Source organism: Bos taurus, chromosome 19, assembly GCF_002263795.3.
Source record: "Bos taurus isolate L1 Dominette 01449 registration number 42190680 breed Hereford chromosome 19, ARS-UCD2.0, whole genome shotgun sequence".
Classification (NCBI taxonomy): Eukaryota; Metazoa; Chordata; class Mammalia; order Artiodactyla; family Bovidae; genus Bos; species Bos taurus.
The window spans coordinates 39,431,653-39,534,306 of record NC_037346.1 but is presented as its reverse complement, the minus strand read 5'-3'; the positions used below and the strand labels follow the sequence as shown (position 1 = coordinate 39,534,306).

The window sequence follows — 102,654 nt, the reverse complement described above, 5'->3', positions numbered from 1 at the left end:
TTTTTTCTGTCCAGTCTTTTAATGGAGAAGGCAATGGCACCCCACTCCAGTACTCTTGCCTGGAAAATCCCATGGGCGGAGGAGCCTGGTAGGTATCTGCAGTCCATGGGATCGCTAAGAGTCGGACACGACTGAGTGACTTCACTTTCACTTTTCACTTTCATGCTTTGGAGAAGGAAATGGCAACCCATTCCAGTGTTCTCACCTGGAGAATCCCAGGGACAGAGGAGCCTGGTGGGCTGCCATCTCTGGGATTGCACAGAGTCGGACACAACTAAAGTGACTTAGCAGTAGCAGTAGCAGTCTTTTAATTCACTTATATATTTAAAATGTATGTGTGTAAATATATATATACATATATATATAAACAGAATATTTAAATTTGGAATCATATCATAACTATCTTAAAACTTAATTTTATATCCTATGTCATTTTTCAATGAAAAATCTTTAATGAAAATTTTTTAATCTTTGAAAGGATATTATTAATAATGGACAAAGTTGTAGTGTGAAGAGGCATAATTTATTTAGTCATTCTCATATGATGAATGTTTGCAGAGTTTTCGCTGAGTCTTGGGGTTACCATTCTCATGTGTAAACCTTTTATAGCATAGGCTGCAGTCCATGGGGTCGCCAAGAGTCGGACACGACTGAGCAACTTCACTTTCACTTTCCACTTTCATGCATTGGAGAAGGAAATGGCAACCCACTCCAGTGTTCTTGCCTGGAGAATCCCATGGATGGAGAAGCCTGGTAGGCTGCAGTCCATGGGGTCGCACAGAGTCGGACACGACTGAAGCGACTTAGCAGCAGCAGCAGCAGCTGATTTTTCTTATAAAAGGTTTCTAGAAGTGGAATTATTGGGTAAATAAGTATGAATATTTTTGTGGTTCTTGATGGATCTTGCAAAACTACTTTTCAAAAGTGCTCATTTGCTTGACAACTGACCCTCTGGACTGTCTGGAGATTTGGCAGTGTGTTCATCACGTTGCAGAACAAACACCTGTCTTTCTACCTGGCTTACGGTGGATACTGTGAGCCCACGGCCACCTTCTCCTGTGTGGCCCTCCTAACAGACCCCTACAAGCACAGTTCACACAGTACTTGTTTCTCAGAGCCAGCAATCTAAAGGGCTAGGTGCTCTCAAAAGAAATGCAGCCGCATGAGGTGACTTGGTCCTGGTCAGTTCCATGAAGGGCTCCAGAGAAGACTGCAGAACCAAGAACCAGGAGGTGCTCCAAAGAGCTCAAATTTGAATAAACACTGCATGCTCAGTCCCTCAGTGGTGTCCAACTCTTTGCAACCCCATGGCCTGTAGGCCACCAGGCTCCTCTGTCCATGGGATTTCCTAGGCAAGGATACTGGAGTGGGTTGCCATTTCCTTCTCCACAAAATACTTTGTAAGTCAAAATTAATGAATCTCTGTGACTACATGATATATGTCAATTAATCCTAAATTTCATCTCAACCTTTATGAAGTTACTTATATATTCTATTTTACTGAGGAATGTAGGTACATCTTAATTTCTTGCTTATAATGTGGAGTGGGTCTGCAAAGACAGGAGTTTGTGTTGTGTCTGACTCTTAGCCCGCCAGACTCCTCTGTTCACGGAGATGCTTCAGAAAAGAATACTGGAGTGTGTAGCCTATCCCTTCTCCAAGGGATCTTCTGACCCAGGAATCAAACCAGAGTCTCCTACATTGCAGGGAGATTCTTTACCAGCTGAGTTACCAGGAAGAGCCTACTGTGTTCTAAGTTGGCTCTCATTTAGGGCCTTTATATGAAGTCCTGCACATCCACATCTGTGGATGCTGCCTGGAGAGGATGCTGCCTCTCCAGGATCTCCATAGAGTCACTCCTAGTTGCTTGCTAAACTCTGCCAGCCAGGCTTGCAAATACCTAGAACATACCAAAATCTACACTGCTGTTCCCTTTTCTCCCATCCCCTCTCCTGACTGGCTCCTTCTCCTCCATTAGTTCTCAAATTAAATGTAACCTCTTCAAAGGGATCTTTCAAACCAGTCCATCTAAAATAGGTACACGCTCCCTGCCTCCAACTTTCATATTTTCTGTTTGCCTTATTTCCTCCATAACACTGCTATCTGCAGTTTATTTTGTCTGCTCATTCTATATTTCCCATTAGACTAATGAGCTCCAGTAAGGCAGAACACATATGACTTGTTTTCTGTGGTATCTTTAGGACCTGATCCTGTGACTGGCCCAAAGCAGATTTCAATAAATTGCCAATGAATGAATAAATGAATGAGAATTTATTCTTCAAGGGAGGAGGAGGACCAAGCAAGGAAGATTTGTCTTGGACTCCAACTTGAGATGCTGGAGGCACTCATCCTTCTTTGTTCTAGGCACACCCAGATAGGTTTAAAAAGGAACATTGGGGGTTTTCCCCAAAAGAAGTTTTCATGAAAGCTCTTGTAACTTAGTAACTTATCCTCTTGGCTTGGCGTTGGTGGGGGGGGGGGGGGGGGGGTGGTATGGTGCGGGGCGGGGTGAGGGGGAGTGAAAGTGGCTCAGTGGAGTCCGACTCTTTGTGATCCCATGGACTAGCCTGCCAGGTCCCTCTGTCCATGGAATTCTCCAGGCCAGAATACAGGAGTGCGTAACCGTTCCCTTCTCCAGGGGATCTCCCCACGGCATCAAATCCAGGTCTCCTGCATTGCAGCCGAATTCTTTACCGTCTGAACCACCAGGGGGTGGGGGGCGTGGATTTAAAACCCGGCTTAAAACTAGGTTAAAAGGAAAGGAAATCGTTTGGAACAGATGTGCGGTTCACCAGATTGGGGCTCTTCATTTTGCATCCTCCCCTCCCGTTTCTGGGCTTCCCAGATGGCGCTAGTGTTACCACTAGCCGAACGCCAATGCAGGAGACTTGAGAGACGCCAGTTCGATCCCTGGTTCGTGAAGATCACCTGGAAAGGTAAATGGCAACCCACTCCAGTATTCTCGCCTGGAGAATTCCATGAACAGAGGAGCCTGGCGAGCCACAGAGCATGGGGTCGCAGAGTCTGACGCGACTTAGCACGCACGCACTCCCGTTTCTAACGGCTCCACCCCTTCCTGTGGCAACGAGTGGCTTTGGCTTAGGGTCTGGCACCAAAGACCCACTTCGTCCTCGTTGATTATTCATGAAGTGGGTGGATCTGTGTGTGTGTTTGGGGGGGGTCCTTAATATTTATAAGGGGGCGGAGTCTCCTTTCTGAGGGAGCTCAGGGAGGGTTCTAAAATATTCCTCACGGAGGACGGCACTATGGGGTCCGGGGGCGGGGCCTTCTTCCCGCTGGGGCTCCTGGGAGGATTCTAAAATATTCTCGAGGCCAAGGGGGCGCCTGCGAGACTGGAACGCAGCTTCGGAGCCGACGGGAGCTGGACGTTCCCTCTTCCTGGCGACAAAACCTTGAGGAAATTTTCTTTTCTAAATATTAAGAAATTTGAGGAGGTGGGGCAGAACGACCAAGTCCCATTTTCCTGTGATCCTTTAGCCGGAAAACTGTCAAAATCTGTGGTAAAAAAAATTTTTTTCCCCAATAATTTCTAGAGATAAGTTTCATCTTTCCATGGACTGGAGACAGTCAAAAATGCATCCCAGTGTGGTTTGACTCTTAAATTGGAAAGTTTTTCTTTTATGGCCTCTCTGGTTTACCTCTTTGAAGATATTTTGAGCTTATTCCGGAGCACGGGGGGATGGGTCTCTTCAAAGGGTTTTCTTATGTTAAAACAAAATAGAAATCCTGCTGAATTGCTATTGGAAGGTTTTCTCAGAGAAGAGGGAGAAAAGTTCATCCAAGAGGTACTTAAAGCCTTTCAAACGTGGGCAAAAGTAGTGAGACGGAACAGGGCATTGAAACGTCATCGTATTACGATTATTTGGGTTCGTGATTCTCATTCTCTAGAGGGCTGAGAGGAAACCAGAAATTATTTGGGATTACACCTTTAGGATTATCAGGAAGTCTTGTTATCTACCCTGGAACGTTCAGGTCTGACTGAGAAAAAGAAGGAATTGTAAGAGGAGACTTTAGTTTTAGCAGGATTTAGATCACTGTATTTTAACTTCTCTCAGAGGTTTAAAAATATATAGTGTGTGGTTGACACACTAAAGCCCCCCAGGTTTTAGGTGTCAGTGAGTTTCTGAAGAGCCCGCAGGCTCCCACCCAAGTCCCAGGTTACACAGTGCTCAGAGAAACAGAACAAAACCTAGGCCAGGTGTATATTTTACTATAATGAAAAATGTTCTTAAATGCCTACTGTGAGAAGTTAAAAACAATCTTATGGGGAGGAGGGAGGATGGTTCAGGATGGGGAACACATGTATACCTTTGGCGGATTCATTTTGATATTTGGCAGAACTAATACAATTATGTAAAGTTTAAAAATAAAATTATTAAAATAAAAAAAAAGTACCTCCATCCTCCCCCCAAAAAAAAATAATCTTATGGATTGAATAAATTAATATTCTTTCATTTGGTGAAATCCCATGCAGTCCTTTTAAAAATATATACTTGTAGAAATATAACTATTGGTATGGAAAGAAATGACAATTTTAATTACAACTGAAAAGGATTACAAAATAGTGTGAACAGTGATTTCCTCTGTTTTTGTAAAAAAGAAACATATGGAAAACTCTAGAATGTTATGAGCCAAAGGGCTTGATTTTGTGCTAAAAACCAAATGAATTTAATATTCTTCTTTTTGTTTTGCTGTATTTTGTAAAAATTTTTGACAGTGCATGTTACTTGTGTAATTTTAATGATTATTTAAAAATATCTACTAGCAAAGCACTATGTAGGGTATAGTTTTAAGGGAAATTCACAATATACTTTTCACTAAGCACTAAATTTCTTGGCCACATTTTCAATTATACAGCTGATTTTAAATTGATGTAAATTGACACGAAACCTTTTAGATGAATAAGTAGCAATGTGATTTTTTAGCAATTTTGTGCCAAAAGGAGAAAATGCATTTTGGTCAGATATATTTGTAACTCTTTGATGAAATGTCTTAGTTGTTTCTTCAGAAATAAGGAGCCCTAGATTGGAGTTATAGTTATGCATGTGTACATATGCATGTACATATTTACATATTTACAAAAGAGTGTTTTCTGAATAGGAAAAGGAAAGACACAAAGTCACTGTGTGTGATAACATTTTTTAAAAAGAATTATTGTTTAGTGTAAGTGAATTACTAGTAACTTCAATAAAATTCTTTCTATGAAATGTTTAGTTTGAAATAAGTTATGTAGATCCTTCCTAAGACTTGTCAGTTTAGTCGCTTAGTCGTGTCCAATCTTTGCAACGCCATGGACTGCAGCACGCCAGGCTTCCCTGTCCATCACCAACTCCTAGAGCTTACTCAAACACATGTCCATCGGGTCAATGATGCTATCCAACCATCTCATCTTCTGTCATCCCCTTCTCCCACCTTCAATCTTTCCCAGCATCAGGGTCTTTTCCAATGAGTCAGTTCTTCGCATCAGGTGGCCAAAGTATTGAAGTTTCATTATAAGCTGCTATTAAACAAAAGTGGAATTGAGGGAAAATTATTAATTTATTCTAGTCTTATTAATTTTATAAAACTTTGATTTCATCACACATAGTGAATCATAATGAAACCATCTTAATCTGTTAGAGCTAGTCAGTTTTAAAAAGCTACAAACTAAAGTCTGTTTTTCAATCTGTCTTTATTGTTTCCAACAAAAGAACATGTCAGTATTGTTTTTAAAAAATAGAAAAAGTTTTAATTCTACATTAATACTTTGAATTTTTTAAGAATTAAAGTAAAAACAACATACTAATTGACAAATATTGAATGGATTGAAATTATAATTTTTGTGTTAATTTTTTTGCTTTTTGAAAATGTCACATTTCTTTTCTTAGAATACATTTCATCTAAATACATATCTCATTTTCTACTAAAACTCTGTCTGAAATATCTGGCTAAGAGGGAAAAGATTTTTAAATATTTCATATTATGCTGGAATGAATAAATAGACTCTACTGGTTGGAATGCCCTATATTGGGCATCACATTAAAAGTTCTGTAACTATAGAGAGATAACTATTACCCATCAAAATATGAATCTTTCTATTTAAAGAAACAACATCGCTTCATCAATATAATTTCCTTTTTTCTTTGTCTCTTGTGCTTTTGTTTTCTAATCAGAGTAAATTCATGAGATAAGGAAGAGGATGACGTCTAGAGTAAATACCAGTTTCACTTTGATTCCTAACCAGAAATATAGACGTAGTAGTCGTCGATCCAGCTGTTTTTCCAACACCTTTGACTCAGATTCTCAGCCCTTATCAACGCTTGGAAATTTTAAAGCCTTGCCATTGGAAATATTCCAAATAATTCTAAAATATTTGTCAGGTGAGGTTTGGCGACTATAAGTAGGCAACATGGACACTGGAATATTTTATTTTCCCCAAGAAGTAGTTTTGTCATCTTAGACCCCGCTAGAATGTTAATGGTGTTCAGTTCAGTCTCTCAGTCATGTCCAACTCTCTGCAATCCCATGGACTGCAGCATACCAGGCCTCCCTGTCCGTGTTCACATTTAGTTTACTTTTTAAAATTTCATCATTGTTAGGTAAGTGGTACTCGGATAAAATATGACACTCAAACTCCTTAAAGTATGCTTCTAATTATGACATGGTAATTTGAGTGTTACATCCCCAAATGTTTCTAATTCATTGAGAACTAGATTTCAAACAATTTTAAGATTTTTCCCTTTTCCCCACTTTAATTATTTATTTTTAGTAGTATTATTAATAGTAGTATTATTTAGTAGTAGTATTAATGAGCTAACTTGTAAGTTCATAGACTGCTAATAGTGATGTTCTTGTATTTAAGCCATTTACATATATGTATATGTGTATATTTCTTTTGATAGTGAAGGATATCAGCATGCTAAGCATGGTGTCCAAAACAGTCAGCCAGCACATTATTAATTATATCTCAACCTCATCAGGAAGCAAAAGACTTTTACTACAGGATTTTCATGACCTTGAGCTGCCTGACAGAGAAGACACCGCTATAGTGGAACACTACAGATCTCTAGGTAATTTATGTAATATAATGAGAATTGTAACAGATAAAGAACTATACTTAATTAAGGGGGTTTTAATCATGCAATTCTGTAAGGCCTGTGGGAAATGGAATACTTCCTATTTCCATGACACTTTTACTCTTCCAGTGTGAGGACTTTCCCTTAGCAGCAATCCTTTTGTTTATTGTTTAGTCGCTCAGTTGTGTCCAACTCTTTGCGACCCTGTGGACACCAGGGGTCCTGTCTTTCAGAATCTCCCGGAGTTTTCTCAAAGTCTTGTTGATGCCATCCAACCATCTCATCCTCTGTCACCCTCTTCTCCTGCTGCCCTAAGTCTTTCCCAGCCTCAGGGTCTTTTCCAGTGAGTCGGCTCTTCACATCAGGTGGCCAAAGGATTGGAGCTTCAGCTTCAGTGTCAGTCCTTCCAATGAATATTCTGGGTTGATTTCCTTTAGGATTGACTGGTTTGATCTCCTTGCTGTCCAAGGAACTCTCGGTAGTCTTCTCCAGCACCACAAATTCAAAGCATCATTTCTTTGGTGCTCAGACTTCTTTATGGTCCAGTCTCACATCCCTGCGTGACTACTGGAGAAACCATAGTTTTGACTGTACAGACCTTTGTCAGCAAAGTGATGTCTCTGATTTTTAATACACTGTCTAGATTTGTCATAACTTTTCTTCCAAGGAGCAAGCATCTCTTAATTTCATGACTGCAGTCATCATCCACAGTGATTTTGGAGCACAAGAAAAGAAAGTCTGTCACTGTTTGCACTTTTTCCCCATCTATTTGCCATGAAGTGATGGGACTGGATGCCGCGATCTTCATTTTTTGAATGTTGAGTTTTAAGTTAGCTTTTTCAATTTCCTTTTTCACCTTGATCAAGAAACTTGATCAATTCCTGTTCGCTTTCTGCCACTGGGGTGGTGTCATCTGCATATCTGAGATTATTGATATTTCTCCCAGCAGTCATGATTCCAGCATGGGGTTCATCCAGCCCAGCATTTCACATGATGCATATAAGTTAAATAAGCAGGTGATAGTATACAACCTTGTACTCCTTTTTGAATTTTGAACCATTCCGTTGTTTCATGTCCAGTTCTAACTGTTGCTTTTTTTCCTGCATACAGATTTCTCAGGAGATGGGTAAGGTGGTCTCGTATTCCCGTCTCTTTCAGAATTTTCCAGTTTGTTATGATCCACACAGTCAAAGGCTCTAGTGCAGTCAGTGCAGAAGCAGATGTTTTCCTGAATTCCCTTGTTTTCTCTATCATCCAGCAAATGTTGACAATTTGATCTCTGGTGCCTCTGCCTTTTCTAAACCCAGCTTGTACATCTAGATGTTCTCGGTTCACATACTGTTGAAGCCTAGCTTGAAGGATTTTGAGCATAACCTTGCTAGCATGTGAAATGAGTGTGATTGTTAGGTAGTTTGAACATTCTTTGGCATTGCCCTTCTTTGGGACTGGAATGGAAACTGACCTTTTCCAGTCCAGTGGCCACTGTTGAGTTTCCAAATTTGCTGGCATATTGAGTGCAGCACTTTAACAGTATTATCTTTTAGGATTTGAAATAGCTCAACTGGAATTCCGTCACCTCCACTAGCTTTGTTTGTGGTAATGCTTCCTAAGGCCTACTTGACTTCACACTTCAGGATATCTGGCTCTAGGTGAATGGTCACACCATTGTGGTCATCCGAGTCTTTAAGACCTTTTTTGTACAGTTCTTCTGTGTATGCTTGCCACCTCTTCTGGATCTCTTCTTCTTCTTTTAGGTCCATACCGTTTCTGTCCTTTATTATGCCTTCTTTACATGAAATGTTCCCTTGGTATCTCTAGTTTGCTTGAAGAGACTAGTATTTCCCATTCTATTGTTTTCCTCTGTTTCTTCACATTGTTCATTTAAGAAGACTTTCTTATCTCTCCTTGCTATTCTTTGGAACTCTGCATTCAGATGCGTGTATCTTTTCTTTTCTCCTTTGCCTTTCACGTCTCTTCTTTTTTCAGCTATTTGTAAGGCCTTCTCAGACCACAGTCCTTTACATTATCTTTAAAGATGAGAATGCACTTTAAAGTGTCTGTCCTTGTGACTTCATGTGGACACAATGTCATCGAAGCTTATCATCTGGTGGCTTACCAGTTTAGGAAATTGATGTATTTCTATGCTTTACTTTGTGTGGATATGATGAGTTTTATCTCTGTATTTCTTTTCCTTTTCAACCATAATCTAGTTCTTAAAACATAAAATAAATTTAAATATATTATTGTGGAAAATCACTTATTCTGTTATCAGAAACAATGGTTTCCTCTCTTAAGGATGCTATGCATTTACTAATAAATCATTATGCTATTATTAAATTAACTTTAGCAAAGGAAGTTGTGGACGGTTTCTTCCCTAGATTTGTAATCGTTTATATCTTTCATCCCATTCATTGATTTCATTCTTCCTGAGAATGAGAATAAAATTCTAATTTTGACTTGACTTAATGACACCAGTTTAATTATGAAGCTACCTGTAGTTAATCAAAACATGGCAATGAAACAAAATATCTGATGTTGAGAGTAAGTTAAGTGAATATTACCTTTTAGTATCCCAAGGATGCCTAGTTTTCAAATAGTGAAATAAGACTGCATAGATGTGAAATACATCAAACTGTATTTGATAAGTATACTTAATAAGACTAAATGAAAAGTATGTGATCTAGTTACAATGTTATTGGTTTCAGTACTTATGATTAAGCTTAGTAAAGCTTGCAAATGAATACATCAATTACTTTTTGCCACTTATTGTAAATATCTTTTTTCAAACATCATCAGTTGTGGAGGAAGTGGTTCTTGGGAAAAGCTTATTCTTTAGTTTAATTAGAAAGAATTTTTTTCTCTCTGATCAGGCTCAATTGCATAAACAAACAAAAAGCATTAAGACAATTATGTGGATAATTCAGTTAAAAATACAGATATGTGTTGATCTTTAAAGGTAGCTTTTAAATGTGGTTTTATTCATGTAATGATTTCAACCTTCCATTTAAATTTGGTGCAGACAGCTAGCTTATGACTGATTCTTTAGATAAATGTTTGATGTACTTACCATTTCCTCACATTGCCATTCCTGTGTTCTTGTTTTCCGACATTAAAATAACATTTTCACAATTCTGCATTCTGAGGTTTATACATTTTAATTTGCTGCTTCATACAAAACAGAGCAGATGGCCAGTGTGAAAAGAACAGTACATCTGATCTATTTTAGTGAGAAGAAATTAAAGAAGTTGGTCTCTAAAGGATATAACAGAGCACCTGTGTTAAAAAATAAATAAGTCAACTGGCATTGGTTTTTATGAGAAATTGCAACCCTTAAAAATAGGCATTCTGCATTTAAAAAAGCAACCAGCATGCAATTAGAGTTTACAGTTCCCCGGCTATGATATGCCTTGAGACTGGATGCCAGAACATGAAAGGAAAAGAACTCAGCCCGAAAGCCAAACACTGAAAATGTCTTTTTATGTACAAAAATAAGACGAGTTTATCTTTAAAATGCAATCCTGGTAATGTGTTGCCCAAACATAGCAACTTCTAAAAATAAGTTCAATTCCCATAGATTCTAAAGAATTATATAGTTTTTTGTATTATGTAAAAAAGTAAATGCAGAGAAGATGAAGACTAAAGAAAGTCATGATATTCAGGTATGCATTTTCTTACCATATGTCTTATTTTTAGTTTGAGGATATTTGCCCTTATAGGAATGTTAACAATATATTGCCATTTTAGGAGAACAGAACACTTAAAGTTTGAGAAAACAAATTATACACTTCCTGTCACTGTAGTTCAAGTTACATAGCTCACTGGGAAATTAAAGGCTTTTAAAAAAAATATGTAAACACAAAATTCTATACATTCTTAACATGTGAGCCCCATAAAAGGATATCTTTAAAGAAATAAATAAATATTTCATCCAAACTGGATACTTTCTGTGAGGGAAAAAAGCCTTCTAATCTCTGAAATTTCAAGTACTTATGACTAAGTTTTGTACAGTATTTGGAGAAAAGAATACAAAATCTCTTCTCTCACTCTTTCCATTAGCAATTCTTAAAACATTTTCCCTTGTGGACATGAGGCTAATTTTAAGAGATACCAGGAAAAAAAAAGAGATACTGGAAAATGTTTTCTATGGAATAAAGACAGTAGAGTTTCCCAATTGTGTTTTGTATTTGGTTATTGTTGTCTTTTGGGGGGCTTCCCTTGTAGCTCAGTGGGTAAAGAATCTGTCGGCAGTGCAAGAGACCTCCCTTGGAGAAGGAAATGGCAACCCACTCCAGTATTCTTTCCTGGAGAATCCCATGGACAGAGGAGTCTGGCAGGCTACAGTCCATGGAGTCCACCATTGTTATCTTTTTAAATTGAAATACTTTCTTAAATCTATTCTATAGCACCAATTTCACAGTTTTTTGTAAGATTTCATGTCATAGCCTCTTGGGTGAATACCAGAATCATCCTTGGTAAACACATGTATTACAAGCGTTGTGCACCCTTCCTCCCAAACTTCCCCTTAAAAACACTGGTATCAGCTCACAGTCCGTTAAGGTACATCTCACTTTCAGGAAACATTATGCTGTGAGTTATAGATATTCTTAAGTTAATTACATTGTTGTTGTTTTCTTTCATGTGTCTCTTTACTTTCTCAGGTCTACTATTTAAAAGATGTACATTGCTGCTACCCACAAAGGAAAGACTAAAGTACATTCACAAGATACTTGCAGATGTAAGATCATACTTCTAAAATAGTTCACAATCTTGATTTCCAGTAAAGATGTTTTATTATTAATGTCTTATACTTGTTTTAAATCTGTATTTATTTTTATGGAATTTCATGAATTAGTACTAAAAATTGATTGATGATAATTAATACTTTACCAAGTACTCAGATTATAAAACACCAAAATGTAGTATAGGAGTATTTTCACTCAAGTGTATTAGGTTTATCAAAGTAGTAAAAGTATTTTTACCTCGTGGGAATTCTGAAGATGTTTTAAAGTGATGATGTAGATATTTTATTAAAATGGAAATAATTTCCAAGTGTTAACATTTTACTGTTTAAATATTAAAAGCATTTTAAATATATAAAATGACAAACCTTTTATGACAATTTATGATTTGGAAATGTGTATTAATGTGTTAGGGCATAATCTCTGTTAGACATTGAGTTTTATTATATAAGTCCAAATATATATCTACTATTGCTGATTCAGTTTTACACTCAATAGTATGCAAACTGTTTCCACTGGCTTTTTTCATGTCAGTGTTTGCATTAAGTTCAGCCTCTAGGTTATTGCAGCAACTTCCAAGATGATCTTCCTACCATTCATTTCTTCACTCCCCAAGACATTCTGTATGCTGAATCACTTTCATCAATTTAATTTTCTTGCTTAAAAATCTTCCAGTGGTTACTCAATTTCATCACAATAAGGTCCAAAGTCCACAGGTGGTATTTAGGTTCTCCTTGACAGGGGCTTCCCTGGTGGCTTAGAGGGTAAAGCATCTGCCTGCAATGTGGGAGACCCGGGTTCAATCCCTGAGTTGGAAAGATCCTCTGGAGAAAGATCCTCTGGAGAAGGAAACGGCAACCCACTCCAGTACTCTTGCCTGGAAAATCCTGTAGATGGAGGAGCCTGGGAGGCTGCAGTCCATGGGGTGGCAAAGAGTCGGACACGACTGAGCGACTTCACTTTGACAGTGCAAGCTTAATTCCTACTATCTTGAGCCTGACTAAGCTGCTCATATCTTTCTTTCCAAATGAACCTTTTTTATTTTTATCTCTATACAATTTTCCCTTTATTGTTTCCTCACCAATACTATCTATTCATTATATTTGAATCCCACTCAAAGACATTACTTGTTTTACATCCTTCATAAGCTTTTTAAATCATTCTCAGAATGATCCTTTCCCTGATTTCATCATGTCTGATATGTGTATTTGGTCATTGCAGCACTTATACATATTCTAACCTGAAATGTAAAAATAACTTCAGGTATGTATATTGGCCTAAATAAATTGTGAGCTCCTTGAGGCAGAGACTTTGTTCTATACTTCTTTCATAATCCTCCACCTATGTAACATGATACTAATCAGTTATATAGTGTTTTAGTTATTTTCAGTTAAGATTGAAAAAGGTCATTACATATTTCCACTTAATTTGAATGTCAGATCATTGTACAGTTGCACTGAAAAGGAGGAATTAATAGTTGTTCTCTTTATAGGTTTCCTGTTTTAAATTCAATGGATGTGCAGCTCCTTTGCAATGTGTAGGATTGCTATGTTATGGCATATTTTTACAGGTACATTTTTTATTTACTGAAAGAAGAAAAGGAATTCTTTTTGAACTGTTAATAAGTAGAGTATGTAATCTGTCTATAAAATAATAAAAGTGATAATAATCTAAAAAGAAAACAAAATAACATTGTAAAGGTTTGAGAATGTGTTAATATGTTTGCCACCTCAGGTTTTCTTCTTGGATTTCTCACTAGTAAGAAATGTTTAACATTTATATGCTCTATACCAATGTCCTTGAAGTTTCCAGCCAATTGTAATGACTGGAAATATTGTAGGGTACAGAGTGTGGATGTGTAATGAATTTTAAGTCTTGGGCTAGTTATTGGGATGTGATTTTAGAAATCAACTGTATTTTAAAAATTGTGACTATAGGAAATGATAGATACAACTGATTTTAGTATGGGGCTTCCCAAGTGGTGCTTGTGGTAAAGAACCTGCCTGCTGAAGCAGGAGACAAAAAAGACCCAGGTTCGATCCCTGGGTTGGGAAGTTCCCCTAGAGAAGGACATGATAATCTGCTCCAGTATTCTTGTGTGGAGAATACCATGGATAGAGATGCTTGGCAGGCTATAGTCCATGGGATTTCAGAGTCGGATATGGAGTGCAACACCTCAGGCTTCGTTGTCCTTCACTATCTCCTGGAGTTTGCTCAAATTTCTGTCCATTAAGACAGTGATGCTATCTAACCATCTCATCCTCTGCCACCCCCTTCTCCTTTTGCTTTCTCAGCATCAGGATCTTTTCCAATGAGTCGGCTCTTCGCATCAAGTAGTCAAAGTATTGGAGCTTCAACATCAGTCCTTCTGATGAATATTCAGGGTTGATTTCCTTTAGGATTTATTGGTTTGATTTCCTTGAAGTCCAGGGGACTCTCAAGAGTCTTTGCCAGCACCATAATTGAAAGCATCAATTCTTTGACGCTCAGCTTTCTTTCTGGTCCAACTCTCACATCCATACATGATTCTTGGAAAAACCATAGCTTTGACCATGTGGACCTTTGTCAGCAAAGTGATGTCACAGCTTTTTCATACGCTCTCTAGGTTTTTCATAGTTTTATTTCCAAGGAGCAAGCATCTTTTAATTTCATAGTTGCCGTCATTGTCCGCAGTGACTTCGGAAAAGAAAATCTGTCACTGTTTCCACTTTTCCTCATCTATTTGCCATGAAGTAATGGAACCGGATGTCATGATCTTCTTTTTTTACAATGTTGAGTTTCAGGCCAGCTTTTCACTCTCCTCTTTTGCCCTCATCAAAAGGCTCTTTAGTTCCTCTTCACTTTCTGCCATTAGAGTGGTATCATCTGCTTATCTGAGGATGTTGATATTTCTTCCAGCAATCTTAATTCCAGGTTGGGATTTATCCAGCCTGGTATTTCAAATGATGTACTCTGCATAGAAGTTAAATAAACAAGATAACAATATACAGTCTTTATATATATATATATATATATATATATATATATATATATATATATATATACAGGCTGTATATACAATATACAGTCATACTCCTTTCCCAATTTTGAAGCAGTCTGTTGTTTCATGTCTGGTTCTAACTGTTGGTTCTTGACCTGCATACAGTTTTCTCAGGAAGTAGGTAAGGTGATCTGGTATTCCCATTTCTTTCAGAATTTTCCACAGTTTGTTGTGATCCACTTAGTGTAGTTAGTGAAACAGAAGTAGATGTTTTTCTGGAATTTCCTTGTTTTCTCTGTGATCCAGCGAATGTTGGCAGTTTGGTCTCTGGTTCCTCTGCCTTTTCTAAACCCAGCCTGTATACCTGGAATTTCTCGGTTCACGTACTGCTGAAGCCTAGCTTGAAGGATTTGGAGCATAACCTTGCTAGCATGTGAAATGAGTACGATTGTTAGGTAGTTTGAACATTATTTGGCATTGCCCTTCTTTGGGACTGGAATGGAAACTGACCTTTTCCAGTCCTGTGGCCACTGCTCAGTTTTCCAAATTTGCTGGAATTTTGAATGCAGTACTTTAACAGCATCAACTTTTAGGATTTGAAATAGCTCAACTGGAATTCCATCACCTCCACTAGCTTTGTAGCAGTGCTTCCTAAGGCCCACTTGACTTCACACTTCAGGATGTCTGGCTCTAGGTGAGTGACCACACCATCTGGTTATGTGAGTCATTTATACCTTTTTTGTATAGTTTTTTGTATTCTTGCCACCTCTTCTTAATCTCTTCTGCTTCTCTTCGATCCTTACCATTTCTGTCCTTTATTGTGCCTATCCTTGCATGAAATGTTCCTTGATATCTCCAATTTTCTTGAAGTGATATCTAGTCTTTCCAGTTCTACTGTTGTCCTTTATTACTTTGTACTGTTCACTTAAGAAGACTTTCTTATCTCTCCTGGCTATTCTCTGGAACTCTGCATTCATTTGGGTATATCTTTCCCCTTGTCCCATGCCTTTCGCTTCTCTTCTTTTCTCAGCTATTTGTAAAGCCACCTCAATCACTTTGCCTTCTTGCATTTCTTTTTCTTTGGAATGGTTTTGGTTACCACCCCCTGTACAATGTTACAAACCTCTATCCATAGTTCTTCAGGAACTCTGTCTCCCAGATCTAATCCCTTGAATCTGTTCATCACCTCCACTGTGTAGTCGTAAGGGATTGATTTAAATTCTACTGTAGTCTGAAACTAAGTCACGGTATGGTTGTGAGTCAGCTATCTAAAGTGCTCTAGGGTTTGGGCCTTTCTCTGTTATTTTCCTCATAACTGTCAGAGGTCAGGATTCAATACCATTTAGTTCTCTGAAAAGAGACTCTCAATGCAACCACAAAGAAATTGGATTTTGGAGCATTTCTAGGTTTCGTTTAATATAAAATTTCCTATGAATTTTAACAGTCCCATACTGGATAAAAATTGCACATCACCCTGATTTTGTGCTGCAACAGCTGATGGTCATAAGGCAATAGTGACTTATGTTTTGATTTGATGGTTTGAATATCTGCAATGTTTCCTTTATTTTATCACTCTCAGACCTTAACCGCAGGTTGGGATGAACTCGAGTGCCATCGTGTTTATAATTTCTTATGTGAGCTGACTCATCTGTCCCGCAAGATGCAGACAGTGGTCTGCAGCAAACCAGGTAAAGAACTAAAATTCAGAGATGACATTATACGGAGATTAAAATAGAAAAAAATAACATAGTTCTAAAGTGTATTTTTGTTTGTTTGTTTGTTTTCAAGTAATTCCAGCAGAAAGCTTCCCTTTTTATTCCTATTATATAGCAATCTAAATCAACAAGAAAAGAACTTCCTAAAAAAATTATGAACACTAATTTAATTAAACAGTAACTTTTAAAAACCAAAGACAAACAATATGACACACACTGTTTTGGTAAAAAACTGAGAAACAGAATATTAACCAAGAATATTAAACAAAAACAACAACTTTTAGTCCCCCATCCCCTGTTCCTATATCAACTAAAGATTCTTAACTTAAAGCACTTGGATATTCTTGGAAAGTAATATTAAAATGCACAATAACATTTCTGCATTACATTTTCATAGTATTAGAAGAATAGTAAATGCATATTCTTTTATTCAAAATATGGAAATCTGAAATATTAAAACAAATTTGACAAAATTATAATTGGTTTGTGCTGGGTTTTACCTAGTTTTAACACAAATAGTGATTTTTATTACGTACCACATATATTTGAGGGCATAAGAAATATATTTTTCTTGATTGTACAAAATGCTTCACAGCAAAAAGCTTAAATACAACTCTCTAGGAACACTTCCATGTTCTTATCAATGACCATAAAGTGAAGAGAGGATATTTCAAGTTTCTGAGTGTCAGTGTAGGGGAAAGTGGGATGGAAGGTGACTGACATCCACACACAGTTAGGTGACTGGCAAGGTCATCTAATTAGGAGGCTGCAGAGTTGTGGATGGAACCCAGGATTTTCTTATCTAAAAATGCTGCAGATTCGTGTACTCAAGAAGAAGGGGCTGCTGCTGCTGCTGCTAAGTTGCTTCAGTCGTGTCCAACTCTGTGCAACCCCATTGACGGAAGCCCACCAGGCTCCCCCGTCCCCGGGATTCTCCAGGCAAGAACACTGGAGTGGGTTGCCATTTCCTTTTCCAATGCATGAAAGTGAAAAGTGAAAGGGAAGTCGCTCAGTCGTGTCCGACTCTTAGGACCACATGGACTGCAGCCCACCAGGCTCCTCCGTCCATGGGATTTTCCAGGCAAGAGTACTGGAGTGGGGTGCCATTGCCTTCTCCTAAAGTGTATTTTAAAATAAACTGCAGTGTTTACTTGTAGAAAGAGGACAAAGAGATGTAAGGGAATGATAAACACTAAATCAAATAGTGAGGCAGAAGTGGCCTGTAATTACAGAAAGAGATGAGCTCAGAGGGTCTTCAACCATATTAATAATATTTTATTCCTTAAACTGGTGGAGGATACAAAGGTGTTCATTATAATATTCTTTAAACCTTTATATATACCTGAAATATATCATTTTTAAAAATTAAAAGAAATCTATAATTTAGCACTGTCACTCTGAGAAACTCCCACAGTGTGCACAAGGCGACATGTATAAGAATGAGCATTACAGGGAAGACTGCCAACAACCTAATGCCTGTTGTCAAGAGAATGGATAAATGAATTGTGGCATATTTACACAATTAAAATGAGTTAACTAGAGCCATGTGTATTTTTAATATGGATAAATCTCAAAATATAATTTGAGAGAAAAGCCTACCAAACAATACTTTTAATATGGTACCATTTATATACATATTAAAAACATGTAAAATAGTTCTATATATTCTTTATGGTTATATACATATGTAAAAAAATATAAGAACATAGTTGGGAGGTATGATAGTTAATTTTGTGTGTCAACTTCAATAGTCCATGGTACCCAGATATTTAATCAAACATTATTCTAGATGTTTGAAATTATTCTTTAGATAAGATTGACATTTAACTCAGTAGACTTTGAGTAAAGCAGATTACCCTCCATAATGTGGGTGGGCCTCATCCAATCACTTGAAGGCTTTAATAGAAAATGACTCTTCTCCCCAAACAAGAAAGAATTCTGCCAGCAGACTGGACTTGAATTAGAAGTCCCCACCTTGTTGGAGCCTGCCAGCCTACCCTGTAGATTATGGACTTGACAAGCTTCAGTGATCTGCATAAGCAAGACAAATCCTATGTGTATATACACATCCTGCTACTTTTGTTTCTCTAGAAAGCACTGATTAATACAGCAGGAACAAAACCCAATTCAAGATGGTGATTATCTCTAGGGAAGAAGGGAATTGGGACTGATAAACAAGAAGTTTTAACTGTATGAATAATGTTTTTTTTTTAATTCTGAAGCAAATATAACAAAAAGATTTGACAAAACTAGATGATCAGTATACAGTGTTTGTTATAGTATCTCTGTTTTTCTGTCAGCTTGAAATATTTCATTATGAAACAAATCATGGCAGAATTTTTTAAGGCAGATATAGAAGCCCAGTGAAACAATAGCAAAATTAATTTATCATGTCCTTCTCTTGATCAGAAAGCTTTATTAGTTCCTGATATCTTCCCTGGTAGTTCAGCAGGTAAAGAATCTGTTTGCAGTGCAGGAGACTTCGGTTTGATTCCTGGGTCAGGAAGATCCCCTGGAGAAAGGGTAGCTGTTTCTCCAGTAGTGGGAATACTACCCACTCCAGTATTCTTGGGTTTCCCTGGTGGCTCAGTTGGTAAAGAGTCCTCCTGCAATGCGGGAGACCTGGGTTTAATCCCTGGGTTGGGAAGATCCCTTGGAGGAGGGCATGGCAACCCACTCCAGTATTCTTACCTGGAGAATCACCACGGACAGAGGAGCCTGGTGGGCTGCAGTCCAAGGGGTTGCAAAGAATCGGACACAACTGAGGAACTAAGCACACTAAGCAATTGATATCTTCAAAATAAAGTCCAAACTATCCTGCTCTTCATATACTAATCCCAACCTACCTTTCCAAACTTACTGCCTACTACTCTCTGTATCAGTTTGACACAGGGATATTGCTCTGTATCACAGATTCCTCTTACACATTTCTACCTCATACCTTTCATTCATTCTCTTTTTCCTGAAATGCCATGTCTCCTTTTCATCCTTTAAGACCCAGTTTACTTGATCTTCCCTGATCTCCTTAGACCTGCAGTAATCTCTCTCCTCTAAACTTCTGAGCTACTTGACACTTGACTTAACACATCAAGAAATACTTATTTACACATGGCCTTGGTGTGAGGGCTTCCCTGGTGGCTCAGAAGCGTCTGCCCGCAATGTGGGAGACCCTGGTTTGATCCCTGGGTCGGGAAGATCCCTTGGAGAAGGAAGTGATCCCCTAGAGAAGGAAATGGCAACCCACTCCAGTACTCTTGCCTGGAGAATCCCATGGAGGCAGGAGCCTGGTAGGCTACAGCCGACGGGGTCGCAAAGAGCCGGACACGACTGAGTGACTTCACTTTCACTTTTTTTTTTTTTGGTGTGTTGGTAGACTTTCCATTTACACTTATGTCCAAGTAAGTAGATCATAAGTAGTATAAGAATATAAAATGTAAAGTGGTGTCACCACCATGGAAAACAGTTTGGTCATTCCTCAAAAAACTAAATGTAGAGTTATATATGGCCCAGTAATTCCACTCCTAGGCACCTAACTAAGGAAATTGAGAGCAGGAACTTGAACAAATACTTGTACAACAGAATTCACTGAAACATTATTTTCAATGGCCAAAACCAGGAAACAACCCAAGTGTTCATCAATAGATGAATGGATAGACAAAATGAGGCATATATATACAGTGGAATATTATTCAGTCATAAAAAGGAGTGAAGTTTCTGGCCACACCATGTGGCTTGCAGGATCTTAGTTCCCTTACCAGAGATCGAACCTGGGCCCCAGCAGTGGAAGCACAGAATCCTAACCATTGGACCACCAGGGAATTCACAGGAGTGAAGTTTTGATATAGGCCACAACATGGATGACCTTTGAAAACACATGCTAAGTGAAATAAGTCAGACGCAAAAGGACAAATATTGTATGGTTCCACTTCTGTGAGGCACCTAGAACAGGCAAATTCATAATAACAGAAAGTAGACTAGAGGATACCTGGGACTGGGGGGAGAGAGGGGAATGGAGAGTGATTGCTTAATGGTCACAGAGTTTCTGTTTGAGGTGAGAATAAGTTTTAGATAGGGTAAGAGTGATAACAGTTGAACAACATTATGATTGTAATTGATGCCACTGAATTTTATACTTTAAAAATGGCTAAAATAGCAAATTTTAGATTATATATATTTTACCACAATTTAAGAAAATAATGTAATATATCAAAAACTGTTGAATTATATATACTAAATTATATACATTAAAGTTATATGGTATGTAAATTATATGTATATTCCAATAAAGTTGTTTTTAAAAATACATGAGATACCATTTTATACCCATTTGGATGGCTAGAACCAAAACATCAGATAGCAATTGTTGGTAAGTGTGTGGGGCAATTGGAGCCCTGATACACTGCTGGCCAGAATGCAAAATGGTACAACCACTTTGGAAAACAACCTGGCAGTTCTTCAAATGATTAAGTATAGAGTTACCATATGACCAAGCAATCTTATTCCTAGGTATATCCTCTAGAGAAACATATTCATACAGAAGCTTGTAAATGAATGTTAATAGCAACATTATTCATAATAGCCAAAAGGTAGAGACAACCATCAATGGATGAATAAACAAAATGTGGCATATCTATACAATGGAATATTATCTGGCTATAACAAAGCATGAAGTATTGATACATGCTATAATGTGGATGAACCTTGGAAACATGCTTTGGAAAGAAGCCAGTCACAAAATACCATCTACTATATAACTTCATTCAAATCAAAGTTCAGAATAGGGAAATCTATAGAGACAGAAAGTAGTGGTTAGTGCTGTGGGTGATAAGGGACAGAGGGATGGGAGAGGTATAGTTAAAAGAGCAGGGCTTCTTTTTGAGGTAATGATGATGTTCTAAAATTAACTTGGTGATAGCTGCATATATCTATGAATATATTGAAAAATGGTTGAACTGTATATCCTTTAAATTGGTAAGTGTTATGGTATGTAAATTGTATCCCAGTAAAGTTGTTTTAAAAAGTAGTTCCTTGATAATCTAAAATTTTTAGAGTAAATGAAGTAACATTCTCAGTACAAAGCATATTAATGATGTATGTCTTTGATCTATACAATTATGCATATCAATCTAAGAAGAATGCTTTACAATTTGTCTTCATAGGAAGCGCCCGAAAACTGGAATTAAGGATCAGACTATTCTGTAGGAATGTACTGCTTGATCACTGGACCCATCGAAGTGATTCTGCGTTTTGGTTGACATGTATATTGAAACCATGGCCAATGGTGAATCAGGCAAGATTACTGTATATCATCTTCGGACCTATATCTCCTCAAGATGGTGAGCATCTATTTCTTAGGGATGTATGTTTCAAAGCTGGTTAATTACTTTTACTTTAGGAAACATCATTTTATACCTGCTTAGTTTCATCATTCTTTTTTTTTTTGGATATCATTAGTTATTATAAAAGAGAACCATGGAAATTATTTACATGATGAAAGATTTCAGAACTTCAGTGGAATGGGCAGCTTCACATGATGCCATTTCAATTTCAGTCAACATATTTCCCAAGAATGTGACCACTGTAAATAAGAAATAGTCCTGGTTGTCTGGAACTACTTTGGTGCCTCCATATTCTGGGAAAACTTTTATCTCCAACTTTAATGCTAACTGGTTGAATCTGTCCACCCTTTCCCTTAGAGCCGGATCCAGCAGCTACCACCATTGCTTGCAATACTTTTCCTTGTGATTTTTCTGGAAGCATAATGCCTCCTTTGGTTATAGTTTCGGCTACACTTCTTTCAACTAATACATGACTCCAGCTGCCATAGTTCATACTGTGCTCTCACGCCGCAGCCACAAGGAGAGACCTCTCATCATTCTTAATAACGAAAGTGGATACAACTCTATACTACATTACACTACATTTGCTTGGATGAATATATTTCTTTTGTTCACACAGCATTATGTCAGGACTTAACCAGTTTAAAGTGTGTTGTGTAGCAGCGGGAAGCCAATCTGCAATCAAATTTTGTTTGTGTGTATAATTCAGAAAAAAAATTGGTCATAGGTAAACAATAAAAAATTGACTGGATTATTCAGTTTTGATATAAGTGTCTGGAAGATTCTGAAATACAGCATGCTCTCTTTTTGGAAGGTTATCACTAGGTTTTATTTCATTTTAGTAAGATTTTTGTCAATTGTGTAATTTCTGTTATGGATAACATTATCTTTGAACCATAAACAGTGTTTTGCTTGGTGAAACTACCTTTTCTTTACTTCATTTAGCTATTGTTGCTGTGCTTCATTGCATCAGTAAGAGACATTAAAATTTATACTGTTATCAGAATTTACCTTTCATTATGAAAGTAGCATGTATAAGTAATGGATTTCATTATGCAATCCAATTTCCTTTTTAAATAATCCATATAATCTTTATCAGAGAAGCAACTGTTCTGTCATAGCCTAGTTTTTGTTTCAATTATCATTCAGGACAGGTGGTTTGGCAGAAAATGATAGAAGGACCTACAGATGAATCCTGTCTGAAAGGTTTGGCTGAAGCCATTAAATTACTATATGACACAGGCACCAAAGAATGGACAGCAGATGATGTTATCAGTCTTGTAGATGAACTATCAGGTAAAAACAAAAAAAATTTACCGCATAGAGTAATAGAAACATATTATTAGAATACAGTTATAAAATTGTAAGGACATAAAGCAATTAAAAAAAATTTTTTTAAGTTATACATACAACTCAATTGGAAACAAATGACTTATTATCAGAAATCACTTTTTGATTTTTGAAGAGAATGCATATAATCAATTTACTTTCCTTCGGTTTTCCTTGTCAATTTTATAGATATTATTCATTGTTGTTGTTATTTGAAAGTTTCATTATTTTATTAGCTTCAGTTCAGTTCAGTTCAGTCGCTCAGTCGTGTCCAACTCTTTGTGACCCCATGAATCGCAGCATGCCAGGCCTCCCTGTCCATCACCAACTCCTGGAGTTCACTCAGACTCACGTCCATCGAGTCAGTGATGCCATCCAGCCATCTCATCCTCTGTCGTCCCCTTCTCCTCCTGCCCCCAATCCCTCCCAGCATCAGAGGGATTTCTTTTCCAATTGACACTTTTCCAATGAGTCAACTCTTTGCATGAGGTGGCCAAAGTACTGGAGTTTCAGCTTCAGCATCATTCCCTCCAGAGAAATCCCAGAGCTGATCTCCTTCAGAATGGACTGGTTGGATCTTAGTTATTCCCATTTTGCAAGTTCTCAGAAACACCTCCTAATGTTGCATAAGAGGAAAGCCCTCAAGAAAAAAAAAAAAAAAAGAGGAAAGCCCTCTCCATTTGGTACAGGAGAGATGAAACAATGTTTCCCATTCCTGCATCATCCTTTAGATTTTTAAAGTTCTCAAGATTTCTTTTCCCAAGATTAGACCACTTTGTCTGTTGACCTTTGTGGGAGAAATGCTTTGACTATATAACTAGTACATTTGTGAGAGTCACTGTGACTTGGCAATAATCTCTTTTGCCTCGTAAAGGCTGTAACTGGAAAACTAAAGCATTTTCTCCAAGATTCTCCTTTGACACTAACTGTATTTCCAATAAAGTGATATAATATTACATGTATTTAATGATCTTTACTATAGCTATTATGTAATATCTCATTAAATACTGTTTTTCCTTTAATAAAAGTGGTTCCTCGTGAGTGGCTTCTGGAGAATAATGCACGTCTCCTAATCCTAAGTGGGAACAATATCTGTTTCACTTTCATGGCTAGTAAAGCTGTGAATGGACGCACCATTGAACTGGCAAAGCTGATAGTCTTTTTGGCTTTGGTAAGTAAAAAATAAGTTTTTTCTAGCAAGTTGTTTAACGTTATAGCTGACCTACCAAGAAACTGCCATGAAGGAACTGAAATATGTACAAAACATTTTGAAAAAATAAGTATTTAAGTATATTTTTATATATACTTAAAAATTTTTAATTTATATAAAAACTATCATATTTGGAAACATTCCTTATATTAACCTCTCCCCATATCTCATATCAGGATTGTCATTATACAGCTCTGCCAAGTTATATCCTTTTTTTCCCCTTAGATTCCATTAAAAAAAAAATAAAGCACCCTATATAATTTGCTCCAGGATATTTCCTGGGCATCAGGGAGAGAATGTGGAAGTGAGTGGTGGTAGAAGTGAAACAAGATTTGTAATTGCTGAAGCTGGAGAATGGATACTAAGGGTTTATAATACTATTCTCTTTACTTTTATATAGTTAAAATGTTTTTTAAAATAAAACATTAAAAAATATATTTAATGTCCATTCATTTAACACAAATTGAGTGTTTACTATGGGCCATACACTGTGTGAGATTTTAGGACTATGGAAATTAGTAGAACAAATCCCTGACCAAAGCTGCTCACAGTCTTCTAAGAGGTATCAAAGTATGTATAAATAAATTCAGTGTGGGAACTTCCTGGTGGTCCAGTAATTAGGACTTAGCACTGTCACTGCCTCGGCCTGGGTTCAGTCCCTGGTCAGGGAACTAGATCCCATGCGCCGCAACAAAGCTCTGGCACAACTAAATAAGTAAATAATTATTTCTTAAAAGATGTGAAAATATGAAGAAAGCTACCAAATTAACTGTATTCTCAATGTAAATATTTATTTTAATAAGCAGATGTCCTAAAAAAAGAGAGAGAATTGGAATTGCATGGCTGTCTTCAGGGAACTATAAGCAGCTCAGTATGATTTCTGAAGGGGAAAATGTGCAGAAGAGGAGGAGGTGGTGGGTTTAGATAAGAAGGGAGGGGCCAGGCAGGGAGGGGCCTGGCAGACCTGCGGAGCCTGAACCACAGCAGCCACATTGCGGACATGTTTTAGGAAGCAGGGCGACACTGTCAGTTTTACTTCTTGGAAGGTGCCTTTGGCCTCACTCTAGCAAAAGGAACGGAGAGGAAGCCATTAGGGGTGGAGAAGCCTTCTCTGGTTAACATCTCAACTCTGATCACTAATTTTCTCTAAATCGCCTCAGACTTGTCTTCTGTTTATCTTCATTTACCACTGGTGTTCTTAAGCCACTATCTTTGTGAGGTAATTGTCTCCCTAAATAGGGAAACTCTTTGAAATCCAGAACTGTGTCACTTACTTCTTTCACAATGTCTTATACAGTGATTTATACATAATAAGTAGTCAATAAATCTCTCCTGTCAGATTAACATTATTTGGTTATATTATTATATAGTTTATTTTCATGCTGTACGTTATTTGGCTACGTGAACAATTTGCCATTTAGAATGTTAGTAAATCAACCTTTTTCCTTTCAGTCAGTTTTAGCTAAAAACATGTAATCCTCATTTTATTTATGTTTTAAATAAGAGCAAAATATTCCTTCTAGTCTCAAGATGGAAAGTTAATAGCATCATAGAGTTCTCTTGCCTATTGAAATTGCCTGTTTGTCTGTCACCTTCATTGGATCCCTTGAATATACAGGCCTTGTGTTTATGGTTTGCCATAGTATCCCCAGCTCTTAGCATGTGCTCAATGAATACTTACTGAATAAATGAGTAAATGAGCAGGAGCCTTTTTTTTTCATATGTTTAATAATTGGCGTTTGTTTGGCCGTGTGGCATGTGGGATCTTAGTTCCCCAGCCAGGGATAGAACTCATACCCCCTGTAGTGGAAGCACAGAGTCTTAACCACTGAACCACCAGGGAATTCCCAGTAATTGTTTTCAATATTATTTTTTTGCATTAACAGTATCCTATAATAATCTTGAACCAGGCTTTTATTTACTTCATGCTTTTTTCCCCATAAAATTTGTACCATTTGAAAGCAAAGGAGTATTAGATATTAGAGCATTTGCCATTTATAGACTCAACATACTAGGTTATTAAATTATGTTAAACTTATAAACAGTAATTGTTAGTACTATTTTCAAATTCTACAACTTTCTTCACATGAAAATTTACCACAATCGTTTGTATGTCTAAACCAGGTATCTGAGAAAGAACTATACTGCATGGATTGGGCAGTTAAAATGATGCAAAAAGTCTGTAAAGTCTTTAGCACTCCAGTGGAAAGAAATAACTTCCTGCAGAGTGTGGCAGATGCATTTGCATGTGCTATAATGGAAATGCTACAGTTAGTTATGTCTGGTGAGTATACACATAGATGGTACACAAGTGTGAGTGAAATGCATGTTAGTCTTCCCTTAAGACAAATATAATTCTGTGTAGACCTTTATTTCTAAGCAAAGAATAGAAAAATCAGTCATTGTTAGTTTTTTCATGAGATATATTTAGTTTCTAGTATTGTCACTTTTAAAATCTGGTATTGGTTTTAATGGAAAACATAAAGTTGAAGAGTCTGCTCTGAAAGGAACCAATATAATTCTGCACAGCAAGAAATCTTAACCTGTTTACTTGGCCAACTATTATAACCATCATAATAATATCCTTTATTTGTATAGTTTGCACATTATATTATTTCACAGTTTTATTAGGTGGCAAACATGATAATTAACCCTAATTTGCCAAGGATAAAACTAAGGCTTAGAGAAATCACCTGACTTGCCCAAGGTCATGAAGTTAGAAGCAATAAAATATGGACCAGCATATTTTTTTTCTGATTTCTAGTTCAGTGCTCTTAATATAATTCCATGATTTCAGTTGTTAACATCTAACTTAATGAAAATCACTAACTAGTCTTCTGTTACACAGTATTAGGGATAATATGTATGTTTTGAATAAATCATATATTTAGAAACTTAACTGTCATTTTCTTTTCTCTATGTCTGTTCCTGTGTATGGCATAGGAGATGGTGATGACGACGACAGAAGCTTTATGAATTTATTCCATCTTGTGCAGGCTCAGGCTAGCTTCCATAAAGAGGTCCTGTATTTGACCATGAATGTTCTCCCTTCCTAAATACTCAGAATCTTTGCAGTTAGAGAATACCTCACTGAACTAACGATTAGAAGAGTGTTACTTTTCCACACTCAAAGAATAGCATCCTTGGGACTTTTTATCACCTAAGTAACCTAAGAATTTAAAAGCTGCATAAAACTCTAGAAGCAACTGCTTAAATCATTATTAATATAAAAATTACAGGCAAACCCAAGAATGTTTTGAGATTTCTCTAGAAAACAAGCTGTGCCTCTCAAGCTAAATGCAACATTAGTGTTCCAAAGCAAGAGAAAATTCTGTTACATAATTAGAGCAGACCCAAATAGTGTGTCTATGTTCATTTTGCTTAGATTGTATAGACATAGCCTAGGATGTTTATGATTTGCAGTATGATGTTTTGGATTGTGCAGATACAAATCATATTTTTTTTTTTACCACCTCTTTGCATAGGATTACAGAGAACATTCAAGAAACTTCCCTGGTGGCTCAGAGGTTAAAGCGTCTGCCTCCAATGTGGGAGACCCGAGTTCGAGCCCTGGGTCGGGAAGATCCCCTGGAGAAGGAAATGGCAACCCACTCTAGTATTCTTGCCTGGAGAATCCCATGGATGGAGGAGCCTGGTAGGCTACAGTCCACTGGGTCGCAAAGAGTCAGACACGACTTCACTTTCACTTTCACAGAGAACATTGTGTTTTTTGGATCAAAAACCAAAGGAAGTATGTTTCTGTGTATATACAGATCCATACATGTATGTGTATATATACATGTGTGTGTGTGTGTATACCACATACACACACATGCGCAAACACACATATAAGTCCTTCTTTAAGACAAATAATCTAAAAAAGTCTATAAATAGAGGAAGGTATACAGAGGAGCCTGGAAGGCTGCAGTCCATGGGGTCACTGAGGGTCGGATCACTTTTCACTTTCATGCACTGGAGAAGGAAATGGCAACCCACTCCAGTGTTCTTGCCTGGAGAATCCCAGGGATGGGAGAGCCTGGTGCGCTGCCGTCTATGGGGTCTCACAGAGTCGGACACGACTGAAGCGACTTAGCAGCAGCAGCAGCAGCATATATTATCTTAACACAATCAAATCATCTTTTATTCTTTCCTGGGGATTTGAGTAAAATACTGCAAGTAAGGGAAAATATAAAGTGAAAGAAAGTAGCTATTCTGCTCCTAAAGCTTTTCTCCTTATTTTAAATACTAGGACTTGATGGTTCCAACATGAATGGTTCCAGCAATCCATGAGAGAGTGAGGTTTATCTTCACTCAAGTAAATGGATTCCAAGAAGCTCCAGGACTATTTCAGTTTGACTAGTATCTGCAACCATCACTCTTACTATTAAAATAGAAAAAATAGTGCCCAATGAGCTGAAATAATGCTGGAGCCCTCTTGGATCTCCCATTTTCTTCTCCTTGGGTTTGATCACTTTACTTCTGCTGAAGATACACCCTTTCCCACTGGACTCCTCAGAGGCTGACTTTCTTTTCCTGAGCCCTTGACATTTTAAATCATCTCTGGAACTGATGAAGGAAAGAAAAACTAGAAGATATGGAAATTACCCACAGAATTGGGATAGAAATTGTGGGAAATTCTCAAGTTCGACAAGAGGGTTAAGAGGTTTAATAGGGTTGAGAATGAGTGAAAATTGTTGAGAAAATATGAATTGTAACAAGATTTTACTACACTTTAATAGCAAAAAGACTTACCTTTATTTTGAGGGGTCAGAAATTAACTGCCTTTCTTTGATGGCTTGTCCAACTAATTCCATCAGTAGCAGGAATTTTTTTCTCCAGAGTCTAGTATTTGTATATTTATGCACAAAGTTCTTTCTTTTATCCTGATTTCATTTTCTTCTTTTCAATTTAAGGATTCACCCCCCCCCAAAAAAAGGATTCACCCACAACTAAATTATGAGGATTAAAAGTTGTCAGATACCAGAATATAAAAATAACACTTTAATTAGCTTTTTTTCCCCCTTCTCTCACTCTTTTTTCCATACGTGCTTTGGAAAGCCTAATCCATTTCTTAATCAAACACTGGTGATTCCAAATTGAGAATACTAGATTATATGGGGGAAAAAAGAAAAAAAATTTTAAGTAAAAATTTTCATATAAATAGTGAATATTTTAAATATTTCCTAGATGGATGTTAAGTTCATTGCCTTAGAGAAAGAAATTTAACATTGTGAAATTGCTTTGATTTCTTGAATTATCCAAGTCTCCACAGCAGTTATTTTCAGCATGTTTACAAAAGAATAATGGTTTAATTTAAAACATTTTTTTTAATCTGGACTGTGAATTGTGTTATACACTTCACCTGACGTGATTGCTGCAGCAAATTTTTTTTAGCTCACATTATTTTGTTATTCTTAATAATTGTGAGATTATTATCTCATCCTCCCCAGAAATTTGGAACATAAGAAAATCTGATTCATTCTTTGGATACAGTAAATAAATGATATCATCTTGTTACCAATAAAAAGTAAACTGAAAATTCTTCATTTGATTATTAATAGATAATCTTTGAGACCAAAATTGCAGTTTCCTCAACTTGGCAGTTTTTTTGCTGAATACATTTGTCATCAGCAATGAAATGTGATATCAAATTTTAAAGTGGGAAATTAACTTTCAAAAGTATATATTATTATCAATAGTATTGATGATTAAGTGATGGTAGAGGCAATCATATCACCACAAAAAGGGAGCATTTGCAAAATGAATAGCCTAAAAACAGTGGGCAACTGTCCACTTCTAACCCACTCTAGAACAGTCATGATAAAATAATGATGTAAATTGTCAACAGGTCAGATAATTTATCCTGTACCTGGGTTTCTAGCTTTTTTCCTCTTTTGATAATGGTTTCCTCAGTCTTTTTTGAGCTTGATTTACAGGATGGTTTTTATTTCCACTAGAAGACAAGCTTAACAACACATCATCATATTTATCTTTACTATGCCACCTCATGCGAAGAGTTGACTCATTGGAAAAGACTCTGATGCTGGGAGGGATTGGGGGCAGGAGGAGAAGGGGACGACAGAGGATGAGATGGCTGGATGGCATCACTGACTCGATGGACGTGAGTCTCAGTGAACTCCGGGAGTTGGTGATGGACAGGGAGGCCTGGCGTGCTGCGATTCATGGGGTCGCAAAGAGTCGGACACGACTGAGCGACTGATCTGATCTGATCTGATTGTTTCTAAACATAGACATCATACCACATAGCACTAATAACAATCTAATGACACTCATTTTCTTAGAGACTAAAGTTTATATCTTGTGAGAAATACTCTGTGCCTTATGAAACTATAGAACTTTTATCATTAATACCTTTTTAGATAATTCCTTCTCATGCTGTGCTGACCCCTCAACTTTATCATCTTCACAGTGTAGTACATACTGTACTTGGGAAGCTCAAGCAATTGTTTTATGAGGTGGCTCTCCATAAGATGAACAGTTGGCACATGATTTTATACTTTATCCATCCCTTCATGGCTTACTTGGTGCTTCCAGTTCTTCTATTAATAACAAAATATTTTATTGCCAGGATAATTATTCACCTTTGGAGATTACAGCAAGCATGAGGTGCCCAGTAAAAGGTGTAACTGGAAAAACCACATTATGTCAATAAAAAGCAAACATGAGCCTCTTTGTGTGATGATTACTCAAGAGTTAATTGCCTAACTACCCCACTCCAGTACTCTTGCCTGGAAATCCCATGGATGGAGGAGCCTGGTAGGCTGCAGTCCATGGGGTCGCTAAGTCGGACATGACTGAGCAACTTCACTTTCACCTTTCGCTTTCATGCATTGGAAAATGGCAACCCACTCCAGTGTTCTTGCCTGGAGAATCCCAGGGACAGGGGAGCCTGGTGGGCTGCCGTCTATGGGTCGCACAGAGTTGGACACGACTGAAGTGATTTAGCATAGCATAGCAATTGCCTAAGTGAATAATACTCAATTATATGATTACAGATTTGCATGTCAATATTGTAAAGGATAAAAACACAATGCTCCCACAAAAACTTCTTCCGTTATTTGATACCATACTAGCAATAGGACTCCTTTACCAGTTCCACTAGCAGGCAGCTCTGAAACCTGTAAGAGATCAGGTGATGGACATATGCTCCTTGGCTTATTGAGACATCACTAACAGGAAAGATGACCCGAAAGACAGCTGTATTGGACAATCTTTCCTACGTTAAAAAAAAAGTCCCAGAGGACTAAGAACACATTTTTTTCATCAAGAAAGCAAATACAACTCCAGAAAATTCCTCAAGTAACTAGACTTAAAAAAAAGTTTATCCCTTGAAAATTTTTTACATTTAAAAAGATTAATAATTATAGATTTTCTAAGATCACTGCTTTCTTAAAGGTGCACAAAATTGAAAAATATTCATTGTTAAAGTATTTATGGTGAACTGTCTTTGATACATATTTGCTAAATTTTATTTGTTATTTATTAATGTTAATAAAATACAATTAGAAACATTTCTAACTTGTTCAGAGTTTGTCTTTATGCAAACCACTGAGCATGTAATGCCTTTAAAATTTTTTTTGTATTTTAAAATAAATGTTTTAAGTTGATGTATAACATATAAATTACAGGTGTACAATATAATGATTCACAAATTTTAAAGATTATACTCCATTTATAGTTATTATAAAATATTTGTTATGTAATTCCTTTAAATTATTTCATGTGGAAGAACTTATTTTAATTTAAGCTGTTAATTACAGCTCTACCATGATCAAAAAACTAAATGTTTTAATACAAAATAATGCTTCAATTAGCTATATACTATATGTGTTTTATGCTTAATATTTGTGTATAAATTCATTTATTAGCAACAACTCAAATTGAATAATAAATCTATAAGCAGAACAGTATTCTATACTATTTGCTGTTTAATTCACTCCCAAGCAATTGATATTTCCAGTTACTGCTAAAATACTACAGTTGCAGTTGTCATAGTTTAATACCAGTTTCAAACAACAAAATATGTGATTATTGTGCATTACCTGCAATCTCCTCTTACAGTGTTTTTTAAAACAAAGAAGTTCTTAAATATTTCTAAAAAATGTGTCTGCCTTGGCAGTTGTTTTTAGTTTATAATGGAAATTGTGTCAATGATTTTTTTCTGTCTCTCCCTTTATATATGACTTTGATTTTATTTTTACTTAAAATATATGGAAGCAAAGCTAACTTAGAAAAGGCCCATTCTAGGCTTAAACATTTGGTCTGTGATAAAGCCAAGCATACAGTTTACAAAGACAATTTTCCCACTTTATGCTTAAGTACTTATAATTTTCCCACTTTATGCTTAAGTACTTTATTAAGGGAAATTCTCAATTCTAAGTGAAGTGAAGTGAAGTCACTCAGTCGTGTCCGACTCTTTGCGACCCCATGGACTGTAGCCTACCAGGCTCCTCCCTCCATGGGATTCTCCAGGCAAGAGTACTGGAGTGGCTTGCCATTTCCTTCTCCAGGGGATCTTCCTGACCCAGGGATCGAACCCGAGCTTTACGCATTTCAGGCAGAGGCTTTAACCTCTGAGCCACCAGGGAAGCCATTATCATTTCTAAAAGATAATGTAAAGTTAAAATGATGCTTTTTAAAAATTCAGTTTTGTTTATTTTTGGCTGTGCTGGGTCTTGGTTCCTAAGTGGGCTTTTTCTCTAGTTGTAGCACGTGAGGGGCCATGCTTTGTTGAAGTGCACAGGCTTCTCATTGCAGTGGCTTCTCTGTTGTGGAGCATGGGCTTTATGGTGCAAGGTCTTCAGTAGTTGGGGTGTGTGGGCTCAGTAGTTGTGGTTCCCAGGCTCCAGAGCACAGGCTCAATAGTTGTGGCGCATAAGCCTGGTTGCTCCTTGGCACGTGGGATCTTCTCGGACCAGGGATCAAACCCATGTCCTTGCACTGGCAGGCAGATTCTTTACCTCTGAGCTCCCAGGGAAGCCCTAAAGTGATACTTTTAAGGGATTTTAAAGTTTGAACAATGCTAATTTTAAGCCTTTTAAAAGAAGACAAATTTTCTGAGGTTTAATAAATCATGTCATGCCAAGTTTCAAATTCAGAAAGTTTGGATTGGATTTCTTATAAAAAATACCCAATGAGTTTTAGGTAGTTCCAACTTAGTAACATTTATTAATATCTTCCTATTGTTTAACTGTTTCCTAAAATATGTTCTTTCTCTTAACATAAAATACATTATTTTCCACTTGAACCCCTTATTTTTTTTAGTCAAGAAAACAAGTATTAATATAATGATTTTTAGCCAATTAATTTTTTAAGTTATCTGCATTATTTAGAGATGTTTTTACTACATTGATATGTAGTAAATGTTCAACCCCATTTTTATAGGACATGATTGCCCTGTGGCACAGATTTATAAGATCTAAAGAAAACCTTATATTACAAAAGTAATTTTTGCAGGGTTTTATTATTTTAGGATGACGATACACAAATAATTTAAATGTGAAATTTAGGAAACTTTTACCGAAATGAGCACAGGAGAACTCAAGTTATAAACTGACATAGCATGGATATAGGCACAAAGTCATAAAATTTCTTCCAAAATGTAATTATTTATTTTTTAAAACCATAATATTTTGCAAGTTATTGAAAATATGATCTGTCTGTATATTGTGCCCAATATCACTGGTGTATAACTGAAATTGGCTGACTGTTTTCACTGAATTGATTAGTCATATCAACTGTGTATGGCCTTCCCAGGTGGCCCTCGTGGTAAAGAACCTGCCTGCCAATGCAGGAGACATAAGAGACGCGGGTTTGATCCCTGAGTTGGGAAGACCCCTGGAGAAGGGCATGGCAACCCACTCCAGTATTCTTGCCTGGAGAATCCCCACAGACAGAGGAGTCTGGCAGGTTACAGCCCATAGGGTTGCAAGGATTCTGACACAACTGAAACGATATGGATACAGACTGAATAGCCTTGACCTCATAAAAGACTTAAGAGGGAGCCTGGTTAGAGACTATATATATACCATGAAGATCTACATTACCATAATTAACTGTGTAACTTGGACCACTCCAAAATGTTGACACTTGCCCTACTTACCTACGAAAGGACCTAGAGCTGCTCTCTTGACTTGAAGTACAAAGTTTAGTTTGAAACACATGTTATGCCAGAGTTGGAGGAATGTTTTAGTGGGAAATGTTACATCAAGGACTCCAGATAACTGAAGATCATCTCTGAACATATTAATGTTTGGAGCCATGCTTCCCCCATTAGTATATCTCTCAGCTTACCTCATTTGGCTACATACCACCCCATATTGTACTTGTTAATATTCCTTAAAGAGCTTAGGCAAATTATCGCTGATATATGTTTGGGGTAAATAAATATTTTCATTTTCTCCTCATAATGTGGCTGTTGGTACCCAAAAAGAGTTTTTCAGGTGAGTTTTCATTATAAAATGTCATTTGGGGAGAGCAGAAAAGCAGACTTCTGGTAAACTATAAAAGAGTTTGTTTTGTGGGAATTCTATTCTCAAACAAAGATGGAATTTCCATCCTAGAATTATAGAATTTTGAAATGGAAGAGCTCATAAACGATTTTCCGGTCCAGCTGTTTATCAGAATAATCTGAAGCCCAAAGGTTAAGTGGGCTTCCCTGGTGGCTCAGCTGGTAAAGAATCTGCGGGCAATTTGGGAGACCTGGGCTCAGTCTCTGGGCTGGGAAGATCCCCTGCAGAAGAAAATGGCTACCCACTCCAGTATTCTGGCCTGGGCTGTATACTCCATGGGGTTGCAAAGAGTCAGACACTGAGCGACTTTGACTTTCAAAGGTTAAGTGACATATTGAAGATCACATAATTTGTTGCTTAGACAAGTTCCTAGAACGGTGTTTTTTCTTGGCCAGATGTTGTGACGTATATTATACTTCCTCGATTTTCTTTTTAAAACGTGGAAATTGAACATAATGTTATAAATAAAACTATTAGGCTAATCTCTCTCCTTGTTCATTTATAAGCCAGAAAGAAAAATCAAATGTAGAACAATCATGACAGATTTTTCAAAGAAATAGACACCACAGATTTGGGGCCCAACTCTACTCTGGACCCTCAAATATATGGTTTCTTCAACCCTACTTGGACAGAGAAATGTTAAAAGTTTTTTGCTTTTGTTTTTTGAGAAAGAGAACATTTGGCAATACAAAAAAGAAACAAAAAAACACATTTATTTGAGGGTAAGAGAAAAGTTTTTCCCAAATAACACGTGTAGCCATTTTGTTTCAATAATTTATAATTCAGGTATGCAGAAAGAATGACTGTATAACTGTTGCTCTCTTTAAATGAGAAGCTGGAGCCCAAGGGGCATGGAGTGGGGAAGATAAATCTTAGAAACTCAAATGACAAGTTCCTTCTACAGAGTGAGACACGGAAACCGCACAAACCCAGATTGTGCAATCTTGAAAGACAGTGAGTGATAAAGCAACTACTTCATAGATGAAGATAGACAACATGCTCTTGGACTTAAAAGGGACACCCTTCATGTGAGCAAGAACAGAACATAATTTAGCTTAATATGAAGTTGCAATTAAGACCTAAGGGAAGGCTATCAAATAAATTTTTGAGCAGTTCTCCATGGTAACTTTAATGAGTCTACATTTTAGCTCTTTCTCAACATCCTCCATCTACAGCTTAAATGCACGCTGCAGTTGCCAGCCATGCCTGTGAATTCCTGATGTCCCAGCTGAGTGCTTCTGCCTCTGAACTCTAAAAAGCCCCTTGCTTGACAGGGGTTAACCATATCCGGAAAGCTTTAGAAGAGGTCTGCTGGGCAGCAGGATTACTGTCGATAAGAGGCCTCTTGTTGGACTGGAATCCAGGAGCTGTGGGAAACCCAGAAAAAGCAAGGCTCAGATGGGAATACAAAGGTATCAGCTCCTGACATTGGGAGTTCCTCTCTCCGCCAAACCCCAGAGTCAGGGAAGACTTGACATCTCCCCCAAATCCCACTCTCAAGTAAATTTCATTTGCTATCTCATCCTCAAGTTAGAATGAGTTACTAGTTAATTAATTAATGCAATTATGCAAGCATAATTGTAAGCCACTCTACTGACATATAAAGATGTTTTTAACCTTTAATTACCAGGAGAAAATGGAGAAAGTGGAGTTTGAGCACCTAACTTGAAGAAAAAACTAGGAAATAATAGTCCCTCCCACCATGCACACCACTCCCAACCCATTCTACCTAAAAAATCCTTTGATTGTGGGCTTTATTTTTATTTTAAAAATCATTATTTTAAATTAGGTCTTAAAGAAAGAAGTTGGCATTTCTTATTCTTTTCAGAGTGGTCTGGGAAATGCTACATCAATACATCTGAGAAAAAAAAATAGGAAAACAAGATCCCTTGTAATTTTGTTTTTGAATCAATACCCGAAATAATGACCAGAAAAAAAAATCTACCGGTGCGTCAGCAAGCAGGATGCTCGGCCAGTCAGCTTCATCCTTCCCCCCTGAGCTGTGGGCTCCACGCCGCCGTTTCGGGTCCCTAGAGCAGATAGATAATGTAGGACAGAATGACCAGGCCTATGATGGCAAAGAACATCAGGATGAAAATATCCAGCATTGTGGAGTCCTTGGCCGAGGACGCCTCTGGATTCCGGGGAAATGTGAGCACGGAGACTGCAGCCAGTGGAGAGAAATGGCTCCCCCTTCCCTCTACAGCTTAGCCCTCCTTTCCCCCTCCCCCTCCCAGTGCCTGAGACTAAGGGATACTGCGGCTCCATCGGCAGCTTACTACCCGCCCCCGCTCCCCCTTCCTTCGCCAACCAATCAGAAAGCTTGGGAGCGGGTAACCAAGGAACTGCTCGATTTAGACCAGGCAGAAATGAAGAGGCTCAATTTCTCTCCAGGAACCCAATCCTACCCTTTGTATCTAAATGGAGTCTGAATATTATGGAAGTAGGGAAGAGATCTGACCTGTATCCAGGTGCCCAAGGAATATCTCCTGAGTGCTTTTCTTCTTACTTTTTCCTCTCATGAATCCTTGGCAAAGGAACTCAAAATGATGGTTGGGGGCTGGGTGGGCCATTGGCACGTTGTAAAGTCAGGTTATGGAGGGACAAGGACAAAGGTCTCAAGTGTGTTTCAGATGGCATCTCAGGGGGATGGAGCTGAGACTTACGGGATTCCTATATTATGTCAGATATTGCACTCGTGGTGTAATTTCAACCTCCCTGCAAGTCTTTTATAGATGAGGCTCAGAGATGATCAGTAACCTGCCTAATGTTTCATTGGAAAGGCCAGAGACCAATTCAAAATTAGGCTTGTCCACTCCGGAATCCACATTCTTCTCTCGCCCCAGACTGGCCCACCCTGGTAATCTGAAATCCCTCCTCAGGCCCACCTGGGCTTCTCAGCTTGCAACATTTTGCACAGATCCTTCCTATTACAGTGTGAGCATCAGAGGCCTCTCCTTGAACCTTTCCTTATCTCTTTATGGTCATTTCCCACATCCTTATCCTCTCTTATATCCTCCTCAGAGCTCATTGCAGTGTTATACCCAGAGAGGGCACTACAGAACTCTGGGTCAGGCCCATTCCCCATGCAGTTAAGTGTTTAGAAATGCAACTCAAGTGACTTTTCTTATTGAAGTAGAGTTGATTCACAAATTTGTGTTAATTTCTGCTGTATAGCAAAGTGATTCAGTTGTACATATATAACTTTTTCATATTTTTCAAGTGGCTTTTTCTGAGGGGAAAGGAGAATTGATGTTTCATAGTTTAAGCTGGGTGGTGGGTAGTTATGCCTTCTTGTTTTTATTATGCCTTTTGCCTTATTTCCTATTAAATTAAAAAAAAAAAAGCAAATTCCCTGTGACACCTCTGAGGCCTAGTGCCCTTGGCTCCACCCTAACTAGATCCTTTGAGGGGCACAGGACGAGGGCAGCAGCAGCCCCTTCGTCATGCTAAGCCTCAGGAACTTAGGCTGCTTTAGAAGGGAGTCAGGAAACTGCTCGCGTGGGTTTGCACAGGGAGGCAGGGCAAGAGCTTCCTGTGAGTTGGGAGTGGAGACTTGGCACTGGTTCCCTCCCAAGCAGACTGTCCCGAAAAGGGGAATGAATGAAGCCTCCTGGGGAGAGGGGGCTACAGCTCTGCAGCAAACAGGAGGCAGGCCAATGGAGGCACGATTTGCCAACTCATTGCCTGCTACTGGGGACACATTAAGCCGCCCGTGGTGTCAGAGGGGGAGCAGGTGTCAGTACCACCTGTAATTATCCCACCCAGCGCTGCCTCAGCTGCTCAGAGCAGCCGTGTCATCTCCTGATCACAAAGGCTCTCGTTTTGGGGAAAGCCCTTTTCCTCTCCACCCTGCTGCTATCCTGAATCCAGGGGAAGCCTGAATTCTGTACCCGGAGTGAAGAACACCCCTCTCCACAAGGCCGCAGCAAGAGGCTGGCTGGTGGCCCCGACCTGTGGACAAAGGATCTGGATTCCTTCTCTGCCACCTCCTTTTCCCAACCCGGCAGAAAAGGGGAGGCGGGCTGCCTGACCTTGTCTAAGTTCAGACCCAACGCACCTGGAGCAAAGAACTGAGCCTGGGAGATACCGGGAGGCAAAGCGTGTGGGTGCCAGGCTCCTGTCAAGGTCATGGCAGGAAGCCAGGAGCATCACATTGGGGTCCTAAGACCTCCAGTCCTGCCACTAGCTGGTGTGACTCCCACCAAACCACTGCCTTTCTGGGCTTCAGGGAACCCCATCTGTAAGATGGATATCAAGCAGTTACTTCTTTTATAGGGCTGTTCATAAAGTCAAAGGGGAAAAAAAAGTGTGTCTAAAATGCCCCCAAGGAGACAGGACACACACACACACACCACCTCAGGACCAGAGAGAGCAAGCCAAGTCCGCAGGTAAAAATTATACTTTTATTTGAGTCACCAGGAGAAAGATTCACTTGTGGTCCAAGTCAAATGTTCAGAATCATAACAGGCCAGAAAGATTTGATCCCAAGCACAAGCCCACGAGGGAGGGGACCAAAACAGACCAAGAAAAGACGACCACCCCATATAAAAAGATGAACGGACGGCTTCACACACACACACACACGCACACACACACACAGATGAAATGTTTGGACAGAGGCAAATTTCACGTGATCATTTCTATTTCTTTTTAAATACAGGTTTGTGGGGTGGTATTTTTTTTTTCCAGCTATTAAAAAAAAAGGCCCAAAAGTGCATATGTGAGGGGGAAAAGGCAGAAATTAAGCAATAAAGTAGTTTTCCCTGGAGGGACATGAGGAAGAAAACAGGAAGCAATATTGAGAGAATTCACTTTTCTCAGCACTGGGCTTCTTGCATTTTATTATTGGTCCGCTAAAGTTATATTCACATTCTAGCTTTGTTGCATCTTCTTTCCTGGGATTAGATTGGCAAAAAAAAAAAAAAAACCCTCTGTGAACTGTAGGAAAAACCAGGGACTCGGCCCAGCCCTCAGGTTCTGTGCTCTGCTAGGGATGGATGATTGTGGAAAGGAATAAGGACTCTCAGCAGCCCCTAGGTCCCTCAGCACCAGTGTGATAGTCCCTCCTCTCTCTGGGGGTGTGTAAGAAAAGGTCCCCTATTTTTAGGATGGAAGGAACCAAGGGTTGGCAGCAAGATTCCAGTGGCTGGCTTGCCTTGTTTTGGAAGAAAAATTAGGCTGAATGAAAACAGGCTACTTGTTGCTCCCCAGCCCTCCTCCCAGCCTCTCACTTCCCTGCCAACCACAGGTTCTCCAACAGGATATGTCTCTCTGACCTTTGGTTCCAGAATCCACATTGTGCTTTGAGATTAAGAGGAAATAGAATGGACTAGCATCTGCCCACGGCTCCCAAAATTGTTCCTTCTCTGCTTCCGTCATCCCCCACACTGCCCAATATAAGACTCTCCACCCGCCCTCACCATGGCTGTGGCCAAGGAGGGAAAGGGATTGGTCAGGCAGAGGCTCAAGCCTCTGATCTGGGGTAAATATTCCCAAGTCAACTCACAAGCAGTGAGGACTAGATGTTAAACGTGCCTGCAGGCCCCTCCCTCTCCTGCAAGGCACAAGGATGCAAAGATATCAACCGTAGGGCCTGAGTCAGTGGACTTGGGGTAAAGATGGGAGGGGGAGACCCAGAAGGGTGACAGGAAAGCCCAGAGATGAATAAAATCAGGCAAGGGTGGTCATAGCCACCCACGAGTGAAGAAGGGACTTGGAGATAGCACCATCTTTCCCTTCCTCAACCTGGGTCTGCGCTTCCAGTTTTATAAGCCCTGGGACCCTCTCCCTTCACTTCAAGGAGGCCTTAGGTAAATGAGCGAGCTGGGGGCAGGGGAGGGGGCTGGGAGTGGGCAGGAAGAGGGGAGAACACTGCGTAGGTGACACAGGTCCCCCAGCTCCCTATTCTACAGCCCAGGACACAGAGATGGGGGAAAAGTATCTGCCTGGAGTCATGAAGTCTTTCCTCTCCCCGCTCCGCCAGCAAGCTACAGGCCCCAATATCAGCCCCCACCAAGTACACACCCCCTCCTCACTTCTGCACTTTGGAAAGCGGGGGTGGTGGGCTTCCTCCATTCAGGGATAGAAGGAAAGGAGGGATTCTCATTCCAAAGAAAACAGAAGGAACTTCTCTCCCTCAAGGACCTCCCCTCTGTGTACCCTCCAGAAAGCCCGCACCCTGCCTGCTTCTCTCACGCTCGCACTCACACTCGCCCGTCACAGACATCTGCAGACACCCCCTCCTTCCCCTTCAGGGAAGTCGTGGAGATACAGAGCGGGCTGTGGCTTCGCACAGTCCAGTCCCCCTGGGGTCAGATCAGGTGGTGTGGGATAGGGGGAGGCCATGGAAGGCCCCAAGCTGCCTTCCCAGGAGGATCAGCCCGTCTAACCAGGTCTCAGGGGCTGGGCTGCACGGCCGAGAGGCCTGAGGCTTCCTTGCCCCATCTTTCAGGAGGAGGCAAGCCAGGGACCCCGGAGACTCACTGGGAGGGAGAGAAAAGGGCTGCAAAGAGAACACCCCGTTCCCCTCTTTTCTGCAGCTGTCCCTAAGGCAGAAAGGTGAGACCCGGACCCAAGCCGAGCTTCCAGCTCCTTGCCCATACCAGGCCCGGTTGAGCAGGAGAGTGAAATCACAGTGTGAAAAGGAACCATGTGGGGAAGGATGAATGAATACCAAAGCAGGAACTTTACCCGCCTCTGTCAACCTTGAGCGGGAAGAGGGTGGTGAGGGGCCCTCTCGGAGGGCCGGCAGCCCCATCTCTGAGAAGCAGAGGCAGAGCCCATCTCACTGGCACAACAGGAGCACCCTCCCCACCCCCATCCCCATCCCAGGGCACGGACAGCGGGGTCCCACTCCTGGGAATGTGTGGAGCCCCTCCTCTGGGAGTCCTGGGGGTCTGGGGCTCACCCCAGTCCTGGAATGTTTGGATGTATGAGGAGGTGGGTAGGAGGGGCTGAGGGGGCAGAAAAGAGAGAAGGCAGAGGCCTGGGAGCCAACGGGTCACCCACCCAGACCGTCCCCACAGGCCTTGGCCTCCCACAGAGCGGTTCACACGTGTTCCATCCAGAGAGAAAACCAAGAAGTTGGTCAAGGGGAAAACCTGCCAGAAGGGGAGCCGCGAAAGTGGCAGAACAAGGCTTCGGTTGGCAAAAGAAGCTGGAAGAGGGGGAGGAAAAACAAGCTGTCGCAGAATTTAAAAAACAGAGACACCGAAGGGTGGACAGGTCACGCCCAGGACAGACGCGATGCTGTGGAATGCACTGAAGACGGATGGGGCGGGCGGTGCCCGGCGGGCTCAGATGGCCTCCACGTAGTTGGCTGGCAGCATCCCCGTGTCACCGGTGCGCTCCACGGTCCCGTACATCCAGCCGTCGTCGATCTGCTGCACGTTGACAATGGTGTCCCCATCTTGGAAGGAGACCTCGTCCTCGTCGGCAGCACTGTAGTCGTACACAGCACGGTACCGCTTCTGCAGGGGTGGGGGCGCGGTCAGTCAGGGGTGCCTACCTCTCTGGGACCCCAGAGCAGAGGGGACCAGGAGCCGGGAGACAAGGACGGGCTAGGCTCTGCCTCAAGTTTTCTCACCTCTGTGTCACACTTTCTGAGAGCGATCACCTTATTAACACTACTGCATCTGGCACCTCCTAAGGGCCAGACACAAACAGGTATGGAGGTTACAGGACCTCCACCCTGTCTCTCGGAACAGGAATGCTGAACTGTCCTGTGGACACCATGCTGGGTTGAGTTTAAAAGGATGACTTGCCCTGCGTGCTATTATCTGTATTATTATAAACACCAGTCTTTGTTTTTTCTTTTTAAGCTGTTGATGAATTTGTTTCTTAAGTTCAGGATAAAGACCAACTCCTGGGAGAAAAAACTCCAGGTGATACAAGAAGTACCTGTCAGGTCCCACCTTCCAACCTCAGCCAAAGTCTCGTGTTTAAACCCCAAGCTCTAGGAAATGTCCAATAAAAACACATGAAATCCAACTGTCATCTTGGAAGCAGGCAAGATTCTAAAGTCCTCTGACCATCACTGCCCTTGACACTGACTTGTCTCTGGGAGTCAGCTTAGTCTTTAGGGTCCCCCAGGCTAGGTTCTGGGATCTGTTTGGGTCCAAGGCTGGATGAATCCATTAGAAATCTCCAGAATCTGCCCCAGCACCCCACCCCACCTCCAATACCCTGTTCAGACCTTCTGTTTCCACTCCCCTGGTCTGCCTCCTCCCACTGTTCATCTACTGTGATCTCAGGGGGAGCTTTCCAAAATGCAAACCTGATGAAGTTACTTCCTGGCTTTAAACCCTTCAGAGGCCCCTTATCCTATTTAGCACAAAACTTCCCAATCCCCTCCAACCCAGCAGAAACCAGCTTCATCAGCCCTGAAGAGTATGGAGTAAGAGATTACAACGCTCCAGGCTTCTTATCCTGCTTTCCAGATGAGGAAATACAGGTTCTAAGAAAGTAACCTAATTCCTGCAGAATTGATCCATAACCTCTCCCAATCCAGTGCTCTTCATGTACTACTTTTATAACCAGAAAAATAAATATTAGAAACCACCACCAAATAAAAAAGAGGTCACAATCCTCATGGAATGACTGAAGTGACCTCGGTCCTTACCACCAACTGTGCCTTTAATCTCTTGGGCCAAGTCACCACCATCTACGCCTGCATCCTGTAACAGCCACCCAACTCATCTCCCTGCTTCCACCCTCAACTTTTTATTGCTGCTTCTCAACACAGCTGCTGAAGCCAGCTTTTAAAACACAAAAAAGCCCTTACTCTGCACAGCTTGCCAGTCATGATGGCCTCCTGGCAGCCTGAAAGACAAAGTTGTAGTCGCTCAGTCATGTCCGACTCTTTGCGACCTCAGGGACCGTAGCATGCCAGGCTCCTCTGTTCATGGAATTCTCCAGGCAAGAATACTGGAGTGGGTAGCCGTTCCCTTCCAGGGAATCTTTCCAACCCAGGGATTGAACCTAGGTCTCCTGCATCGAGGACAGATTCTTTACTGTCTTAGCCACCAAGGAAGCCTGAAGCCTACAAGTCCCTGTATGATCAGACCTCATCCCTCTCCAGTCACCTTGGCTTTCCCACTGGTCTTTGAACTCTCCTAGAACACTCCTGCCTCAGGGCCTTCACACTTGCTGTTCTTCTCCAATACTCATTCCTTTACTGATCCCTTTGCTGCCCCCACCCCTTCTCACCGTGCTGTCTTTTTCTTTATCTATGACCTTTTGCCACATACCTACTTATCTATTCATGTTTGTCTCCTTGACTGGAATGTAAGTTCCAAGAGGGCAGGAAGGTGAACTTTTACTCAGATCAAATCCTTTCTGTCCAGAACATGCTCAGTAAGTATTTGAAGCACTGGCTGGTCTATCTGGAACCTTAGCCTTCAGATGACCTCTCAGACTGCGTTCCTTCCCTCACTTGTGCCTCACTCGAGGCACCAGCAGGTCTCTTATCTCAGGCTACTTTATTTCTCTGAGAATTGTCCCGCCTGAGTTTTTCTTCCTAAAGGTTGTCCAACAGAACAAAACAAAACAAAAAAAGGGTGTCCAAGAAGGGACGTCTTTTCTAAAGGGACGTCCAGGAAGCCTTCCCTAGGCTCACCCCACCTCCCACACCTCCCTCTGCCAGGGCCACTCACCCCGCCGCCGCCTGGGGCGCTGCGCTGTATGGACGCTGGGGCTGCAGGCTCCTTGTAGCCACCATAGGACTGGGCTGCCGGCTGCTGCTGGGGCTGCTGGTACACTGGAAGCCAGCAGGAGACAGGCTCAGGACCTGTCCTGCCAAACCCAGAGCCTCCCAGAGCCGCCCCCTTCTTCCATGAGACCACGTCATGTACTTCCAACTCCGCAAGCTTGCTCAACCCCCACTTCCCAAGGGCTTCTGTCTGTGTGCACACACGCTGCTGTCACGCCCCAGTGGCACCTTCCCCGTCACAGCAGGAGGCCAGCACAGCCCTGACCCTGGTGTTCATGCCCTGGGTAGGGACGGGACCTGGGGTGGGTGTGGGTGTGGGTGTGTGTGTGTACTCGAGGCTTCCCTCTCACCTCCTCCTGTGTGTGTGTGTTTCATGCCCTGGGTAGGGATGTGTGTGTTTGTGTGTGTGTGTGTGTGTGTGCATGCCCTGGGTAGGGATGGGACTTGGGGTGTGTGTGTTTATGCCCTGGGTAGGGATGTGTGTGTGTGTGTGTTCATGCCCTGGGTAGGGATGGGACCTGGTGTGTGTGCGCGTATGTGCATGTGTGTGCGTTCATGCCCTTGCTGGGATGGGACCCGTTTGTGTGTGTGTGTGTGTGTGTGTGTGTGTGTGTACTCGAGGCTTCCCTCTCACCTCCTCCCCACCTTGCCTCAGGTCCTCGGTCCCCACAGCCCTCCCACTCACCTGGGGTGCTGGCGGGGATGTGGTGAGGCTGCTGCTGCTCCTGGGGCCGCCGGTAGCTGCTCTCCTGGGGATCTCGGCGCTCGCACTCCAGACCCTCACCACCACTGGGACCCATGCGACTCTTCTCAAACTCCTCGTGGTATTTTATCTGCAGGGACAGAAAGCACTGGGTGAAGGACCCACAGCAAACCAACCAAAGCTCCCCTTTTCCGTTGCCACTCAAGATCCTGGGACGGGAGAGACTCCTGCAGGACTCCAGGCAAAGAGAGCCAGGTTCTCAACAGGGGTGTACCGCGACGTGCCCTCAGACAAGCACTTAACCTCTCCAAGCCTTGTTTCCTCCTTACAGAAGTGAGCATCAGGATCTCCCCTCAGGGGTTGCTGGAGGATGCGAAGAGATGACGGATGTAAAAGGGCCACGTCAGCTAAAGTGTTAGTGCCTCAATTGTGTCTGACTCTTTGCAACCCAATGGACTGTAGCCTGCCGGGCTCCTCTGTCCATGGGATTTTCCCAGCAAGAATACTGGAGTGGGTTGCCATTCCCCTCAGAAGGGAATGAATGTTAAATGAAAGCACCAGACAAATGTAAGCTGTCAGTTTTATGTCCCTGTGGCAGGGCTGGAGCTGCCCCGCTTCCACCCTGGCCCATAGCAGTGACTATGGGCTTACAGAGCAGGTTTACAGAGCATCTGCTAGGTGCCAGGCACTACGCCAGGCGTTCTGCATCACAGGCTCATTTTACCATGTCAGCACCTATACGGGGGTACAGTATAGTCCCCGTATAACAGATAAGAAGGAGACTAAAGCACTGACAAGCAACACGAGTTACCCATGCTCACAGAGATTTCAGAGCCCGTGTTCTTAACCAGCAGGCGATTCTGCCTCTTGTGGGCATGACCTCATAAAGCTCCGCTGAGGACCCCAGCTTGCAGGACAAGAAATGTCCGGCCCTCTCCAAGGGTATGTCAGTATCTGGAAGATGAAGTCCTTCTCTCCTTGGGTTAAAAAATGGGCAAAAAGAGACCCGAAGAAGCCACACACCCAAGGTCTTCACCAAGGACCACCAGGACCCAGAATTGTGTTCTTAAAGTCTGGTCTTCAGACTATCTGCTGAACGCAGGTTCCAGGACCTTCCATAGAATCTACAATATCAGGGCTGGGGTTTTGGAATATGCACCTTTATTTTTTTTTCTTTTTTTGGAGGGAATATGCACTTCTAAGGGACTTCCCAGGTGGCGCTAGTGGTAAAGAACCCACCTGCTAACTCAGGAGACATGGGTTCGATCCCTGGGTTGGGAAGATCCCCTGGAGGATGGCATGGCAACCCACTCCAGTATTCTTGCCTGGAGAAATCCCACGGACAGAGGGGCCTGGCGGGCTACAGTCCATAGAGTAGGTATACAATCCATAGCACAAAGAGTCAGACATGACTGAAGAGACTTAGCATGCACAGACACATGCACTTCTAAAAGCTTCCCGAGGTGAGTCTGAGTCTTGAAGGCTCAAGTTTGAGAACCAGTGGTCTGGAGCAGAGGTTGGCAAACTCAGGTCCATGAGCCCACAGCCCATTTGCTCATGGTCTGCATATGAGCTAAGAACGGGTACTACGTTTAGTAATGTTTGAAGCCTGTGCGGAGAGTTAAAAGGAATAAGATTGGTAACACATGAAATTTCTATGAAATTCAAATTTCAGTGTCCAGAAATAAAGTTCTCCTAGAACAGTCACACCCATTCATCTCCCTATTATCTCTGGCTGCTCTCACGCTGTCACTACAGAGCTGAGTAGCTTTGACAGGCCCTTTGGCCCACAAAGCCTAAAACATTTACTCTCTGGAGCTCTACAGAAAAAGTCTGCTGTCCCTTCTTTGCTCAAATATTCCTGTTGGTAATATCTGTTTCAGCACAATCCTCCCAAATTGCACCTATTGTATAAATTACACAGAAGTACCACTTTATGGGAAATAGATGGGGAAACAGTGGAAACAGTGTCACTTTATTTTTCTGGGCTCCAAAATCACTGCAGATGGTGACTGCAGCTATGAAATTAAAAGACACTTACTCCTTGGAAGGAAAGTTATGACCAACCTAGATAGCATATTCAACAGCAGAGACATTATTTTGCCAACAAAGGTCCGACTAGTCAAGGCTATGGTTTTTCCTGTGGTCATGTATGGATGTGAGAGTTGGACTGTGAAGAAGGCTGAGCGCTGAAGAATTGATGCTTTTGAACTGTGGTGTTGGAGAAGACTCTTGAGAGTCCCTTGGACTGCAAGGAGATCCAACCAGTCCATTCTGAAGGAGATCAGTCCTGGGATTTCTTTGGAGGGAATGATGCTGAAACTGAAACTCCAGTACTTTGGCCACCTCATGCGAAGAGCTGACTCTTTGGAAAAGACTCTGATGCTGGAAGGGATTGGGGCAGGAGGAGAAGGGGACGACAGAAGATGAGATGGCTGGATGGCATCACTGACTCGATGGACGTGAGTCTCAGTGAACTCCAGGAGTTGGTGATGGACAGGGAGGCCTGGCATGCTGCGATTCATGGGGTCGCAAAGAGTCAGACATGACTGAGCGACTGAACTGAACTGAACTGAACCACTTTACACCCATGAAATGTCTATACACATTTGTGTGTAAAACGTACAAATATGAAAAAAACAAAAGATGAAAAAGAACCAGAGTCAGGAGTTCTAGGATTTTCTGCCTGCATTCCCAGTGGCAACATGCCCACATCCCACCTTGAGGACCTACTGACTTTTCAGAGAGGAAATTTAGGGGGAAGAAAGCAAGCAACCGAGGAGAGGTGGGAGGTCCATGGTTAGCGCTCTGGAAGCGCTGGGCTGGGGCTGGTGGAGGAGGTGGGACAGTCCCCCCGCCTCCCCCGCAGAGGAAACTCAGAAAGGGGGACACAGAAAACTGGTCTGGTCCTGAGCAGACCCAGGCCTGAATTCTCTCCAGACCTCAGACCACCACCCGCCTGGAGGCTGGCTCTCACTTCCTGTTCACTAGGATCCTGCCCTGTGCTGCTCCCAGTGGAAAAGGGGGTGGGGTGAGGGGGACAGGGTATGGAGGGGGCAAAGCCTGTCCTGCCTCCAGGAGCAGAAGGAACCTGCAATTCTGTGCCCTGAAGTCCCTGCCTGATCCAGCTGTCCGAGCCCAGGTGCTCCCATGGCCCACCCCTTCTCACTTTCTTTGCTTTCTCAAATCCGCTTTATAAGGTGGGCAAGAGCTAAAACTCAGCCAGAAGCAGCCGGGCTACAGGTCTGCAGGGGTGATCAACTGGGCCCACCCACATCTCCCTGCTGCTCTTCCGCTGTTGAATGATGGTGACTTGCTGCAGCCCGGGCTGAGAGAACAGGTCGGGCAGCAGCATAGCTTGGGATGGGCCGGTGGGGAGGTAGGGAGTGCCTCACTTAGGGCTTTGGGTCAGCATGAGCCCCCCTCCTCCTCTCACCCCTTTCCGTCATGCCCAAGCAAGGACCCACACCCAAAGAGCAAAATAAACTGAGCCAGTTCCGGAAGGGGAGACAGCTGGCCCTGGTCAGACTGAAAACCCATCGGATCCCCAAACTCCCATGAAGTAGAACACCGAGGGGTGAAGGTCAAAGGCCAGCGTCCTGCTCTCAGATCCCTAAGACAAGGGCAAAGGTGAGAGTCTCTCTTGAGCCCACTCAGTGAGCCCCCCTCCTCTGGCAAGGAGTCGGGGGGAGTGGGGGCAAGGAGAGGCCTCTAGGCTCTCAAGGCAACTGCCCTTCTGACTTCTGTCCTGGGGGTGGGAAAGGTTAGCTTTCCGTGTTTACTTTCTGGTAATGAAAAGAGGCCTGACCCTGGGAGCTGGTGACCACGGGGAGGCAGACAGAGGCCTGCCCCGGGCCCTGAGGGAGCCAGGACGTGGGCTGAGGGGCAGGCCCCCGCTACCCTGGTTGACAGCCCACTTCTTGGGCTGCGGCTCTGTCTGTATTAGTGAAGGGGTGACTCTTGGAGGAAGAAGCATGTCTGGGTCCCATCCCCCGTCACGTTGTAGACTCAGTCCTTCATGGAGGACTGCACGTCCCTCCCACACCTCACCCCTAGAGTCACGAGCCATTCACTTGCTCATGTGAACTTGGAAGAGTCCTATCCCCTATGGGCCTGGATTTCCTCATCTTAAAAAGAGGCCATGGCACCATCTGCTCCCACGTGGTCCTAAGGCTTCCAACTACCTCTAGGAACCTAGCCAAATCCTAGAACTGAAAGCAAGTGTGGACGTGTGTTCGTTTCCGCAAGAGGCTGATGGGATCCATCTTGCTCCTTAAAAAGCCACTCTACGCAGGGCCAGCTGATCCAGGTGGACACAGCAGTGGCAGCCTGAACACAGGAGAACCCTTCCCACCACCGATACAGGAACCACCTGCTCACTGTAATGACCTTGACTCAGCTCTTCACATTGAGTTCTCTGCATATAATCTCCCTTGGCCTTGACAATAATCACCCTTTAAAAAAAGTCCCATAGGTGCACTTTAATTTCCATTTTACAGAAGTCAAGTGACTTTCATTAGTCAGGCCTGAAGCTGCTGATACAAGGACAAAGCCACAGCTGGACGGGTCCTTTCCTGGGACAGGGTGACCACACGCCCAAGTCTGCCCCTGGTCCCAGTTCATGTCTTCCTGAACAAATATGAGTAGCACTCCCTTTCGCTTTCAAAAGGGATGATAATCACAAGGTCACCCTAACTTCGAGAGAAGGGGCGCCAGGCACTGAAGTCAGGAGCGGCAGCGCAGAACGGAAGCGGACCGAGAAAAGCGGGGCTGCAGCCCTTCCGCCCGGGGGCCACCTGATAAAATCTCGGTCCTCTCAACTTCCTCTCCCTCCCCTGCGCAGGAAACAAGGAAACTGTTATTACTTTGCTGATCGACCTAATAGCTTGAGAAGCAAAGAGGCACCTTAAAGGGTATGAGCATATCCAAAAGGGAAATAAAGACTTATCAGAGGCCAAGGCCCTGGTGGAGCTCAGTCCCAGGCTCAGCAAAGTTCCAGTCGTCTAAGTGCCCTGAAAAGGGGTCACCTAAGCTCAGAAACGTCAGCAGAGGCCCAGCCAAAACCTGTCCTGGGACCCCACGGAAGGACGCCTGGAGATCCAAGTGCACAGAGGTGCAGGGATCCAGGCCCCGGAGGACCCTCCCCACTCATCCAGGGCCCTGCCAGCCAGGACTCCAGGATGACTCATTGAGGGTCCATTCCAAAGCTACGGAAAACACATTTTCTCTGCCAGCTGATGGTCTGTTTTCTGAACCCGTGTTCTCCTTCCTGATTGTGGTGGAAAACCAAGGTCTGACTCCACATTTGCTCCCACATGATTCCACATCACAGCCAAGAAGGGAATATCAGGCTCTGGATGGAATAATCAACTCACCAGCCAAGGTCTGGTTTTTCTAACAATGTTTCCATTTGTTGCGGGCCTCTGTGGTGCCCTTATATGCATTACTCATTTCCTTTTCTCAGCCAGCCCAAGAACAATGTATTATGATCATCCCCATTTTTCAGACAGGGAAACCAAGGTTCAGGAGGTAGGTAAGAGGTGCATAAATGAGTCCTACCATCCAGCTCTTTAGTTCTCAACCACCAAGTAATGCTGTGTTCCCCATGAGAGACTAACACTATTTTGTTTTTAAAACAAATGTAAATCTGTGCTCAACTTCATTACTAATCAGAGAAATGCAAGTTAAAACCATGAGATACTACTACTGCTCACAATGAGAATGGCTAAATTGAACAAGTCTAAGGATGCAGAGCAGTGGAAACTCTCACCAGTGCTGGCGAGACGGTAAATCCATAGCCCTGCTTGAATAGTATTTCAGCGTCATCTGGTAAGGCTGAGGGGACACAGCCTCCAAGATCCAGCAACTGCCCTCCATGTTAACGCTAGGAAATACGTAGGAAGTTGTCCACAGCCACGGAAGCAATCCAAATGCCACCAACCCCAGAATCAACAAAATGTGGGATAAGCACTTTAAGCAGAATACAAGGCAACAACAGAAAAGAATAAACTGCAGCGTCATGATGCTTTAAACCCAGTGCTGCCCCAAGGATATGACACACAAGAAAAAGTTAACCGAATCACTTTTCTGTACACCTGAAACTAACACATTGTAAACCAACTATACTTCAGTTTTAAAAAAAGAAATATTACATACTTAAAAAAAAAAAGCATACAGGGTTTCCAACAAGCCCGTCTCCAGCCATTTGACTCTGGGGCTAGAATTTTCTTTGACTTTACTACTGATTGGGCCCAAACTATAAGGATCTGAAGGGTTTCCCAGGTGGTGCTGGTGGCAAAGAACCCACCTACCAATGCGGGAGTCAGAAGAGACATGGATTCGATCCCTGGGTCAGGAAGATCCCCGGGAGAAGGGCATGGCAACCCACTCCAGTATTCATGCCTACAGAATCCTATGGACAGAGGAGCCTGGTGGGCCACAGTCCACAGGGTCACAAAGAGTCAGGCACGACTAAAGCGACTTAGCATGTATGCATGCCTGCATAAGGCCCGAAGCTAATTTAAGAAATATGAGCTGCTAATTATTTCTGACTGTGAGAAATGCAAAAGATTTCTGCCTGTAGCAAGGCTATCTCCAAAGCTTATGGTTTTACAGTCCTGTAGGACATTCACCAGTTCAGCAGCTAATGGCAGAACACTAACCAGTTCTATATCTAATTATATCCAGTGCTTTCTTTCACAGACTAGGCCTCACCTCTGCCTGTCAGATGCTCCCAGCTGGTTCCTCATAATTAAGTTAATTATATGATAGGTACTCACTACATGAGAGTTATGTCTGTTTTTTGAACACTTTGAAAGCTCTATTTTGACAGGGGGCTGTCATGCTCTGCTTCCTGCCTTGCATGGTGAACACACACACAGGTGTTTGTGTGATATACTTTACAGAAAAAGGAAAAGTTAAAAAGACCCAAAACTGTATACAGGAAATCTATATATGAGGAAATATGTAGGTAAATGAAAACTTGCCTACTTGAAGGCAGGGGCTCCTAGTAAAGGGACTTAGCAACTAAAAGTCCTTCTGTCTAGGACGTCCCTGTTGGTCCAGTGGTTAAGAATCCGCCTGCCAATGCGGGGGACACAGGTTTGATCTCTGGTCTGGGAAGATCCCACGTGCTGTGGGGCAACTAAGCCCGTGCCTAGAGTCCCTGCTCCGCAACAGAAGCCACCGCAACAGGAAGCCCGCACACGGCAACTGGAGAGCAGCACACTGCAGCTAGAGAAGGCCCATGAGCGGCAACCAAGACCCAGCACAGCCCGAAAAAAAGAGAGGCTCCCATCCTTACAGCCATCAGAGCCGGTGCCCAAAGGCCAGGTTAATATTGGGTTGGCCAAAAAGTTTGTTCGATTCTGTCCATAACATCCTATGGAAAACCCCGAATGAACTTTTTGGTCAACTCAGTATAACCGAATCACTTTGCTATATGGCAGTAACGAACACAACATAGAAAGCCAACTATACTTCAACTAAAAAAAAGTCAATCACGCACGACAGAGGCCTAACTTACTAGCACTTTGCCTCCCAAGTTTCCACACATATTTAGTTCTAGACACAGGCCCAACTTTTCAGCCCAACTTTAGTCCCTGTCCCCTTTTTCACCACCATATAGAAAGCAAAGTCTACCTTTAAATTAACAGCAATGGACAATATTTATCTCAGACTAAGTGCTTGACATTTTCCTCACACATGAGGAGGCGTCTGACGATAACCCGGGAAATGAGTGACCAGCTCATACAGGAACACTATTTTGGATACAAAACAGAAGGTGTGGCTCTAGACATCATCGTTCCCAAAACTCCTCTGGAGGAAGGACAATTTAATAACGTGGTTTAAAGTTCCCTAGGGGTTCTGGATGTAGCCAGGACTGGCACCTTTGGTGAAGCTCTTTTCAGATTCTCTTGGTGATGATTCTCACACTGCAGGGAACTCAGGAAACGTGTTAAAAACGCTGGTTCTTGAAAAAAGAAATTTTATTTTGTATCATTTTTAATTTTGTATCTGTATGAGATGATCCGCTCAACTTATTGTGATAATCATTTCATGATGGAGGTAAATCCAATCATTATGCTGGACACCTTACATGTATATAGAGCAGCATGTCAATTACAGCTCAATAAAAATGGAAGAAAAGATAAAAAAACAACAAGAATAATTTAAAAAATAAAATGCTAGTTCCTGAGACTTTCTTGGTGCTCCAGTAGTGAAGACACCGTATTCCCAATGCAGGGGACTCAGGTTCGATTCCTGGTCAGGGAACTAGATCCCACATCCCACAACTAAGACCAAGCATAGCCAAATAAATAAACATTAAAAAAGATGCTAGTTCCTAAAAATGAGATAAAATTAATGCAGTTTCTGGGCTCTGCTCCCAGGCAGTCCCAGGAGGAGGCCTCTGAGGCTGCATTTTCTTTTTTTTTTTTGCATTTTCTTTTTTTTAGCCTGTATCTTCAATCAACCTTTTCAAGTAATTGAAGTACAGCTGTTTGGAAGCCCACAGCTGACAGACTAAGGGCATTTGCCAAAACCAAGGGTCTTCCAGCTCTGTGGTCGTGTGTCACAGGTTCCAGCTAAAGCTGCAAACGCAGAACCAGGTCAGGCATCAGTCACCTCCCCACCTCAGAAAGGGGACAATCAGCTCATTGCAGGCCTGTGGCTACTGATAAGATGGTATCTGCCCAGGTGTGGGTGTCTTGGCCAGAGTGAGTTGTTACCAGGGCTCCTCAGACACTAACACCTCCAATGACTAGTTGGGGGGGAGGTTGGGGAGTACAGGTGCAATAGGCAGGGTGTGGAGTATTCTGGAAGCGTTCCAGAAAAGCAGGCAAGGATGACTGGGCTTGCCTCCCCCTTCTAAAAGCCACAGGCTGGAAACAATGAGTGAATGTGCTGGGGGGTTGTGGTTGTAGGAAGGGAGCAGGTGTCCAGATAACAGTCTTCACAAGGAAAGGCCAGAGGCTAAAGTCTCAAGAGTCCAGTTTTCTGTATCTTCCTTCCTTGTTAACCGAGGTTTCCCCTCCCTCCTGTTTTCCATGAGGACAGCTGAGACTCATACTTTCTTCCCACTTTCTTCTGGGCACAACCTGCAGGGAAGCTCTCGGGTTGGGACCAGGCCCTAGCTAATAAAGAAGCAATTGAGACAGGCTTGTTTGAGGGGAAGAGGGGATTACAGCTGTCAGAGGCATCTTAGCCCAAGGGAAGCACTCCATTTCCTCAAGCCACGACTTTCAAGCTGCGGGTCAACAATACAATTGCGAAACCCGGCACCTTTAACAAACTAAAATAGAACAGAAAATATCCGAATGCCCTTTAAGTGGAAGAGCACTCTTTCCTGAAAGTTTTGGTTCTGTTTCTCTTAAATAAATCAGCAAGCCTGTTCAGTGGGCCACAACATGAAATGTATTTCATACTGCAGGCTGCTGATCAAAGTTTAAGAGCCAAAGTCTCAGGCATGGCCACTTCTGATGGCTTGGGTCCTGGCTTCTGACATCTACCTGAGCCACAGCGAGTCGACCCTAACAATGGTCCAACTTACTTCCAGGAGTGCCTGATCAAGGAGGTCTGAGGGCTGGATGCTGGATAGACCACCCAAAACTCAAGGCCCCTGAAGCTTCTGTCCCCAGTCCCTCAGCCCAGAGTGACACCAGGCAACCTGCCAACCCCTCCTGAACCAGACCTGAAGACACCTGCTTGCCCAGTCCTTTATGGGACTCTGTGCAACACAGGCCATGTCCATGCCTGTGGCTCACAGCGGTGCCCCCGCATTGCCCAAAGCCCCCTAAGTAGCCTCCCCACAAGCCCAGAGCTGCACAGGCTGCTAGTCTGTGGCTCCGCCAAACAGGAAACTGAGGCCTGTCCCCTGCCACAGGTGCCATAAGGGGCGTTGACCCACTGCCCACTCTGCACACCAGCCCTGCCATGGCTAGACACTGGTGACCACCCTGGACCTGGGAGGGCCAGGCCAAGGGGTGCAGAGCCAGCGAGCAAAACCCAACTGGGGTTTTTACACAGGAAGGAAGAGCAAGCCGAGGTGGGGGAGGAGGCTGAAGAAGGGCGGAAATGACTGCAATGTCAGCACCCAGAGGCAGTCGATGGGGAGGCCAGCCCCTCCCCACCCCTGCCACCCAGTTCTGACCTTTGTGCTCAGACAAAACAGCTAGTCCGGACCCTGGCCCTCACCATAGCCAGCAGGGAGGGGGGGAAATTTCAGAGAGAGTGGGGGATGAGGGGGGGTGATTGAGCACAAAGGCCCTCCCCAAAAGTCTAGTTCTTTCAAGGTGGAAATATTATGTGGGCAGAGGGTATCAAAGGGGCAATCTGGGGGTACACAGAGGAAAGGCATCTTGGGAACCCCAAACCCTTCCCTTCCCTCGGCTCAAGCAGGCACCAGCCAGGCCTGCTGAGGAAAGCAGGGGTGGCACAGAACTGGCCTCATGCACAACTGCCAAGCAGGCGGGGAGGAGACGAGACGGGAGCGCCAGGGTCAGGGTAGTACCCGCGGAGCAGGGGACCTTACATTACTGATCTGGTCCTGGGTCTTCTTGATTCTCTGGAGCTCGGGCGTGTCTGCCACCACGCTGAAGCCTTTGCCCTTGTTCTTCTCAAACTCCTCCTTGTAGCGTACCTGGAGGACCAAGGTGGTGGAGACGGATCAGAGTCGAGGCAGGGGGAGCAGAAAGGGCTCCAGCCTGCAGCAACCAGCCAGGAGAGACCCTGACCAGAAACCCCCCTGCAGTGACATCCACTCCCACCTCCCAACTCCAGGCAGAAACCCTGGCCAAAAAGTATCAGACCAATGATAATAAACTATTACTATGTATTCATATTTGGTGTATCCTGAGTGCCAAGAGCTTTACATGAACTGTCATTTAAGTCTTGCTATAGACTATCGTTAGTTCCATTTTACAGACAAGGAAACCTGAGCCACAGAAAGTCACCTGCCCAAGCTCACACAGCTTAGCAGCACAAGTTCAGAGCCAATAGGATGAACTTTCATCTGCCTGACTCTGAACCTTCACCACGGCCCATCCTGCCTGATGGTGAGAGAAAGAAGGTTCTTTCCAAGGACTGCCCCAGCCCTCACCCTGGCCAGGATGTGGTCCTACCCGCTGAGAGCCTGGGGGAGTTTCTGAGTGAGGGCTGTGCCAAGGGACAAAGTTGGTGCCCAGAAAGGAGGGCGGTAAGACAGCCACTCAGAAGACTCAATCAATGAGCCTTTGAGAGGCCCCGGTGGCTGCCTGGAGCCTGCCAACCTGGCTTTTGAGGTCAGCACCACAGGAGGGGATGAAATGGGTGGGGGACAGATAGCATGTCAGGCTTCCAAGAGCCAAGAAAGACCTCTACCACCCCCTCCAATGCCCCTCTCTTCTGAGTATTCCATGGAAACCTGAGTACTAGAGGGACTTAAGTCAGACATTCAGAAAGGACGTCCCAAGCACTAAAGGAACTGAAATATGAAAACTGTCCTCCCCTGGGGGTTTTGAAGAACAGAATGGAGGCTGGAAATGGCCCTGGGACAGGGACCTATTCCTCCGGCTTTCAGAGTCTTTACTGTCCACCTCGGCAGCAGCTGTTCCAAAGCCCACCAGCTGCCTGGACTTTTTCCATGCAGGCTGCACTGTCCTGGAGGCAGGTCAGCCCAGGACACAAGGCCTAGGACCTTGGGAATTTCCAGGCCTCTCCCAGGCATGGAGTCATCTGGCCTCAGGGCTGAGCTGCACCGTGACCCGACTGACAACATGCACCTGTCAGTTCCTCTGCACCCCCCAGGGGTCAGGGTCCCTGTCTGTCTCCAGAGCCCCAGCTCACCCATCGAACAAGGGCTTCTTGTTCCTAAAAGGTTCCAGAACCTCCTTTGTTCTGACCCAGACTGAAATAAAGGCCTGGATGTGCTAGGTCCCCTCAGACTGGAAGTTAACACAGTGGGTTCAGGTACCAACCCACCCCAAGGGCCTAGAACTGCCCCACAGCAGCTCTTTCAAGAAGGCCTGGGCCAGCACAGCAACTCTTAGTGGTAGGGGTGGGTTGGGGGGGAGACCCTTCTGGAAGCAGGCATCAAGAAAGGTAAAGCACTGAGAGTCAAAAATGCGTCGCTCCAGATGCAGAGGCCCCAGATCTAAGACCTCTGGCCTTGATTTCCTCACCTGTAAGAGGACTGTCCATAATGGAGAGGGGGCTTCCTACCACCCAGTAAGAGCAAAGAGCCCGTGGAAGTTGGTATGAACACAGGCTGTCTCCCACTTGCTGACTGATCTTGGGCAACTGATTTAACCTCTCGGGCCTCAGTGTCCACATCTGTAAAATGGGGATCATGACACACCCATTCTAATCAAAGATACAGGTGGCTTTAAAGCAACAAACACATATGAAGCACATGCTGAGTCGCTCAGTCGTGTCCGACTCTGTGTGACCCTGTGGACAGAGCCCACCAGGCTCCTCCGTCCACAGGATTCTCCAGGCGAGAACACTGGAGTGGGGTGCCATTTGGCAGCGTTCAGTGTGCAAGGATGAGGGTTAAGTGTAAAGGTGCTTTGTCGAGTGCTGAACAAACACTAGTCCCTGACTCCTTCCTCCACTTCCTGGCCCTCTGGAGGGTCAGGCCCCTAATCCAGGGGAATAATTGTCATGGCAACACTACAATGACATCAGCTGGTTCCCAGGCTCAGGAACTGCCTCTCCCTCCCTGCCGGGGAGGAATAATTCATTTCACTCCTGGCACAGGCAGCCCAGAGAGGGCGGGGCTGGAAGGAGCAGGGGGCAAGAAAGGACAGAGGCCTGTGCTCAGCACTACTTTGCTGTGTGTTCCTGGGCAAGTTGGGCCCCCTCTCTGGGTCTCCTGAGAGTGGCCAGCCGCTGATCAATAAAAGCCCTCCTGGTTCTGGAGTTTCTGACCATATTTAAGCACCTGCCCCTGACTATGGAAAATCAAGGTGGGGAAGATTCTCTGGCCATCTGGAGCTGGAGTAGGTGGCAGAGTTTTGTGAAAGTCAAGGAACCAGAAGTCTGGGGAGGGCCCCACATGGAACCTCGCTCATCACCCAAGCTGAAGTGCTTGCCCTCCTCGGGGATGGCTCACCAGGATGTGACAGGGGGCTCTGAGCGGGGAAATGACCTGCCCAAGGTCACTCAACCTGCCTTGTCGGTTCAACTCAGGAGTCCTGTCTGAATGCTTCCTGCCTGGGCCTCCAACCCTGGACACTCCCAAGGTAGAGAGGGGAGTGAGGCCTGAACAACCAGGACCTAAGAAATTCCACTTTTCATATATAGATTTATTAATTATTCTCCCAGATTCTAGCTTGTTCATCACTTACCATAGCAAATAGTAGATACAAACAGAGGTTTGTTGGGTAAATAATGAACGAATTGAATGCAGAAATAAAATCTCCAAACAGGCAGCATAAGTTGAAAAACAACTGCCTTGCTGACCCAGTGTAAGAGGAAAGATCACGACTTAAAAATACATATATGGAAAAAAAATGATACCAACAAGTCCTACTTATTATGTACCTACCATGTGCTAAACCCACATACTATGTAACCCACCCACTTTTAACAAAAAAAGACATTGTTTTAAGAGTAAACACACAGAGATGGGGAGGAGAGCTAATGAGAAAGGTCAGTCTGGAAGCAGTCATCAAAAGGTCTAATACTCCTCAGCTTTATCATATCCAAGTTCCATCTCCTTTCCTTTCCAGGAGAATAGCGCTGGAATAATACTGAGTGCTGACTGTATGCCAGGAACCATTCTAAATACCTAATATATACTAACATCCTCACAATAACCTTTGGAGAGAGGTAATTCGTACTTTACAGATAAAGGCAGTAAGGTTCAGAGAGGTTAAATAACTGGTCCAAGGTCACTGAGCTAATGAGGGCAGATCCAGGATTTGGCCTTCAACTGGCTCGGGTATGAGTGACGCAGGCATGCTGCCTACCCTGCAGGTTATAAGATTCAAGGTAAGAGAGTGGGAACTTTGCACACAACAGGGCAGGGCACAGGGCTTTGGTACAATCTCCTGTCCCCTGCGGCATGTGCCCCGTGGCATTTCCCAAGCACAGCACCAAGGATGATGAGGGTAGAATTAAAGACATCTTTTCCTTTCACTTTTGTCTGCGCTCAGAGGGCCACACAGACAGCCCCAGCTCAGCCCCACCCCAAAGCTGCTGCCTCTACTAGTCCTGGGGCTGGGGTGGGAGAGATGCCCTGCAGGGGTAGAGGGGTGAAGGGCCGCTAGGCCCTCGCCACTAGGGCTCTGCCTCAGCCAGGCCTGGACAGGCCCACCCAGAGGGTCATTTGTGGTCAGCCCTGTGGTTACCCGCCCCCACAAGGGAGGCTCCAGGTGTCCCAGACACCGCAAGTACCACTTTGGAAACCAATCTAGAAATAGGAAAACAAAGTTGAAATAGCACAGGCAACTTCCCAGAGACAGAGGAGACAGAGACACCAACGCAGGCCCAGGAAGGAGCCTGGAAAGAGATGGGAGGCTGGCCCCTGGTGGGTGGGGCGGGCTAGATAGGGAGGCTCCCACTTCCCTTCCCGACACAGTGGCCTGCCCAGCCCTCAAGGCCCACCCTGCCCCCACAGCGGCCACAGGAACCAGAACTGTCATGGCCCACGGCCCCAGCCAGGCCCACTTAGCCCTTCCAAGCCTTAGAGCCATGGGCCCAGCCCTCAACATCTAGGCAACTGGTCCCCATTTTACCAGGCAAGAAAAGAACACTGAGAGGCAAAGGGGTGAGACTGAGACCCCACAGCCCGGGGAAGCAGCAGACAGAACCAGACTTGCAAAGAGGACAGTACCCCTCTTCTAGCCCCAGCCCTCAAGAGCCCAACTGCAGGAGATTAGAGCAGTGGCCTCAATGCAAAGCCTCAGCTCACACCCCTCACAGCAGCTCCTCACCTCCCTCTCTACCCCACAGCCTGGCTCTACGCAGCTCAGAGCAGGTCTGCAGGACCAAAAGCCCTCATCAGAATCGCCAGGGCTGCCCAAATGCAACTCCCCGGGCCCGGCCCAGAAGTGGCAAGCAAAACCCCCTTGGGTGGGGCCGTGAACTCTGCATTCTAAACGCCACCCTCATCCCCTGCACCATCCCCCCAGAAGGCTGATGCATCCTGGGCATTAGTGCGCACAGCTGGGCGCCACAGCAGGCTGCAGAGGGGTTGAGAGCAAAGGGCTCGACTTCTGTCAGGGAGCTGGCTCTGCGTGGCCTCTAACCTGTGTCCCCACCTGTAGCAAGGGGACAAGAGTCCCTCCATCATCAGGTGGTTTTGACGACTGAATGAGGTCAGGCCCGACCCCCGTGATGACCCATGAAGAGTGACTGGCCTTCTCATGACCTCCCCACCCTCTCAAGAATCAGGAACCCTGGGGACACGCAGTGGGCCAGGCACCTGGGAGACAGGGTGGGTCTGGAGGTGGGCAGGGGGTGCTTCCTCCTGCAGGCCCCGCCCCTCAGGGATTGAGTTCCACAGGCAAAAAGAGCTCCAGCCCAGCTTTTTGTGGGACTGATAAAGGCTGAGGGAATTAGCAGGGTTTGAATTTCTCCTCCTGAGAGTAGGTGTGTGTGGGGGGTGTACGTGTGTCCCTTGCTTCTGCCTGAGTGTGTACACACACTCCCACACTCCTCTCATGCTCTGGGGTGAGTACAGGTCACCCCACAATGCTCTGACCTGCTCTCCCCATGAAGCCCCTTCTATCCGCGACAGGATGGGGAGTCCCTAAGGCGGTTGTCAGGGCCTGGCCAGGGGATTCCCTGTGCAAATCAGGCCCAGGCCCGAGTGCCATCTCAAGCCTTCTTCCTGCCAGCTGAGCCACCCAGCCCTCCTCAGTCAGGCGGGCTCTGGTACCCACATTAGCCCCTACAGTGACTTCAGCTTTCACACCACAGCAGGGGCAGAGCCTGAGCTGGTAGATGTGAGCTGTGCTAAGGGCCAAATTAGCTTCCCCTACTTGCCCCCAGGTGGCTCAGTGGTAAAGAATCCGACTGCTGATGCAGGAGACATGGATTCCATCCCAGGGGTCAGGAAAATCCCTTGGAGAAGGAAATAGCAACCCACTCCGGCATTCTTGCCTAGGAAATTCCACGGACAGGGGAGCCTGGCAGGCTACAATCCATGGGGTCGCAAAGAGTCGGACACGACCTAGCACTGTGCACCTGCTCTCCCATCACGGTGGGATACACAGGAGGCCTGAACCCCTGGCTCACAGGGCTGCATGAGGTCAAGGTCACTGTATTCGGGAGTGAAAAAAACAGAGCCTGGATCCTCCAAGCTCACTGAGAGTGTGTGTCAACAGGCAAAGTCCAGTGCTTCTCAGAGCCTTGGTTCCCTGTCTCTGACGCCTGCAGTCAAGTCAAGGATAAATGAGGTGAAGTAACAGAAGTGTTTGCTAACCTATAAAAGTTCCCACCAACAGGAGGAACTATCATGTTTATTATCAAAGTAAAGATAGTTCTCCTTAGGGAGTTGGGTGGAAAACTGGAAAGAATACAAGTCTCAAACAAACTGGCATTCAAAGTCATTAGCACCTATTTCCTCTTCCGTAAAGTGAGAGGGATCCTGCCAACTGCACAGAACTATTGTGAGGCATGAACGCTAACACACCCAGAACACCAAGCACTCCATACATTAGCTACTAATACAGTTATTACCACTACTGCTACTTGTGTGATTTCAGCAACCCCTTACTGTCTCTGAGCCTCAGTTTCCCCATCTGTACAATGGGAAAACAGCACCGATCCTTGCAGGTTGCTGGGAGGATTAAATGAGAGAATGTGGGTAAAGCCTTTGCCATTCCAGGGCTAGTTCTCCTTCATGTGACCAACTGGGGGACAAGGAGCCAGAGAATTCACATCAAGATCAGGCAGCAGGCGCCCCACCTGGAAGGATCAGGAGGGATTCCCCCGAGGCCCAGGTGGATCCTCCAAGACATTTTCCTGGCCCTGGGCACCCTGCCCACTTGGTTACATTCCCCAAGAGTTCTTTGCTAAAGCCCCGCCCTGTCCCACCCTACAGTCCGGGCCAAGCTTGTTCTGGAAGCCCTCTCAGACCCCCAGACAGGGTAAATCATTCTGATTGAAAGGTTCTGGACCTTTTGCTTATTCCTCAGTGGCCCCTAAAGCCCCAGCTCTCTCTCCCTGGTGCAGGAACCCCGTCCTCCCCTACTGCAGTGGCAAGCAGGGCTCCCTCTGAGAAGGGGCTCAGGAAAATCAGACCAAGGAGACGTGGGCACGACAGGCCCCTGGGGCAAGGCTCCCTTAGCAGCCTGCCCTAGGACAGGTAGAAGAGGGCCGGGGACATGGCTAGAGGATAGACTGTGTAACTTCACTCTCCCTGGTCACTTCCTGACCAGGGATCAAACACGTGTCCCCTGCGGTGGAAGGGCTGAGTCTTAACCACTGGCAGCCATCCCAAGGACCTTCCTTTCGGGGTGGGTGTGAAAGGCTGGGAGGGAGAGGGGACCAGCTTCCTGGAGGAGGTGGGCTTTAGGGGCCTCCCACAAAATTCCTGATGCAGAAAGAATCTGAAACCCACACCCCTCCAACCCACTTTAGGTAGGGGGTGGGAGGACACACTCTTGCCCACTTCGCTGATCAGGTCAGGAAACATGAAGTAACTGGGGGTGGGGGCAGGGAGACTAGACAAGTGCTTGGATTTCAGCACCTTGCTGAGCAACCACAGAAGGAAGGAGCTCTTGCCAAATCCAGGGGTGGCCCCGCCCCCCCAGGCCAGGCCCCAGCTCTAGCCCCACTCCCTCACCTGACTCTGCAGCTCACTCTGTTGCTTGAGGCGGAGGTTTTCCGGGGTGTCAGCCACCATGGTGAAGGACTGCTTGGGGTAGTGTCTGCAGGACAGAAAACAACACAATAGGGTTCATCCTGGGCAGGAGGCTGGGAACTTCTGGGCTTTTCACCCCCTTATCCTTGGGAGGCCCCTGCCCCAGCATCAGGACCACAGTGCCCACCACCCATGGCTGCAGGGAGGCAAGTGTTTCTCAGCCTGGGCTGAACTGGGAAGATAGATCAGGTCTGAATGATGGCCACCAAGAACCCCACAGGAGGCCATGGAGTTTCAGATCACCCAAATAATCCATGTCTACTGTGCAGGGAGGTCAAGGGGGCCAGGCACTCAGGAGGGGAGAAGATGCTCACGGGCTCAGGACAAGGCTTTCGGCTGAGACCAGAAATGGAGACCAATGAAGCAGACGAAAGGTGGGATGGAGAAGGAGACAGAAGGGGAAAGCGACATGCATATGCAGGGGGCTTCTGGAAAGGCAGTGAGAGAGAAAAAAGGCACCAGTGTTTCAAAGGGCAAATGAGGTCCAACTTAACCAGAGAGCAGCTGAGAGATCTGCTTGAGGCCAGAGAAGAAGTCACCATGTGACAGATAACAACACTGTAACAACAGTTGATGCTCCCTGTGCTAAGGGTGTCCATGCCCTAGTTCACCAAATTCTTAAAACCACCCTATTGTCTCCCTTTTGACAGATGGGAGACAGCAGCTTGGAAAGGATACAGCGTGGCCAAGGCACAGGGCTAGTAAGTGGAGGCATCCAGATTTGTTCCCAAACCATGTCTCAGGACCCAGCACCCTGAACCCAACCCTCCAATCTCCAGACACAGGCCAGACCAGGGTGTTCTCCCCCAGGAGGAGGCCTGGCTTGGAGGTGGCAGTAGCCAGGGCAGCCCTCAGAGCCAAGCCTGCCAGGACCTCCAGGGCCATCCAGTTCAACCCCCTCATTTCCTCAAGAAGAAGATCGTATGCTGGCACCGGGCACTTAGCTGACTTCATGATTATTTATCACATCAGTTGACTGTCTTTTCTCCACTAGTTCTCTGAGGTGAGAGGGTTCTCAGTGTTTCTTCTTCACGGACTTATCCCAAACTCCCCAAACAGAATCTGGTGTTCAGTAAATATCTGTTGAATAAACGAATGTCCTACACTAGCTGTTGAAGCTGGGCCAGGATTAGAACTCAGGTCTCCTCCATCCCCAACGCCCGCCCCAGGTCTCCTAGAAAACTAGCTAGAGAGGCAGCCCCGAGTCACTGTGGTCTGTGTGGAGGTGTTGGTATGTGAAAGGGCTGGGGGTCCAGAGGCCCCCATGATTTCAGGGACCGGTGGGTGGCTTCTCTAAGCAGGAGCCAAGGGCAGGCCATTCTCAGCCCTGGCTAACCACACCTCACCTCAACTGTGACCACTGGCTGGTGCCCGACTCACAGGCTGACCCCAGGTAAGCAATGGATCGCCCACTTCCAGCCACCCAGGTCGGCTGGCGTGCTGTGAACTGGTCACCAGCTGCCCTCCTACCTCTGTGTGTTTCAACAAGCCTGGCATGTTCTCCAGCCGCCCACCTCAATCCTGAGCCAAAGCTATCAGTAATCACACAACTTCCCCGTGTCAAGGGCAGATTCAGGTGCTAGAGAACTCAACTAAAAGGGAGAGGAGCAGTGGCTAGAAGGAGCCCAGCCCTGCCACTGCCTTGCAGGGTGACTCTGGCCAATCTTTTTTCCCCTGTGAGCTAGTTTCACCATCTTGGACCTAGAATCACAGCAAGGTGATTTCACCTGTGCCCCATTTTACCAGGCAGATCCAGGTAAAATGCCCCAACTCCTAGCCTCCACTGCCCACCTGAGTCCTGCCTCCCCGATCAGCCCAGCCCGTGGCTCCCTGAGCAGAGGGAAGAGCAAGAAAAGAGACTAAAAAAAGCAAATACAGATGCCTGCAGCCGGCAGCAGAAGTCTTCCGTGGATGAAGGTGGGGCTAAAGCTGTAGACCCAGTCCCGGGTTTGGCCCAGCTCCACGAAGCCAGGGCCACCCACAGTGGAGAAGCTCCATTCAAAATTCCTGAGTTCCAGGGGAAGGGAGGATCTGTTCCCGGAGCGCAGAAGGAGACCAGCAGGAGGGATCTAAGTAAGATCTCTAGCAGGACCGGCAAGAGATCTGAGGTTGCTTGAGGGAGGCTTTGGAGAGGACCCTCCCACCAAGTCAGAGCCATTATGATAGCATCAAGGGCTGGTGGTGTCGTGAGGAGAGTGTCTATAAGTGGAGGCTCATGAGCATAGGAGGAAGGTCAGGTCCAGAAGCAGGGGGCTGGAGAAGACCTTCAGGGTGGCTCTGGCCCAGAACTTAAAGGGTCAGTTCAGAGAAGATGGTATAATTAGCATTTGATGGGAAAGGGTGTCTGGCAGGCTCAGAAAACACATATGCACAGGAGCCAGTCTGCCAACCCGCGGTTTCCCATTTGCCTGAAGGTACAGGGTTAAAATGGGAGTGCCGGGTCCAGCGGTCCAAGGTCAGCCAGACACATACACCTGACGTGCCCCGACTCTGCAATTCTGTGGCTCCTGCATGCTCTGTTATTCCTCACACACGGTGAACATATAGACAGGCCTCTGCAATGCTCATCTCCTAGACACCAAGGCCAGCAGGTCCACGTTCACACATCTACAATCCACCAGAAGGGTCTCAGGAGACACCTCACCATGTAGCGGGTGCCTGCACGGATGGGGCTGGCAGGTATTTCATTCTCTCTTGGGAGCCATCATGACCCCAAGATCTCAATGCCCCCACCCAGGGCCAGAACACTAATCCCATCAGAAGGGAAGGGGGGACCAGCCTGGATGTCATCAACTCAGCTCAGTCTGGAAGGAGGAGAGGGATTTTAAACATCAGATTAAGATAGATTAAAGGGGGGCTCTGGAGCCACCGATCTCTTACCCCTGCCTCCTAAACCCCGACCCCAGGTCAGAAAAAGGGAGGCAGACCTAAGTATGGACTACATTCCTCTTGCTGGGTCAACCCTGTCCCCTCCTCACAGCCCCCAACCCTGGCGAGACAACTCTGCCTTTCCCGTCCCCTGCTCACTGCGCTTCGGGTTCCCATGGCAACCTCATCCTCAGCTCCAGGCAGCAGAGCGGTTGAGAGCAGGCAGACAGAGCGGGTCTGTGGGGGTGGGGGAAGAGACACAGACAGCCAGGGTATCCTCAACTGCAGAGGAACCCGTGAGGGCAAAACCAGGAGGCTGTGTCTGCGGGATACTTGTAGACAGTTCAGATGAGGAAGACGTGAGCCTTGGGTTTGCTTTCAGGGCAGGACACAAGAAGGCCAGGGCTGTGCCCTTCCCCCACCAGCACAACTGTCTTCCAAGAGGGCTACAACTGATGTGACCTCCTCCCAGAAACAATTAATTGCTGGGGATTCTACCTTTCCCTCCCTCTCCATCTTCAGATTGAAGCTCCCCCACCCTTCATTACTACCCTCAGATACCAGTCAAGATGAATGGATATATGTGTATCCCAATGTAGGCGCTAGGGCAGACGAGAGGTCCCCCACCCCAGCTAATGACCCCACTGGTACCGCAGCCCCAACAACAGACTGGGCCCACAGTGAGGGAACGAGGGGCCAGGGTGGGGAGAACCGGGCCTCCCAACCCTGGCCTGGAGCTGAGTCCAGAGCACAGCTGTTCTTTGTCCCTTCTGTGGGCCAGCCTGCACCCGGCCCCTTGTTAATCATTCCCAGTGGCAGGCCCTCTGCTGATGCCCCTCCCCACCCTTGATGGCAGTATCAGCTGCTCTGGGAAAGAGAGGCATGGAGAGAGCCCACTAAGACAGGAAGCCTGGGGGTGGAGGGTGCAGGGAAAGGGATCTAGCATTCATGAGGGCAAGAACAGAGTTGAGCAAGATAACCAGGCACCTGGCAGCAGCCCTGGCCTCTGGGAGAAGTTAGAGTCACATAATTGGGGGCAGGAGGAGAAGGGGACGACAGAGGATGAGATGGCTGGATGGCATCACCGACTTGATGGACATGAGTTTGAGTGAACTCCGGGAGTTGGTGATGGACAGGGAGGCCTGGCGTTGCGATTCATGGGGTCGCAGAGAGTCAGACAGGACTGAGGGACAGAACTGAACTGAACTGAAAGTTACTTCAGGATACATTGTATCCTGTGCACATTCTCTCCTGAAACCTGCCACAAGGCTTTGGGCTAGAAAAGGCAGGCATTATCACTGTGCCCATTTGACAGATAAAGAAACTGAGACTCACTGTCAAGGACAGAGATCTGGCCCAATGCACTCTCCCCAATTCCACACACGTCCGGGCAGCTAAGGGTAGACTGACTTCCCTCCCCCAGGTGAACACCAGCCTACTCCTAGTTCTGGGGAAAGAAATGCTTGGTTGGGTGGGTGGAGAACTTCCTCTTTTAAAGCCAACCAGTTTCCAAGCGTGGCTATTCTAAGAGAACCGTCTGGGGTCTCTCAGCCACCTCCTGCCTGAAGCCACCTACTCCTGACATTTCTAAAGCAGGTCCAGACAGTGACCTGGGTAGGGGTGCGGGCGGTGCAGGAGAAGTGGGGGCTCCTCCCAGAGGACCTCTGAGTCACCTTCCTGCTTGAAGGGACTGCAGGGGCTCCTGCAACGGGCTTACTGGTGACAGGGATCACTTGCAGGGCAAAGCCATGTCCCTAGTCCCACCATCAGCTGTGTTCCAGATACAGAACAAGAATAGACCAGTATCCTGGAAGCCCAGTACCCGCTTTCGACAGGCAGCCTTGCCCCTTTCAGCCTTGGATCCCTTCAAAAACCACAGCTTTTTGTTCAAGGAGGAACAAAAATACAGCAACAAAAGCAACAAGGAGCCTTTGGTTTCACCAAAAGGGGGAAAAAAAAACAACAACCCACAGCCCTGACATCCTGCCTCTGGAAGGAGCTACTGATCCCCCTGCTGGGAACACTGCCCATGGGCGGTCAGGGAGGACTCCCCTCTAACCCTGTTTTTCACCAGTCCCCCAGGCCTAAGGGGCCAAAATGGTGGGGATAGGAAGCAACAAGGAGGCATTGTCTGACCAGAGGAAAAAAATGAGCAGCCAAAATGATGGAGGCTAGACAAGAACTGACCAGCCCTCAGGGGTCGTAGATAAAATGAAAAATCAAAATCGATGACGACAAAGAGAAATGATCATGTCAAGTCAGGAAAGGCATGGAAACACTGGGTTTCAGCTTCCTCATCTATAAAATGGGCTGTTAGGAAGCAAAGATCCCTGAGGTTTCCTGAGGCCCTGACATCTGAGTGTAAGGAGCTGGAAGGTGACAGTGAGGTGGGGACTGCCTAGAGGTTACTATGGGTGCTCCTTTGAACTCCCCCCGCCACCCACCGACCCCGCAAACATAGCGCACACACCCCTTCCTACTCCCTTCTCCTGGTCTTGTTTTTCCCAGTTAGAGGCAGAGAACTCTGGGGAGGCGGAAAAGCCCCAGGCCCCAGTCCTGGATGTGCCTGCCACTGCCCGATCCCCAGCTAACTAGACCCCAGAGATGACTTCAAGCCCCACCAGCACAGGTCCCACCTCACGCCCTGACGCCTGGGGTATGGAGCAGGACCGCAGTCTCTTGTTCCCTAGAACCAGGGACACCCCCACCCTCCTCAGCCCTCAGCCCACAGCTCAAGGCAACTGAAGGACAATCCCAGAAAGATACAACGGAGCATTCCCCCTTTCTTCCCCAGCCCCTGTCCACCCTCCACTTAACACCCTAGAAGCTGGTCCCCCAGGCCTGCAACTGCCTCAGGCCGGCAGCCTCCATTGATTCATGGGCTCCAAGGAGGAAGAACAGGAACATTCCTCCCCACCCCCGCCCAGCCCCACCCCACCCAGCCCCACCCCGACCTCCAGGCTCCTCAATTATTTGCCCGGAGATAAGACAAAGGACCAGGTTTGTAATTGTGACCAGATCTGCCCCACTTTCAGAAAAAGTAGTTTACAAAACAAATCATTGAGGGCATAAATTGAGGGCATACATATTCCTCTAACCAATGGAACAGGCTCACCCCACCTACCTAGATGCTTCAAGAAAGAATTATACAAACGCAGGCCTGCTTCCCTCTACCTTGCCATAGCAGTGCTGGTTGCCAATGGCCTGGGAAGTGTGAACACAAACGCGGCCTATTCAGTCCGATTCCCTGGCGCTTACCCCCACAGCCGGCGGCATGTGTCTGGTTATCCAGAGGCACGTGTGTGAATGCACAGCCTTGGGGGTCCACTACCACCCAGAAGGCCGGCTGTGGGCTCTGGCCTGTGTTCTCTCCCCAGCCTCACCCCAGACAAGTCTGGTGCAAAGAGAAAATACAAGAGGCCTTTCTGCTGCTTTCAGTCACTTTCCAGAACTTCCATCTCAGTCTTCAGAACTCACCAGGGAGAAACAGACAGTGTTCTTTCTCTTGCCCACCCTCCTGCAAGATCCTGGCTCAGGGACTAACCAGAGAACGCAGAGGCCCCCTTGCACACCAACTCACATATACCCTCCCTGGGTGGGCTCAACTCCCTGGCAAAGGGCCCGGGCCAGGAGCGTTCACTTGCCCCTCTGGGTCTTGAGCAGGAAGTGCTGAAAAGCCAGGCCTGAGTGTCACACAGCAAGGCCAGGCTGGGAATTGGGGCACAGCAATATCCTAGAAACCCCGAGACTGGGGAACCTGAATGTCACTGGTGGATGGGGTCAGAGGCAGGAAGAAAACAGGAAGGGATGAGAGTGAACACTCAGCACAGTGCCCGACACAGCACAGTTGTTCAATAAAACTGGTCTAGGCTCCAGCATCCTTGAGCGGGAATTCTGAACCATGGGATAACCGAGGCCCAGACAAGTCCAGAGTGCGCCCCAAACAAGCTGGGCCTGCATCTGAGATATCCCAGAATCCCACGTCTGGCTCACTGGCACAGACCAGCCGCTCAGACTCTGGCTTAGGGAGTGTGGCTGCCTCGGGCAAGCTGCTGCCACAGCTCTCATGAAACACAGCTGGGTCACAAATTCCCCAAGTCTTTGGCCCCTCATCCCGGGTCCTTCCCAGGTAACATCCTAGCTGGGTCAAAGGTCAGCTGGGCAGGGAAGAATAAGAGCTGTAAAGGCTGGGGGAACAGAGAGGGGTCAAGCTGCTGCTCTGGCTGGAGGCCAGGAGAGGCAGGTGAATCTCACCTTGGGCAGGTGGGAAGCAGCATCTGGGAGGGGTGTGTCATCTCCCGCCTTCCCTAGAGCTCCCCGATAACCCAAGCCCTACAGGAGCTCCCCACCCCTACTGGCTGCAGCCTCTTGGAAGAAGGTGAAAAAAGTAAGCTGGGACTTTTTGGCACTACGCTGAGAACACACAGAGAAAACAAGGACAAGCCTCTGATTTCTTTCTCCAACTCCCAGAGCTCGCTGAATTCTAGGCTACCAGAGTCTTAGGAAGAGACAGGAAGACGCCTCAGTCCCTGCTGCCCACTGAGTTTTGGGCTCCGCCAGACTCCTGCCTTGAGGAGCAGAGGCTCAGAAGCTGCCCCCAAAAGGAGTCTCGTGCCCAGAAACTAGCCTGAAGTGGGCCAGCAATCAAGGGGTTAACTGCCCCAGCCTCTGGCTTTGCTGCACCCCACCCTACTCCCCAACAGAGGGAGGAAGTGGCAGAGAATCAGGGTTTGTGAGAGCCTTTAAGAATTTGAAGAATGTCCCATTTCCCTTGGGGGGAGGATGGGAGGGGTCGGCAGGGGAAAGAGGACCAGTAGAGCTAATAGAGAAGGGGCAGCGGAAGGAGGAGCCAGGACCTAGCTGTGACCCTCGCTCTAGCCCAGGCAGTCTCCCCAGCGTCCCAGTCCCTCCCAGAAGGGAGGAGGTTCATGGTGCTGCTTGGGCTTGAGATTTTATCGGTTTTCCCAGCACCTGGCACAGGTTGGCATCTAGCAGCTGGCAGGCAGTAAGTGCCTGATGCAGGCTCCAGCCAAGGAGATGAGGCTGTAGTGTGAGCAGGGAGGGGAAGACAGGAAGGGGGAGTTGTTGTTCAGTTGCTAAGTCATGTCCGCTTCCTTGTCCTTCACTATCTCCCGAAAGGGGGAGACAGCCATTCAAAGGGCTTTAAGATCCCAACTCCTTTTAGACAAATCCCAAAGTTCCCCTCCTACGTGAACTTCAGCTGTAGAAAGCCTCCAGGATGAGAATTTAAAAAGGTAAAAAACAAAAAAAGGACTCGGACTTCCCTGGTGGTCCAGTGGCTAAGACTCTGTGCTCCCAAATCAGGGGTCTCGGGGTTCAATCCCTGGTCAGGGAACTAGATCCCACATGTTGCAACCAGATGTGCCACATGTGCCACAACTAAAGATTCTGCTTGCCACAACTAAGACCCAGCATAGCCAGATACATAAGTATAGAAATAGTTCTTTTATAAAGGGACTCAAGTCAGAGCCTAAATTTTTTTGAATGCTGACCTTGCAGCCTACTTAAGTGACTTGACCTTCCAAAGCTCCCTACAGAGCAGCAAGGTCGTGAAGTCCTACATGAGCCTGGACCTGCACGTGATCAACTCGAAGGCACTGCATTCTCTGAAACTGCATGGGATGGGACAGGATATCTCCCTGGGATGGGAGACCCCACCTCGACCCACCTCCCCACAGCAGGCCAGAGCAAACTCCACTGGAAAAGACACGAAGTTCTCTGCCTCCCTCAGCAGGCAGGGAAGAGCTCTGCCTAGGGTCAGGCCACGCCCTTCATGCTGCTCCCCAGTCTCAAGAAATGACAGTCAGGGGGGCCCCCGGGCCAGGGCCTAGATTCTCTGGTAGGGACAGGGCAGGGGAGAGGTGACAAGTCAGCTGCCTCCATGGACAGAAATGTGGAAGGCGATGCGGAGAACACGGCCAGAAACAGGACTTTTTCTTAAAAGACCACGTGGATCCCTCTCTTGCAGCAGGGTGCGGTGGAGAGAATAAGCTTGCTTATACGGGGACTGAACCAGCGTCTCGCTAGTCATTCATCTTGGGAAAGCCCCTTCCCTTCCTCAAACCTCAGTTTCCTGCTCTGTAAACTGGGCATATTAACAGTCCTGACTATCATCCAGCCGTGGTGAGGAGGACTCAACATGGTTAAAACGTGCGGAGCAGAGTGTGGAAGTGTTGGGCCCTGGCACCTTGTGGGTGTTAGAACAGAAGGAAGCTCTGAAAGTGAAAGTGGAGTCGCTCAGTTGTGTCCGACTCTCTGCAACCCCATGGACTGCAGCCTGTCAGGCTCCTCCATCCATGGGATTTTCCAGGCAAGACTACTGGAGTGGGCCGCCATTTCCTTCTCCAGGGGATCTTCCTGACCCAGGGATAGAACCCAGGTGTCCTGCATTGCAGACAGGCGCTTTACCATCTGAGCCACCAGGGAAGCCCTAAATGCCCGCCCAACAGCCCCTGCCCAAGGCGGACTCACGCGTTGCAGTAGGGCTTCTTCTCGTAGCCCTTGTAGTTCTTCATGTTGAGGGTCATCTTGCAGGTCTCGCAGTGGAAGCATGCTTTATGCCAGAACTGGGGGCAGAGGCAGAGGGAGGACACTGTCAGATAAGCAGGATTTAGGAAGGGGGCTCGGGCCCCAGGAAGGAGCACTCCATCCCTGGGACTAGAACAGACACCCCGCTGCAGAAGTGAGCCAAGGACATCTCAGGTCACAGGCTCCAACAGCTGATGACACCTTCCCCTGTCCCACGGGTGCTGTCAGCAGGAGAAGAAGGGCAGACCCCAGACTGAGTGGGGAAACCCCCCCCCACCGCCCACACCCCTGAAGATTGGCTCCACCTCCCCCAGACCACCCCGGCAGCCTGCCTGCCTGAGCAGGAGAAGCCTCATTGCTTATGCAAAGCCGCACCAGGCGTTGCTAAGAAGCGGCTGCTGCTGAACATTGAGGGGCAGCGCCTCAGCCTAGACAAGGCCAAGGGGGACAGGAGGGCCCAGCCTCCATGTACCCAGGCCTTCCCACACCACAGCAGACACGCTTGGGCCTGGGTAAGGCCCAGCTCCAATGTCTCCTCGTCCTGAGGGACCCATGCCCAGAGTGTGGGTGAGTGTCCCCAGGCTCTAGCCAGCACACCCACACCACTTCCCTCCCCCAACCGTCTCCCACCCCCCAGCTGGTCTCCCTCGGAGGCAATAGAGCTTTGCTTGGAGGTGGATCCCCCACCTGCACAGTGGGCATCACAGCCCCATCCTGGCTAGCTGGGTGACCTCGGTCAGGACCCACACCTCTGAGCCACTTCTGTGTCTGCAGAATGGAAACCTTAATACCCATCTCTCTTGGGACTGTTGAGGTTTAAATGAAAAATCACCTATAAAACCCTCAGCACAGCACCTGGCACCTCTAAGTACTCAGATGTCAGGTGCTGGGTGCGGCAGGGGTGACCCTCAGCTGAGGGGGCTGGGCAGAAGGTGTGTGAGTGCTGGGGTGCAGGCGGGACTCTACTGTGCCCAACCACAGCTAGAAGACCTGTGAGTGAGACTGAGTGACCAGGAACCCCCCAGCAAAGGCCAGGGACCCAGAACAGAGCGAGGATCAATCCAGGGCCGCCAAGGGACGGGAACAGAGTCAAAGACCATGAGGGCAGGGGAACTGATGTAACAGAGGTGACCCCATCCCGAGAAACGCTGAAGCTCGAGAAAACCCAGGCAGATGAGAGACTTGCCCCTGGCACCTGGCAGCCCAGGACGAGGCCCCGGGGTTAGCACCTACCCGGAGCCCAGCTTCCAGGGCCCCAGAATCCGGGCTGTCGGGGTGACCCAGCTGGCCTTTCTGTGCCCCCTTTCCCAGCAGCCAAGGGACATCCTCCTGATTCCTCAGAGAAAGAGGCCGGAAGCCAGGGAAGGGCACAGGGAGACTTTCGAGGTACCCAGCAAATGCCTGGTTTTTGGCCACCTATCAAGAAATTCCCCTGAGGCAGTGCTTTTCAAATGTATCTCCCAGCCAAGAGGTGCTTCTGGGCCACTTGGGAGAAAGGGACAGAAAAAAGGGTTAAGAGCTTGGGATACCACCTCCCTCACCCTGGCCTGTGTTGAGCAGAGCCCACAGGGTAATTGTGTGTTGGGGGGTGGGGGGGTAATCACCTTCTAATAGGGTACTTTTCCTATCAAGGAGACCCAAAGGCCTCTTCAGGAGTGGAATAGTGACCAAAGGAACAGGAGAACCGCTCTTTGGGAAGAAGGCCAGGGGAAGTCTGGAAGCAAAGAGGAGGCCGGTGAAGCTGGGCTCCCAACCCAACCTGGGCCAATCCCACAGCCCAGCCCGACGCCTCTCAATGCGAAACCCCAGTGCAGACAGCCCACTGGAATCCTAGAACAGAGTGGTCCCTGCCCCCCACCAGCCCCCAAAGTGAAAGCCCCTCTCCCTCCCGCAATGCCTGGGAGGCGCTGGCAGACTGCCCCAGCTCTGTCACCACCCAGTCTGCTGGCCTCTGCCTGCTTAGCCGCACATGCCCCTGCCTGGGCCCCCGCCTCCCCCCACCCCCGCAGGGGCCTGCCAGGAAAAACATTCTCTGGAATCCAGACCATGACCCACTTTCACACACACATAGGCAGGAATCCGCACTGTCCTGGGCCTGGGGACCTCCAGAGGTGCCCCCCGATTGACCTGGGGGAGACAAAGGGAGGGACACAGACACGTCCACCCTAGCTCACAGTCAGGTACCCACCCTGGAGCCAACCCCCTTGGGGCTGAGTATACTGACCAGGCTGGGGTACAAGGCCAGCAGCCAATCCAGGGGTTCTACAAGACACCCCCTGCCGCCAGCTACCACTGGAAGGAATGGGAGCCCCATACAAGGGAACAGTGCCCATTTCTATCTATAGCTCTTCCCCACCTCACCTCCAGACACCCCTTGCTCTCAGCTAGACACGTTAGAGGCTAGGGAGTGGTTATCTGTTCTCTTACAGGAGGACCAGGAACAAAATAATGAAAAGGAGGGGACTGAATGTCTTCAGGGTAACTACAGAACTCCGTCCGTGCACCTGTAAAGTGGAACTAAAACCCTGGTCCCAGGGAAGTGCTGGGAGGAGGTGACACAGCCTCACTTCCCTCCCCTCTCTGGAGGAGGGCACCAAGAAAGGTTCAAGAAAATCAGCAGCTTCCACCACTGTGTCCTTTTGGAGACAGGAGAGTGAGGGGAATGAGGGGCAGAAAATGGCAAGTCATTCAATAGCCCCTGTGGGCCAGGCAGACCCAAGGAGACCCCAAATGAAAAGACACCCATCCCTGTCTCAGTCAGGTCTGGTAACGGACACAGTCAGAGAAACATGTCAGTAACACCCCACAGTGACCCTCTGTCTGCCTCTTTTCCCTGCCCCAGGAGCCCTGCCGCAGAGCAGGAGTCCCCTCTTCCTTACAGGCCACAGGTAAGGTTTCAGAGCAGCATTCCTGGGACTCAAGGAGCAGTTACCTCTAAACATGCAACTTGAATCCTCCCCACTGTCCTGGAAGTCCACGGCTTCCCTGTTCACCAAAACCTAGTTCTCTGGGTACCCGTTAGGAGCCTCTTGGCCCATGTCCCAGGCTCCAGCATCAGCCTCCACTGTCCCTGGCCTGGAGCTCCAAAGCTGCAACCCACTCCACAGAAAGGCAAACTGAGGCTGCTGGGGGCAGAAGCAAGATCCCCTGCACTTGGGTGAGGTTGGGGTCAGCCCTCTCTCTCTAGAGTCACCGTAGACGTGGGGGGAGAAGCTGCTCACAGCTCTGGGGGTGGGGGGTGTGGTGAACTTCAGGTCGCTGTGCCTGCTGCCTGGGATCTTGCCCACTCCACCCTCTCCACCCACGTGCCCTATGACTCAGGGCTAGAGTATGAGACCTCTCCCTCCCTTCCCGTCACCCAGAGTTACAGTTTCTCACTCCTCCAGGGGCAACGGTAGCCCCACCCTGGCCTGCCCTGGCCCGGTCACCAGCCTAGCTCAGCTGGCCACCTGGAGGCTGGCTTAAAGGCAGAGACCATGGCTGCACCTCCCCAGATTCCCAGGGAGTATTATTCCTGGTTCAAGAGCTCAGGCCTCGAGCATTCCACAGGCCAGGGTCAGGAAGGGGAGGGCCCACTACAAACATTAGGGAGATAGTATAAATTAAAGTACTTTTTTGCAAACACAACAGGCAGAAGAGCTGAGCACCAAGAACTTTAGAGCTGAATTCCAACTCGGGCTGTGGGGAGTGAACCGCATGACCTGTCTGGGCCTCTGCTTACGGGCGCCATAATTTACAGGAGCCATCGCATCTGCTCTGTGAGGCTCGCGGGAAGACTGAGCCTGGCACATTCCAAGGAGTCTATGCAGGGACGGTCATGGGATGACTGTGGGGTGCTCTTAGCTAGGAAACGAGGCACCAAGGCTACAGGCCTTTTCCCCTCTTCTGTGTCCAGTCCGGTTTCCTTCTACCTTGCTGCCACCTGGGGGGTGAGGGGGAGAGTACTTAAGACAACCAGAGGCAGAGAGCCCTCCCAATGGGGGAGTCCAGGGGACTCTACCCACCAATCCTCTACCCTCCTCAATGCCTCCATCTGTATTCAGGAGCTAGGCAAAAGCAAGCCAGGCCAGGGGGACACAGAGAGTCCCCATGTTAATGCCTCCCAGTGTGATCTAGGACCAAACTCCAAGTCTGTCAAAAGGTAGAGGACACTGTGAGACACAGCCTCTCTCCCTCCGCAGAGGCCCTGCAGCAGCCGAGAGGGCCCCGCACCAAGTAGGTGCTTAATATTCATTGAATGAATGAGCAAGCGACATCACCCTGTTTCTTCCCCAACTCTAATCCCATAAGTTGGGGAAACAAATCTCGACCTCAAACACCGTGGCCAGCCATACACATTTATTCAGCACGAGGACACGCTGGGTAATGCAGGTTGATGGTAGGGTGGCCATCAGAGGTGATGTGGCCTTTACTCACCTAAGCCTTTGGGAGATAGGCTCAGGGAGGAGGAAAGGCTAACACCAAGGACGTAGCTTGTGCTCTGGGTCATGTCGGGTCCTAGGGAAATTGCAGTGAAACAGGTGAGTCTAATTTGACTCTCTCCTGTTGTAAATGGGTTGTCTTGGGAAGGTGGTTAGCAACTGTGTCTATGGGACTGAACGTCCCTCCTCAGGCGTCAAGGTCCCCATTCCAAGTGCCTGCCCTTACTGCCTGGAGGGCGTTGGGAGGAACCAGTCTAATACCTGGATATTCCAGGCCTCCTGCTCAGTGCAGGGGTGACATCTCCCCAGGGAAACCTCCAGTAGGGAGAGATCTAAGAAGAGGAACCGCCATGTCTCACTTCCCAGGGCACCCTCCACCTGAATGTCCTCTTCTAGAAAGGGGAAGAAAACAGCTGGGGAGGATGCCTTAAAGGGGCTGCACCCTCCCTCAGACACCAAAGGTTTTTACAGGGAAAGCCAGGTATGGGGCTGGACAGAGTTCCCCAGAAAAGGAGAGGGGGCACAGCCTATACCACATCCCCTTCCGGGCGCTGTAACAGGCACTTGAGTGCACTTCCCCACCTTTGAGGAAATGACATCATCATACCCATCTGACAGACTGTGAACACTGAGGCTTAGAGCCATTCACAGAGCTGGTGGTGAGCAGACCTGGAACTAGGACCAAGTGTTCCAACGCCCAGGCTAGCAGTCATTCCAGCAGATACTGCTTCTGCCTTATGTGGGTGGAAAGTGGCCATTGCCTCTTCCCAATTCATGACTGTGCAGAAGGGGAGCACAAGGAACTCAAGACGCAGAGGCCAAAATCCCTCCCACCAGGGAAGAGCAGAAACACCAGTGTGCAAGGCCAGAGAGCTCTCAGCTCCTGCCCCCAGGCTCAAGTCCTGCCCTCCCGCATGGTCTTTGGGAAGGTCAGCACCCACATTCATTGCACCATAACATGGCCTTTCTCTCCTCCTGCCCAGCCAGGCCCAGGAGAGAAGACCGAAACAGCAGCGGCCCCGCATGACCCCTTCCTCCAAGAGCAGTATCAAAATGATCTCAGAACCGTGGAACCCCACCCCCTCACCCTGACTCAGAAGCCAAAGGTTACTGAGGAAGCGCCAACCCTAAGGAGGGGAAAGACAAAAGAATCCAAGGGACGACCCTTTCCCCCCTCACAAAAAATACCTGACTCCAGGTGGGCCCTGCACCCTCTTCCATCCCATGCCCCCCAATCCCTGGCCAGACCAGATGGGAAGGAGGGAATCTGTGGGCAAGGGGCCAGCTTTAGGAAGTGAATGAAAGGTATGATGAAGAAGTGGACAAAATCCTAGAGGCCTCTCCTCCAGACCGAGGAGGGGATGAGAGGGAAGGTGGATTGCCTTAGCATCTTAGTGAGATTAAAAGAGGTCCGGATCCTACCCCAAACTGCAGGAAATACCCAGTTCCACTCTCCGCCCCCCTTCAAAAAGTATAATGGCAACCAGATGAACGAGTCTAGCATGATGGGGGGGGGGGGGAGACGCCTAAGGGCCCCCAGGGGACAGTGAATTTCCAGAAGGCCACGTTCCCTTCCCCCCAACACCTCCCCCCTTTTCTTGGCTCCCCCTGAACTCAGCCAACCCCACCCTCCATTGGGGAAACCTGCTCTGAAAAGTTAGCTCTTTGTTCTACAGGGTGGACTCAGCCTCTGAACACAATTTCAGATCTCAGTGAAGCAACCCCCACCCACCCTACTCCAGCAAGCGACCCCGCCCGGGTCCCGCTGGGCGGACCAACGCTGGGAGTTGGCTTCTAATTTGAGGTGGGGGCTGGGAAGCTATGGAGGACGCCGGCTAGCCCATTAACCGCTGAACCACCAAGAGGGCTGCAGGTCGTCCAAAAAACGGGCTCTCGCAATGGGGCTCGGGTCCTTATCCGAAGGCCAGTTCCCCAGACGCAACACTTGCCCGCTGACGGCCCCCACCCTCCAGTCTCCAGGCCAGGAAGCCGGGCCAGTAGCCGCCGAAGAGAACCGCTTAGCAGGGGCCCCCAACCTCTGCCCCGCCCCCCCGCCGCCCCCTCCCCCAGCGCCCAGCGCTTCCGCCTACTTGGCGCTCGGCGAGGCGGGGAGAGGGAGCGGCCGTCTGCTCTCACTCTCCGGGCCCTAGGGGGCGGGACTGCACCCCTAACCTTCCCTCACTCCCCCCACCCCCACTCCGGAGCCCGGCTTCTCCATCCCGGGGCGCCGAGCCCACTCCTCTCCAGTAGTGGCTGCCCGCCACGCGTGGACTCCTTTCCTCGCCCCGGGTCTCCCGGTTTCCAGACTGGGGTCCGTCCCTCACACCCCATGACACCACCCACCTTCCCTCCTCCCGCGATCGCGGTAACGGGGGCGGCAGAGACCCAGCCCCGCTCTCCTCCTCCGATCTGGAGCTCGGGGATTGCAAAGACGCGTCTCCCAATCCCGAGTCTCACCTTATCCAGACAGTTCACCTTCTCCGTGGGATACACGATCTTGCAGCACCGAGCGCAGTTAGGATTCATGGCTCCGGGAAAGGCTGGGGCGAGGACGCCCGAGCTCGCGCGCGTTCTCTTTCCCCGGAACGAGCTGGCGGGAGACGGCCGCGGCCTCAACTGCACAGGCGACAGCGACGGCGGCTTGAGCTAGGGAACTGGCCTCCGCCCCCGCCCTCCTTCCCCTAATAAACACAGCGGGGAGGAGGGGCTGTACCGGGGCGGGGACGCGCCGCGGGCGCGGGCAGGGGCACGCGCGGCAAGGCGCGCTCTCCCGGCGACGTGGGACTGCGCGGGGGCGGGTTCCAGGGAGGACTGTGCGCCCAGCGGTACGCGCCTAGGTGAGCTCGCAGGCAGAAAGGGCCCTGGAATGCGCCCGGAGGCCAGGCGCGGACATGCGACCTTGCCCAGGGCCCTTCCGCCGCTGGAGGCGGGGCGGGGGCGATCTGGTGGCACATCTGGGCACCTGGGCTGCAGGGCGGGCGAACCGCTCGCAACTGTCCAGGGTGGGGTTCGAACCCACTCGAACACCCAACCAGATTCGCCAGATTTGGGGACTTCCTTTGTACCCGTCGGTACCTGGCGAGAAATCCGCGGATCAACGGGAACCCCCCTGCCCCGCCCCTAGAATGTTAGCCAAGCCCTGCAACATCCTCTCCCACAATTTGTAGGGCGGAACCCGTCCCTCCCTCCAGGACTCAGTTCCTCGCAGACCGGGTTAGTTCTTCCGTCCCCGCGCCTCTGCCGTGCAGCTTTTCTGTAGTTCCCCGAATCCAGCGAGCTTCTGCTTTGCGCTTGATCCCATTTTCTCTTGCGTTTCTTTCTCCTTACCCTTACTGTTCACCTTTGGTGTAGCAGTGTCTTAACACCCAAAAGAGCCGCATCCAAGCCAAGGCGCGGCGTGGGGGTATAGCTCAGTGGTAGAGCATTTGACTGCAGATCAAGAGGTCCCTGGTTCAAATCCGGGTGCCCCCTCGGCGATTTTCCCCCTAATTTTTGTCTAGTATAATTCTTCTTGATTCATATTTTAACCTCGGGTCCTAGGTTAGAGAAATAGAGAAAAGCTATTTAAAAATTCCTTCCTCATTCTCCAACCTTAACGGAAGGCTTTCGGTTTTCGTACTCAGCAGCAGGAGGGGGTAGGTACAGGCACAAATCACGTACAAAAACTTCAGGTCCCCACGACCCATGCCGGAGGTACTGGGATTTCTGTGGTCACCGGCGGCAGCCTCAGTCGTGTAAGGCGGTTCCAGGCGCTGGTTCAGGAGGCAAGACTCCCCCAACTTGGTGTTTCATTTTGGGTAGGGGTGGGTCTGGAGAAGAAAACCCACAGACACAGATTTTCTCCAACTTCAACTTTCTTTATTACCGGTGACAAGCGCGTGCCCTAAGCACCTCTCCTTATTGCTCATAACACCAGCACAGTGAAAGCAGTTTGAGAATGTGGAAATGGTCAATGCGGACCCAAAATCTCATTTTAATTTACAAAAATAAAGTTACCTCCTGATATAAACTGATATAAACTAATGTAGTGGTTCTCAAACTTGAGTGTGTGTCAGAATTAAATAGGGAGCTCCTTAAAACACTACCCCTCCAACTACAGTTTCTGATACTCTTGGCCCGGAGTGGGACCCCAAGAATTTGCATTCTTAACAAATTCCCAGGGAGTGTTGATGCTGCTGGATCACACTTTGAGGACCACTGAGCAAATAATACAACGCCATTAAGTCTCATAACCTACAGATGGGGACAGATAACTGTCCACTGCGTGACTGGCCGTTATCACTGTTGGGTCCAAGGAAAAAGATCAGGAAGCAAGAGCGACCCTCTCGACTAGGTTTTGCCCAAAAAAAGGAAAAAGAAAGGATAGTGGGAGAGGCATGCTTCTTGAGTCAGGGGGAATTTGTGGTATTTTAAACTCGGAATTTGGTTGTGTCATCCCGCAGGGCCCCAGGGGAATACTACTCGAATATTTTTTCCCCCAAGGCTCCCATTACTGTCTGGAGAAGAAAGTGGCAATCCACTCCAGTGTTCGTGCCTGGGAAATCCCATAGACTGAGGAGCAGTCCTTGGGGTGGCAAACAGTGGGACACCACTGAGTGACTGAGCATGCATTACTGTGAGACAAGTCGTGAAGCTGGACATGGTGATTAAGCAGAGCTGCTGTGCCGGTCAGAAGGTGATGGCACCCCACTCCAGTACTCTCGCCTGGAAAATCCCATGGATAGAGGAGCCTGGTAGGCTGCAGTCCATGGGGTCCTGAAGAGTCGGACACAACTGAGCGACTTCACTTTCACTTTTCACTTTCATGCATCGGAGAAGGAAATGGCAACCCACTCCAGTGTTCTTGCCTGGAGAATCCCAGGGACGGTGGAGCCTGGTGGGCTGCCGTCTATGGGGTCACACAGAGTCGGACACGACTAAAGTGACTTAGCAGCAGCAGCAGCTGTGCTGGTCAAAGCTCAGAGGTGAGAAATAGCTAATTTTTCACCCCGTTCCTGGACACCAGGCCTCAAACTCCACCTGTAGGTTTATCAGGCCAAAACCCTGCCTTTGAGCTAATATAAAGAAGACGAAAGCCGTCCACTTTTCATCTTAAATCTGTGCTGTGACTTCGCCACTATTATGAACTAGGCAAAATAATATTGCCCCGCCCAGGCATTCCATTTCTTCCCCTCCAAAGAAACTATGATTAACATTAAACCAGTAAGTCTTGAAGGATCTCAAACTGGAAAGGTCTCAGCCTTCTTTCTACCTACTGAGAGTACAGGTAAATGGGCTTCTTGGCCCTGAGTCAGAGTGCTCACCGGAAAAGTGGTGGTCATTCCTGTGTGACTTTTAGGCGTCTCTCTCTACTTCTCAAGGTTAAGAGTATTTTCTGAGAATCTCCAGAAAGCTTTGGATTCAGAACACACCTTTGATTTTGTGTTAACTTGTGACTGTGAAAAATGGAAAATCAGGGAAGGGGGCACCCGGATTTGAACCGGGGACCTCTTGATCTGCAGTCAAATGCTCTACCACTGAGCTATACCCCCTCTACTGGCAGTATTCTGGCAAATGCTTTTTACATCCATTCCAGACTTTTTTTTTTTCCTGAAAATTCTTTTTCCAAAATCAGTTCCTTCTTGCTACAAGATATTGAATAGTAATAACAAGGACAACATTAAAAGACCTAGTAAAAACATGGGATTTTGAAAATATGTGAACTTTTGTCTTTTCTAAGTTCAATTCTTTATCCACGATCCCAAGTCATCTCTTCACCCTAAGAAGTCAGAGAAGAGCTTCTTGCAAAACTGAGTAAGGCATCCTTTCTCCTGGTCTCTCTAAAAAGAATGCAAGCACCAGCTGAAGAGAAATGTCCACTGAGAGACTTTCCCTGGCTGTGTTCTCTAGTGGTCCCTCTCTGTTTTTAGAAAACAACTACTTTGTGCCCCATGGTAGGTGCAGAGCATGCTTTCAATAGAGAGGTACAAAGGTTCTCATTCTCACTGACTTGAAAATCAAATGGAGACAGAATAGAAACAAGAGCACAAATGAAAAAACGCATAAGGAAAAGGACTAAAATAAAAGACAAGATATGTGTTAGGGAGGTACGAGCGGGTATTTCAAGACGCATAGTCAGGGAAAAGTTTTCTTCACAGGTGATTTTGGAGTTAAGACGTGGATGACATGAAAGAGACAGCCATTTGCCCATCTGATGGGAGTGAGCATTCCAGTTAAAGGGATTGGCTGCTGCATTGGTCCTAGGGATGAAAGTATAATTCTAAAAGATGCATGCACCCCTATGTTCATAGCAGCACTATTCACAATAGCCAAGACATGGGAACAACCTAAATGTCCATAGACTGGATAAAGAAGATGTGGTACATATATACAATGGAATACTGCTGCTGCTGCTGCTAAGTGGCTTCAGTCTCGTCCGACTCTGTGCAACCCCATAGACGGCAGCCCACCAGGCTCCCCCGTCTCTGGGATTCTCCAGGCAAGAACACTGGAGTGGGTTGCCATTGCCTTCTCCAATGCAGGAAAGTGAAAAGTGAAAGTGGAGTCGCTCAGTCGCGTCCGACTCTTAGCGACCCCACGGACTGCGGCCCACCAGGCTCCTCCATCCATGGGATTTTCCAGACAAGAGTACTGGAGTGGGGTGCCATTGCCTTCTCCAACAATGGAATACTAAGCAGTCATAAAAAAAGATTGAAATAATGCCATTTGCAACACTGTGGCTGGACCTAGAGATTATCATACTAAGAAAGGTCAGAAAGAGAAAGACAAATACCATATAATATTACTTGTTTGTGGAATCTAAAATATGACACAAATGAATGTATCCAGGAAACAGAGACAGACTCACAGACATAGAGAACAGGCTCGCGGTTGCCATGGGGCTGGGGAGCAATGGCTTGTGAGTTTGGGATTAGCAGATGCAGACTATTATATAGAGAATGAATAAAGAATAAAGCCCTACTGTATAGCACAGGGAACTATATTCAGTATCCTGTAATAAACCATAATTGAAAACTATAAAAAATATATATATATATAAATATATACAGCTGAATTACTTTGCTGTATACCTGAAACTAATGCAACATTGTAAATTAACTACGCATTTTGTGCATGTTAGTCACTCAGTGGTGTCCGACTCTGCGACCCCACGGACTGTAGCTGACCAGGCTTCTCTGTCCACGGAATTTAATAAAATTTTTTTTTAAAAAGAATGACTCAAAAAAATAAAAATAAAAAAGAATGACTCTTCTTTTTTGACTTCACTGTCTGGGTGCATGTGATTTCCTGAGATAAAGAACATTGAGAAAGGAGTAAATTTACCAAAAAAAAAAAAAAAATCCTCAAGAGTTTCTTTTTAAAACTCTGAAACAAAGGTAATAAAGTACAGCCCCCTAGTCTCATAGACTTCACATTCTAGTATAAGGTCAATATGCTAAGTCTGAGGTGTCCGACAGACATTTAAGAGGAAATTTAAGTATGCAGCTGGAGATCCTGTTATTTCTGAAGTTCAGAAACATGTCTGGATTTGAAATGTGATGTGAAGAGTTGTCAGTATATAGCTGGTAGCTGGTGAAAAGTCAGTCCCAGAAGTGTGCTAGATTCGACTCACACCGGCTTGTGAGAACCAATTGTTAAATTTTCCAGAATTTTTAAAGCCAGTTGATTTCACTTGAAATTAGCAGATGGGTGTTTTTACACTATGAGAATTGGCAAATCCTACAAATCAGGTCCTGGGCAGTTATTAGCCTTTTATCAGCACAATCCTACTTCTGACTAGTTCTGATGTTCTCCAAAAAGGAAGAGGCCAGCATCCTCTGAGGAGTAAAGATAAGATGTAGAAGGTTTGAGAATGGAGAACGTGTGTGAAATAATCATTTTAGAGAGTGAGAAAGTGAATCTAGCCAGTCAATGGTGGAGGAGTAATAGACATAGAGCCTGTTTCAGGTTGGTAGTGTGGTTCAGACTTCTGAGCACTCCTCTAACAACATTCTACTGCTTGGGTGCAAGCTTGGTGTAATGCCATAGTTGAGTTGAATGAATTAGAGTTTAATGAGTTGAGTTTAATGAGGTTTTGCTGATAGGTACCACCAGGGTTTGTAGTGAATCAGGCACTCTGCCAACTACTGTGAGGAATACAAAAGGGAAAGCAACATGATCCTACCCTCCAGGAACTTAGTCTATCGGAGAAACAAGATACAGATGCCAAGGGGGGGAAATTCCGGACAGTTGAGAAAGTAAATGTAGAGAGTAACAGAACTGTGAGGAAAGCTTGTTGATAATGAACAAGAAATGAAGTCAAAGACTTTCTTAATATTTGGTAGTGAAAAAGGAAAACTGGACAGGTGATCATAGCTAAAGGGAGGATTTTCCAACCTAGGGGAAATCTATTGATGTTTGAAGAAGCAAAGCGAGCGGAACAGACTCAAGATGCTGGAGATACCTTGGGAAAGACAAGGGAAGCACTTCCTTCCGTGCGCAAAGCATAGGCTGGGGATTCAGTACAACTTGGGATACAGGCAGGGAGGATAGAAATTAGACTTAAAGAATTCCCAGATGTCAGAGGTATAAGAGGTTGTAATTGTTGGAGGAGAGAAATCTCATTGCACACCACAGTGTGTCTGGCCGGACTGGACTTCGTCCTTCCATCCTTCCCTCTTACCTTTCGGGTCCGTTTCGGTCCAGATTGCTTTTTCTTTTGGTCTTTAGGCATCAACCTGGGAAACCTGAAAGAGTTAGTCATACATATCAAACTATTGTTAATCACCAAGGCACCGTCTGCTCCCCAAAACACTACAAATAAACTGTAATCTTCTTTCTACCAGCAGAGGGGGTATAGCTCAGGGGTAGAGCATTTGACTGCAGATCAAGAGGTCCCCGGTTCAAATCCGGGTGCCCCCTTGTGTCCTCACTTTTAAACCCTTATCCACTTCAACATGATAGGTAGCAAATATTTGGTCATTTGTCAGTGTTTTCTGGGAATACAGAAACTGGTCTACAGACATCTGTGGATTTCACATTCTAAAAAGGTCAACACCCAAATAAAGGAATTTCCGGTCCACCCAACGGGTTCCAATCTGAGTTTGGAAGTTGAATTCTTCCACGTCTGCCTGTGAGACCCTTTCCACATAGGGAAAAAAAATTTACTTCGCACTTCCTTACCTGTTTCATTCTTGTCCATTCATGTGTACAGCTTTCCAGAGGCTACATGATGTCACAACAGACTAAATGTGGAAACATGAAAATCCAGATGTCTTTCATTTAGCCAGATATCAAAGAAATTTCTAAAGGAACGTAAAGTGAAGCCACTCGTCTCATTATTTTTAAAATTTAAGTACAATTGTTTTTAAGCATATGTATTTTCTCAGCATTCAAAAAATGAAAAGCATGGCATCCGATGGCAAATTCTTCATGGCAAATAGATGGGGAAACAATGGAAACAGTGACAGACTTTATTTTCTTGGGCTCCAAAATCACTGCAGATGGTGACTGCAGCCACCAAATTAAAAGACACTTTTTCCTTGGAAGAAAAACTGTGACAAACCTAGACAGCATATTCAAAAGCAGAGACATTACTCTTCCAACAAAGGTCTGTCTAGTCAAAGCTGTGGTTTTCCAGTAGTCATGTATGGATATGAGAGTTGGACTATAAATACAGCTGAGCGCGCTTTTGAACTGTGGTGTTAGAGAAGACTCTTGAGAGTCCCTTGGACTGCAAGGAGATCCAACCAGGCAGTCCTAAAGGAAATCAGTCCTGAGTATTCATTGGAAGGACTGATGCTGAAGCTGAAGCTACAAATATTTTGGCCACCTGACTCATTGGAAAAGACCCTGATGCTGGGAAAGATTGAAGGCAGGAGGAGAAGGGGACGACAGAGGATGAGATGGTTGGATGGTATCATGGACGCAATGGACATGAGTTTGAGTAGGCTCCAGGAATTGGTGATGGACAGGGAAGCCTGGCATGCTGCAGTCCATGGGGTTGCCAAGAATCGGACATGACTAAACAACTGAACTTAACTGATTTTAACAGGTAATGGATCATCTTAAATATTTCACAATTTAAATTTCTAATCTGGTGACTGTCAGTAGATAGATATAATTATACAAACAAAACCTTTTTGGAGTCCTCAGTAATTTAAGAATGTAAAGGATATTCAGATGAAAATATTTGAGAACCAATGCTCTAAGTAACCAACCAAGACAACTGGCAGAATAGCAAATAATACAGGCAGAAAAGCAAAATTTCTGGAAAAATTGATTTTGGTTTTGGATGTGTTAATCTGAAGTGCCTGTGGAGGTGTCCCTATCACTGTTTCCATATACTAGCTAGAGCTAAGCAGAAATGTCTTAGGCTGAGATACAGAATTGGGAGTATAGGCTGAGATACAGAATTGGGAGTACTCTTGCCTGGAAAATCCCGTGGACAGAGAAGCATGGAAGCCTGCAGTCCATGGGGTAGTGAAGAGTCGGGCACGACTGAGCGAATTCACTTTCACTTTTCACTTTCATGCATTGGAGAAGGAAATGGCAACCCACTCCAGTGTTCTTGCCTGGAGAATCCCAGGGTCAGGGGAGCCTGGTGGGCTGCCGTCTATGGGGTCACACAGAGTCAGACATGACTGAAATGACTTAGAAGCGGCAGCAGCTTATTGATAGTAATGGAAGGTATTGGGTGGTGTGATAACTCAGAGAAATATACTGAGAAGGGGCAATGAGTAAGGAGAGAGAAATATAGCATAGTGGCTTAGAGCCTGTACTTTGGAATCAGTCAGATTCAGGACACCATTCCATCTCTACCTTTCATGATTTGTTTGATCTTGGACAAAAACACTTAACCTTTCTATTTCCTAGTTTCCTCATCTGTAAAATGAGATTAATAATACCTAAGTCACACGGTTGTGGGGAGGATTCAAGAAGTCACATTCCTATAAAATGGTTAACTCAATGATTAGTATTTAAGAACACTCCATAAATAGTAACTTCTATTATTACTAGCATCTTGGAAACCGTAGGTGAAGAGGGTTAAGAAGATGGGACCGGTCCCAGTGTGCAACAATGTGAGGTCAAGTAAGATAAAGACTGAGGAGTGTCCTTGGATTGCGGAAAGAGTAGGTCACGGGGACGTTCTAGTATAATTTATCAGTATACATAATTTGTAGTATAATTTCAGTCATATAGTGAGGAAATAAACTAGATTACAGGGGTTCAAGGAATGTGTGCACTCAGGAAGTAAAGAAATAGAGACAGATCATTTTGCAGCTCTGATTTTTATGGACCAATGAAACTATCCCAGAGATGGCGGTGTTGAGGTGGTGAAAAGTTGATGTAGGATGTAAAGGAACATTTTTAACAACAAAAAGGATGAAGACGATAATCCTTTAAATTGAGCAAATGTAGCTTTATGAGAAACACAGTATTTTCCAAATATTTCTAATTTTGCCATAGAAGACTGAAAATTCCTTCATGCCAGGATGCTGACATATGGAAACCATTGAGGTAGACTTCATTTGTTCAGCAATCATTTGCCACGTATTTATTGAGTCAGGCCCTATGCTGAATGCTGGGGATATACTGTTGAACAACAACAAAAAAACATGAACTCAGCTTTTACTGGAACGTATAGACTAACTGTGGGGGTGGGAAGTCATTCAACAAAGTCATGAAATACATATTTAAGAACTGAAATAAATAGTATGATGGAAAAATACCTCTTAAGAGAAGTCAGAGTAAAATTTCTCTAAGAAAAAGATATTTAAGCTGAGATCTGTAAAAATCAATAGATGTAAAAATGTAACACTTTACATGGTGTAAAAATACACAATGAGGGTAGTCAGGCTAGAGTATGCCAAGCATGTGTGAGGCCTATGGCTATTCAGGAGCATATATGGTATCTGGGACAAAAAGGCCAACTCCGCAGAGTGAGAGAGAACATGGTGCAAGATGAGGTTAGGAGGTAGAACAATGCTAGATCAGGGCCCAGTAGGCCATGATATGGATTTTAACTTTCATTCTGAGAGTACAGAAACCACTGGAGGATTTTCAGGAGAGTGACATAGTAATATTTACATTCTGAAAAATTATTTCTGGCCATTATATGAAGACTGAGTGGATGGATGAGGGAGAAATAGAGGCCAAGAGACCTATTGTGGAGCTTCAGTAGTTTAGGCAAGAGATGGAGGTGGCTTGGACCAGAGTGTTAGTAGAGGAGATAGAAGTGGATAGACTTCAGAGACACTGAGAAGGCAGACTGAAAAAACTTGGGCAGGAATCCCAGAGGCACACCTATGGTGGTTCCATTTATCAAGAGAGGCAAAAATGATAATGAAACCATATACTCAGAAACACATGGAATTCGGCTAAGTGGAGAGAGAGAAACTGGTAGCTAGAGAAACTGGCAGGAGCAAGTGAAGGATTTAAGAGTGAGAAGGATGATTTATAAATGGATAGATTTAGAGACCTCTTAATGTTGAAGTGCTCCAGAGGTTAGCCCATGATCTCTTTTATTTACACTTTCTTCTTTTTGAATTCATCCACTATCATGGCTTTACTTATATGCTGACAACTCCCAAATTTCTATCTCCCTCTTTCTGGAACTCCAGGCTAATACGTCCAACCTGCTATTGAAATTTCTCTCTTTTGGTCTAACAGACATCTAACTCAACATCTTCAAAACTGAACTGCTATTCTTACCCCCAAAGCTGTTCCTCTCACAGCTTTCCCCATCTCAGTTGATGGCAACTTGCTCAGACCTCAAGCTTTGGAAACATTTTCTCCTCTTTCTCTTCATCCCACATTTTGTTGGCTCTATCTCCAAACATATCCAGAATCTGATCACATTACAGTACTTCTACTGCTACCATTCTGGTCCAAACCACCACCATTTTTCTTTTGAGTTATTGCAAGAGCTTCCCAAATAGGTCTTCTTACTTGTATCTTTGTGTTCCCTCCCACAGTCTAGTCTCAATTAGAGTGATCCTTCTGACATATTAGTCAAATCATTTCCCTCCTCTGCTTACAACTTAATGATTTCCAATTCAGTCTGTAAATGTCAAAGTCCACAGTGATGTACAGAGCCCTACATGATCCAGTTCCATTACTTCTGACCTTCATTCTATTGCTTTTCACTTCACTTACTCTGTCCAGTCATTCCTGGCTTCCTTGCTGGTCCTCACATTGTTCAGGCACAATCCCACCTTAGAGTCTTTCATCGGTTGAGGACTCTGTCTGGACTGCTCTTCTTAGACAATCAAATTGCTAACGCCCTCATCTCAAAATCTTTGCCCTAATGTCAACTTCTTCCATAAAGCCCACACTGACCATTCTATTTTGAACTGCAATTTGCCCCTCTTCCCACTTCCAGATTCTTACTTTTTTTCTACTTTTGTTTTCATAGTATTTATCAGCATCTAACATACTATATGCTGCCATTATTACGTCTAAGGATTCGCTCAGTCGTGTCCGACTCTTTGCGTTCCCGTGGACTGTAGCCCACCAGGCTCCTCCGTCCATGGGATTCTCCAGGCAAGAGTACTGGAGTGGGTTGCCATTTCCTTTTCCAATTACGTCTATGGTTCTGTATCTAATACCCACCTTCATCACCACCCTGACTGGATGTAACTTTCATAAGGGCAAGAATGATTTGTTTTGTTCTGACGTAGTCTAGCCTGTGCCCAGGATAGAATCTGGAATCAGTAGTCTTTTAATATTTGAATGAATGCATCGACAGGAAGAAGCCTGAAGAATGGGAAAGCCTGAGGCAGTGAAAAGAATGATGAATATAGCAAGACATAGAAAGTACAAGTGGGGTTGGGACCAAGCACACACAATATGGAGTTATCTGTAGCCCTATAATGGCACCTCTCAGTTGTATCACAGCCTAATGAAACCATTTCCAGCTCTTTAGCCCTTGCCCTCAACGCCCGTGCGTTCTCTGGGGCCATTTAATCATTTCTGAATCTCTAGTGTCCATCTAAGTCCCTGGCACATAGTGTTCAGAAAAGGGGTCCGATCAATTAAACCAATGTTTCTGTGTCCCAAACAACTACTCCCAAGCTCCTATTGAAAGTACTCTGGGGTATCATTCATTCCGCAGCCTTCAACCCCGAACACCGCTCACTTTGTATCGCGAGCTCTAGGTGACGTCCCGCATTTATTACGTAATAAGACAGCGCCCTGGGGAAAGAGGCGGATTGAGCAAACTCCGGGTCACGTGCCAAGATTGGGCGGGGCGTCGGAGTTCATATCCCAGTGTCCTTTGTATCTACTTCCTTTTTGTCCCTTTCCGGCCTTCAAGATGTCGAAGCGAGGTGAGCTTTTGACTTTGGAAGATCCTTCGCCATCTGTTGCGCTGTGGCAGCTGGCCTTGCCGGCAGCGGCGGCCGTGGGCAGCTGGGGCGATTTGCTATGCGCGAGGCCCGAGAGGGCTTGGAGGGTTCATCGGGAGAGCACCGGGAGAGCCCCTGAAAGTGACGGGGGCCGGCTGGAGGGTTGAGTTGGCAGGATCCAGTCGTGACTCTAGGTCGAACTCTGCGGGTTCACTCCGCGTCACCGCTGCAGTAACGGGATTGGAGTTGGACTGACTTAAGCCCCAGTGTGGGCGCCTTGTGCAGTCTCCCACCCTGCAGGAAGAATTGAGTGGTGCAAAAGTTGGATCGAGAATTGAGTCTTCCGGGCCAGTTAATCTCAGTCTAATGTCGTCGTAGTGAGGACTTGGCTGTTGGCCTTGAGAACTGTGTGGCACATGGGGCAGGGAGTGTGTGGATTCCTAAAGAGAACGAATCTACAGTGTGCCGTTTCCCAAAGCATACGCGAGTGAACTTCTACTTTAAGCATGTGAAAGGGACTTCGAACCGTGACTGGGCAGTGACCTCCTGTTTCCCTTCCTACTTACAGGACGTGGTGGGTCCTCTGGTGCGAAATTCCGGATTTCCTTGGGTCTTCCGGTTGGAGCCGTGATTAACTGTGCTGACAACACAGGTGAGACCTTCGGCTGCCCCCTGCCATACTCACCCTTTTAAAAGCACTCAGTGGGCCTTTTGCTGATGACCCGCTGAGCCGTCAAGAAAGGGCAGAGTGAAAACACCGCTTTTGGGTGAAGCGGCAGCTTGTTGTGTTGTTTTGCTTCAATCGGTGGTGTGACAGGGTGTTCCACCTAGTGGGGACTATCTGCTTGGGAGTGTAAGTGGAGGAGGTGGTGTTGGAAAATAGCAGCACTGCCTGATTGGCCTTCAAAAGTAGTCTCCATGTTTGTTTACATTCTTTTATAGGAGCCAAAAATCTATATATCATCTCTGTGAAGGGGATCAAGGGACGATTGAATAGACTTCCTGCTGCTGGTGTGGGTGACATGGTGATGGCCACAGTCAAGAAAGGCAAACCAGAGCTCAGAAAGAAGGGTGAGTAGAGAGATGGAATTCTCCTTTTGGTCTATGGACAGTTGAAAGATTTCTCTCATTATTGGAAAAATGGAACAGTAATTTTGCCATTCTCAGGGCCTCTTAAAGCTTGATCTAGTTAACAGTAGTTAACAGACTTGTCTCACATACCTACACTAAAGAGCCATGTCCTACTGGGATTTACAGTCCATCCACACATGATTCCTTCTCAAGCTGTCTCCTTTTAGTTCTTGTTTTTTTGTTTCAACTTATATTCCTTCCTTTGTGCCTCCGATTCTTGCTGTGTCCCCTATCTGGAATATTCTAATTCTAGTCGTCGTCTGCTCATTTCCTTCTTGACACCTCTCCTTAACCCATTCTCTCCCCTTTCCCAAATAACCTTGAATCCAGGTGGTAATTTTTGTATGTGACATTTAGGGTTGTCTCTTCTGTGAGAGCAGATAATTGTCTTTAGTTAGTTGCTGATTACTTGGCTACAGACTAGGTGGTACCAGATGAGAGTTAAGCCTTAAGACCTGAATCACCCCAGGCAAGTTTCTTTTCAGGAACTAATTTGAAAGGGAGTGATGATACATATGGCAAAGGAAATGGCAGCCCACTCCAGTATTCTTGCCTGGAAAATTCTGTGGACGGTGGAGCCTTGTAGGCTGCTGTCCATGGGGTCGCAAAGAGTTGGACACGACTGAGCAACTTAACTTTTCACTTTCTAATGATACATAGATGAGATTAACTCAGAGTTGCGACTGAACAAAAAGTTCAGTATGGTTACTTCTAAATCTCTTCTGATAGAAACTGAAACCTGAGGCTGCTCATTGCCTAATTGTGGACCACCCCAAAAAGTTTTCCCACTACATGTATGGATTAGGGGTTGGGGCTGAGACAGTGCTGAATTGTCTGCCTTTACAGCTTCTGATATTCAATGCACTGACTTTCTAGCTCTGTTGACCTTCAGTATGCACTTGGGGACTTGATAGGCAAGGAATAACCATTGCAGTTAAGCACTGATAAAGCAGTGTGTTGATCAGGGTTAGCATGCAACTGGACAGGCTGTCCTCCTAGAACACGTGCTGGGTCTGGTCTGTGGCCTGGGAACCTGTCAGGGAAGGGCAGAGCAGTTGTCCATCACTGTGGGTGAGATGGCAGCAGGGCATGCTGTCTGTCTCAATCAGTTGTGGGACAGACCAGAACACTTCTTGTTTTAAAGCTAGGTCTGACTTTCCAACTCTATTACTTTATTCTTCGGGCCTTGTTTCTTCTAAATGATACTGTTAGCCCTTGAACAGCATGGGTTTGAACTGCACGGGTGCACTTAAACACAGATTTTTTTCCCACTAAATATATATTACTGTCACACAACCTGAGGTTGAATCAGCAGATACAGAGGGTCAACTAAAAGTTACAGATGGGTTTTAGACTACACATTATAACACGCAGAAATGTGAGAAAGGACAGGACTGGAAATCCAGAATCCTGAATTCATATGACCTTATTTATTAGATTCATTTGTGAGAATTGCTAAATACATAAGCGTCCAATGGAGAGTCTCAGTCAGCATTACCTGTCACTCAGTGTGTATCCCATTGTTAAAAATTCAAAAGACTGTCTGAACATAGTACTTGCTTCAAGGATAGCCTAAAAAATCCCCTATTTCCAGTCTCATCTTAAAATATGGGGCTTCCCTGGTAGCTCAGTCGGTAAAGAATCTGCCTGCAGGGCAGGACACCCCGGTTTGATCCCTGGGTCAGGAAGATTCCCTGGTGAAGGAAATGGCAACCCACGCCAGTATTCTTGCCTGGAAAGTCCTATGGACAGAGGAATCTGTTCGGCTACAGTCAGGGTCGCACAAGTAGGACACAACTTAGCGACTAAACCACCACATCTTACATATAGAAATTTTAACTATTATCCCTAGTTTGCAAGAGGAAAGCTTAAATATCATAAGATTGCATGACCTGTTCAAGGTCTCCAAACTACTGTCAGTCAAGATTTGAATTCAGGTCTGTCTGACTCTAGTAAGTGAAGTCAATGCTTTAAATATCTGGGAAATATTCACTTTAGAGCAGGTAGGTTTTAAAAAGTTACTTATGACCCTGGAAAGCAGTTTCTCAAAAAGTTAAACCTAGAGTTAATTAAATAAGAAATACAAGTTGAATTTCTGTTAAGCAACTCTTAGGCCTCCAAGAGATGATCATTTTTTTGTATTTTGTTGTATGTTCTATCTTCCATTGTAAGTAAGACCATTTCCTTCCCATAACTCATTCTTGCTTCACAGATGATTGTCTTGGATATAAAAAATTATAGAAATGTATAATCATTTAAAGTGATTGTGTTCTGTGCATGTGCCCTGAGATATTTAGGTTAATTCCAAGGTTGCCTATTAAAACATGTACCTTGCAGTTAAAATGGCATAAAGTGCTAATTTTATATCAAAGTTTGTACTTGGAGGTCCTGATAGAAATGAGGATGGAATATTGTGTAATGAGGAGTTACTAGCTTGGCCTCTCTAGTATGAGGAAGGTCCGTTTCTCAATACTATGACATTGGGATCTTAACAGTACCTACCTCTTGGGTGAAGTAGGGAAATGTATAGAATGTGCTTAACAAGTTTCCTGTTGGTATGTTGCTGATCTGTACTCCCAGAGTACAGATTCATGCTTGTAAGGAAATGCTTATAGTTTGAACTTAGAAGTAAGGTCTTTCCTTAAGGGGTGATGGATATTTATTCTCTTTTGCACTTGATTTTAGGAAATGTAAAAGCTAATGAGGACGCATTCTGTCCAAATGGGGAATGTTGGGAAGCTAGACAAGGTGTAAACCGCTTTTCTCATGGTGACATTGGTACTTGACAGGTTTAATGACAACTGTTTTTTTTCCCCTCTCAGTACATCCAGCGGTGGTAATTCGACAACGAAAGTCATACCGGAGAAAAGATGGTGTGTTTCTTTACTTTGAAGATAATGCAGGGGTCATAGTAAACAATAAAGGCGAGATGAAAGGTAAGAAAGAATCCATGTCTTTGTTCAGCTTTTGAGATTTGATGATTCAACTCAAGAAGTGTGCAAGGAAAGGACCCTTTGAGCTTGTGTCGCTTCATTCTTTTATGCAGGTTCCGCCATCACAGGACCAGTTGCAAAGGAATGTGCAGACTTGTGGCCCAGGATTGCATCCAACGCTGGCAGCATTGCATGATTCTTTGGTGTATTTGTAAAAAAAATAAAAATTATTTGCTCCCAATGCTTGCCCTCCTGTTTGTTTCTACATGTTACTCTTGATACCACCTAATCCTTACCTGAATTTTTTAGTTCTTAAATTATAGATGATATATACTGTTTGTTAGCCCAGGTAACTGCCCTGCAATTAGAAAGCTATTTGAGATAAGGTAGAATGTATGGTCAGATCCTGGACACTCATGGACTTCAAGGAATGATGTGAATAGGGACACCCTTTGGGGTACACACGTATATAATGTGCACTTTGCAGTTACAGGTTTTCTTTGGGTAAATTGGTACATGAATGCATTTATATTTATAAAACCTAACACGTGGTAATTGTTCTCATGAAAGATGACTAAGTTGTTAATATCTACAAGTCTTTTTTTTTTTTTTTTTGCTATCAAAACTATTTCGACAGCATACATCTTCCAAACCCTAGCTTGAGAATAAAAGATGATAGAATGTTAACACAGCAGGCTAATACCCTTTTTCCTCCCCCAAGCCATGAGAGTTGATTTAGGTAACATTCATGGAGAAGGCAGTGGTAACCCACTCCAGTACTCTTGCCTGGAAAATCCCATGGACGGAGGACCTTGGTAGGCTGCAGTCCATGAGGTCACGAAGAGTCAGACACGGCTGAGACTTCACCTTCATGCATTGGAGAAGGAAATGGCAACCCACTGCAGTGTTCTTGCCTGGAGAATCCCAGGGACGGGGAAGCCTGGTGGGCTGCTGTCTATGGGGTCGCACAGAGTCGGACATGACTGAAGCAACTTAGCAGCAGCAGCAGGGCTTGAGAAATGAGCGCTCGGCTGGTTTGGATCAGTAGTCTGGCCTAAAGATGTTGGAAGAGGATTTTTACACTAGTTTGTGTTCATGTATCTAGCAGAGTTTGTACAGTAGATCTGTCTCCCCTACCCCATCCTCCAGACTGGTGAATTTCAAGTGTTTAATGTGACATGAAGCCCCCAGGTACTCCCAAGAAACTGACTGCCAATACAGGAGATCAGGGTGGGGAAGATTCCCTTGGAGGAGGAAATGGCAACCCACTCCAATATTGTTTGGAAAATTCCATGGACACAGGAGCCTGACGGGCCACAGTCCATGGGGTTGCAGAGAGCCAAGACATGACAGTGTCAAAAGCTATAGACTTCTATGATTTCACATTTGACTTAATGTAAGACTTGCCTATCCTAGTATAAAAAGATTAAACATGCTAAGTTGATACATCAGGACCATTGATTATGTACAAGTATGTGGTGGGTTAGTTGGGAAGTGATGTCCGAATCTTAGGACCCCATGGACTGTATCCTGCCAGGCTTTGTCCATGGGATTCTCCAGGCAAGAATACCGGAGCTGGTTGCCATTTCCTTCTCCAAGGGATCTTCCTGACCCAGGGATCGAATCCTGGTTTCCTTCACTGCAGGCTGATTCTTTACCAACTCAGCTAAACAGGTATAATGCAAACTTTTTCTAATTAATACATGTGCTTTTGTACAATAAACAGGCTTCCCTTGTAGCTCACTGGGTAAAAATCTGCCTGCAATGCAGGAGACCCAGGTTCTACCCTGGGTTGGGAAGATCTCCTGGAGAAAGAAATGGCAACCCACTCCAGTATTCTTGCCTGGAGAATCCCATGGACAGAGGAGCTTGGCAAGATACAGTCCGCGGGGGTTACAGCAGTCAGACCTGACTTAGCAATGAAACAATCACCACAATAAACTGGTAACATAAAAGAATTCCTGAATTTGTTGCCTCATTTGTGAATAGCACCTCAGTTCATAGGAGCAGAGGAATTTCTAAAGGCCCTTTGTAAAGCATCTATATAAAGGGAAATTGGGGAAGTAAACTAGAAAGAAAAATCACTTTAACCATAATTGGAGAAAATGATTGTTCATGTTTTGCTATATCCTATTATATACACAAAATTAACCAGAGGGGAAAAGTATGGTAATATGTGTCAACTTACTGTTTTGATGGGTTTTTTAATTTATCAGGAGGAGATATATTAGCTGATGAATTGGGTAGGGAGGGGAGAAGTGATTTAAGTGGATATACTGGAAGTCAGGAGGTAAGTTCTGGTTCTGGATCTGCCACTAAATGAATTAGGAAATATCCCAACATTGCCGAACTTCAACTTCAGTTCAGTTGCTCAGTCATGTCCGACTCTGTGACCCCATGAATCGCAGCATGCCAGGCCTCCCTGTCCATCACCAACTCCCAGAGTTTACCCAAACTCACGTCCATCGATGATCCAGCCATCTCATCCTCTGTCATCCCCTTCTCCTCCCGCCCCCAATCCCTCCCAGCATCAGGGTCTTTTCCAATGAGTCAACTCTTCCCATGAGGTGGCCAAAGTATTGGAGTTTCAGCTTCAACATCAGTCCTTCCAATGAACACCCAGGACTGATCTCCTTTAGGATGGACTGGTTGGATCTCCTTGCAGTCCAAGGGACTCTCAAGAGTCTTCTCCAACACCACAGTTCAAAAGCATCAATTCTTTGGTGCTCAGCTTTCTTTATAGTCTGACTCTCACATCCATACATGACCACTGGAAAAACCATAGCCTTGACTAGACAGACCTTTGTTGGCAAAGTAATGTCTCTGCTTTTGAATATGCTATCTAGGTTGGTCATAACTTTCCTTCCAAGGAGTAAGCGTCTTATTTTCATGGTTGCAGTCACCATCTGCAGTGATTTTGGAGCCCAGAAAAATAAAGTCTGACACTGTTTCCACTGTTTCCCCATCTATTTGCCATGAAGTGATGGGACCGGATGCCATGATCTTAGTTTTCTGAATGTTGAGCTTTAAGCCAACTTTTTCACTCTCCTCTTTCACTTTCATCAAGAGGCTTTTTAGTTCCTCTTCACTTTCTACCAAAAGGGTGGTGTCAACCTACTGTTCTGTAAAATTCGAGTTGGAAGTAGATGCTGTCTGAACTGATCCATTCAGGGTTCAGGCTTTTCAAAGGAACTGGGTTTGGTAAATGTATATAACAACGTGGGAGCAGAGAACCTTGCTCTTAAAAGGAGCACGGGGAGTTGGGACCGACTGCGCTCACAGCCACATTCAGTCATCCCCCTTCTCTTCAATCTCTGAATCCTCTTGCATAGTTCCCTCCTAGACATCCCTCACCTCGGGACCATGCAAGCAACTACCCCCACATCCCTGTGAGGCTACCCCGTAGGATGGGGACAATCGGGTTTGTGTCCCCTACTGTGACGCCTACGTGATGTTTAATTCCACGTCACAATGTGCCGGGGAGCCTCCACCTAGGACACTCCGCTTCTGCCAGAAAAGCCCTCGGAGGCTGCGGTGGTCTGAATGGCGCACCTTTGCGCGTGTCCTCTGCGGCGGGAGAAGGGGTTCATTCTGGATGGGGTGGCGGTGAGCACCATGGCCCGCTCCTACGAGCACCTGAGGCCCAAGCTCTGGTCGGCGATTCCGCCCTACAACGCGCAGCAGGACTGCCACTCCCGCCGGTACTTCCGGAGCCGCGTGGTTCCGCCGATCCTGCGGGAGACTGATCAGGTACCCGAGCCCCGCGTAGGACCCGGCTATCTGCGTCCGCAGAGCTTGGCCCAGGTGGCGGGCTGACTTCCCAGATCCGGGCGTCTCATGCCAGCGCCCTCACCACCACGGAGGCTGCCGGATTTGCACCCTCTCAGCTTTCTGGATGAAACTCCAGAATTGCTGGAGGCAGGAGACAGGTGTTGAGCACGAACTTACTGAGCTCACCTTCCATGCCTGAATTTGAGAATGATCTCATTTCAGATCTCTGCGAGCCTCTGCCAAAGAAATTGGGTTCGTTGTCCTTTTTGGCGTCACGGATTCACCCTTTGGGGTGATCTCACGCCGCAGATTCTCAAAGCCCGACCCCGCGAGGCCCACTAGGCGAGGTGCCCTCGGTCCGGTGACGTAATGCGACCTTCTTTGAACAGATTGAAAGGAAACCTCCCAACTTACCCAGCCCTCGCTTCTACTCAGTTGCACATCCCCCTTACAGGGATCAAAGATTCTGAGGCTATTACAGGCTGACGGCTCCAATTTTTTCAACCCTTTTGCTTCCAGTATTTGTGACTATTAATACATATCAGTGATACGGGGAGAGGAGGACTGAATGCGGGTTATTCTGTGAACACGTCTTGGAGTTTCAGTGGTCCCGGGTGGTTGTGTGCTCATGTGCGTTCGTTCGGTACAGGCACACGGACTCACATAGGTGTGTTCCATATTTGGGTGTGTTCACTGGCTACTCATGTAATATTTATAACACAAGGAAACAGAAAATGGGGGAAAACTCCAGAACTTAAAAGTTGAAAAATAATATGATGTACACACTTTTGAAACTTTCTATGTTCCATTTTGTAAGTTTTCTTTAGTCGTCACAACCACCGTTTGTGGTAGGTGGTATTTTCATTTAAATGAAGATCGTGTTTACTGAAATTTGCCAGACCCTTTATTTGAGGTCAGTTTATGTCTCACTTCAACCTCAAAGTACTGTTGAGGAAACTGAGCTCCAAAAAAGCTGTGTCTTTGACCTAAGGTCTTGTTAGGGGCAGAACTGGAATTAGAACCAGTTTTCCCTGATGTTTCAGACAGTAAAGAATCTGCCTGTGATGTGGGAGACCTGGGTTCAATCCCTGGGTTGGGAAGACCCCTGGAGAAGGGAATGGCTACCCCCCTCCAGTATTCTTACCTGGAGAATTTCATGGATAGAGGAGTCTGGCAGCCTACAGGCTGCTGCTGCTGCCTGCATCACTTCAGTCGTGTCTGACTCTGTGTGACCCCATAGACGGCAGCCTACCAGGCTCCCCCGTCCCTGGGATTCTCCAGGCAATAACACTGGAGTGGGTTGCCATTTCCTTCTCCAATGCATGAAAGTGAAAAGTGAAAGGGAAGTCTCTCAGTTGTGTCCAACTCTTCGAGACTCCATGGACTGCAGCCTACCAGGCTCCTCTGTCCATGGGATTTTCCAGGCAAGAGTACTGGAGTGGGGTGCCATTTCCTTCTCCAGGCTACAGGCTATGGGTTCCCAAAGAGTTGGATAGGACTGAGCGACTAACACTTATACTTTCTCTGGCATTAGACACTGAGCCTGTAACTACCAAACTACAACGCATCTCACTGAAAGGCAATAGGTCACTAAGTATATTTAATCTGTCTGGCCCTTTTACCCCTGGGCTGTGACCTCTCCCTCCCCCAACAAGACAGGAGGCAGGGGTTGGACTGTGCTTTTATCGGCATCATGGCTGACAGTCTTCTGCATTTTCTCTCTCACTCTCAGGATCATGGCGGTACAGGAAGGGATGGTTGGATAGTGGATTATTTCCACATCTTCGGGCAAGGACAGAGATACCTCAACAGGAGAAACTGGGCAGGGGCAGGCAAGTGCCACCTCCCTTTCGAATCTCATCATGATCTCACCTGGGAAGAGTGGTGTGCCTTCCACAGTGAGAGAAACTGGGTCCTAAAGAGACCTGGAAGGGAAAGAGACCCAGCGACTGACTGCATCCTCCAGTTTTCTTCTCATGCATGAGCAGATTGTGTTACAGTGCTCCCTGATAGTTAGTTATTGAGCACCCACTGTATATCAGGTGCTTTTTATCCTCAGAATATCCTCAAGTTACAGCCAGGGAAATTGAGTTTTAGAGAGTTAAAATGATTTGTTAAGAAAGGTTGGAGTTCCATGGTGGCTCAGTGGTAAAGAATCTGCCTGCCGATACAGAAGATATGGGTTCAATCCCTGCTTTGGGAAGATCCCCTGGAGGAGGAAATGGCAAACCACTCCAGTATTTTTGCCTGGGAAATCCCATGGACAGAGGAGCCTGGCAGGCTATAGTCTATGGGGTCGCAAGAGTCAGACATGACTTAGCAATTACACCACCACCAACACCAAGAAGGGCTGAGCTGAGATTCAAATTACACTATTTCCAAGGGAAGCCTGTGTTCTCATTGCTCCCAGAGCAGACTGTGTCCTCCTCACTCTCCAGGCCCAATTTAGCAGCAGTAGGAAAAGTGAGCGTTGAGAGCTGTTTTTCTGGCAGGGTAAGCCCTCCTCCTACCCCACCTAGTCACATGATCCCTCGCACCATTGGCCAAATTGAGCTCATCTGTTTTCTCCAGATGGGTCAGATACAAGGGTGAAATCTTCTCAGTTCTCCAGGGTGCAAGGCAAGTTCAGCCGAGCCCAGAAGCTTCTGGCCCTTCTTCTCCCAGCACATATCATCCATGCTCCCTCTGCATGCTATCCCTAGTATGAGGATTGGTTTCCAGGATTCCATCTGTCTCTTCCACCTCATCCACCCTTGGCTCTTCAGGACTCAGGGTTCAGCAGGGACGTGGGAGCACAGTGACTATAACTGAGTGAGCCTCCTATGCCAGCCCAATGGGAGTAGGGAAAACAAGAAAGGGCTGAATATAGGCTCAGGCCTCTCTCTCTGTCCCCCAAGGGCATTCTCTCCAGCAAGTGACCGGGCATGACCACTATAATACCAATCTGAAAGCAATCCAGGGGTTCAATGGTCGGTTTGGCTATCGCCGGAACACTCCAGCCCTTCGCCACTGCCCATCTGTCTTTGGAGAGATCACCAGGTTCCCTCTCTTTTAACAGCAGCTCTTCTCTTCATGCTCCTCCACCTGAATTTCTAAAACAGATGTGTATATGAACTCTCAGTGTTATTTTATAATAAAACTTTTGTGTAAGTGCCTCAGTGTGCTGTTTCATCCCTGAGACTGGGGGAGGGGGAAAGCTAGTTTCTCCACCCTCAGCTTCTCTACCCTGTGGAGGAGGTGGGAGCGGAAAGTGCCCTTAAACTCTGTGTAAATAGATTGCCAGACTTGAGAGGAGAAGCCTCTGGCCTCCCCTATATAAGGAGGAAGCACACTACTTAAGCCCTCAGAAACCCTTTCCCAGGCATCAGGAGGGCCCAGGTCAGAAGCTACCTACTGTATCCATCAAGAACAGAGCAGGCAACGTGGCCACAGGGATTGTTGGTTGTCCTGAGGAGTTTCTGATTTTTC

The 102,654-nt window shown here is 45.8% G+C and overlaps 4 protein-coding genes, 1 long non-coding RNA gene and 5 other non-coding genes across 12 annotated transcripts; 6 read left to right on the top strand and 4 right to left on the bottom strand.

The window, feature by feature from the left end:
• Window positions 1-2,489: 2,489 nt before the first annotated feature.
• On the top strand, window positions 2,490-31,074 carry FBXO47 (F-box protein 47). Of its 2 annotated transcripts, XM_010816162.3 has the most exons (11): window positions 2,490-3,521; window positions 6,174-6,380; window positions 6,903-7,070; window positions 11,735-11,811; window positions 13,308-13,385; window positions 16,375-16,483; window positions 21,670-21,846; window positions 22,999-23,145; window positions 24,207-24,349; window positions 26,513-26,672; window positions 27,332-31,074. In XM_010816162.3, exons 2-11 carry the CDS (start codon window positions 6,200-6,202, stop codon window positions 27,442-27,444), a joined length of 1,353 nt encoding a protein of 450 aa, XP_010814464.1. In that variant the 5' UTR covers window positions 2,490-3,521; window positions 6,174-6,199; the 3' UTR covers window positions 27,445-31,074.
• An 8,230-nt stretch (window positions 31,075-39,304) lies between these two features.
• On the bottom strand, window positions 39,305-79,680 carry LASP1 (LIM and SH3 protein 1). Of its 2 annotated transcripts, NM_001035394.1 has the most exons (7): window positions 79,482-79,680; window positions 72,547-72,641; window positions 63,109-63,193; window positions 55,867-55,974; window positions 45,318-45,465; window positions 44,577-44,680; window positions 39,305-42,392 (listed from the first exon to the last, which is right to left on the bottom strand). In NM_001035394.1, the coding sequence occupies exons 1-7, from the start codon at window positions 79,548-79,550 to the stop codon at window positions 42,219-42,221; spliced, it is 783 nt and encodes a 260-aa protein (NP_001030471.1). In that variant the 5' UTR covers window positions 79,551-79,680; the 3' UTR covers window positions 39,305-42,218. The 2 variants fall into 2 exon arrangements, with proteins under 2 accessions (NP_001030471.1, XP_010814448.1); XM_010816146.3 differs by lacking the exons at window positions 63,109-63,193; window positions 79,482-79,680 and having other exon boundaries at window positions 39,308-42,392; window positions 72,547-72,627.
• Window positions 79,681-80,423: 743 nt separating this feature from the next.
• TRNAC-GCA (transfer RNA cysteine (anticodon GCA)) lies at window positions 80,424-80,495 on the top strand. The gene has a single exon. It is a non-coding gene; the product is annotated as a tRNA-Cys (tRNA).
• A 1,728-nt stretch (window positions 80,496-82,223) lies between these two features.
• MIR2341 (microRNA mir-2341) lies at window positions 82,224-82,282 on the bottom strand. The gene has a single exon (NR_031282.1). It is a non-coding gene; the product is annotated as a microRNA mir-2341 (primary transcript).
• A 201-nt stretch (window positions 82,283-82,483) lies between these two features.
• On the bottom strand, window positions 82,484-82,555 carry TRNAC-GCA (transfer RNA cysteine (anticodon GCA)). Its single transcript has one exon. It is a non-coding gene; the product is annotated as a tRNA-Cys (tRNA).
• A 2,310-nt stretch (window positions 82,556-84,865) lies between these two features.
• LOC112442662 (uncharacterized) lies at window positions 84,866-91,197 on the bottom strand. Its single transcript, XR_003030902.2, has 3 exons — window positions 90,162-91,197; window positions 86,187-86,248; window positions 84,866-85,750 (listed from the first exon to the last, which is right to left on the bottom strand). It is a non-coding gene; the product is annotated as an uncharacterized lncRNA (long non-coding RNA).
• Window positions 85,854-85,925, top strand: TRNAC-GCA (transfer RNA cysteine (anticodon GCA)). The gene has a single exon. It is a non-coding gene; the product is annotated as a tRNA-Cys (tRNA).
• A 96-nt stretch (window positions 91,198-91,293) lies between the features above and the next one.
• RPL23 (ribosomal protein L23) lies at window positions 91,294-95,656 on the top strand. Its single transcript, NM_001035014.2, is given in 5 exon segments — window positions 91,294-91,333; window positions 91,920-92,003; window positions 92,294-92,422; window positions 95,305-95,418; window positions 95,529-95,656. Coding segments are annotated over 5 exon segments (423 nt in total). The 5' UTR covers window positions 91,294-91,320; the 3' UTR covers window positions 95,612-95,656.
• LOC112442814 (small nucleolar RNA SNORA21) lies at window positions 92,035-92,170 on the top strand. Its single transcript, XR_003031106.1, has one exon. It is a non-coding gene; the product is annotated as a small nucleolar RNA SNORA21 (small nucleolar RNA).
• Window positions 95,657-98,958: 3,302 nt separating the features above from the next.
• C19H17orf98 (chromosome 19 C17orf98 homolog) lies at window positions 98,959-102,241 on the top strand. The gene is made up of 3 exons (NM_001206258.1): window positions 98,959-99,165; window positions 100,919-101,018; window positions 102,084-102,241. The coding sequence occupies exons 1-3, from the start codon at window positions 98,959-98,961 to the stop codon at window positions 102,239-102,241; spliced, it is 465 nt and encodes a 154-aa protein (NP_001193187.1).
• Window positions 102,242-102,654: the final 413 nt, after the last annotated feature.

Coding starts and splice junctions, on each gene's coding strand:
- LASP1 (NM_001035394.1), bottom strand. CDS start 79,550: ATGAATCCTAACTGCGCTCGGTGCTGCAAGATCGTGTATCCCACGGAG. Junction 72,642..79,481: donor AGGTGAACTGTCTGGATAAG/GTGAGACTCGGG, acceptor CTCTGCCCCCAG/TTCTGGCATAAAGCATGCTT. Junction 44,681..45,317: donor CATCCCCGCCAGCACCCCAG/GTGAGTGGGAGG, acceptor GCTGGCTTCCAG/TGTACCAGCAGCCCCAGCAG.
- C19H17orf98 (NM_001206258.1), top strand. CDS start 98,959: ATGGCGCACCTTTGCGCGTGTCCTCTGCGGCGGGAGAAGGGGTTCATT. Junction 99,166..100,918: donor TCCTGCGGGAGACTGATCAG/GTACCCGAGCCC, acceptor TCTCACTCTCAG/GATCATGGCGGTACAGGAAG. Junction 101,019..102,083: donor GAGAAACTGGGCAGGGGCAG/GCAAGTGCCACC, acceptor CTGTCCCCCAAG/GGCATTCTCTCCAGCAAGTG.
- FBXO47 (XM_010816162.3), top strand. CDS start 6,200: ATGACGTCTAGAGTAAATACCAGTTTCACTTTGATTCCTAACCAGAAA. Junction 7,071..11,734: donor GGAACACTACAGATCTCTAG/GTAATTTATGTA, acceptor TTACTTTCTCAG/GTCTACTATTTAAAAGATGT. Junction 13,386..16,374: donor GTTATGGCATATTTTTACAG/GTACATTTTTTA, acceptor TATCACTCTCAG/ACCTTAACCGCAGGTTGGGA.